This window comes from Bos mutus, chromosome 27 (assembly GCF_027580195.1).
Source record: "Bos mutus isolate GX-2022 chromosome 27, NWIPB_WYAK_1.1, whole genome shotgun sequence".
Taxonomy (NCBI): domain Eukaryota; kingdom Metazoa; phylum Chordata; class Mammalia; order Artiodactyla; family Bovidae; genus Bos; species Bos mutus.
The window spans coordinates 11000831-11114549 of record NC_091643.1 but is presented as its reverse complement, the minus strand read 5'-3'; the positions used below and the strand labels follow the sequence as shown (position 1 = coordinate 11114549).

At 38.5% G+C, this 113719-nt stretch overlaps 1 protein-coding gene across 1 annotated transcript; it reads left to right on the top strand.

Annotated features, from left to right (window-relative positions):
- Positions 1–1166: 1166 nt before the first annotated feature.
- On the top strand, positions 1167–113350 carry LOC102268068 (disintegrin and metalloproteinase domain-containing protein 5-like). Its single transcript, XM_070364107.1, has 14 exons — positions 1167–1246; positions 1615–1699; positions 4609–4680; positions 21629–21765; positions 25775–25958; positions 36272–36367; positions 51968–52163; positions 57227–57317; positions 57936–58155; positions 73219–73305; positions 73987–74098; positions 87822–87981; positions 89431–89481; positions 113164–113350. The coding sequence occupies exons 1-14, from the start codon at positions 1167–1169 to the stop codon at positions 113348–113350; spliced, it is 1758 nt and encodes a 585-aa protein (XP_070220208.1).
- Positions 113351–113719: the final 369 nt, after the last annotated feature.

Sequence of the window (113719 nt, the reverse complement as noted above, 5' to 3'; positions counted from 1 at the left end):
ATGATATTACTAACAGATAAAGTTTGGGATAGAACAATGCAAGTAGGAGAATGAAAGAAACATTTTATATTGAACGTTACAATTCAAATTAAAGATGAGTTTCTAATAATGAGCATTTAGTAATGAGTAAATTATGATTAAAGTATAAAAATAAAACTCTGATAGTAATCAGAAGAATCTAAGAAAAACTAGAGTGTGTGCATGTGTGTGTTAGGCTTTAACAGATAGACAGGAAATAAATTTTAACATATAAAGATCAAATTATTTATCAGCTTGCTTTACTAAATACTCACTGTAAAAACCAATTTGTGAAAACTATCATAATATATTAAAACAATAAGGAATAAAAGAGGTAAGGGAAAATTAATACAACTTAAAAATTAAGTACAATTTTGAGTAATTTTTCAAGGAAAAAAAAAACTATAGTTATTAGCTATTTAATGTTGTGCGCTTCCCTGGTGGTTCAGACAGTAAATAATCTGCCTGCAATGCAGGAGACCCAAGTTCGATCCCTAGGTTGGGAATATCTCCTGGAGAAGGAAATGGCAACCCACTTCAGTATTCTTGCCTGCAGAATCCTATGCACAGACGAACCTGGTAGACGACAGTCCATGGGGTCTCAGAGTTGGACAGGACTGAAGCGACTTAGCACATATAATATTTAAAAAATTTGGAGGATATGTATTAATCAAAAGAGGCTAAGTTGTGCTATGGTAAAAAATATCCTCCAAATCTTAATGGCTAGCCATAGTTTAATTTTCATTCATTCAATCCGTGTCAACCATGCTTCTGGCTGACTCTCCAGGGCAGCAGTTTTCCATGTGTTGGCTCAGTACTAGAAAATACTTAGATATTTTGGCATGTCTAGATTGATTGTTTCTTTTCCAATTGCCAAACCTGCCAGGCGAGTGTATGCTCCTTGGTTCTTTATCTCGTCACAACAATGATTCGGAGCGACGGACATTAAAGCCCTAGGTGCGTCACAGCTCTCAGATCTTAGAACAAACCATGTCATGGCTCTTAGACAAATCAGTGTTACAGCTCTATTTTATTTATAAGATAGCAGGAGAATCCATCCTCGAAGAAGAGAAGAGAGTGGAGGAGCACGTCAGTGTGCGTGGTGGTGGTGGGGTTGGGGGGGGCGGGGAGAGAGAGACAGAAAGAGCATGGGCACGCGGGAGAGAGAGAAAGAGAAAGAGCATACTCACGCGGCGTGGGGTGGGGGTAGGGGTGGCGGGGAGGTGAGGTAGAGGGGGAGAGGGAGAGAGCGAGAGAGAGCGCTTGGCTCCTCCTTTTATATGTTTTCTTCCCCCTGGGCCTGCCCTATGCAAATAGGGCTCAGCGAGGAGTGCTGTTCTACTTGAAGTCCTCACTCGGCCCTCGGACCTTTTTTGACCTTCTTTTGTTCTATTTTCGCGGGCTTTTCCCTTCCTTGTCTTTTAGCTACTGCCATTTTGGACTCCTTTTCCCTATTCTACCTAACAAACCCATGGAAGTGCCGATTAGAGAGATGTGAGCTACATTAAGGAAATGCTTCTCGGAAGTGACCTGCATCACTTTTGCCTTCATTGTCTTGGCCAAAGTGAATTGGCTGGCTGTGCTTGTCTTTAAAAGAAGGGTTCTTGAATTAGATACTACACTTGCTCTTAGCCAAAATGAACATGAAATTGGACAAACTTCGGAAGATGGTGAGGGACAGGTAAGCCTGGTGTGCTGCAATCCATAAGGTTGCAAAGAGGTGGACATGACTGGGAGACTGAACAACAGCTTGAGTTAAAAGAGAACTGAATATTGGTAAACAGGGATAATGCCTGTCGCAGAGGATAGCATCAAAGCTAAACAGGGAGGAAATCCACACTCTTAAATAGTTTCTATTAGAAAAATAAGAATGAAAAAATTTGAATGAAGCTTTCACTTTGAACTTTTAAAGTTGTTTGAAGTTGTTGAAAAGATAAATAGGCAGAAAGTGTGATTAAGCGAAAAGACAGAAAACATGCTATGGTATTAAAAAGGACTAAGATGTGGCCTTTGGGGGAGTTTAAAACAAACAAATGAAAATTTCACAAATTCTCCAATGGAGATAAGAATTTAAATCTTCACATTGTACATCCTGATAGTTCAGATGGTAAAGACCCCTTTTCAATGCAATGCGGGAGACCCCTTTTCAATTCCTGGGTTGGGTTGATCCGCTGAAGAAGGGATAGGCTACCTGCTCCAGTATTCTTGGGCTTCCCTTGTGGCTCAGCTGGTAAAGAACCGACCTGCAATGTGGGAGACATGGGGTTCAGTCCCTGGATTGGGAAGATCCCCTGGAGAAGGGAAAGACTACCCACAGTATTCTGGCCTGGAGAATTCCATGGACTGTATAGTCCATGGGGTTGTGATAGCTTACGGTGAATGATGTCGGATTCGTGATGTCCAAGGAAGATTCAGCTTTGGGACCAGGGACCAAGCTTTATCACTCAAGAGCTTTTGCATAGCAGAGTTTTATTAAAGTGAAAAGGGGACAAAGAAAGCTTCTGACACAGACATCAGAAGGATGATGGAGAGTTCCCCCCTCCCTTAGTCTAAGCAAGGGAGTTATATACTTTTTAAATTCAGTCAGTTCAGTTCAGTCGCTCAGTCGTGTCCAACTCTTTGCAACCCATGAATCGCAGCACGCCAGGCCTCCCTGTCCCTCACCAACTCCCGGAGTTCACTCAGACTCATTGCAATAAATCAGAAGAATGTTGCAAAGTTGTAAAAATTTTACTAGACCCACTCCCACAATTTACATTTTAAGATAACAGGATTAGACAAGGTTTTCAGGAAGGAGAAACTGTCCTCAAGCTGGATACATTGTTGTTATATAATCCTTAGTACAGAGTTTAAACTGAGTTGTTTGTTGTGTAATCATCAAGCTTAAAGAAAAAAATGTTTTATGTAACTAAGACTAAGGAATGTAGAGAAAAAACCCGTTTGTCCTTTCCTCCTCCTTGAGAATTCCAGACCCCATCTCCTCTTCAGGGACCCCAGACTTCTTATCAAGCAGCCTAGGAATTGACTCTCAGTCGCAGAGTTGGACTCGATTTTCACTTTCACGTCACTTTCACTGAACATCTTAACACAATCAAACCCAGGTGGTGCTAGGGGTAAAGAACCCATCTGCCAATATAGGAGACATCAGAGATGCAGGTTTGATCCCTCGGTTGGGAAGATCTAGAGGAGGGCACTGCCAACCCACTACAGTTTCCTTACTTGAAGAATCTCATGGACTGAGGAGGCTGGGGGGCTGCAGTCCATAGGGCTGCAAAGAGTCGGGTATGACTGAAGCAACTTAGCACAACATGCATGCATATGTCAATTATATTTCAAGAAAATGAAAATATAAAGAATTTGAATGGATCAATTTCCAATGTTAAATATAGATAATTTTAAAGGAGAGTTTTAAAAAAATGTTTTAGGAAAATATAATTCATAGGCGAATATAATTCTAGAGTGTAGAAACAACAAGCAACTTAATTTTAGGTAGTGCTTTAATATATAGTAAGCAACATTTATTTGCTCAATTTTGATAAAGTATGCATGCATACACACATGACCTATAAGGCCATATTTCTGAAAGCTACAAACTTCTAAACAAAATATTATATTAATTTTGCTAGTATATTAATAAAATGTAATGTTTTATTCAAAGAATATAATAATGGCTTAATATTAAGTAATAATGAAGTGTAATGCATCAATATGTCAGAAGACAAAAATGATTATTATTTTGGTATGCTTCAGAAATGCTTTATATCAAAATTCAACTTTATTTTTAATTAGTTTTATAAATGGGAATATGTATAAGTGTTTCTCAACATAATCTAAAATATCCATCTTAAACTGGACACATTTAATGATGAAATATTTGAGAATTTCCAGTGAAAAATCATGAGCAAAGCTCACATTTCTGATATTCACCATTGTTTTTTAACATTTTCCTGGCATTTTTAAGCAGTTAGACATAGAAAGAGCTGATTGGAATAAAGAAGCATTAAAAATACAAGTTACATGGTGATGTCAGAGGATGTATCCTAACATAATGTCCATGATCACTTTAATAGTAAACCTTTTATTAAAGATTTTCCCTCTTTATGCATACATTTTTTAGTTCATGATTATATGTATTATTTTAGAAATAAGTACATTATGAAATAACACAAAAACTTTTATCATTCAATTTTCATGAACAATAAATAATGCCAAAAGTTAAGTGCGTTAGACATTATTTAAAACATTATTTACATGGGAATACATGTAAACTCATGGCTGATTCATGTCAATGTATGGCAAAAACCATTACAATATTGTAAAATAATTAGCCTCCCATTGAAATTAAAAGTATCATGTTATTATATATTTTTAGTTATCTATTATGTAAATACCATAGATTTAGGTAATTTATTCAAAGTATTGTTCATGCATATGCAAAGTACTGTTCATTTACATATATAAATGTAAATAAGCATTTCATGGATTTCAGTTGGAATGTGACCTTCTGGCTACTTTAGTATATAGCATATTGTACATGTGTGGTATATTAATAGTATCCATTATTTCTAAATGATAATGTATCTTTTTCAGTTTGATTACATGGGCTCTGATATAAACATTGTAACACAGAAGATTATGCAGATCATTGGCCTTGTTAACACCGTAAGTTATTTAAACTATTTTTAAAATTTATTTTGTAAAAATATAGATAATATGAATTGATGTATGTAATATTTTGTCATACTTTTGAAAAGTTTCCACATTCAAAATACTGAATTAAATGTCTTAAATATGCCTTTACAAAAATTTAATACAGTGTTCAAATTTATATAAAAATTTTCATTTATTTTCTCCATTTAGATGTTTATCCAGTTAAAACTTACTGTTAGAATATCGTCCATAGAGGTTTGGTCAGATAAAAATAAAATTTCTATTGAAGGACCTCCTCATAGTGTTTTATATAAATTTTTAACCTGGAAGTATGAATTTACCTCCCGACCTCATCATATTGCATACTTATTTATGTGAGTATAGTATCTCATATTTCTATAAATAAATAACATCAAATGATTTTATATATTAATTATGAAAAATAAACATTTACTTAATGTACACTGAGTTCTGTAAATTTGGTAGACACCATCGGATGAGCAAAAAATGTAGGTTAAAATCTTTGTCTTCAAGTAGCTAACCAACATAAAATTACCTGAAAAAAGTAAAGTTACATAAAAGTATTGAAATAACTAAAGGAGGTTAATTATGAGTGACATAATTTTGTTTTTTTACTTCTCTTGGCTTATAAACTTTTACTGTTATCTCTACATTCTTTTCTCTCATCTGATTAATTTTTGTGATTTTATTTTCTAAATCACATGAATATCTAGATTCTAATGCAGAGAAAACTTATTTATGCTTAGTAAAGTAATATGCTTAGTAATACATTTAGTGAAAAGATAAATGAGGAGGTCACAGAAAATTGAATTTATAGGGTCATAAATGTAGAGGGAACCTGCATAAAATTATAAGCATTAGTCAATAGTATTTTGCATAAATTATCATGCCTCATACTTCTTATTATTCTGTATACTTATCAGATTGAGTGTTTACAGATATGTATTGAAACATTCTTATTGAAAGTTTGAGAAAAATATATTCAAATAGTAAGATTCAGTGTAGCATGGTACTTAGGATATCATATTTGTTAAATAATGTTTGCTGCTGTAAAAATTATTAATAATACTATTGAAATGTAATTATAAAGAAAATTGTTATTTTTTAGCTTCAAAGAAAATCCTACTTTTATAGGAGTCACAGTTCCTGGAGAAATATGTGGTAAGATTGCTGTTGGAGGAGTTGCTCTGGTATGTAATTACTAACAAGTTGGCTCTGATTATTCTCATGTTCCAAATTTCCTAAATATTTCAAGGTATGAGTATATATATATTGCTAAATTTGTTCCTCCATTCCAGTACTCATGCCTGGAGAATCCCATGGATGGAGGAGCCTGGTAGGCTGCAGACCATGGGGTCGCGAAGAGTCAGACACGACTGAATGACTTCCCTTTTACTTTTCACTTTCACGCATTGGAGAAGGAAATGGCAACCCACTCCGGTGTTCTTGCCTGGAGAATTCCAGGGACGGGGTAGCCTGGTGGGCTGCCGTCTATGGGGACGCACAGAGTCGGACACGACTGAAGTAACTTAGCAGTTAGCAGTTAATAGTGTTATTATTACTAATTAGGATCATAATTAAAATTAAACTGTATATAATTTCTTTAAAATAAGAATATTTACAAACTGAACAGATTAAAATTTATTGTTTTAAAAAGCATTTGGCCTTTGTAAGTCTGTTTGTATTGAGCAGTGGTATGCTTGCTATGGAATGAGGTTCGTGACATTGTACAGGAGACAGGGATCAAGACCATTCCCATAGAAAAGAAATGCAAAAAAGCAAAATGGCTGTCTGGGGAGGCCTTACAAATAGCTGTGAAAAGAAGAGAAGTGAAAAGCAAAGGAGAAAAGGAAAGATATAAACATCTGAATGCAGAGTTCCAAAGAATAGCAAGAAGAGATAAGAAAGCCTTCTTCAGCAATCAGTGCAAAGAAATAGAAGAAAACAACAGAATGGGAAAGACTAGGGATCTCTTCAAGAAAATCAGAGATACCAAAGGAACATTTCATGCAGAGATGAGCTTGATAAAGGACAGAAATGGTATGGACCTAACAGAAGCAGAAGATATTAAGAAGAGGTGGCAAGAATACACAGAAGAACTGTACAAAAAATCTTCACGACCCAGATAATCACAATGGTGTGATCACTGACCTAGAGCCAGACATCCTGGAATGTGAAGTCAAGTGGGCCTTAGAAAGCATCACTACGAACAAAGCTAGTGGAGGTGACGGAATTCCAGTTGAACTATTCCAAATCCTGATGGATGATGCTGTGAAAGTGCTGCACTCAATATGCCAGCATATTTGGAAAACTCAGCAGTGGCCACAGGACTGGAAAAGGTCAGTTTTCTTTCCAATCCCAAAGAAAGGCAATGCCAAAGAATGCTCAAACTCCCCCACAATTGCACTCATCTCACACGCTAGTAAGGTAATGCTTAAAATTCTCCAAGCCAGGCTTCAACAATATGTGAACCGTGAACTTCTTGATGTTCAAGCTGATTTTAGAAAAGGCAGAGGAACCAGAGATCAAATTGCCAACATCCACTGGATCATGGAAAAAGCAAGAGAGTTCCAGAAAAACATCTATTTCTGCTTTATTGACTATGCCAAAGCCTTTGACTGTGTGGATCACAATAAACTGTGGAAAATTCTGAAAGAGATGGGAATACCAGACCACCTGATCTGCCCCTTGAGAAATTTGTATGCAGGTCAGGAAGCAACAGTTAGAACTGGACATGGAACAACAGACTGGTTCCAAATAGGAAAAGGAGTTCGTCAAGGCTGTATATTGTCACCCTGTTTATTTAACTTATATGCAGAGTACATCATGAGAAACACTGGACTGGAAGAAACACAAGCTGAAATCAAGATTGCCGGGAGAAATATCAATAACCTCAGATATGCAGATGACACCACCTTTATGGCAGAAAGTGAAGAGAAACTAAAAAGCCTCTTGATAAAAGTGAAAGTGGAGAGTGAAAAAGTTGGCTTAAAAGTCAACATTCAGAAAACGAAGATCATGGCATCCAGTCCCACCACTTCATGGGAAATAGATGGGGAAGCAGTGGAAACAGTGTCAGACTTTATTTTTCTGGGCTCCAAAATCACTACAGATGGTGACTGCAGCCATGAAATTAAAAGACGCTTACTCCTTGGAAGGAAGGTTATGACCAACCTAGATAGCATATTGAAAAGCAGAGACATTACTTTGCCAACAAAGGTTCGTCTAGTCAGGGCTATGGTTTTTCCTGTGGTCATGTATGGATGTGAGAGTTGGACTGTGAAGAAGGCTGAGCGCCGAAGAATTGATGCTTTTGAACTATGGTGTTGGAGAAGACTCTTGAGAGTCCCTTGGACTGCAAGGAGATCCAACCAGTCCATTCTGAAGGAGATCAGCCCTGGGATTTCTTTGGAAGGAATGATGCTAAAGCTGAAACTCCAGTACTTTGGCCACCTCATGCAAAGAGTTGACTCATTGGAAAAGACTCTGATGCTGGGAGGGATTGGGGGCAGGAGGAGAAGGGGACGACAGAGGATGAGATGGCTGGATGGCATCACTGACTCAATGGACGTGAGTCTGAGTAAACTGCGGGAGTTGGTGATGGACAGGGAGGCCTGGCATGCTGCGATTTATGGGGTTGCAAAGAGTTGGACATGATTGAGCGAGTGATCTGATCTGATCTGATGCTTGCATCAATATTTATTATAGAATCAATGCTATTTTAATTATTAAACATTTTCCTCAATATTAATGACCAGAAATATCAATAAAAATAAATATCAAATAAATATCAAATAAAATAATTTTATTCAAAATTAATAATTTGTATACATTCATGTGCTTTTTAAAATTAAGTGACATTGATTATTTTTCTAATTCAGGGTAGCTTTTATTACTGTATTCAATTCTTTGTTATGTGTTTAGAGGAAGCAGGCTGTTGCTGGAAGGAACAGTCATCAGATATTCATAATCTGTTGTGTTCTGTTGTGTTCATAATCTGTAAAATTTTATCCCTTTACAGCAAGCTATATAAAAAGTAGCAAAGGGAGCTAATTACAGTGCTCCAGAAAAATAAGGCTATACTGTGATTTTTATACTGACCCACTTATATATTTAGTTGACTTTTAGTAGCATGTACAGTACTCTTGCCTGGAAAATCCCATGGACAGAGGAGCCTGGTAGGCTTCAGTCCATGGGGTCGCTGAGTCAGACACGACTGAGCAACTTCACTTTGACTTTTCACTTTCATGCATTGGAGAAGGAAATGGCAACCCACTCCAGCGTTCTTGCCTGGAGAATCCCAGGGACGGGGGGGCCTGGTGGGCGGCCATCTATGGGGTTGTACAGAGTCAGACACGACTGACGTGACTTAGCAGCACAGTGATTCAAACTGCCATCCACAGAACAGATTTAAAATCTGTACAGGTATGTACTTGCTACCACAATTAAAAAGACATATTGATTGATTAGATAAATAAAGCCAGTTCTGGAGCTTATTTATTAGCATAGCTAAAGAAGAATCAGGTATTTCCTAGGAATTTGTTTTTATTCTCAGTCTTTGCTCTTGGTCCCCTTTCACCCAAAGCCTGAGGAAAGGCCAATATTTCTGTTTTTGTGCCAGCACCATGCTATTCTGACTTCTATAGCTTTTTTTTTTTTTTCTATAGTATGAAGTCAGGGAGCCTGATTCCTGCAACTCCATTTTTTCTTTCTCAAGATTGCTATTCAGGGTCTTTTGTATTTCCATAGAAATTGTATAATTTTTTATTATAGTTCTGTGGAAAATGCTGTTGGTAATTTGATAACAATTGTATCAAATCTGTAGACTGCCTTGGGTATTATAATCATTTGACAATATTGAGTATTCCAATCCAAGAGCATGTTATATCTTTTCATCTATTTATGTCATCTTTGATTTCTTTTCTCAGCATTTTTAGTTTTCTGAGTATAGGTCTTTTGTCTCTTTAGATGGGTTTATTGCTAAGTATTTTATTATTTTTGATGCAGGAGTTGTTTTCAGTTGCTCAGTTGTGTCCAACTGCATGTCAGGCTTCCCTGTGCTTCACCATCTCCTGGAGCTTGCTCAAACTCATGTCCATTGACTTGGTGATGCCATCCAACCATCTCTTTCTCTGTCATCCCCTTCTCCTGCTGCCTTCAGTCTTTCCCAGCATCAGGCCTTTTCTAATGAGTCGGCTCTTTGCATCAGGTGCCCAGAGTATTGGAGTTTCAGCTTCAGCATAAGTCCTTCCAATGAATATTCAGGATTGATTTCGTTTAAGATTGACTTGTTTGATCTCCTTGCAGTCTAAGGGACTCTATACTTTGTTCCATTGATCTTTGTACCACCCTCATGGCAGAAAGTGAAGAGGAACTAAAAAGCCTCTTGATGAAAGTGGAGAGTGAAAAAGTTGGCTTAAAGCTCAACATTCAGAAAACTAAGATCATGACATCTGGTCCCATCACTTCATGGGAAATAGATGGGGAAACAGTGGAAACAGTGTCAGACTTTATTTTTTGGGGCTCCAAAATCACCAAAGATGGTGATTGCACCCATGAAATTAAAAGACGCTTACTCCTTGGAAGGAAAGTTATGACCAACCTAGATAGCATATTCAAAAGCAGAGACATTAGTTTGCTAACAAAGGTCCATCTAGTCAAGGCTATGGTTTTTCCAGTGGTCATGTATGGATGTGAGAGTTGGACTGTGAAGAAAGCTGAGCACCGAAGAATTGATGCTTTTGAACAGTGGTGTTGGAGAAGACTCTTGAGAATCCCTTGGACTACAAGGAGATCCAACCAGTCCATTGTAAAGGAGATCAGTCCTGGGTATTCTTTGGAAGGAATGATGCTAAAGCTGAAACTCCAATACTTTGGCCACCTGATGCGAAGAGTTGACTCATTGGAAAAGACTCTGATGCTGGGAGGGATTGGGGGCAGGAGGAGAAGGGGACAACAGAGGATGAGATGACTGGATGGCATCACCAACTCGATGGACGTGAGTTTGGGTGAACTCCAGAAGTTGGTGATGGACAGGGAGGCCTGGCGTGCTGCAATTCATGGGGTCGCAAAGAGTCCGACACAACTGAGCGACTGAACTGAACTGGGCATACAATATTGTATAAATTTCTTATTCAGGCTTAACTGACATACATTAATATTAGTTTCAGGTGTAAAACATAGTGATTTGTTATTTGTATATATTGCAAAATGATCACCACAAAAATCTAGTTAACATCTATCATCACAAATAGTTACAGAATTTAATACTGTTTTGATTACTACAGCTTTGTAATATAGTTTGAAATCAGGAAACATGATACCTCCAGATTTATTCTTTGTTTTCAAGATTTCTTCAACTATTTGGGGCCATTTAGATCAGATCAGATCAGTCATTCAGTCGTGTCCGACTCTTTGCGATCCCATGAATCCCAGCACGCCAGGGCTCCCTGTCCATCACCAACTCCTGGAGTTTACTCAGACTCACATCCATCGAGTCAGTGATGCCATCCAGCCATCTCATCCTCTGTCGTCCCCTTCTCCTCCTGCCCCCAATCCCTCCCAGCATCAGAGTCTTTTCCAACGAGTCAACTCTTTGCATGAGGTGGCCAAAGTACTGGAGTTTCAGCTTTAGCATCATTCCCTCCAAAGAAATCCCAGGGCTGATCTCCTTCAGAATGGACTGATTGGATCTCCTTGCAGTCCAAGGGACTCTCAAGAATCTTCTCCAATACCACAGTTCAAAAGCATCAATTCTTCGGCACTCAGCCTTCTTCACAGTCCAACTCTCACATCCATACATGACCACAGGAAAAACCATAGCCTTGACTAGACGAACTTTTGTTGGCAAAGTAATGTCTCTGCTTTTGAATATGCTATCTAGGTTGGTCATAACCTTCCTTCCAAGGAGTAAGCATCTTTTAATTTCATGGTTGCAGTCACCTTCTGTAGTGATTTTGGAGCCCAGAAAAATAAAGTCTGACACTGTTTCCACTGTTTCCCCATCTATTTCCCACGAAGTGATGGGATGGGATGCCATGATCTTCGTTTTCTGAATGTTGAGCTTTAAGCCAACTTTTTCACTCTCCATTTTCACTTTCATCAAGAGGCTTTTGAGTTCCTCTTCACTTTCTGCCATAATGGTGGTGTCATCTGCATATCTGAGGTTATTGATATTTCTCCCGGCAATCTTGATTCCAGTTTGTGTTTCTTCCAGTCCAGCGTTTCTCATGATGTACTCTGCATATAAGTTAAATAAACAGGGTGACAATATACAGCCTTGACGAACTCCTTTTCCTATTTGGAACCAGTCTGTTGTTCCATGTCCAGTTCTAACTGTTGCTTCCTGACCTGCATACAAATTTCTCAAGGGGCAGATCAGGTGGTCTGGTATTCCCATCTCTTTCAGAATTTTCCACAGTTTATTGTGATCCCTACCATTCAAATTTTAGGATTGTTTTATTTTGGTGAAAATTGCCATTAGAATTTTCATAGAGGTTGCACTGAACCTGTAGATGGCCTTGGGTAAAATGGACATTTTAACAATATTAATTCTTAACAATAATTATTAACAATATTAATTCCATGAACATGGAATATCTTTTCATTTATTTGTGTCTTTCTCAGTTTCTTTCCGGAGAAGGCAATGGCAACCCACTCCAGTACTCTTGCCTGGAAGATCCCATGGATGGAGGAGCCTAGTAGGCTGCAGTCCATGGGGTTGCTAAGAGTCGGACACGACTGAGCGACTTCACTTTGACTTTTCACTTTCATGCATTGGAGAAGGAAATGGCAACCCACTCCAGTGTTTTGCCTGGAGAATCCCAGGAAGGGCGGAGCCTAGTAGGTTGCTGTCTATGGGATTGCACAGAGTTGGACACGACTGAAGTGACTTAGCAGCAGCAGCAGCAGCAGCAGCAGCAGTTTCTTTCCTCATTGTCTTACAGTTTTCAGTGTATAATTCATATCCTTGATTATATTTTGTTCTTTTTAATACGGTTGTAAATGGGAGTGTTTACTTAATTTATTTTACTGATAATGTACTATTAATGTCTAGAAACACAACAGACTTTCTTATATTGACTGTGTGTCTAGAGACTCTACTGAATTAATGTATTAGTTCTAACTGGATTTGTGTGTGTGTGTGTGTGTGTGTGTGTGTGTGTGTAGTTTTAGGATTTTATATGTATAATATCTTGTAATTTGGCAAAAGTGACAGTTTTACTTCTTGTTTTCCCATTTTGGATGTCTTTTTTCCCTTGTCTCATTGCCCTGGCTTGGACTTCCATACTATGCTGTATAAAAGTGGCGACAGTGGGCATTTTTGTCTTATTCTTGTTCTTAGAGGAAAAACTTTTCATCTTTTTAACAGTGAATGTGATGTTAGGTGTGGGCTTGTTGGATGTGGCCTTTATTGTTATATGTTACCTTCATTTCCATTTAGTTGGGAGTTCTTAAAAATCATAAATGGATATTGACTTTTGTCTATTTTCTATTCATTACCCTTGTTCCCTGTTTCTTTTTAAAATCTTCCATTTTCCTTTTTTTGCCTTCCGTGGTTTTAACTGCACATATTATATTATTTCATTTTCTCTTCTTTCTAGAATAGTAATTACATTAAAAAATTTAAGCAGACACCCTAGAATTTATAACATATACATTTACAAGTACTTTTATTGTAATGTAGTTTGAATTAACTACACTAAACTAACTTAACTAAAGAACAAGATAATCTACTTTGAAAAAATTTCAGGGTTACCTGGGATATGTTTTCATTAGGTATGGAAATACACGCAGATAGGAGAATGGCTGTCATCCAGAAGTTCACCGTACTTACAGTTCCCTAGAAACAAGAAATATGCTACAGCATTCAGGGGCCACATAAAAAAGCACCCGGTTTGATCAAGAAGCATAGGAGGCAGAGGGAAATGTGGTCAAGAGCCTCTTACAGTTTCACTGGGAAGAAACGGGAGAGATTAAACAGGTCTCCAGTTGGCTAGTTTCAACAGGCCATAAGGCATAGAAGCTGTCCTTAGTTTTATGGTACCCAGCCCTGGTGTGACCTTGGCAGGTGGATAGCAGCCTGGTGTATGTGAGTCTGATAAAGTGGATGGTAAGGTATATGGGCTCTGGATTGACTGGTTTGTGTATGAAAGGTGTATTTGTAGGTGAGTTGTCTACTTTGTGAAGCAATTGGAAAACTCTTAAGAGGGGCAGACCTCCAAGTTGATAGGGCCCTAGATATGAAAGCATCAGAATACAGAAAATGTGATATTAATAAAGTTAGTCCTGTTGTGCTTTCAAATATTATCAAACTTTTGACATAGCAGAAGAAGAGACTTTTAGGGCCTAGGGCATAAGTTTTGCTAAACAGCATAGAAAACATTTTATTATGAGAGTTAAAAGGAGAAACACAAGTAAAAGTATAAGGATTTCTTGTAAGCCAACCTGTAACTAAATTTCCCATTTGTATGATGTCAGCAAAAGAAATATATCTCAAATTTCTGGAGTCTCTAACAGTGTTTGTGCAGTTATAAATTGTATTAAAAATTATATGTGTTTTTTTGGACAATAATATCCCCGTGTATGTGGGGAATAAAGGTGGCAAATCAGTCAGGCAATTTATCTTGTCAGAGAGTGTCAGTAGATTAGTTTGGTAAAGCACATATAAAGATTCATGGGTTTTGTATGTATGCAAAGGGAATGGCGGTTGTGGTGGTCATGGTCAGGGATGTAGGGTGGGAGGTTGTACAGTGGTAGAAAACTAGAGAAAGTAGTAGAAGAAGGCACTGGGGAGTGAGTGGCCCTCTTCCTAGGGTCAAGGGGCTTCACTAGGGAAAGCAATAACCTCCACCAGTTTTTAGAATAGCACAGATTTTCATTTAGACATGGAGTGTAGGGATATATACTTTGATAGAAAACAGATAAGTATACCCTTGTCGTGGGCTATACAGAGAGCAAGCTCAGGAAGTGCCATAGAGTCCCTAATTCAAAGTAAGAAAACCATTACATGACCTGTGTGCCATTTGTGCCTTGGGAGCAGCAGTCCCTGGGCATGCCTGGGGTGGTAGTTTTGGTGTCTGAGGGGAAGTGGTCTCTGTGCAGGATGCAGAGTCATCTCCAACAGGCAGGTCTTAGGCTGGAGTGATGTTATTTGAGGTGATACCATCTCTAGCAGTGAGATCCTGGACCAGTGCAATGTTGTTTGGGGGTGTAGAACTAGGATATCCTTTTAAAGGTGATACTGACTTGAGTTAATGCACGTTTTATTTTCATGGCTCCGTGGTATTAAAATGATGCTAAAGGCCTTGTGTCATTTGAAGGCAATGTTGGGCCTGTGACTTTGGCTTATAAATACCTGCTAACTCCAGGGGCTTGTGGATACACAGCAACCAAAAGTGACATTGGTACCTCTGCAGAGCCTGACTGGCACAGCCCCAGTTACGTGTGGCTTGATCTAAAAGTGTTCAACAGTCTAAGGTTTTGCCCTATTAGATGATGGCAAGAATTCTGTTAAAAATAGGTTTTAAATTATATGACCTGAGTTTGGTTTATGTTGTTAAGAAAAAGTCAGGTTCTTTGCCATTTGAAATATTTATACCTGTGTTTAGGGCTCCATAATCATGCTGAAGGCAGGCACCCTAATTTGGCCGGTCAGTATGGGCCTTCTGCCTCAGTTGTTGGTTTGGTTAATGAGAGGCGAGCTGGTGAAGTCTTTAGTTTGTAAGATTTGTATTAGCCAAACTTGAAGGCGTGTGGGCCTCAGCATTTGCCATGTCTGGTTGGAAAAATGGCTTACTTGAAGGATTTGGGCCTCCAGATGGCAAACCAATGAAAATATTGAGACTAACAGTAATGAGATGAACAGTCAACAGAATGTTGTATAGCTGCACCTGAGAGGCTTTTGTTTTTTATTTGTTTGTTTTTGTGGTAATGAAAGTTTAGGCTCAAATGGATCTCATATCAGATTAGCAACTGCTTAGACCATGAGGAAATCTGTGGTTAACAGAACTCAGAAGAATATGGATCTGGATCTGGTCTCCAACACTTATGGGTTGGGGCAAGATAAAAATTTCCAGCAGTAAGGGAGACATAATTAAAGGGACTTACCAGTGAGTCCTTACATACATGAAGACGAGACATAACTCCCTTTAAACATAGGGAAGGGAAATGGAAAAATGTTTTAAAGTTTGTGTGGTGTGAGTCAGACAAGGATCCTTGAATTAAGAGAGATTAAGAGCTTGGGCAATATAGATACCCATTTAGGAGTTAATTTGTTGGACCAGAATTTGAAAAAGAATTGTTTGAAGAAACCTTATGTCTCTGAATTAAACCACTGATCTGGACCCTATGCGGACATGAAAGTTTTATTGAATGTCTTTTCCAAGAGATCAGCGTTATGTCTTCTGAGAAATAAAATGTGTTCCTTGGTTAGTATTTTCCTTTTCCTTGGTTACCATTAATGATGTCTATAACTAGGAAGAGAATAAAATGTGTCCTGTCAAGGGCTTCTGTTTTGTCCTAAGAACTGCTTTTGATCAAAACCTGGGAGCCAAAAAAAAACAAAACAAAAAAGGGACCTAGAGAGTGTCATACTGAGTGAAATAAGAGAAAGAGAAATATCATATGGCATCCCTTATATGGAGAATCTAAAAAGAAATGATGCAAACGAACTATTTATGAAACAGAAAAAGACTCACATGCTTTAGTTCAGTTCAGTTCAGTCGCTCAGTCGTGTCCGATTCTTTGTGACCCCATGAATTGCAGCACGGCAGGCATCCCTGTCCATCACCAACTCCCAGAGTTCACTCAGACTCACGTCCATCGAGTCAGTGATGCCATGAGCCATCTCAACTTCTGTTGTCCCCTTCCCCTCCTGCCCCCAATCCCTCCCAGCATCAGAGTCTTTTCCAATGAGTCAACTCTTCGCATCAGGTGGCCAGAGTACTGGAGTTTCAGCTTTAGCATCATTCCCTCCAAAGAAATTCCAGGGCTGATCTCCTTCAAAATGGACTGGTTGGAACTCCTTGCAGTCCAAGGGACTCTCAAGAGTCTTCTCCAACACCACAGTTCAAAAGCATCAATTCTTTGGAGCTCAGCCTTCTTCACAGTCCAACTCTCACATCCATACGTAACCACAGGAAAAACCAAAGCCTTGACTAGACAGACCTTTGTTGGCAAGGTAAAGTCTCAGCTTTTGAATATGCTATCTAGGTTGGTCATAACTTTCCTTCCAAGGAGTAAGCGTCTTTTAATTTCATGGCTGCAGTCACCATCTGCAGTGATTTTGGAGCCCACAAAAATAAAGTCTGACACTGTTTCCACTGTTTCCCCATCTATTTCCTATGAAGTGATGGGACCGGATGCCATGATCTTCGTTTTCTGAATGTTGAGCTTTAAGCCAACTTTTTCACTCTCCTCTTTCACTTTCATCAAGAGGCTGTTTAGTTCCTCTTCACTTTCTGCCATAAGGGTGGTGTCATCTGCATATCTGAGGTTATTGATATTTCTCCCAGCAATCTTGATTCCAGTTTGTGTTTCTTCCAGTCCAGTGTTTCTCATGATGTACTCTGCATATAAGTTAAATAAGCAGGGTGACAATATACAGCCTTGACGAACTCCTTTTCCTATTTGGAACCAGTCTGTTGTTCCATGTCCAGTTCTAACTGTTGCTTCCTGACCTGCATACAGATTTCTCAAGAGGCAGGTCAGGTGGTCTGGTATTCCCATCTCTTTCAGAATTTTCCACAGTTTATTGTGATCCACACAGTCAAAGGCTTTGGCATAATCAATAAAGCAGAAATAGATGTTTTAATGGAACTCTCTTGCTTTTTCCATGATCCAGCGGATGTTGACAATTTGATCTCTGGTTCCTCTGCCTTTTCTAAAACCAGCTTGAACATCAGGAAGTTCACGGTTCACGTATTGCTGAAGCCTGGCTTGGAGAATTTTGAGCATTCTTTTACTAGCGTGTGAGATGAGTGCAATTGTGCTGTAGTTTGAGCATTCTTTGGCATTGCCTTTCTTTGGGATTGGAATGAAAACTGACCTTTTCCAATCCTGTGGCCACTGCTGAGTTTTCCAAATTTGCTGTCATATTGAGTGCAGCACTTTCACAGCATCATCTTTCAGGATTTGAAATAGCTCCACTGGAATTCCATCACCTCCACTAGCTTTGTGTGCAGTGATGCTTTCTAAGGCCCACTTGACTTCACATTTCAGGATGTCTGGTTCTAGGTGAGTGATCACACCATCGTGATTATCTTGGTCGTGAAGATCTTTTTTGTATAGTTCTGTGTATTCTTGCCACCTCTTCTGCTTCTGTTAGGTTCATACCATTTCTGTCCTTTATCGAGCCCATCTTTGCATGAAATGTTCCCTTGGTATCTCTAATTTTCTTGAAGAGATCTCTAGTCTTTCCCATTCTGTTGTTTTCCTCTATTTCTTTGCATTGATCACTGAAGAAGGCTTTCTTATCTCTCCTTGCTATTCTTTGGAACTCTGCATTCAGATGCTTATATCTTTCCTTTTCTCCTTTGCTTTTTGCTTCTCTTCTTTTCACAGCTATTTGTAAGGCCTCCCCAGACAGCCATTTTGCTTTTTTGCATTTCTTTTCCATGGGGATGGTCTTGATCCCTGTCTCCTGTACAATGTCACGAACCTCAGTCCATAGTTCATCAGGCAGTCTATCTATCAGATCTAGGCCCTTAAATCTACTTCTCACGTCCACTGTATAATCATAAGGGATTTGATTTAGGTCATACCTGAATGGTCTAGTGGTTTTCCCTACTTTCTTCAATTTCAGTCTGAATTTGTCCTGGTCTTGTTTTTGCTGACTGTATAGAGCTTCTCCATCTTTGGCTGCAAAGAATATAATCAATCTGATTTCAGTGTTGACCATCTGGTGATGTCCATGTATAGAGTCTTCTCTTGTGTTGTTGGAAGAGGGTGTTTGTTATGACCAGTGCATTTTCTTGGCAAAACTCTATCAGTCTTTGCCCTGCTTCATTCCATATTCCAAGGCCAAATTTGCCTGTTACTCCAGGTGTTTCTTGACTTCCTACTTTTGCATTTAGTCCCCTATAATGAAAAGGACATCTTTTTTGGGTGTTAGTTCTAAAAGGGCTTGTAGGTTTTCATAGAACCATTCAACTTCAGCTTCTTCAGTGTACTGGTTGGGACATAGACTTGGATTACTGTGAGAATGAATTTATGGTAACAGAGTTGGGGGGAAGGGTGAGGGGAAGGGATAGTTAGGGAGTTTGGGATGGACATGTACATCTTCTCCTCTGAACTGTTTTTGCCATTCCCTCACAATGCCACCTTTCTCTTGATGCATCAAGAACCCAAATACTATTTTCAGAGCAGTTTTCGGTTCACAGCACCATTGAGATGGAAGTCCATGTGTTCCTTTCACCTGTACTTGCACAGCCTTCTTTGGTGTCAGCATCACTCACATGGTGGTATACTTCTCACAACTGGTGAACATACACTGACCCATTAAAATAGCCAGAGTTCGTATTTGCCTTGGGGTTCAATCCTGGTGTTCTACATTCTATGGATTTGGTCAAATAATGACATGTATCCATCATTATGGTATCATGCACAGTATTTTCACTGCCTTAAAAATCCTCTGTGCTCTGTCAGTTAATTTCTCCCCTCCCCACCTGCAAACATGGATCTTCTATTTTTTTCCCCCAGAATGTCATATAGTTGGAATCATACAGTATATAGTCTCTGCAGGTTGGCTTCTTTAATTTAGTAGTATGCACTTAAATTTCTTCCTTGTCTTTTCATGACCTTGCAGCTCATTTCTTTTTAGGGCTGAATAATATTCCATTGTCTGAAACACGCCCCAGTTTATCTATTCACTTACTAAAGGACATCAGGAATGCTTACAAGTCTTGGAAGTTATGAATAAAGCTGCTGTAAACATCTATACAGATATTGGGAATGGCCCAAAAGAAAACAACCATGCCTACTGAGGATGTTTTAGTTATCTGTCACTATAGATAACTAATTAGTTGTCTATTCCTATTGCTATGTAACTGGTTGTACCAAACCGTATCACATGGAAACAACACAGTTCTGTGGATCAGTAATCTAGAAACAGTTTAGTGGGTGAAATTAAGATGCTAGTTGTGATACTCTTAAGGTTCAACACAGGGTATTTGCTTTCAAGTGCTATCATGTGGCTGTTGGAAGACCTCAAAAACTATTTCCCAGCTCACTTCTGAGGGCCTCTCCACAGTCCTGCTTCATGATATAGTAGCTGTCTTCCCCCAGGGTGAATGAGAGAGAAAGACATAGGATCCAAGAAATCACTTTTTTTATATTGCTTTTCTTGGAAATGATTTGTTGACTACTTATGACTTCTGCTTTATTGACTATGCCAAAGCCTTTGATTGTTTGGATCACAACAAACTGTGGAAAATTCTGAAAGCAACGGGAACACCAGACCACCTTACCTACCTCCCGAGAAATATGTATGCAGGTCAAGAAGCAACAGTTAGAACTGGACATGGAACGACAGACTGGTTCTAAATCAGGAAAGGAGTACATCAAGGCTGTATATTGTCACCCTGCTTATTTAACTTATATGCAGAGTACATCATGCAAAATGCCAGGCTGGATGAAGCACAAGCTGGAATCAAGATTGCTGGGAGAAATATCAATAACCTCAGATACGCAGATGACACCACCCTTATGGCAGAAAGCAAAGAAGAACTTAAGAGTCTCTTGATGAAAGTGAAAGAGGAGAGTGAAAAAGCTGGCTTAAAACTCAACATTCAGAAAACTAAGATCATGGCATCTGGTCCCATCACTTCATGGGGAAAGATATGGGGAAACAATGGAAATAGTGACAGACTTTGTTTCCTTGGGCTCCAAATCACTGCAGATGGTGACTGCAGCCATGAAATTAAAAGATGCTTGCTCCTTGGAAGAAAAGCTATGACCAACCTAGACAAGATATTAAAAAGCAGAGACATTACTTTGCCAACAAAGGTATGTCTAGTCAAAGCTATGGTTTTTTCTAGTAGTCATGTATGGATGTGAGAGTTGGACTATAAAGAAAGCTGAGCACCAAAGAATTGATGCTTTTGAACTGTGGTGTTGGAGAAGACTCTTGAGAGTCCCTTGGGTTGCAAGGAGATCAAACCAGTCCATCCTAAAGGAAATCAGTCCTGAATATTCACTGAAAGGACTGATGTTGAAGCTGAAACTCCAATACTTTGGCCACCTGATGTGAAGAACTGACTCATTGGAAAAGACCCTGATGCCGGGAAGGATTGAAGGCAGGAGGCGAAGGGGACGACAGAGGATGAGATGGTTGGATGGCATCACCGACTTGATGGACATGAGTTTGAGCAAGCTCCGGGAGTTGGTGATGGATAGGGAGGTCTGGTGTGCTGCAGTCCGTGGGGTCGCAAAGAGTTGGACACGACTGAGCGCTTGAACTGACTGACTGAATGACTGGAAATGATGACCTGTCACTTCTGCTATATTAAATTAATTAGAATCAAGTCAGAAAGTCCAGCCTACAGTCACTGGAATGGGAATACACAGGCGCATCAATATCATTGGGACCTGTTTTAGAGACTGTTTACTATAAAGAGAATGTAGGATTGATTATTAAAAGATTATAAAAGCATTTTGTTTAAAATAATTCAAAGAAGTAATGCCTTGTGATGGTTAAGCCCTATTTGCTAAGATAGGTGGTATTGTCAGTTAATAGTATCTTGAAATTAAAGTGTTGTGTTACTCCTCCATTCATGTTTAATAATACTTGTATAACTCAACTACAGATGTATCTGCATAAGTATCTTGGCTGCATTTTATGAATGAATTTTATATACTAATTTTCAATTAAATACATAATTTTTTACAACTGAATATGTTCCTTAGCTAACTAATTTTCTTTTATTTCCCTTATATTTAGTATATAGAGGGTTTATCGTTGGAGGCATATGCTGTCAGTATTGTGCAGTTGCTTGGCCTTAATGTGGGAATGAGTTATGATAATACTGAGATCTGCCATTGTTCAGGTGATGTTTGCACAATGTCACCGGAAGCTTTGTAAGACAATTTTCTTTATTAAATACACACTGTACTTAAGTTGTCTTTTGGGGGGTAGTTAGGAACTTTATGTTTCTAATAGTCAAACTGAGTTAATTGATAGTTATAGAGAACTATACCCAACTTTAGGATACACATCCTTTTTAAGTACATACACCAAAATAGTCCCAAATCCCCACACCTCTCTATGCCTCGGGACATTTCTCTTCCTCCTTCCTACCTTCCAGAGTCTGACTTCAGTTTTTATCTGAAGGCTAGATTGAAGGTACCTTCTGGGGCACAACATGTGAATTGTGTAATTTCAGTGATTCTGCGTGAAATCAAATGCTTTAATATTTGCATTATACAGTGTAGGGACGGATAGTGCAGTTCATGTGAGCATTTTTTTTTTTTTTATTTAGAAAGACATTAAGTTGCAAATAAGTAACTATGCCCCACTGAGAGAGATTACTGAAAAAAAAAAAAAAAAGCTTTTTTTTTTTTTTTAAATTAGTATCATTTAAGGGGTCCTGCATTTCCATTTTGCATTGATTCCTGCAAATCATGTAGCCACTCCTGGTTGAGCCACATCACTACCAAGACTTGTTATGCTCAGTTTGTTTAACCTGAATCATTTTGGGGTTGTAAAATACCTCATATTGATTTTAATCTGAATTTTCGAGGAAGCTAATGATGTTGAACATATTTTCATGCTTTATAGCTTTGTGCTTTATATCTTATTAGAAGAGCCTATTTAAACATCTGCCCATTAAAAAAATAAATTAGATTTTCTATGTTCTGGCTATTAGTTCTTTGCCAGATATGTGATTTTTGAGTATTTTATCCTCTAGGGTACCATTTTTAAGATAGCTGGTGCACTAGGACGGCCCAGAGTAATGGTATGGGGAGGGAGGAGGGAGGAGGGTTCGGGATAGGGAACACATGTATACCTGTGGCGGATTCATTTTGATGTTTGGCAAAACTAATACAATTATGTAAAGTTTAAAAAAAAAAAAAGATAACGTTTTTAATTTTGGTGAAATACAGTGAGTCAAATTTTTCTTTATGCATTGTGGTTTTATAATTCTTTTGTTCAGTTTTGTAATACGTTTCAAGTTGATTATTGTGTATGTGTTTAACTTTATTTTAATTTTTGCCCTATGGATTTCCAGTCATTCCAATAGCACTTGTTGAAAAGACCTTCCTTTCCTCCACTTAAGTGCCTTGGTGACTTTGTAAAAAACCAATTTATCATAAATGTGTGAATTTTTATTGGACTCTCTATGTCATTAATCTGTATGGTTATCCTTATAGAAAAGCTTGTTATCTCTATTACTGTAGCTTTATATTCAATTTTTGAAATCAGATAGTTTAAGTCCCCAAGTTTTTTACCTTTTCCAGAATTGTTTTGGGTATTCTAGGTCCTTTGCTGGAGAAGGCAATGGCACCCCACTCCAGTACTCTTGCCTGGAAAATCCCATGGATAGAGGAGCCTAGTAGGCTGCAGTCCATGGGATTGCTAAGAGTCGGATACGACTGAGCGACTTCACTTTGACTTTTCACTTTCATGCATTGGAGAAGGAAATGGCAACCCACTCCAGTGTTCTTGCCTGGAGAATCCCAGGGACGGGAGAGCCTGGTGGGCTGTCGTCTATGGGGTTGCACAGAGTCGGACATGACTGAAGTGACTTAGCAATAGGTCCTTTGCATTTTCTTAAACAATTTTTTTTGGTCAGATTTCCAATTCTTATGAAAACTTTAGAGATTTTAAAAATTTGAAATATAGATTATTTATCACATTATGTTAGTTTGGGTACATAGCATAATAATTATGACTTTTGGTGAATATAAATATATAAATCTCTGTATCATGGTGTTAATCAGGCTATGCCACATTTCCATCTGCATGGAAATTTCTTTTGTGAACTTTGCTGTGTTTAGTCGCTCAGTTGTGTCTGACCTTTGAGATCCCATGGACTGTAGCCTGCCAGGCTCCTCTGTCCATAGGGATTCTCCAGGAAAGAGTATTGGAGTGGGTGCCATGTCCTCCTCCAGGGGATCTTCCCAACCGAGGGATCAAACTCAGGTCTCTCGCATTGCAGGCAACTTAATTTACCATCTGAGCCACTTTGGCTGTCCTTTTATTTATTTATTATTTTTTTCTTTTTATTTTATTTTTAAACTTTACAATATTGTATTAGTTTTGCCAAATATCGAAATGGAATCCGCCACAGGTATACCTGTGTTCCCCATCCTGAACCCTCCTCCCTCCTCCCTCCCCATACCTCCCTCTGGGTCGTCCCAGTACACCAGCCCCAAGCATCCAGTATCATGCATCAAACCTGGACTGGCGACTCATTTCATACATGATATTATACATGTTTCAATGCCATTCTCCCAAATCTCCCCACCCTCTCCCTCTCCCACAGAGTCCATAAGACTGTTCTATACATCAGTGTCTCTTTTGCTGTCTCGTACACAGGGTTATTGTTACCATCTTTCTAAATTCCATATATATGCGTTAGTATACTGTATTGGTGTTTTTCTGTCCTTTTACCTTCTACCCTCCTCTAAGCAACTGCTGATCTGATTTCTATCAATGCAGTTAGCTTTACTGGCTCTAGAATATTATGTAAATTGGATGATATGCACTCTCTTTTGAGTGTTCATGCTATAAAGTTACAATTACTCTCAATTATTTAAACATTTTTTTCTTTAATTATTTGAATATATTTGTAATGGCTCCTTTCAAGTATTTTTGTGTCAGATCTAACACCTGGGCCATCTCAGTGTTGCTTATTATTGGCTGCTTCTTAAAAATTGACTATGTATTACATTTTCTTATTTCTTTGTATGATTATTATTAGTAGTAGCATATTGGATATTGTTGATAGTACAATGTTATACCTTCCTCTGGAAAACCATTGATTCTTTATCTACCAGGCAATTCAATTATTGGGTAACCATTTTAACTTTTATGTACTTGATTTTATGATTCACTTACATGAATCTATAGATAACTCAAGGTATTTCCAAATCCCTCTAAAATGTCAGAGCTGAACTTCCAAACTTGTTTTGTCTGGAGATCTTGTCAAGGCTTGAGTTTAGGCTCTAACTGTTAGAATTGATGGAAAACAGATTTTAGCATAGGGCTGAGGTTAACCAACAACGAATCATAGGCCAAATTTTGCTGCCTGACTGTTTCGTAAATAAATTTTTTAGGCTTCTTGTTTCACATGTTGTTTATGGCTGCTTTTGCATTGCAGTGGCAGGTTGAGTAGCTGCAACAGAGCATATGTCACATAAGCCTATATTTTACTACGTGGCCTTTCACAGAAACGTTTGTCAAATACTTGTCTAGGGCATAGTCTTTACTTTTAAACCATATTCTTTCTAGTGTTTTAGTTGGATGTGAAGATATTAGCAAACTATTTGTAACAACTTTCTCACTGTGTCAGGACATATCCCTACTGTCCCATGCCATAAATTAAACAACAGATTCTTATTTGAAAAATGCTTAATTACAGAGAGTGAGAGCCCTCAAAGAATATGCTCTTGAAGGTAATACAGACATGTCCATATTTGCATTTACATAAAAAATACAAAAATGATATTAAATAAATAAAAGTATGTTCAATACTGAGGCCAAAAATTTTAACTGCAGTTGTTTGACACTAGAAGTTAAATAAAGAATATCAGTTTCTATGTTTAAATATATGTTTAATATTATAAATAATATTAAATATTATGTTTAATATTTAATAAGGATCATTGGAGAGGTAAATAATTGTTCTTTAAAACAGAATGAATGGCCACAGATTTTTTTTTTATTACAAGAATTTTCTTGGTGAAATTTTAAAAGTGTGGTAAATGTCTTAGCAATTTAAAAATGCTTTTATATTATTTTATATGTGATTATTATTTTCCATGAGAATATTGCTTTCTAAATCTCTATTCAAAGCATCATATGTTGGGAGAAATGTGTATATATAGCAATAATTTTTGTCATACTGATATTTTTATATTTTAGACAATCTGGGGGTGTAAAGGATTTTAGCACCTGTAGCTTGGATGACTTTAAATATTTTGCTGCATATACTGGCATTGAATGTCTTCATAAAATCCTTCCTGATGAGCCAGTTTACAAACAGAGGAGGGTGTGTGGCAATGGAATACTGGAAACGGGTGAACAATGTGATTGTGGCACTCCACAGGTTAGTGGAAATTTTTTCAAATTTTATTTCCCATACATGTGAATGAGATGTGGAAAAGAAGGTAAAGAATACCTTAGTTTTAGAAGAATATTTGAAAAAAGTCTTCTTTGAGGAAAATGGTAGCCTTTAAGTTTTCTCATTTTTCTATTTTTGAAGTGGAGACCAAACATCTTTTAGTTAATATTTGTCTTCAAATGTTGCCCTCTTAATTCTTTAGTATGCGCATCAGCTCTAATCCTATAATTAGTGACCACAAAGAGTATATAAGAAGGTGAATAAATATGCCTTTAACAAAAAGCAGTAGCAAAAACAGTCAAGAACATCTAAAGATGAGACTGTTACCACTGGAATAGCAAAATATATTATTTGCTATTATAGGGAGAAAATGGCAACCCACTCCAGTATTCTTGCCTGGAGAATCCCATGGACAGAGGAGCCTGGCAGGCTACAGTCAACAGGGTTGCAAAGAGTCAGACATGACTGAGCGACTTAACTTGACTTCTTATAGGGAGAAAAATATTTGTATTGACAGGTTATCCCAATTAAAAATATTTTAAAATGAAATCTATTACTTGCAGAAGACATAAATATAGAATTAAGATCAAACCAAAACGAAGATGAAAGATGATAGAAGAGCAATACATAGATAACAAAAGAGTTCTTTTTGCACTCTATTATGTACATATATACACACTATATATGGGTAAGACTCTTGAGAGTCCCTTGGACTGCAAGGAGATCCAACCAGTCCATTCTGAAGGAGATCAGCCCTGGGATTTCTTTGGAAGGAATGATGCTAAAGCTGAAACTCCAGTACTTTGGCCACCTCATGCAAAGAGTTGACTCATTGGAAAAGACTCTGATGCTGGGAGGGATTGGGGGCAAGAGGAGAAGGGGACGACAGAGGATGAGATGGCTGGATGGCATCACTGACTCGATGGATGTGAGTCTGAGTGAACTCCGGGAGTTAGTGATGAACAGGGAGGCCTGTTGTGCTGCGATTTATGGGGTCGCAAAGAGTCGGACATGACTGAGTGACTGATCTGATCTGATGCCACCCTCATGGCAGAAAGTGAAGAGGAACTAAAAAGCCTCTTGATGAAAGTGAAAAGAGGAGAGTGAAAAAGTTGGCTTAAAGCTCAACATTCAGAAAACTTAGTATCATGGCATCTAGTCCCATCACTTCATGGGAAATAGATGGGGAAACAGTGGAAACAGTGTCAGACTTTATTTTTGGGCTCCAAAATCACCAAAGTTGGTGACTGCAGCCATGAAATTAAAAGATGCTTACTCCTTGGAAGGAAAGTTATGACCAACATAGCATATTCAAAAGCAGAGACATTACTTTGCCAACAAAGGTTCATCTAGTCAAGGCTATGGTTTTTCCAGTGGTCGTGTATGGATGTGAGAGTTTGACTATGAAGAAAGCTGAGCACTGAAGAACTGATGCTTTTGAAGTGTGGTGTTGGAGAAGACTCTTGAGAGTCCCTTGGACTGCAAGGAGATCCAATCAGTCCATTGTAAAGGAGATCAGTCCTGGGTGTTCTTTGGAAGGAATGATGCTAAAGCTGAAATTCCAGTACTCTGGCCACCTCATGCGAAGAGTTGACTCATTGGAAGAGACTCTGATGCTGGGAGGGATTGGGGGCAGGAGGAGAAGGGGGCAACAGAGGACGAAATGGCTGGATGGCATCACCGACTTGATGGACATGAGTTTGAGTGAACTCCGGGAGTTGGTGATGGACAGGGAGGCCTGGCTGCAGTTCATGGGGTTGCAAAGAGTCGGACACGACTGAGTGACTGAACTGAACTGACTCCTTGGAAGGAGGGTTATGACCAACCTAGATAGCATATTCAAAAGCAGAGACATTACTTCACCAACAAGGGTCCATCTAGTCAAGGCTATGGTTTTTCCAGTGGTCATGTATGGGTGTGAGAGTTGGACTGTGAAGAAAGCTGAGCGCCGAAGAGTTGATGCTTTTGAGTGTGGTGTTGGAGAAGACTCTTGAGTGTCTCTTGGACTACAAGGAGATTCAACCAGTCCGTTCTAAGGGAGATCAGCCCTGGGTGTTCATTGGAAGGACTGATGCTAAAGCTGAAACTCCAATACTTTAGCCACCTCATGTGAAGAGTTGACTCATTGGAAAAGACTCTGATGCTGGGAGGGATTGGGGGCAGGAGGAGAAGGAGACGAGAGAGGATGAGATGGCCGGATGGCATCACCAAGTTGATGGACATGAGTTTGAGTAAGCTCTGCGAGTTGGTGATGGACAGGGAGGACTGGTGTCCTGTGGTTCATGGGGTCGCAGAGAATCGGACACGACTGAGAGGCTGAACTGAACTGAACTGACCAATGCACATTTATGTATCTGCATGTATGTGAATATATATGTGTCTAGATGGATCTCTACGTATGTGCATCTATATAATAACCATGATGACACTAAAGATGGAAGAGTTGAAATAAACTGGTTCAAGGTTTCTATAATTTATCTGAAGGAAATCAGTATTAACTCTATATAGTATAGAGTTAATAACTCTGATTATAGTATTTTAAAGATACTTACTGTAAATCCTAAAGCAAATATTTTAACATTATGCAAAGGCATATAAAAAAGCCAATAGAAGAATTAAAATAAAATACTAATCATAGTTCATGAACACAAAATAAAGCAAATCATTGGAGCAAAACCAAGATGAGACAAATAAGAAATAAGCAGCAAAATGACAAACTAACATATAGACATATTAATAATTAATATAAATAGGCCAAAATCTGAATAAAAGCAGAAACTGTCAGACTAAATAAAAATCAAGAACAAATTACATGCTATCTGTAAGGATTGTATTTTAAGCCCAAATGCCTTCTAAAGTAGAAAGTAAAATAGCAGAAAAGATTATAACAGGAAAACAGTAAATATAAGACAGCCAAATATATTTAGTTTTTAAATACAAAATACAAAAATAAAAAATATATATAATAATGCCTAGACAGCGTACTAAAAAAGTAGAGGCATCACTTTGCTGACAAATGTCTGTATAGTCAAAGCTATGGTTTTTCCAGTAGTCATGTGTGGATCTGAAAATTGATCCATAAAATAGGCTGAGTGCAGAAGAATTGATGCTTTCGAACTGTGGTGCTGGAGAAGACTCTTGAAAGGCCCTTGAACTGAAAGGAGATCAAACCAGCAAATTCTAAAAAAAATCAACCCTGAATATTCAGTCCTGGAAGGATTTATGCTGAAGCTGAAGCTCCAATCCTTTGGCCAACTGATGTGAAGAGCTGACTCATTGGAAAAGACCCTGATGCTGGGAAAGATTGAAGGCAAAAGGAGAAGGTTGCAGTGGAGGATGAGATGGTTAGATAGTATCATTGACTCAATGGACATGAACGTGAGCAAACTCCAGGAGATAGTGTGCGACAGAGGAGCCTGGCATGCTACAGTCCATGGGGTTGCAAAGAGTTGGATACGACTTTTAGTGACTGAACAATGACAGTTACATCAACATTGACAAATGCTTCAAAAAGATAAAAAGTATATAAGGAAGACATAACAATAATAAATGTATATGGTCATATATATATATGTTTAAAATATGTGAAAAACATATCATAATTTACACATATATTAGATATTTGGATATCTGAAAGCAATTATTGATAGAACTAAAGGGATACAGTGACAAATAAATGATCATATTTTGAGGCTTATTTCATATCTGTCAGTAATTTATAGAACTAGATAAAAAATCAGTAAGGATGTATAAGACCTGAACAGTACTATCCACCACCTTAATATAATTGATATTTATAGGCCAATAAATAAAGGAGGAGGAAATGGCAACTCTACTCCAGTATTCTTGCCTGGAGAATCCCTTGGACAGAAGAGCCTGGCAAGCTATAGTCCATAGGGTTGCAAAGAGTCAGACATGACTAAAGTGACTTAACATAGGCCAATATACTAGACAGCTAGATTTAGACATTCTTTTTAAGTGCACTTGCAATATTCATCAAGATAATTGAAAGGCATTCAATGCAATTTACCACAATCACAGAATAGATGAAGAAAAAAACTTGAGAAAATTTAGCAGCAATTCATTATAAACTCTTTCAGCACTCCACCAATAGAAGAGAACCTCCTCACTCTAATGAAGTACATCTCTCAAAAACTTGCAACTATTATCACACTTTCTGGTGAAAGATTTATTGTTTCTCCCTAATATATGGAGCAAGACAAAAAGATGCATTCTTCCTGTTTCCTTTCAACACTGCAGTGAGTGCTTCTGCCATTGCAGTAAGGCAAGACAAAGAAACTCACATGAATGAAAAGAAAGATTAAAACTATGTTTAGTCAAATTTTACTGGGCCACATGAGTAGAGATTCCTAAATAATCTGCTCTCAAAGGCTTCTAAAGCTAATTAATGAATGCAAATGAACCCAAATTCCATAGATTTCTATGTAAAAACAATAAACAAATGGAAAATGAACTAAAACATGAAATTCCATATACGTTGTCTTAAAAACATTAGAGATAAATTTAACAGAATACATGGAAGAGCTGTGCAGTAAAATCTTTCATTGCTCAGATAAATGAAAGATTGAAATGGAGACATATCCCACTTTCATGGAGTGGGAGATACAGTATTGTTAAAATGTCAGCTCTGTATCATAATCCCAATCCAAACTCCACCATCTTTCTGTGGAAATTTACAAGCTAATACTACATGTACCTGGAAATGCAGAGCCTAAAACAGTCAAAGCAAAAGAACAAAAATGGAGCATATACACTAATTTTCTGAAAATTTCAAAATTGTTTATAAAGTTGTAACAAGACAATATGGTATTGGCCAAAGCATAAATATACCCCTTAATGAAACCATACAGAGAATCCATATATAAAATGTTTATATGGTTAATTGGCTTTCTGCAGTATATTGAGGCAGTTCAATGGGTGAAAATCTTTCCAACAAAAGTAATGCATGAACTAGAAACCAATGTACATAAAATAAACATTGATATATCATCATACAGAAAAATTAACCGAAATGGATCAAATACTTAAATATAAAAAAGCAAAAACCCTAAAGCTTTTAGAATAAAACACAGGAGACAGTCTTTCTGACTTTGTGATAGGCAAAAAATTCTTAGAGAAGGCAAATAAGAATGAGATTTTAAAGAAAAACACTGTAAGTTGTACTTCATCAAATTTATTAAAAGAAACTTTTTCTTTCAGGCTCTTTTAAGAAAAATAAAATGCTAGAGTCTGAAATAGGAGAAAACATTTATAATTCATATATGTTCAAACATATATATGCACTATATATATCTGTGTATATCAAAAGCCGATTCAAAGGACTCTTATTCGATTACATCAAAAGATAAGAATTATTTCTAGTCTGACATGTGAGAAGCTTAGAAGTCACTACTTAGTATTTGCAACAAGTAAAAAGCTCTTATATCCATCAGAGAAGTGAGGTCACAGAGCAAATAACTGCCCCCCCGCCAAAAAAACCTGGAAAAACCAACAGGAGAATGCAGAGAATCACAACTACTGGAGTAGTGACCCACAAGCTAAAACCTTTTGGGAACCAACATCTGGGTAGGAAAACCTGAATTGTAATTGACAAATTTCTGGAGGCTTAATGTGAACTCATAGTTTAAAACTCCTTGGGAACACAGTCATAGGAAGGCCCTCACACTTTACCTCCAGAAACTTGAACTGGTTGTCACAGTGAATACTGGAGAAAAGTCTTATGTTTCTGGCAGAAGGAGAGGAAAAGGAAACATTTTGAAATAGAGCATTCTCTGCTTAAGAAAGGGAAAGAGAAGTTAAGGAAGCAATTCAATTCACCATTGCAACGAAAGGGATACAATACTTAGGAATAAATCTACCAAAAGAAACAAAAGACCCATATATAGAAAACAGTAAAACACTGGTGAAAGAAATCAAAGATGACACAAATAGATGGAGAAATATACCATGCTCATGGATTGGAAGAATCAATATAGTGAAAATGAGTATACTATCCAAAGCAATCTACAGATTCAGTGCAATCCCTATCAAGCTTCCAACAGTATTTTTCAGAAAACTAGAACAAATAATTTCACAATTTGTATGGAAATACAAAAAAGCCTCAGCCATTAAAAAGAATACATTTGAATCAGTTCTAATGAGGTGGATGAAACTGGAACCGGTTATACAGAGTGAAGTAAGCCAGAAAGAAAAACACCAATACAGTATACTAACACATATATATGGAATTTAGAAAGATGGTAATGATAACCCTGTATGGGAGACAGCAAAAGAGACACAGATGTACAGAACAGTCTTTTGGACTCTGTGGTGGCGGGGGTGGGGGGGGATGATTTGGGAGAATGGCATTGAAACATGTATAATATCATATAAGAAACAAATCGCCAGTCCAGGTTCGATGCAGGATACAGGAAGCTTGGGGCTGGTGCACTGGGATGACCCAGAAGGATGGTATGGGGAGGGAGTTGGGGGTGGTTCAGGATTGGGAACATGTGTACACCCGTGGTGGATTCATGCTGATGTATGGCAAAACCAATACAATATTGTAAAGTAAAAAAAATTAAAAAAAAAAAAACAACAAACCTCAAATAGCCAAAGCAATCTTGAGAAAGAAGAATGAAATTGGAGGAATCAACCTGCCTGACTTCAGACTATACTACAAAGCAACAGTCATCAAGACAGTATGGTGCTGGCACAAAGACAGAAATATGGATCAATGGAACAAAATAGAAAGCCCAGAGATAAATCCACGCAGCTATGGTCACCTTATGTTTGACAAAGGAGGCAAGAATATACAATGGAGAAAAGATAATCTTTTAACAAGTGGTGCTGGGAAAACTGGTTAACCACTTGTAAAAGAATGAAACTAGAACATTTTCTAACACCATACACAAAAATAAACTCAAAATGGATTAAAGATCTCAATGTAAGACCAGAAACTATAAAACTCCTAGAGGAAAAAATAGGCAGAACACTCTTTGACATAAATCACAGCCGGATCCTCTATGACCCACTTCCCAGAATATTGAAAATAAAAGCAAAAATAAACAAATGGGACCTAATTAAACTTAAAAGCTTTTGAACAACGAAGGAAACAATAAGCAAGGTGAAAAGACAACCTTCAGAATGGGAGAAAATAATAGCAAATGAAGCAACTGACAAAGAATTAATCTAAAAAATATATAAGCAGCTCATGCAGCTCCATACCAGAAAAATAAATGATCCAATAAAAAAATGGGCCAAAGAACTAAGCAGACATTTCTCCAAAGAAGATGTACAGATGGCTAACAGACACATGAAAAGATGCTCAACATCATTTATTATCAGAAAAATGCAAATCAAAACCACAGTGAGGTATCTCACGGTGGTCAGAATGACTGCTATCAAAAAGTCTACAAGCAATAAATGCTGAAGGAGGGTGCAGAGAAAAGGAAACCCTCTAACACTGTTGGTGGGAATGCAAACTAGTACAACCACTATGGAGAACAGAGTGGAGATTCCTTGAAAAATTGGAAATAGAACTGCCATATGACCCAGCAATCCCACTGCTGGGTATACAAACCAACAAAACCAGAATTGAAAGAGACACATGTACCCCGATGTTCATTGCAGCACTGTTTACAATAGCTAGGACATGGAAGCAACCTAGATGTCCATCAGCAGATGAATGGATGAGAAAGCTGTGATACATATACACAATGGAATATTACTCAGCTGTTAAAAAGAATGCATTTAATCAGTTCTAATGAGGTGGATGAAACTGGAGCCTATTGTACAGAGTGAAGTAAGTCAGAAAGAAAAACACCAATACAGTATATTATTGTATATATATGGAATTTAGAAAGATGGTAACGATGTCCCTATATGCAAGATAGCAAAAGAGACACAGAGATAAAGAACAGACTTTTGGACTCTGTGGGAGAAGTCGAGGGTGGGGTGATTTGAGAGAATAGCATTGAAACATGTATATTACCATATGTAAAATAGATCGCCAGTCCAGGTCTGATGCATGAGACAGGGTGCTCAGGGCTGGTGCACTGGAACAACTCTGAGGGATGGGATGGGAGGGAGGTGGGTTCAGGATGGGGGACACATGTACATCTATGGCTGATTCATGTCATATGGCAAAACACACTAGAATATTGTAATTAGCCTCCAATTAAAATAAATAAATTAATTTAAAAAAAAAGTCTGCCCTTGAAAATACAGTTGTGTTGAAGAAGACAAACCTCCCAAACTAAGAATAACCAAACCTTTGATTCAAAGAGACAGTAAGGGGAGAAAAAAAAAAGCTAAGAAAGGTATATTTAAACTGTCAGTACAGGATTACATGAGTCAATATATTGCGGGGAGCCGGTGAGGCATTCCACTCGTGACAAAGGTCATGAGGAAGGAGGCTCGGCATACGCAAAGGCGGGATCGAGCCTCAGGAGTCCCCCCGGATATTCTCGAGCATTTTCCCCCAAAAAACCAGAGTCTGCCTACTTTATTGCTTTGTGCTCTCACCTCTGACTTTACTGGGGGCTGTCCCCTACCACCATCTCACTCTCTCTCTGTGTCAAAGAGTTAACTTACAGCTCCCAATTAATAAAGTTCCTGGGCAATTAGGAGTGTTTAAATCCAAACCCCTCAGATGGCTCTCTAACTCGCCTGACAAGTTTACCCGGACTCCTGCAGCTATGCATACGATTGTTTACAGTCTCCTAGCCTCCAGAGGCACGGGAAGCTTAAGATATTCAAATAGCTTAGAGCCTCTCAGAGAGTTAAAAACTGTCAGAATAAACTAGTAAAGGATTTCATTGATGAGTCAATGCTTGTTGCCAAGTTTTCACATCCCCTGAATTGTATCCTTGAATGTGTATTAATTAATAGTTGGTATATAGAAAAAATAAGTAGTGGCCTTGGTGTTAGTAACTTTAGACCCTTAAGGTAATAAATTCTTTCTTTGTTGTAAACCCATTACACATCCGCCCTATAGGAATGCAATCTTATCTTTGGAAGATGGTGCCAAACCTAAAATAATTACTCTTAGAGAAAATAAGTCTTTGTTGATAAGTCCTTGTCAAGAGTCATAAATGTTAGTAGGCCTTCTGGCCAGAAGATGATGTAAATCACCTAAACCATTTGTATACGATAAATTTGCAGGAAAGAAACCTTGGTTTTTGATAAGAATCAAAGACTGCTGACTTTGCATCCCCTATTATCCTCTATGTGTAACTTAGGTATAAAAGCCCCTGTTGAAAATAAAGCTATGGGCCTTGTTCACCAGCAGCAGCTGGTCTCCCCATGTCATTCTTCCCTTTAACTTCCAGCTGAGTCTCCATCTGGAGCGCGGAACCCACCACGCTTACTAATCATGCCTGGGCTTCTAAGACCCTCTAGAGAAGGAGTCTAGGGTGAGACACCTTCCGCTATTCGAGAGGGCGCCTGCGGCCTACGTAAGTGGTGCAAACTTCTTGTCTTGAAGTTTTATTGGTCTCCCGCGTAAACCAAGCTACTCAGCTTCTTTTCTCCACTGAATTTTCCTACTGAGCTATCTTCATTCTATTGTTCTCTATATCTCTAATTAGCATATAAATAGTCGCCTAGGCCGTCTCTCCTTCGAATACCCTGGATCAGCTGGGGCTGGTCCCCAGCAATATATGAAATAAATAACCTTTTAAAAATATAGTATTGTTGCCTGTGGTGAAGCTGTTTGTTGAAAATACCAACTAAAATGCCAGTAAGGAAAAAGACGGGAAACTCAGCAGGAAACTCAAACTTCTAATGTTGGTAAATTGCAGAGTTTAGAACAAACTTGTTATTGAAATAACTGGAAAAATTGATCTAAGACACTGAATCTTATAAAATGCAAATGTGTATGGGGCCAGCTCCCAGTGAAATCAGAGGTCTGGATAGACCAGCCTGGCTTCTGGACCACTTTTGAGGGGACAGAGGTTTGAGGTTTTGTTTGACGACTTCACATCAGAGACATTCCATATGTAAACATTTATTATGAAAGCGATAATATAAGAAAATGATAGTTAACAAGATACAGAATAACTATTTCCTGTAAGGTATTAATGTTGTTCAAATTGTATTGAATGTAGTGAAATGACACATTTCTTTTACAAACTACTGAATGAGATGTTGATTTCAGTAAGTCTCAGATAAAGAAAGGAATTACTGAAGCTGTGGGTTTTAGGACATGCTTAGACTTTGTAAATAAATTCTGTATTGCACTTTTGTAAGATTGTACCTAGTCATACATGATTGAGTAACAAAGCATTTGTTTACAGACGTGTACTCATCCAGACTGCTGTGATGCTAGATTATGTACGAAGAAAAAAAATAAAGTATGTGGTTCGGGAGCATGCTGTACAACAAGTTGCCAGGTAGGAGGCAAACTGTATTTTATAATATCTAAGTATTACATTTCTTGAGATACTTGTTTTAAGGAGATGGAAAACATGTCAATATTATATTTAGTCCTTCCTATCATATTTTGTCCAAGCAGTATTGGAGCCCTGTCAGCCTTCAGTCTACTCTGTAATCTATTATATCTAGGACTCTCCTGTACATAATGCCTGACTTTTTTCTTTTCTGATTTGACTTTCCATTTGTTTACCTCATTACAAATCCTTCTTGTACCCATTGGGGTTTCTCTGTGATCAACATACATCTTGGACAATCTTATTAAGTTCTTATTTTCTATCATTCTACTTCACATGAGTGCAGGAGGTTAGTTTTTTTATTGGCTGACTTCTCTTTACTGTATTCTGGTAAAAACCCCTGTTCCTTCAGAATTTATTCAGATACTGTTATAACCATTTGATTCCATTCCTTAAAAAAAAAAAAAAAGCATTTAATGAATCCCTGAAAATTGCCCAGCACCCAGAACAATCCACTGGCATCCCTAGGAGTAAGAAATAAACTCATGAACAGGGTAAATGGCATGCATTCTTAAGATTGGAGGAGGAACATGATCTTTAAAAAAATTTCCCCCAGGTTTATTGATATAATCAACTTGTAACATTATTTAAGGTATACAATGTAACAAATTGCTGTAAGTTTGAATTGTGAAATGATGAGCACAATAAGGTTAGTTAACACATCCTCCACTTCACATACTGAGAACACTTAGGATTCACAGTTTTAACAACTTTCAAGTAGATAATAACATTATTGTTAACTATAGTCGCCATACAGTACATTAGATCCTTAGACTATTTTTTTTTTCCATTTTATAGTTGATAATTTGTATCCTTAACTTACATCTTCCCACTTTCCTTATCCCACATCCTCTGGCGACCGCCAATATGAGGAGTTTGGCTTTTTAACATTTCGCATGTGAGGTCACACGGTCTTTGTCTTTCTCCTGTCTGACTTATTTCACTTAGCACAATGCTCTCAAGATCCCTACTTGTTGCTGCAAATGGCAAGATTTCCTTATTTTTCTTTTTATGGCTGAATACTATTCCACTCCACTTCTTTGAATACATTCATCTATTGCTCAGCACTCAGGTCCTCGCCATATCTTGGCTGTGGTGAGTAATGCTGCAATGAATACGGGGGTATACCTATCTCTTCAAGACACTGGTATTGTATCCTTCAGATACATACCCTGGATCAAAGTAGTTCTATGTTTACTTTTTGAGAAACCTCCATACAGTTTCTCATAGTGAGTGTAACAATTTATATTCCCACCAACAGGGTGCCAGGGTTCCCTTTTCTCCACATCCTCGTAGCTTCAGTCGTGTCCGACTCTGTGCAACCCCATGGATGGCAGCCCACCAGGCTCCACTGTCCCTGGGATTCTCCAGGCAAGAACACTGGAGTGGGTTGCCATTTCCTTCTCCATCATCCTCGTAAACACTTGCTATTTGTTGTCTTTTTGATGATGGCCATTTTGACAGATGTGAGGTGATATCTTATTGTGAAATTTTATTTGCATTTCCCCGATTAGTGATGCTGAGCATTTTTACCTCTGCCTGTTGGCCATCTATATGTCTTCTTTGAAAATATGCCTATTCAGGCTCTCTGTCCATTTTAAAATCAAGTTTTTTTGCTTGCTTGTTTTTTTTTTTTTAATATTGAGTCATATGAGTCTGTTATATATTTTGGATATTAACCCCTTAACAGATGTGTGTGTGTGTGTGTGTGTGTGTGTGTTAAGTTACTTCATTTGTGTCTGACTCTTTGTAGCTCTGCGGACTGTAGCCCACCAGTTGATAGGATTTTCCTGGTGCTCTGGTGATAAAGAATCCACCTGCCAATGCAGGGGACACGGGTTTGATCCCTGGTCTGGTAACTAAGATCCCACATGCTGCAGGGCAGCCAAGCCCATGTGCCACAACTCGAGAGCTCTCACGCTGTAACTATGGGAGCCCCCATGCTCTAGAGCCCATGTGCTACAATAAGAGGAGCCACCACAATGAGAAGCCACTGCACCCCAACTGGAGTGCAGCCCCTGCTTGGCATAACTAGAGAAAGCCCATATACAACAACAAAGACCCAGGGCAGCTGAAAATACATACATTAATTAATTTTAAAATGCCTTATAAAAGAGAAGGCAGAATCAAATGCAAGGATTAGAGAGAAGGAAAGGTGGAGAAAAATAAATAGGACTGAAAACACAGTAATTTCTTAACCAGTATCAAAGAAAAATTGGTTCCAGTTAAATGTTACAGCTGAACATCACTTTACTTTACTCATATCCCTAAAAGTAATGTATAGCAATGAAGAACAGAAAAAATAACAACAAAAATATACAGATGAAAGGTCAGTGAACTTTGGATGAAATAAAAGAGCGGTGCTATGAGCTGATAAGCATTTACAGTGTGTTTGCAGCTTGAAATTGTTCATTCATTCGTTAATTTAGAAAATAGTTTACTCCACACTGTCTTTTGGTGGGTATTGTAGAGAAGAAATCTTCATACAAACAAACATTAAAGATACAGCTTTGTAAATGATAAATGATTTAAAAATAAAGTAAGCTAATAGAATAGAGTGACTGAGAGTGTATTTTAGCCAAGCTAAACAGAAAATGTCACTCTAGGGAGTGACATTTGAGTTAATACATAAATGACAGAAGCTACCCCACGCCCAAGGCCAGGGACGGCGGCCGGGAGGACCAACCCCACATCCAAGGATCTGTGGCTGCGCAGGTGCAGGAGGGCCTAGAGGAGCTATCCCACATTGAAGGCCAGGAAGGGCGGTGGTGAGGAGATACCCCTCGTCCAAGGTAAGGAGCAGTGGCTGCGCTTTGCTGGAGCAGCCGTGAAGAGATACCCCACGCCCAAGGTAAGAGAAACCTAAGTAAGACGGTAGGCATTGCAAGAGGGCATCAGAGGGCAAACACACTGAAACCATACTCACAGAAAACTAGTCAATCTAATCACACTAGGACCACAGCCTTGTCTAACTCAAGGAAACTAAGCCATGCCTGTGGGGCAACCCAAGACGGGCGGGTCATGGTGGAGAGATCTGACAGAATGTGGTCCACTGGAGAAGGAAATGGCAAACCACTTCAGCAAGAGAGTTCCAGAAAAACATCTATTTCTGCTTTATTGACTATGCCAAAGCCTTTGACTGTGTGGATCACAATAAACTGTGGAAAATTCTGAAAGAGATGGGAATACCAGACCACCTGATCTGCCTCTTGAGAAATCTGTATGCAGGTCAGGAAGCAACAGTTAGAACTGGACACAGAACAACAGACTGGTTCCAAATAGGAAAAGGAGTCCATCAAGGCTGTATATTATCACCCTGCTTATTTAACTTATATGCAGAGTACATCATGAGAAACACTGGACTGGAAGAAACACAAGCTGGAATCAAGATTGCCGGGAGAAATATCAATAACCTCAGATATGCAGATGACACCACCCCTATGGCAGAAAGTGAAGAGGAACTAAAAAGCCTCCTGATGAAAGTGAAAGAGGAGAGTGAAAAAGTTGGCTTAAAACTCAACATTCAGAAAACGAAGATCATGGCATCCGGTCCCATTACTTCATAGGAAATAGATGGGGAAACAGTGGAAACAGTGTCAGACTTTATTTTTGGGGGCTCCAAAATCACTGCAGATGGTGACTGCAGCCATGAAATTAAAAGACGCTTACTCCTTGGAAGGAAAGTTATGACCAACCTAGTCAGCATATTCAAAAACAGAGACATTACTTTGCCAACAAAGGTTCTTCTAGTCAAGGCTATGGTTTTTCCTGTGGTCATGTATGGATGTGAGAGTTGGACTGTGAAGAAGGCTGAGCGCCGAAGAATTGATGCTTTTGAACTATGGTGCTGGAGAAGACTCTTGAGAATCCCTTGGACTGCAAGGAGATCCTACCAGTCCTTTCTGAAGGAGATCAGCCCTGGAATTTCTTTGGAGGGAATGATGCTGAAGCTGAAACTCTAGTACTTTGGCCACCTCATGCGAAGAGTTGACTCATTGGAAAAGAGTCTGATGCTGGGAGGGATTGGGGGCAGGTGGAGAAGGGGACGACAGAGGATGAGATGGTTGGATGGCATTACTGACTCGATGGATGTGAGTCTGAGTGAACTGCGGGAGTTGGTGATGGACAGGGATGCCTGGCGTGCTGCGATTCATGGGGTCGGGAAGAGTTGGACACGACTGAGAGACTGAACTGAACTGATAAATGACAAAGAGAAGAATTTGTGTAAAAGATTCAAGAAAAAGAAGCAATAGAAAGATCTAGAACTGGGAATTCAATAAAGGAATAAAAGTCATCTGTTATACTCTTCAAGTTTAATGATGGATAAGAAAAGAGTGTATTGCTCCTTGTTTATGTGTTTCTCCAGAATTGTTAAGGCATGTTTTTCTGCTCAGTGCCTTTGATTAAAAAACAAAGGTCTAATTAATATTTATTTCCAAAATATGGATTCTTTATTAGAAACACCGATTCAAATAATAATTATTTAACAAGACTGTTATACGTGTTTCTAAAATGTGGTTGACAAGTCAGATATTTTGTAAACTATCTCCTGTTGTAAAGGCAATGAAATAAATCTCTGGTAAATCACTTTGTACAAATTAAGAATTCATTGAAATATGGCTATTTATCACTCGATTTGCTATAGCAGTGTGGTAGGAGATGGCACATTGGACTGAGTCCATGGGACAATCTCAGTCTGCGTGGCCATGGTTTTCTGCTCAGTTCTAGTGACAGATTGACTTCAGCTGCCATGTTTCATGTATTATTTCCAGGGAAAACCTCCCTGACAGAAAAAGTACATACAATTTTTGATAAAGCTTTGGTCACCTTAGTAATGTACCAACTATCTTTATTTGTTTTGCTTTTGTCTATCTAGCCTCCCAAACCTTAATGAAGCATTAGCTTATAAGTTTTGCCTCAAGTCCTGTTTTGTGGAGGGCCCCTACTAAGACAGAAGGGGTCAGAGATGTAGGCGAGGGCCAGGTTTTATAGGGTCATGGTATGTTACTTATCTATCATTGCTTAACAAGTTAGCCCCAAACTTAAATTATCCTCACAGTTTCTATGGGTCAGGAATCTGGATGAAGCTTTCTTAGGGCTGGCTCAGGGTCTCCCACAACTATGCTGAAAATAGCAAGGATATAGAAAACATTTACCACACTATCAAGCAACTGGACTAAATTGACACCTACTGAACACTCCACCCAGCAACAGCAGAATATGCATTATTTATAATAATACATATCTTTGAGGATGGACATGCTAGGCTATAAAACCAGTCTCAGTATACTTCAAAAGGCTACTGCTGCTGCTGCTAAGTCACGTCAGTCATGTCTGACTCTGTGTGACCCCATAGATGGCAGCCCACCAGGCTCCCCCGTCCCTGGGATTCTCCAGGCAAGAACACTGGAATGGGTTGCCATTTCCTTCTCCAATGCATGAAAGTGAAAAGTGAAAGTGAAGTCGCTCAATCATGTCCGACTCTTAGCGACCCCATGGACTGCAGCCTACTGGCTCCTCCATCCATAGGATTTTCCAGGCAAGAGTACTGGAGTGGGATGCCATTGCCTTCTCCGTCTGGAATCATACAAAGATTGCCCTCTGATGACAGCAAAATTAAATTAGAAATCAACAAATGAAGGGAATTTAATAAATCCACAAATACTGGAAATTAAAAAACACACATCAATAATCACTGTGTCAAAGAAAAAATAGTATTAAAACATTAGGCATTTTGAACTGAATAAAAAGCAACATATCAAGAGGTGTACAGCTAAAGCAGTACTTAGAGGGAAAATTTTAGCTTTAAATACTTAAATATATTGAAATATCTAAATATTTAAAGAAACTATTCTATAAGGTTGTATTTTATAAATGTACAAAAAAGAGAGAATTAAATCCAGAGTCAGCATCATGAAAGAAATAATCATGGTTGAGAGGAAATCACTGAAACCAAAGTTGCTTCTTTCAAAAGGAATCAGCAAAAATGGACAAACCTTTATTTAGACCATGAAAAAAGAGAGGTAACATATCACCAAAATTAGAAATGAAAGAGGAGAATCCATACTGCTCTTACATGATTTAAGATAATTATAAGAAAATATACTAAACTAGTATATCCAAGCAAATTAGACAATTTATGTGAAATGGAAAAATTCCTAAGATGCAAATTACCAAAACTGAGTTAAGAAGAGATAGAAATTCTGAATAAGCAAGTGTAAAATTGAATTAGGAACTTAAAATCTTTCCACAAAGTAAAGCCCAGATCCAGATATCTTCACTGGTGAATATTATCAAACATTTAAAGAAGAAATAATAATGTTTGATAACATTGTGTATTGGTGTATGATGTATTGTGTATTGTATGGTGTATTGTGTGGTATACAATACACCACAATCTCTCCTGGAATATGTAAGAGAGAGGAATACTTTAAAACTCATTCTAGATGATGGTGTTACCCTGACACCAATGCCAGATGAAGGCCTCACAAGAAAACTACAGATTAATATTTCTCATGAATACTGATGCAAAAATCCTTTTCAAATTACAAACAGAATCCAGGATCTTGTGAAAAGAATGCCACCATGGCCAAGAGGGATTTATTTCAGTAGTGCACATTGATTTAATTAATGTAGTACACCACATTATTTAAATAAAGGAAAATAAAATACATGATCATTTCAAAATATGCAGAAAACGACGTAGCAATATAACTAATGGAGCATGCTGTGTATAGGACAGAGAACTGTACTAAATGCACTGTAGCGACCTGAATGGGAAGGAATTCTGAAAGGGGAGGATATATGTTTGGCTCTTGAGAATCCCTTGGACTGCAAGGGGATCAAACCAGTCAGTCCAAAGGAAATCAATCCTGAATATTCATTGGAAGGACTGATGCTGAAGCTCCAATATTTGGCCACCTAATACAAAGAGCTGACTCATTAGAGAAGACCCTGATGCTGGGAAAGACTGAAGGCAGGAGGAGAAGGGGATGACAGAGGATGAGATGGTTGGATGGCATCACTGACTTGATGGACATGAGTTTGAGCAAGCCCTGGGAGATGCTGAAGGACAAGGAAGCCGGGCGTGCTGCAGTCCCTGGGGTTGCAAAGAGACGGACATGATCAAGCGACTGAACAACGACAACAAATACCTATGGCTGATTCATATGCTGTGCAGTAGAAACAAAATGCAACATTGTAAAACAACTATGCTCCAGTAAAAATTAATTAAAAATAGAAAATGTAATAACCACTCATTTATAAAGTTGTCTTCAAGTTATAAATAGGAAGGAACTTAACCTGACACAGAGCATCTGTGAAATACCTACAGCTAACATCATACTAATATAAAAATTCTGAGTCCTTTCCCCCTAAAATCAAACAAAAAGCAAGAATACAGACTTCCATTACCTCTATTAAATGCTGTACTAGAGACTCCAGACAGTGTAGTCAGGTAAGAAAAAAGAAATAAAAGACATTCAATTTGGAAGGGAAGAAGCACAACTCTCTTTCTCTCTTTGCAGATAACATGATCTTGCATATATATAATAATCCTAAAGAATCCATCAAAAATACCCTTTAAAACAATTAAATGATTTTATAAAAAATCATGAGATACACACAGTACAAAAATTAATTAAATTTCTATGTAATTGCAATGAACAATCTGAAAATGAAATTAAAATCCCATTCACAGTAGCATAAAAATACTTAGGAATATTCCTGTTCTTTTTTTTTTTTTTAAAGCAGAGTCTTTTTAAACATTTTAGTTATTTATTTGGCTGTGATGGGTTCTAGTTGCAGCATGCAGGATCTTCGCTCTTCTGGGTTAAGGCATCCAGACTTTCTAGTTACTCTTTGGCATGTGGGATCTTAGTTTCCTTACCAGGGATTGAAGCCTCATCCCCTGCATTTCAGGGCACATCCTTAACCACTGGACTGCCAGGGAAGTCCCAGAAATACTCTTAACAATAGAAATGCAGAAGAAATACACTTAAAACATTTGTGAGAAAAAGAAAAAAAATCTAAGTGAGTGATGGAATACTCCATGTGAATGGATTGTAAGACTCAGAATTGTTATGATGACAATTCTGTCCTTTCTTAGAGGTCCCCAGTACTGTCTCTAGGTTTAACGAATCAGTAGAAAACTCAAAGGACTCAGCATATAGCATACTAATGACTATTGCTTTATTATTTATTTATTACAAAGGACACAGAGAAAAATCAGTTTTTCATCATGGATTTCCTTCTTCAATATTTTCTAATTTTCAGTGTGCAGATCTTATATATCCTTAATTAGCATTATTCCTAAGCATTTTATTATTTTTGATGCTATTATAAATAGGATTTTTTTCTTAATTTCTTTTGTAGATCATTTTTACTGTAAAGAAACAATTGATTTTTGTTATGTTGGTTTTGTATCTTGCAACTTTACACAATTCATTTTTATTTAACCGTTTTATGTTTTTCTATATATAGGATGTTGTCATCTGCAAACAGAAATTGTTTGAATGTCATTTATTTCTTTTTCTTGACTCATTGCTCCGACTAGGACTTCCAGTACTAAGTGGAATAGGAGTAGTGAGAGAGGGAGTCCTTGGCTTGTTAGCTGTGGGATTATCTTACGTGGCCCTTATTATGTTGAGGTGCATTCCTTCCTATAGCTAAGTTGATAGTTTTATTATCATGAAAATATATTAACTTTTGTCAGAGTTATTAACAAAGTTATATTAACTTTTTCTGCGTGTATTGAGATGATCATGTTATTTAAATACTTCATTCTGTTCATGTAGTATATTGCATTTATTGATTCATGTATATTCAAGTGAACTTGGATCCCAGGGCTAAATTTCATTTGATGATGGCATATGAACATTTTAATGTGCCATTGAATTTGGTTTGCTAGTATTTTGTTGAGAATTTTTGCATCTGTTTTCATTGGCATGAAGTTTTTTTCCCCTTGAGATGTCTTTGCCTGACTTTGTTCTGAGAGTAATTCTGGTCTTGCAAAATGAGTTTGAAAATGTTTTCTTGCATTCAATTTTTTTTTAAAGTGATTAGGGAGGATTGGCCTTAATTTTTCTTTAACTGTTTAATAGAATTCAACGGAGAAACTGTCAGATCATCCCAGGCTTTTCTTTCTTGAGAGGTCTTTGATAACTAATTCAGTGTCTTTGCCCATTATAGGTTTGTTCAGATTTCCAACTTTTTCATGATTCAACCTTGGAAGGTTATTTCTAGGTTTCTCTTAGGTTATAAAATTTGTTGGTATATAATTATAGTGTCTTATCATCTCTTGTATGTCTGTGATATCTGTTGTAATGCCTCCTCTTTCATTTATAATTTTATGAGTTGTCTCTTTTTTCCCCTGTTAGCCTAGCTAAAAATTTGCCAATTCTGTCTTCTCAAAAAGACCAGCTCTTAGTTTTCTTTGATGTATTTTTTTAATTGTTTTTCAAATCTCTATTTTACTTATTTCTGCTCTAATATGTATTATTACCTTCTTTCTGCTAACTCTGAGCTTGGTTGTTTCTTCAAGTTGGAAAGGATGCTTGATCTGATTTCAGTCTTTTTAAATGTTTTAAGACTTGGCTTTGTCTTATGCTCTATCCTGGAGAATGTTCTACATGTACTTGAAGAGAATGTGTATTCTGGTGCTACTGGATGGAATGTTCTCTGTATGTTTCTTAGGCCCATTAGGTCTGTAATGTTGTTCAAATCTAGTGTTTTGCTATGGATTTTTCTGTTATGGATGATCTAGCCAATATTGAAAGTGTGCTTTTTCTCTTTGTTCCTATAGACAATGCTGTTTAAATGTCATTATATCCCATACTTTCCTTTATGTACATTGACTGAGTTCTCCAAAGAATGTGTGTTCTAAGTTCTGGCTGGTGTAGCCAGCTGACGTTCTCAATGTCATCAGCAATAAATGTACAAAAGTTAAAAAAAAAAAAAAAAAAAAGTGTGGTAATGAAGTCACCTATTATTATTACTGTGTTTGTGACTTTCTGCCTTTAGTTCTGTTAATGTTTGCTTTGCGTATTTAGGTATTCTAAGGTTGGGTGCATATGTATTTGTAATTGTTATGTCCTCTTGATGAATTTATCTCTTTATCATTATATAATAACATTCTGTGTCTCTTGTGACAGTTTTTGACTTAAAGTCTATTTTATATGATATTAGTGTGCCCTCTGATATTTTATCTGATTTTATCTGATATTTCATCTGATATTAGTGTGCATCACTGACTCAATGGACATGAGTTTGCGTGAACTCCAGGAGCTGGTGATGGACAGGGAGGCCTGGCGTTCTCCGGTTCATGGGGTTGCAGAGAGTTGGACACGACTGAGTGACTGAACTGAACTGAAGTGTGCCCTCCCTGCTCTCTTTGCCATTTTCATGGACTACTTATTTCCATCCTTTCGCTTTTTGTGTATTTATATCCTGAAGGCTTAAATGAGTTTCTTGTAGGCAGCGTATAGTTGTCTTGTTTTTAGTTCATCTGTTTACTCTGTGTCTTTTGATTGTTGAATATAATTTATTTACTTTCAAACAGCAAAAGAGACACAGATGTATAGAACAGTCTTTTGGACTCTGTGGGAGAGGGCGAAGGTGGGATGATTTGGGAGAGTGGCATTGAAACATGTATATTATCATATGTGAAACGAATCACCAGTCCAGGTTTGATGCATGAGACAGGGTGCTCGGGGCTGGTGCACTGTGATGACCCAGAGGGATGGGATGGGGAGGGAGGAGGGGGGGTTCAGGATGGGGAACACATGTACATCCGTGGTGGATTCATGTCAATGTATGGCAAAACCACTAGAATATTGTAAAGTAATTAGCCTCCAATGAAAAGAAATAAATTTATATTAAAAATGAATAAATAAAAGAAACGCACATAAAAAAAGTATTGTTTTAAAGGAAGGATTTGCTGTTGCCATAATGTTGCTTTCTGTACATTTTGTAGTTCTTTTGTCCCATTTTTCCTCTTTTACTGTCTTACTTTGTGATGATTTTTTGTGTGTGTGTGTGATGGTATGCTTTGTTTCATTTCTCTTTGTATTTTGTGTTTTGACTAACAGTATTTTCTTTGTGATTATCACAAGACTTATAAAAACATTTTATAGTGATAACAGGCTATTTAAGATAACAGCTTCAATTTCATACAAAATTCTACGCTTTTACTTCTTTCCCCCCACATCTCATGCTATTAATGCTGTTATAACATTTTTTGATAGAGTGCATCCTTGAACAAATTGTTGCAGTTCTAGTTATTTTTAATGCTTTTATTTTTTAACTTTTATATCAGAGTTATAAGTGATTAACATAGCACCACATTATGTATATAGGGCTTCCTAGGTATCTCAGTGGATAAAGAATCCGCTTGCAACACAGGAGGTGCAGGAAACAAAGGTCTGATCCCTGGGTCAGGAGGATCCCCCTGGAGGAGACCATGGCAACTGATTCCAACATTCTTGCTTGGAAAATCCCATGGACAGAGGAGCCTTGCAGGCCACAGTCCTTGGGGGTCACAAAGAGTTGGACACACTAAAGCAACTGAGCATGTGGGCATATTATGTATAGTATTGGAGTATTTGAACTTTACTGAATACTTACTTTTGCCAACGGTTTTTATACTCTTACATGTTTTCATGAAGTTAACTGGCATCTTTTCATTTTGACTTAAAGAACTCTCTTCAGAGGGCATTGTGTATGTGTGTGTGTGTGTGAGAGAGAGAGAGAGAGAGAGAGAAGTCTAGTGGCAATGAACTTCCTCAGCATCTGTTCTTCTGGTAAAGTTTTTCTCTCTTCTTCATTTGTAAAGGACAGCTTTACTAGATACAGTTTTCTTAGCTGGCAAATGTTTTTCTTTGAAATTACCGCCCCGCTCTTCGTGCTACGAGGCTTCTGTTCAGTAGTCTTACAGTCTTATGTGGCTTCCCTTTTGGTACATCTGTTTCCTTTTCTGTCAGTTTTCTGCCCTTTCTCTTTGCTCCTTTTGGGACTAACATACGCATACAGTGTTTATTTTGATGATGTTCCATAAATACCGTAGAGTTTCTTTATTTTTTCTTCTTTGTTCTTCCAGCTGAATAATTTAAAATAATTGTCTATGAGTTCATTGTTTCTTCTGCTTGTTCAACTGTGCTCTTGCAGCTTTTGTGTGAAAATTGTCAGTTCACTTTATTCTTAAGATCCAGAATTTATCTTGTTCCTTAAAAAAAAAAAAAAAAACTCTCTTTGTTCAGTGTCTCATTTTGTCCATGTATTATTTTCCAGATTTTATTTGTCTATCTGTTCTCTCTTATAATTCATTGGACTAACGATGATTAATTTTTCTGTCAGGTAGTTTGTACATCTCCATTTTGGGGTGTCTTCCACAGAGATTTATTTTGTTTCTTTGGTGGTATCTTGTTTCCTTGATTCTTTATGTTCCTTGAAGTCTTGGCATTGCTGTCTTTGCATCTGAAGAAGTCGCCATCTCCTCCTGTGTTAACCAGCTGGCCTTGGGAGACAAGTCAGGCACCAGTCAGCCCAGCTAGAGTTCAGAGTGTCTCTCAGACCTTTCCTGTGGGTGTGTTTACTCCATTCCTCTCACTCCCTCACAGTGGGAAAGATTAGGATTGTATGCTTTCTCTCAGTCTTGCAAAGCCAGTATGAATGTGGAAAGCCTCCCATTTATTTTCCCCAAGGTAGTACCTTGAAGTGTTCAAAGTTGCGCACCTTCTCTGAGTTAGGAGGTTCCGGCCAGCTGCTGACGTCCCTGTGCACCAAGTTGTTGGGGATTCACGTGCGCCATCTGCTGGAGAGTGTGGGTGCTGGCTGTAGATGGGGTGTGTGGCATGCCTGAGCTGTGTGTCCTCAGGCGAGGCATCCTGTTGGCACGAGCCCGTGAGCCAGTTCTTAGGATGCTGGTTGTTGTGCGCCACACGCTGTTGCTGTGAGCTCTTATCCCTTTTCCCTATTCCTCGGTGTCTCCAGGGCCTTCCCTGGAGGCTCAGTGGTAAAGAATCTGCGTGCCAATGCAGGAGACCCGGCTTCGATCCCTGGGTGTGGAGGATCCCCTGGAGAAGGAAATGGCAGCTCAGTCCAGTATTCTTGCCTGGGAAATCAAGAAACCTGGGAAACAAGGTGTCTCCGGACTATTCAACGGTGCCAGTTCCCTCAGCGTTCTGGGTGGGGCAGGATAAAAGTGGGCCTCATGGCCAGTGTCTGACAAGGCTGGGGAAACCCGGCTCTCACATCACTTTCACTTTCCTCTGTTGGAGAAATCACAGGCCACCTTGGGTGAGAGGTGATGTGGATGAAGTGCAACTGTTCTTCTTACCCACTTCAGTGCATCAACTTGCAGATATTTTTACTCTCCAGGGGACTGGAAATTTTTTGGGGGATTCTGTGGCTCCCACAAAGGTGTTCTTATCCATGGTATATACAGTCTGAAAAATCACCTATTTCCCCACTCTACTGATACCTCTCTCCTCCTCTTTTCCATTATTGATCATAGTATAGTATTAATTATTCATATTAATGGTAACTTGAAAAATTAATCAAGTTGTTGAAGACAGCTAGTATAGTGATGTAGAGTCATTACTGTGCCCAAAGGGAATACATTTTCTGCCTCAGAAATCAGATTTACATGCCCACAGGGATACCTGAATAACTGCTGGTGAGACTGGGGCAGTGTTTATGATTCTAATTAGTCTCTGAGCCCAATTATGGAAAGGGATATAGCCCAGGCTACGATTTTTCTGATACAGTAATTTTTTTACTATGCAATTAAGACTGGTGTAATGGTCGAAACAATGAATTTAACCCACTTATCCCTGGTTCAGTTATATAAAGGGACACACCCCTGTACCCAGATTATACATTTTATGTACAGACTGACAGTCTTGGCAAGAATAAAAATATATGTAGAACGACAAGAAAAATAAAATAAAAATATTTTAGGAGAAAATGATGTGAAACAAGGAGTCAGAAGGTTTAAAAAATTAAGGTTATTTGGGAATTAAGAGAGCCATGGAAAGAAAAATAAACCCACTTTAATGAAGGAAGCAAGTACAATGATAAATCTTGGTTCAAATAACTTTTGAGGAACTGGGTATTTAAATACTGAAAAAGAAGTTAGGTGAAATAAGCCCTTCTAATAAACCTATGTACTGTATGATTCCAACTATATGACATTCTGGAAAAGGAAAATTCTAGAGACAGTGAGAAGATCAGTAGTTGTCAGGCACGGAGGAAGAGATGAATAGGAAGAGCATGAAGGACGTTAGGGCACTGCAAGTGCTCACTTATCTCCACCTAGCATGTGAAACAGCAGGAAAGAGCTCTAATATACATGGAGTTTGAGTGATTATGATGTGTCAGTGTAAGGTCGTCAACTGCAAAAAACGCATCATGTACTTGGTTGTGTGCAGCAGGGGTTATAAGGAAAATCTCTGTACTTTCTATGCAATAAAGTTTTAATGATAAAAGAAATTAGAAGAAAAGGAAGATTGCCAATTATACACATATGTAAAAAAAATCTGCATTCTGAAAAAGCAAATAAAATACCTTCTCATTATATTTATATGTGTTTCTTTTAGAAACAATTTTAATTATTGGTTTTGATTTGAATGTTAACTCTGTAAGCTTAGGCAACACAAGTATTGTGTTTTGTCTTCCCACCCATCCCTTGGAGAACTTGTGTCAGATTTGCTGCAGGTAGTGGATACTTGTTGACAATAAGAGAAGTATCCAGAAACTCTCTTTGTGAGGTGTGGCAGTAAATGTTATATAAGCTGGGGCTTCAGTCCACGGATGGAGTCCCAAAGAATCGGACACAACTGAGTGACTGAACAACAACTAGGACCTTGAAGCTGGAAAAATTTTGACTTAGTTGTGTAAGATACTGATGATAGCCATGAGGGTATTGGGGCTTGGGCTGAATAAAAGGCTTTGCCGTGGTGGTATTTAGATATTTGTTTGCAAAAGTAGATATGCATAAAGGGTACCCTGAAGCTATGAGCTAATAGTAAGCACTGAAGAGATTAGAGATATATAATTGGGCAAGTCATTTTTTATAGTTGTTTTCAATGTGGTATGTAAAACAAACCTTCTCTTGTGTGTCCTTCAAACTTTTTTCTAAATGTTTATGAAGCATATTTATTGTTTTGTGAACGGTTGCTTATTTTCTGCTTATGGATGGTGTATGGAGAAGCCAGAGGTTGCACGTGTTGCGTATATTCTTAGTGAGTTGAAAGTAATTTTTATAATCGTTCCTTATCTCTACTTTCTTACTTTTTAATAATTATTGTAGTCTCCTTACCGTTCAGTTTCTCATATCTCACACCATCAACACCCACTCCTTTATGCATAGTAAATTCAATCACCTAAATGTCTGTGCAGCACTTACACAGTTAACATGAAGACGGTTGGCTCATTGCTCTTAGCTACTGGGGTAAAAATGGGTGGAAATTTCAAGCCTGAAGAGAAAGAAAACTACTTGGGTATCATTGATGTATAATTTTTTCTTATGTTTCTTTTTTTCTCCAGATAAAACCAGTTAATACACCTTGCAGAGAAGCAGCTGATGAATGTGACTTTGTAGAATTTTGTACTGGGAATGAATCAATGTGTGTGCCTGACACTTACGCACGTAATGGAGAGCCTTGCGCGTCGGGTGATGCCTTCTGTTATGACGGACGGTGTAGGTCTACTAACAAACACTGTAGCAGATTAATTGGAGAAGGTAATGACCACAGTTTTCCTTGTAGTTTCTAAATTCTGATTATCCCAAATGGTGTTATTTAATGCTATAAAAAATGTAAGTGTAATTTTAAAATAAGTGTATAGTATGTATGTATGTGCTGAGTTGCTTCAGTTGAATCTGACTCTTTTTGCGACCCTGTGGACCATATGGATTGAAGGCAGGAGGAGAAGGGGACAACAGAGGATGAGATGGTTAGATGGCATTACCAACTCAATGGACATGAGTTTGGATAAACTCTGGGAGTTGATGATGGACAGGGAGGCCTGGCATGCCGCACTGGTTCATGGGGTTGCAAAGAGTCGGGCACGACTGAGTGACTGAACTGAACTGAACTGATGGACCATAACCCACCAGGCTCCTCTTTGCATGGGATTCTCCAGGCAAGAATACTGCAGTGGGTTGTCGTGCCCTCTTCCAGGGGATCTTCCCAACCCAGGGATCGAACCCATGTCTGTTAGATCTAGATGCATTGTGCAGGCAGGTTCTCTACCACCAGCGCCACCTGGGAAGCCCATGCTATGTATAGGCCCAGTGTATATTAATGTTAAAGGAAGTAAAATTTTCTTGATTCTGAGAAAAAGCTTCAGGAGGAGGAAATGGCAACCCACTCCAGTATTCTGGCCAGAGAATCCCATGGACAGAGGAGCCTGGTGGGCTACAGTCCATGGGGTCACAGAGTCGGATATAACTGAAGCAACTTACACACTCACAATGTTTTCCACAGTGGCTCCGCCAATTTACATTCCTGCCGACAGTGTATGAGGATTCCTTTATTCACATTCTCTCCAGTATGTGTTATTCATGTTCTTTTTGATGATAGCCATTCTGACCAGGTGATATTGTTGTTTTATTTGCATTTCTCTCTTTGACATCTATTCATGCACTTGATGGCCATTCACATTTCCCTTTTGGGAAAATGTCTCTTCAGTACTTCTGTCCACTTGAATATTTATTAATCATTACTTTGTTATGTGGTGTCTGCAACAAAAGCAGAACAAGTTTATAGTCAATGACAAATGGTTCAGTTGAAGCAGATCATCGACTGTTAGGTCAGATACAGAAGAGAAACAGCTATCCAGCAAAAGCTGGCTGAAACACAGCTTTGGATCGTATCATTTCTGATGCTTTATCTATTTTCTGTGATATATCAAATTATCCTTCAGAATCATACATGGTTCAGTTTTTTGATGGGTCGGTTCTAAAAACAAAAAATTCATGCTGATTTTCAGAGCTTGAACTGCTGTTTCCTCTGTCAACTGCGTCAGTCACAGTTTGATCAGAGAAGCAGAACCCCTAGGAGATACACGGAATGTGGGACTTATGTAGAAGTTTGAGCTTATGATCCACCTCATCAGCTCATTGTTTGACTTCTACTTTAGCTGATTTTTATTTTTCCTCTAAATATTTTCCTAAAAATGTGAAGAGAAACTGCCAAATCACCATGCACTATATTAATACATTCAAGAGAGCAGAGCAACAACATGGTTCAAAATGATCTCTGGACACCAGCTGCAGGATGACTCTTCCAAGCTTTCATTAAAACAGTCATGAAAATTCTGTAAAAGACAAAATGCATAAAATGAAAAATGAAAAGAGGTAAACAAAATGATGACAATATCGGAATGAACTCTATTAAACCTTGAAGTACATGGAATAAGATTGATGAGAATCTTCCTGTTATGGAAGATTAACAAAATGATATGTTAAGTCTGTTAAAATATTCAAAGAGTACAATTTAACTGATCTAAGAAAGTGAAGAGGAACTAAAAAGCCTTTTGTTGAAAGTGAAAGAGGAGAGTGAAAATATTGGCTTAAAACTCGACATTCAGAAAACGAAGATCATGGCATCTTGTCCCATCACTTCATGGCAAGTAGATGGGGAAACAGTGGAAACAGTGTCAGACTTTATTTTTCTGGGCTCCAAAATCACTGCAGATGGTGATTGTAGCCATGAAATTAAAAGACACTTTACTTACTCCTTGGAAGAAAAGTTATGACCAACCTAGATAGCATATTCAAAAGCAGAGACATTACTTTGCCAACAAAGGTCCGTCTAGTCAAGGCTATGGTTTTCCCTGTGGTCATGTATGGATGTGACAGTTGGACTGTGAAGAAGGCTGAGTGCCAAAGAATTGATGCTTTTGAACTGTGGTGTTGGAGAAGACTCTTGAGAGTCCCTTGGACTGCAAGGAGATCCAACCAGTCCATTCTAAAGGAGACCAGCCCTGGGGTTTCTTTGGAAGGAATGATGCTAAAGCTGAAACTCCAGTACTTTGGCCACCTCATGCGAAGAGTTGACTCATTGGAAAAGACTCTGATGCTTGGAGGGATTGGGGGCAGGAGGAGAAGGGGACGACAGAGGATGAGACGGCTGGATGGCATCACTGACTCGATGGACGTGAGTCTGAGTGAACTCCAGGAGTTGGTGATGGACAGGGAGGCCTGGCGTGCTGCGATTCATGGGGTCGCAAAGAGTCGGACACGACTGAGCGACTGAATTGAACTGAAGCAAATTTTATTTTTTTGCTTCATGAAGCAGACGATCTCCCCTCTCAGGAGTCCAGAGAACTATGAAACAAGGAAACAGGACTGTGAGCTTGCATAAAAGAAGGCAATCAGGGAATAAAGGAAAAGTATTTAGCTTCCACCAATTGACTGGAATTGCATATCAGACCTTATTTAGAACAAAGAAATCATTACAGATTCTTGGTGGTTGGGTTTGGCTGGCTGGATATACTGTGTTTCTGGTCAAGGGGAGTATTTATAGGGCCGTGAAAGTTATCTATGTTTTGGTTTGCTGACCTGGCATCCACCAGGAATGGCTCCATCTTGGGCCTAGAAATTTATTTCAGTAAGTCCTAATATCCCCAGTAGCTCAAATATGGGTTTATTTGTAAATGGAGTCTGTACAGAGATAATCCAGTGAAAGTGAGGTCATTAGACTGGTGCCCTTATAAAAGGGGAAATTTAGGCATTCCACAGAGGGGAAGCAATCTATAAACAAAGTGAGAAGATGGCCAGGTGACTGGAATGATACATCAATAAGCCAAGGAATTCCAGGGATTGCCAGTAAACGTCAGAAGCTAGAAAAGACAAGGAACATTCTCCTCTAGAGACTTCAGAGAGAGGACAGCCCTGCCCACATCCTAGCTTCCGACTTTAGTCTCAAGAACTGTGAGAAAACAAATTTCTGTTATTTTATGCCACCTAGTTTTTGATGCTTTGTTACAGCAGCCCCAGGAAACTAATAGGCTAGCAATGGTTCCTCACATGGGATAATTCATAGTATGGTCCTATGACAACTCTTTTTAATGTATTCTTCATCCTAGCTCACCCTCTTCAGGTTGGCGTCTAAACTGTGCTAAAAACTCCCATGGGCACCCATCGTCTACCTTGAAAATTGCTTCAGATTTGCCTTGTATGTGTTGTTGTTGCTCTTCAGTTGCTCAGTCATGTCCAACACTTTGCAACCCCATGGACTGCAGCACGCCAGGTTTCCCTGTCCTTCATTTTTGAGTTAGCTTAAACTCATGTACATTGAGTCAGGGATGCATTTCATCCTCTGTGCCCCCTTCTCCTCTTGCCCTTAGTCTTTCCCAGCACCAGAGTCTTTTCCAGTGAGTCGGCTCGTCGCATCAGGTGGTCAAACTATTGGAGCTTCAACTTCAGCATCAGGCCTTCCAATGAATATTCAGGGTTGATTTCCTTTAGGATTGACTGGCTTGGTCTCCTAGCTGTCCAAGGGACTCTCAAGACTCTTCTCCAGCACAATAGTTCAAAAGCATCAGTTCTTCAGCGCTCAACCTTCTTTATGGTTCAGCTCTCACATCCACACATGACTACTAGAAGTACCATAGCTTTGGCCATATGGACCTTTGTTGGCAACATGATGTCTCTGTTTTTTTTTTTTTTAATATGTTGTGTAGGGTTGTCATAGCTTTTCTTCCAAGGATCAACTGTCTTTTAATTTCATGAGTTCAGTCACTCTCCGCAGTGATTTTGGAGCCCAAGAAAATAAAGTCTGGCATTGTTGCCAATTTTTCCCCATCTGTTTACCATGAAGTGATGGGACTGGATGCTAAAATCTTAGATTTTTGAATGTTGAATTTTAAGCCAGCTTTTTCACTGTCCTCTTTCATCTTCATCAAGAGGCTCTTTAGTTCTTATTTGCTTTCTGCTGTTAGAGTGGTGTCATCTGCATATCTGAGGTTATTGATATTTCTCCCTTCAATCTTGATTCCAGCTTCTGCTTCATCCAGTCTGGCATTTCACATGATGTACTCTGCATATAAGTTAAAATAAGCAGGGTGACAGTATATAGCCTGGATGTACTCCTTTCCCAATTTGGAACCAGTCTGTTGTTCCGTGTCCAGTTCTAACTATTGTTTCTTGACCTGTATACAGGTTTTGCAGGAGGCAGGTAAGGTGGTCTGATATTCCCACCTCTTTCAGAATTTCCGCATTTTGCTGTGATCCACACAGTGAAAGGCTTTAACATAGTCAATGAAGCAGAACTAGATGTTTTTCTGGAATTCTCTTGCTTTTTCTGTGATACAGTGGATGTTGGCAATTTGATCTCTGGTTCCTCTGCCTTTTCTAAATTCAACTTGTACATCTGAAAGTTCTCGGTTCACATACTAGTTTGAAGGATTTTGAATCCTAGTTTGAAGGATTTTGAGCATTACCTTGCTAGTGTGTGAAATGAGAACAATTGTGCGGTAGTTTGAGCATTCTTTGGCATTGCCTTTCTTTGGGATTGGAATGAAAACTGACCTTTTCCAGACCTGTGGCCACTGCTGAGTTTTCCAAATTTGCTGGCATATTGAGTGTAGCACTTTCTCAGCATCATCTTTTTAGGATTTAAAATAGTTCAGCTGGAATTCCATCACCTCCATTAACTTTGTTTGTGGTAATGCTTCCTAAGACCCACTTGAATTCACACAACAGGATATCTGGCTCTAAGTGAGTGATCATACCAACGTGGTTATTTGGGTCATAATAATTCAGTCAACCTTTTCTGTACAATTTCTTTTTTCTTTTAGGGGCTAGAGGTGCTCCATTTGCTTGTTTTGACGAAATAAATGCAAGAGGAGATAGATATGGAAACTGTGGCAGGGGTTTTTGTTTGTTTAGGTATGTATTTAGAAAATTATAATTTTGTTTGGAATATAGCTTGTATATTGCTAAGATTCTGGAATACATGTACAAACTAAGATGCCATTTTATAACAGGTTTTCTCTGTTTTATGATCTGAGCTGAACAATACTACCTACTTCCTACAGATAACATATGTCCAATAGCTATAATGTTATATCAGTGATGATAAAAATCATGTCTATTGACGGGATGAGGTAGTCATTGTGTGAAGTCCTTTATATATACTTATATTTATACTATGTATTTAAATGTATGTTTGTATATATCAAATGTTTGTAGTTAGAATCATTTATTCCATTTTACTAATGAAAAATATGGAACACCTGTAATCACTTGCTCAAATTTCAGAAGCTAATATAGAACAGATCAGGGCTGTCAGATTGCAAAAATAGTTCATTTTTCCCTTGCTACATTTCCTCACAAAACACAGAGAGCCACATCATACATGAATTGATATGCTCCTAAAATTTACTTAGAGAAAACATTTGAAATTTGGATTTAAATTATCAAAATACTTTTTAAAGTTAGCTGTATCAGCAATCTACTTTATTTCTGTAAATAATAAGAGTTTTTTTCCCTTCTTTATGCTTTTAGTCACACATTGTGCGGAAAATTAGTTTGTGCCTGGCCATATAAAACTTTAGTATCACAACCAAATTTATCTGTGATCTATACGCATGTACGAGATGAAATATGTGCATCAGCATTTCTGAATGCTGAGAAGTTACCTAGAGACACATTTACCACAGTTCAAAAACCTGAAGACAGAGATGAAACATTTGTAGAAGATGGCACTATATGTGGTCCTGAAATGGTAATTAGAAGTAAAAATTTTAAGTGTTTTAACAATTATATTTTATACTTATGCTGATTTTGACAATATACCAACCAATGCTTTTAAAAATAGCCTTATAGAGGTATCATTTATCATAAAAGTCGTTCATGGTAAGTGCACAGTTCATTCAGTTCAGTCACTTAATCGTGTCCCACTCTTGGTGATCCTATAGACTGCAGCATGCCAAGCTCCCCTGTCAATCACCAACTCCCAGAGCTTACTTATGTCCATCGAGTCGGTGATGCTATTCAACCATCTCATCCTCTGTCATCCCCTTCTCCTCCCACCTTCAATTTTCCTCAGCATCAGGGTCTTTTCCAATGAGTCAGTTTTTCGCATCAGGTGGCCAAAGGACTGTAGCTTCAGCTTCAGGATCAGTCCTTCCAATGAGTATTCAAGACTGATTTCCTTTAGGATGGACTGGTTGGGTCTCCGTACAGTACAAGGGACTCTCAAGAGTCTCCTTCAACACCACAGTTCAAAAGTGTCAATTCTTTTGTGCTCAGCTTTCTTTATAGTCCAACTCTACATACATACATGACTACTGGAAAAACCATAGCTTTGACTAGACGGACCTTTGTCAGCAAAGTAATGTCTCTGCTTTTTTATATGCTGTCTAGGTTGGTCATAACTTTTCTTACAAGGAACAAGAGTCTTTTAATTTCATGGCTGCGGTCATGATCTGCAGTGATTTTGGAGCTGCCAAAAATAAAGTCTGTCACTGTTTTCACTGTTTCCCCATCTATTTGCCATGAAATGATCGGACTGGATGACATGATCTTAGTTTGCTGAATGTTGAGTTTTAAGCCAACTTTTTCCGTCTCCTCTTTCACTTTCATCAAGAGGCTCTTTAGTTTTTCTTCACTTTCTGCCATAAGGGTGATGTCATCTGTGTATCTGAGCTATGATATTTCTCTCAGCAATCTTGGTTCCAGCTTCTGCTTCATCCAGCCGGGCATTTCACTTGATGTACTCTGCATATAAGTTAAATAAGCAGGGTGACAATATACAGCCTTGATGTACTCCTTTCCCAATTTGGAACCAGTCTGTTGTTCCATGTCCAGTTCTAACTGTTGCTTCCTGACCTGCATACAGATTTCTCAGGAGGCAGGTAAGGTTGTCTGTTATTCCTATTTCTTTAAAAGTTTTCCACAGTTTGTTGTGATCCACAAGCCAAAGGTTTTGGCATAGTCATTAAAGAAGAGCTAGATGTTTTTCGGGAACTCTCTTGCTTTTTCTATGATCCAGTGGATGTTAGTAATTTGATCTCTGGTTCCTCTGCCTTTCCTAAATTCAGCTTGTACATCTTGAAGTTGTCAATTCACATACTGTTGAAGCCTAGCTTGAAGGATTTTGAGCATTGCCTTGCTAGCATGTGAAATGCGAAGAATTGTACGGTAGTTTGAACATTCGTTAGTATTGCCCTTCTTTGGGATTGGAATGAAAATTGACCTTTTCCAAACCTGTGGCCACTGCTGAGTTGTCCACATTTGCTGGCATATTGAGTGCAGCGCTTTAAAAGCATCATCTTTTAGGATTTGAAATAGCTCAGGTGGAATTCCATCACCTCCACTAGCTTTGTTTGTAGTAATGCTTCTTAATGCCTACTTGACTTCACACTTCTGGATGTCTGGCTCTAGGTGAGTGAACCCACCATCATGGTTGTCCAGTTTACTATGATCTTTTTCGTATAGTTCTTCTATGTTTTCTTGCTACCTCTTCATAATTTCTTCTGCTTCTGTTACTTCCTTGCTGTTTCTGTCTTTTGTTGTGTGCATCTTTACATGAGATGTTTCTTTCATATCTCTTAATGTTCTTGAAGAGATCTTTAGTCTTTCCCATTCTACTGTTTTCCTCTATTTCTTTGCATTGTTCACTTAAGAAGCCTTTCTTTTCTCTCCTTGTTATTCTCGGGAAGTCTGCATTCAGTTGAGTATATCTCTCCTTTTCTTCTTTGCCTTTTGCTTCTTTTCTTTTCTCAGCTATTTGTAGGGCCTCCTCAGACACCATTTGACTTCTTTCATTTCTTTCTCTTGGGGATGTTTTTTGTCACTGCCTCCTGTACAGTGTTATGAACCTCCATCCATAGTTCTTCAGGCATTCTATCTAACAGACCTAATACCTTGAATCTGTTTTATCACCTCCACTGTATAATCATAATGGATTTGATTTAGGTCATGCCTGAGTGGCCTAGTGGTTTTCCCTTCTTTCTTCAATTTCAGCCTAAATTTTGCACTAAGGAGCTCATGATCCAAGCCACAATCAGCTCCAGGTCTTGTTTTTTCCTGATTGTATAGAGCTTCACTTCTTTGGCTGCAAAGAATATAATTAATCTGATTTTGGTATTGACCATTTAGTGATGTTCATGTGTAGACTTGTCTCTTGTAGGAAGAGGATGTTTGCTGTGACCAGTGTATTGGCCTTTGCTGTGCTTCATTTTGTACTCTAAGGCCAAAACTTGCCTGTTACTGAAGGTATCTCTTGATTCCTCCTTTTGCATTCCAGTCTGCTATAATGAAAAGGACATCTTTTTTTGATGTTAGTTCTAGACGTCTTGTACATCTTCATAGAACTGTTCAACTTCCTTCGGCATTATTAGCTGGACATAGACTTGTATTACTGTGAAGTTCAGTGTTTTTCCTTGGAAACAAACAGATCATTCTGTCATTTTTGAGATTTCATTCAAGTACTGCATTTCAGATTCTTTTGTTGACTATGAGGGCTCCTCCATTTCTTCTAAGGGATTCTTGCCCACAATAGTAGATATAATGATCATCTCAATGAAATTTGCACTTTCCCATCTGTTTTAGTTCACTGATTTCTAAAGTGTTGATGTGTACTCTTGTCATTTCCTGCTTGACCATGTCCAATTTATCTTGATTCATGGACCTAATATTCCATGTTCCCATGTGATATTGTTGTTTACAGCATCAGAGTTTACTTTCAGTACCAGACACATTCACAACTGAGCATCCTTTCCACTTTGGCCCAGTCTCTTCATTCTTTCTGCAGGTACTTCTCTGCTCTTCTGCAGTAGCACACTTAAGTCTAGTTTTCTAGTTATTTATTGTGTGTGTACTCAGTCAATTGTATCAGACACTTCTGCGACCCCACAGACTCCTCTGTCCATGGGTTAGTATTCCAGATAAGAATACTGGAGTGGGTCTCCATTTCCTCCTCCAGGAGAGCTTCCCTACTCAGGAACTCAGGGATAGAGTCTATGTATGCTGTGTCTCCTGCCTTGGCAGGTGGATTTTTTTTTTTTAACCATTGAGCCACCTGGGAATCTTGCAGGACAATAAGTGTGGACCATTATCAAGAGTATAAATAATTACATTGCCATTAAAAGTGAAGAAACAGTAAAAGTTTTGTTTCTGAATTTTAAGAGACATGTGGAGCCAGTTACTAGTTTAAAATGTTTCATTTCAGTTTATAAAAGCATATAGCTAATGAAGTGAAGAATAGAAATGCATCAAGGCTAAGGTTTTTCCATTAGTCATGTATGGATGTGAGAGTTGGACTGTGAAGAAAGCTGCACACCTAAGAATTGATGCTTTTGAACTGTGGTGTTGGAGAAGATTCTTGAGAGTCCCTTGGACTGCAAGGAGATTCAACCAGTCCATTCTAAAGATCAGTCCTGGGTGTTCTTTGGAAGGAATGATGCTAAAGCTGAAACTCCAGTACTTTGGCCACCTCATGCAGAGAGTTGACTCATTGGAAAAGACTCTGATGCTGGGAGGGATTGGGGGCAGGAGAAGGGGACGACAGAGGATGAGATGGTTGGATGGCATCACTGACTCGATGGATGTGAGTTTGAGTGAACTCCAGGAGCTGGTGATGGACAGGGAGGCCTGGTGTGCTGCAATTCGTGGGGTCACAAAGAGTTGGACATGACTGAGTGACTGAACTGAATTGAAATGAACTGAAGGAAAAAGAAAAGCTTTCTCATTTATCATCAGAAAAGCATAACCACAATTAATTTTTCTCATTATTTAATTTATCCCTGAATAATTAATTTTTACTCTCTGGATCTTGAGTTAGCAGTTTGCTTTTGTATGGCATTTTATTTTTGGATATAAAGGATTCCAGTAAATTCTGATTCAGCCATATAATATATCTAATTCACACCATAGTGAAATTGTCTAATCAGTGTCAGCTTAAGTTCCATATCCTGTACCTATGAGTCTAATTCTTAAATTCAAATAGTTTAGAATACCTTATAGGATCCTTTCTACATGTCAGTGAAGACTTAGTTTCTATCCTGTATCTGAAAGCACAAACTACCAGTTGATCAAAAGCTTATGAAGTTTGAATGGTTAATTTATTAGAGTCACCAATAGTATGAAAATGGAGAAAAACAAAATCTCTTATTGGAGCACAGGAGTGTGATAACTGTTGATTAAGTGTTTGATCAAAGTTTCTCTTAAGGATAAGAGAATATTATGGAGAGAAATGAACTTGATTTTCTATGAGCTTTCAATTCATTCTTGTAACATATACAATATATGCTGAGACCAATAGTTTTGCTTATATTAATAACATTTAAAATTAACCTAGGGAAGGCTGGCTGAATTTCTTTGACAGTTCATCCTATGCACCTCTTTTTAAAAAATTTATTTATTTTTTATTGAAGGATGATTGCTTACAGAATTGTGCTGTTTTCTGTCAAACCTCAATATGAATCAGCCATAGGTATATATATATCTCTTCCCTTTTGAACCTCCCTCCCCATCCCACCCCTCTATGTTGATACAGAGCCCTGTTTGAGTTTCATGAGCCATACAGCAAATTCCCATTGGCTATCTGTTTTACATATGGTAATGTAAGTTTCCATGTTACTCTTTCCATACATCTCATCCTCTCCTTCCTTCTCCCCATGTCCATAAGTCTGTTCTCTATGACTGTTTCTTCATTGTTGCCCTGCAAATAAGTTCTTCAGTACCATTTTTCTAGATTCCATATATATGTGTTAGAATATGGTATTTATTTTTCTCTTTCTGACTCACTTTACTCTGTATAATAGGTTCTAGGTTCATCCACCTCATTAGAACTGACTCAAATGTGTTCCTTTTTATGGCTGAGTAATATTCCATTGTGTATATGTACCACAACTTCTTTATCCATTCATCTGTCGATGGACATCTAGGTTGCTTCCATATTCTGGCTGTTGTAAATAGTGCTGCAATGAACAATGGGATACATGTGTCTCTTTCAATTTTGGTTTCCTCAGGGTATATACCTAGGAGTGGGATTGTTGGGTCATATGGCGGTTTTATTCCTAGTTTTTTAAGGAATCTCCGTACTGTCATCCTATGCAGCTCCTACATTGCTATTTAACTGAGAAGTAATGGAGACTATCATAAATTAGGAGTTTGGAGTTAAGATATACATTACTATGTATAAAATAGGTATATAACAACAGTCTACTGTATACCACAGGGGTCTATATTCAGTGTGTTGCAGTAACATATAATACAAAAGAATCTGTAAAAGAATCATCATTGCATGTGTGCTCAATCTTGTTTGACTCTTTCTGTCCCCATGGACTGCATCCCACCAGGCTCCTCTGTCCATGGGTTTTTCCAGGCAAGAATACTGAAGTGGGTTGCCATTTCCTACACCAGAGGAAAAAGAATATATATATACACATCTGAATTACTTTGTTGTACACCTGAAGCTAACACAACATTGTAAATTAGCTATACTTAAATTTTAAAATGAATTAAAAAATAAAGATATAAAATTCTTCTCAGTTGCAGTTAGGAACAATAGTTTCTGTTGTTTTGTAAAAAGCCCTTACAGTGTGATGCATTTTCATTAAAAATTTAGTATCTTACAAAAATAAATAAATAATGGAGAATACCAAACAAATTTAAGTATTTCTAGCATTCTTCTATTTATGAGATAGGAGGTCAAATCTGTTACTTTCTGTTTGCAATCTCAGAAATTTCAAAAATAGTTTTAAGTATTAAAAAAATGACCCCCCAATTTTTTTGACTTTAGACTCAGAACTGGTAAGATAAAAATCACCACAGTTGCCCAAGGTGGTATGGTCACTTAATTAAAAAGATTATTGGTATATAGTAAAATTTGCTTAGCTCCCTGTTAACCAGAGTGACAATGCAAGGGCTCCCATATCAATAGGTGAGTGTAGTAAAATTATACAGAACTTTAGCTCTTTCAAAAATATGTGGAAGTTTTAAAAATAACCATTTACATGATACAAAGCCAGAAAATTATTTTGGTGAACTACTGAATCTCTCCCATTTAGGTGAATTACAGAAATAAAGAAAAATTGTACTGCCTCTATTCCTAGAAAATTCCATGGATGGAGGAGCCTGGTGGGCTACAGTCCATGGGGTCACAAAGAGTCGGACACGACTGAGTGACTTCATGATGACGACGACCTCTATTAAGAGCAAATTAAATACTTCACAACCAATTTCTAGGTATACAATTCTTAAAAATCCAAATTCTAAATTTACATCAATACAGTATTCAGTTCAGTTCAGTTCGTTCAATCGTGTCCAACTCTTTGTGACCCCATGAACCGCAGCACTCCAGGCTTCCCTGGTAGACACCAGCTGCTGGAGTATACCCAAACCCATGTGCATTGAGTTGGTGATGCCATCCAACCATCTCATCCTCAGTCAGGCTCTACAGTATTCACAGGCACATTCTAAAATTATCTTATGATTGATCCCATCAAAACTGAACAGTTGTTACTAAAATTTTTCAGACTCATTATTTTTTTGATTACAGGTATTATAAACAAAATAAAGGTTACTTTGCACAAAATATAATATTCTGTATTCATTTAAATCTTGACTTTGGCTATCTTCTTTTATATTCTGAAATAATCAGATATAACATTAAGATAAAACTAGTTTGTCTTTTTTTTTTTTTTAAATTTTATTTTATTTTTAAACTTTACATAATTGTATTAGTTTTGCCAAATATCAAAAAAGCTAGTTTGTCTTTTGAAAAGCAATTACACAACCCATTACCCTGAGATGGTTGTCTTCTGCCATTATTGCTACTAATATGTCCCAACTGTATAATTATAATTTTAACCCAGTTAAGGCATATTTCAGAAAGAAGTGAGAGGTAGATAATTAATTACTACCTCTCATACAGAAGCTAGTTAGCAGCCTAAAAACTTATACACACATTATACGGTTCCTTGAAGTCACACTCATTTTCTTTTTAAAGTGGTAAAAATAAACAATTTATATAACCCAAAGGTATAGCCATTCTGTAATATGTAAAATAAGTAAAATTGTATGTGTATACACATGTATATGCATATACATAAACATTCACATATATATTTATATATTCACAAATATTTAAATATTTATAAATTCACAAATATATATATATATATATATATATATATATATATATATATATACACACACATGTATATATCATGGGTGGGCTTCCTTGGTAGCTCAGCTGGTAAAGAATTCATCTGCAATGCAGGAGACCTGGGTTCGATCCCTGGGATGGGACGATCCCCTGGAGGAGGGCATGGCAATGCATTTCAGTATTCTTGCCTGGAGAATCCCCATGAACAGAGGAGCTTGGAGGGCTACAGTCCATGGGATCACAAAGCATCAGACAGGACTGAGCAACTAAGCACAGCACAGCATATATCATGGGCAGACTTACTGACTGGTTAAGAATCAGAAATGGTATCAAAACAACTCAAAACCAAACTGAGAAGGAAAAGAAAACTCAAGAGAAATGGAGAGTGAGCCAAAGTAAATCTTTGATGCCACTTGTAAATTACCCTACAAGGCATGTGCATATAAGGAAATACATGTCCATACTTAAATAGCTTAAAGGGAACTTTTGTTGGGCAAAGAAATTTGACTATGGCAAACTACTTAGGTAGTTCACTGGGGGCTTGAAGACTTTCAGAAATGTTAAAAACATAGCTTTTATACAAATTCAAATTTGAGCACCTATCAAACACAGTAATGAAGGAACAAGTTCAAAGAGTGTTTGAAGGACTACATATTTAGAGCCATTGGGCAAAAGACTGCTGAAATACAACTGCTAGGTTTAAAGTAAAATCTGCTAATGTCCTATAGAGCAGTAAAACCATAATTTGGGGATTATCTTTTCAGTCAGACAAAACTCATTTATATATTTGCCAGACAAAATCTGTGTTATCATGTAACTTCCAAAATCTAGGCTCTTATCAGTAGTGACTAGCAAGTTATGGAAAATGCATTCCTTTAAATAATTAATCTTTGTGTTTCCTTTAATGAATGTTCAGAAATGACTTTGGGGTGAGTGTAGTTCTCCCATTGTCTCTATTTACAAGTTGTGGACAATTTTAACAGGTTTATTAAGCAAAATTGCACCAATATTTGTTTTTAATGATCTGGTGTTGGAGAAGACTCTTGAGAGTCCCTTGGACTGCAAGGAGATCCAACCAGTCCATTCTGAAGGAGATCAGCCCTGGGATTTCTTTGGAAGGAATGATGCTAAAGCTGAAACTCCAGTACTTTGGCCACCTCATGCGAAGAGTTGACTCATTGGAAAAGACTCTGATGCTGGGAGGGATTGGGGGCAGGAGGAGAAGGGGACAACAGAGGATGAGCTGGCTGGATTGCAGCCATCTGAGTCTGAGTGAACTGCGGGAGTTGGTGATGGACAGGGAGGCCTGGCGTGCTGCAATTCATGGGGTCGCAAAGAGTTGGACACGACTGAGCAACTGAACTGAACTGAACTGATATCTCTTTTAAACAGCAACATTACTTTTAAGTAAATTTTATACAGATCATTTTTTATGTTGTGTAATGTATAATCAAGTGTTTTTGCATGCACTGTAGGGAGTAAATTTTTAACTAGCATTTGAAGATCTCTTGTGAATACTAGTTTGGATTGAGTAACATATTATTTGAACAAAATTTTTGTCGTATGGATTGTTTGATCTCTGGTTCCTCTGCCTTTTCTAAAACTAGCTTGAACATCTAGAAGTTCACTGTTCATGTATTGCTGAAGCCTGGCTTGGAGAATTTTGAGCATTACTTAACTAGCGTGTGAGATGAGTGCAACTGTGTGGTAGTTCGAGCATTCTTTGGCATTGTCTTTCTTTGGGATTGGAATGAAAACTGACCTTTTCCAGCCCTGTGGCCACTGCTGAGTTTTCCAAATTTGCTGGCATATCGAGTGCAGCACTTTCACAGCATCATCTTTCAGGATTTGAAATAGCTCAACTGGAATTCCATCACCTCCACTAGCTTTGTTCGTAGTGATGCTTCCTAAGGCCCACTGGACTTCACATTCCAGGATGTCTGGCTCTAAGTGAGTGAACATACCACTGTGATTATCTCGGTCATGAAGATCTTTTTTGTACAGTTCTTCTGTGTATTCTTGCCATCTCTTCTTAATATCTTCTGCTTCTGTTAGGTCCATACCATTTCTGTCCTTTATCGAGCCCATCTTTGCATGAAATGTTCCCTTGGTATCTCTGATTTTCTTGAAGAGATCTCTAGTCTTTCCCATTCTGTTGTTTTCCTCTATTTCTTTGCATTGATCCCTGAGGAAGGCTTTCTTATCTCTCCTTGCTATTCTTTGGAACTCTGCATTCAGATGCTTATATCTTTCCTTTTCTCCTTTGCTTTTTGCTTCTCTTCTTTTCACAGCTATTTGTAAGGCCTCCCCAGACAGCCATTTTGCTTTTTTGCATTTCTTTTCCATGGGGATGGTCTTGATCCCTGTCTCCTGTACAATGTCACAAACCTCTGTCCATAGTTCACCAGGCATTCTATCAGATATAGCCCCTTAAATCTATTTCTACTTCCACTGTATAATCATAAGGGATTTGATTTAGGTCATGCCTGAATGGTCTAGTGGTTTTCCCTACTTTCTTCAATTTAAGTCTGAATTCGACAATAAGGAGTTCATGATCTGAGCCACAGTCAGCTCCCGGTCTTGTTTTTGCTGACTGTATAGAGCTAGCTTCTCCATCTTTGACTGCAAAGAATATAATCAATCTGATTTTGGTGTTGACCATCTGGTGATGTCCATGTGTAGAGTCTTCTCTTGTGTTGTTGGAAGAGGGTGTTTGCTATGACCAGTGCATTCTCTTGGCAAAACTCTATTAGTCTGCTTCATTCAGTATTCCAAGGCCAAATTTGCCTGTTACCCCAGGTGTTTCTTGACTTCCTACTTTTGCATTCCAATATAAAAAGGACATATTTTTTGGGTGTTAGTTGTAAAAGGTTTTGTAGGTCTTCATAGAACTGTTCAACTTCAGCTTCTTCAGCATTACTGGTTGGGGCATAGACTTGGATTACTGTGATATTGAATGGTTTGCCTTGGAAATGAACAGAGATCATTCTGTTGTTTTAGAGATTGCATCCAAGTACTGCATTTTGGACTCTTTTGTTGACCATGATGGCTACTCCATTTCTTCTAAGGGAGTCCAAGGCAGAGGAACCAGAGATAAAATTGCCAACATCCGCTAGATCATCGAAAAAGCAAGAGAGTTCCAGAAAAACATTTATTTCTGCTTTATTGACTATGCCAAAGCCTTTGACTGTGTGGATCACAATAAACTGTGGAAAATTCTGAAAGAGATGGAAATACCAGACCACCTGACCTGCTTCTAGAGAAACCTGTATGCAGGTCAGGAAGCAACAGTTAGAACTGGACATGGAACAGCACACTGGTTCCAAATAGGAATAGGAGTACATCAAGGATGCATACTGTCACCCTGCTTATTTAACTTATATGCAGAGTACATCATGAGACATGCTGGGCTGGAAGAAGCACAAGCTGGAATCAAGATTGTCGGGAGAAATATCAATAACCTCAGATATGCAGATGACACCACCCTTATGGCAGAAGGTGAAGAGGAACTAAAGAGCCTCTTGGTGAAGGTGAAAGAGGAGAGTGAAAAAGTTGACTTAAAGCTCAACATTCAGATAACTAAGATCATGGCATCTGGTCCCATCACTTCATAGGAAATAGATGGGGAAACAGTGGAAACAGTGTCAGACTTTATTTTTGGGGGCTCCAAAATCACTGCTGATGGTAACTGCAGCCATGAAATTAGAAGACGCTTACTCCTTGGAAGGAAAGTTATGACCAACCTAGATGGCATATTGAAAAGCAGAGACATTACTTTGCCAACAAAGGTTTGTCTAGTCAAGGCTCTGGTTTTTCCAGTCGTCATGTGTGGATGTGAGAGTTGAACTGTGAAGAAAGCTGAGTGCCGAAGAATTGATGCTTTTGAACTGTGGTGTTGGAGAACTCTTAAGAGTCCCTTGGACTGCAAGGAGATCCAACCAGTCCATTCTAAAGGAGATCAGTCCTGGGTGTTCATTGGAAGGAATGATGCTAAAGGTGAAACTCTAGTACTTTGGCCACCTCATGCGAAGAGTTGACTCATTGGAAAAGACTCTGATGCTGGGAGGGATAGGGGGCAGGAGGAGAAGGGGACGACAGAGGATGAAATGGCTGGATTGCATCACCGACTCGATGGACATGAGTCTGAGTGAACTCCAGGAATTGGTCATGGACAGGGAGGCCTGGCGTGCTGCAATTCATGGGGTCGCAAAGAATTGGACATGACTGAGCGACTGAACTGAACTGAACTGAACTGATGGATTGTTTTTGGAAAAACTTTCTTTAATTGTATTGATTGTTTCTGTAGAATATCTAAATTTATATTAATTTTTAACTTATTGTGGTCAACTCTTGATTTTTTTTCTGATTGGTAGATGAATGTTTTAATTGAATAATATTAGTACAATATTATATTCTGCTATAGTACAATACATATAGTTATCATGTATGTTATACATAAGAATAAGCAAACAGTATTAACAATAATGTAATTGTTTTATATCTATAACAATAATATAATTCTATAATTATAGAATGTTTTCAGAAAGTTCTATAAACAATATATCCAACAACAGTTTAAGGTTCTAATTTATCCTAGAAATTATTAATTCTAAGAGCTACACTGGAAAATTAATGTACATATTTTTGAAAGAGAGTCTCTAGTCTCTAGTCTCTAGTAAATTCAAATTTACTTTTATATAATACTTTTTGATAATATCATAGTATCTGTCACATCTTGCTTATTTGAAGAAATCAAAGAGGACACTAATAGATGGAGAAATATACCATGTTCATGGATTGGAAGAATCAATATAGTGAAAATGAGTATACTACCCAAAGCAATTTATAGATTCAATGCAATCCCTATCAAGCTACCAACAGTATTCTTCACAGAGCTAGAACAAATAATTTCACAATTTATATGGAAATACAAAAAACCTCGAATAGCCAAAGCAATCTTGAGAAAGAAGAATGGAACTGAAGGAATCAACCTGCCTGACTTCAGGCTCTACTACAAAGCCACAGTCATCAAGACAGTATGGTACTGGCACAAAGACAGAAATATAGATCAATGGAACAAAATAGAAAGCCCAGAGGTAAATCCACACACCTATGGATACCTTATCTTTGACAAAGGAGGCCAGAATATACAATGGATTAAAGACAATCTCTTTAACAAGTGGTGCTGGGAAAACTGGTCAACTACTTGTAAAAGAATTAAACTAGAACACTTTCTAACACCATGCTGCTACTGCTAAGTCACTTCAGTCGTGTCCGACTCTGTGCGCCCCCAGAGACGGCAGCCCACCAGGCTCCTCTGTCCCTGGGATTCTCCAGGCAAGAACACTGGATGGGTTGCCATTTCCTTCTCCAATGCATGAAAGTGAAAAGTGAAAGTGAAGTCGCTGAGTCATGTCCGACTCTTAGCGACCCCATGGACTGCAGCCCACCAGGCTCCTCCATCCATGGGATTTTCCAGGCAAGAGTACTGGAGTGGGGTGCCATTGTCTAACACCATATACAAAAATAAACTCAAAATGGATTAAAGATCTAAATGTAAGACCAGAAACTATAAAACTCCTAGAGGAGAACATAGGCAAAACACTCTCCGACATACATCACAGCAGGATCCTCTATGACCCACCTCCCAGAATATTGGAAATAAAAGCAAAAATAAACAAATGGGACCTAATTAAACTTAAAAGCTTCTGCACAACAAAGGAAACTATAAGCAAGGTGAAAAGACAGCCTTCAGAATGGGAGAAAATAATAGCAAATGAAGCAACTGACAAACAACTAATCTCAAAAATATACAAGCAACTCCTACAGCTCAACTCCAGAAAAATAAATGACCCAGTCAAAAAATGGGCCAAAGAACTAAATAGACATTTCTCCAAAGTAGACATACAGATAGCGAACAAACACCTGAAAAGATGCTCAACATCACTCATTATCAGAGAAATGCAAATCAAAACCACTGTGAGGTACCATTTCACACCAGTCAGAATGGCTGTGATCCAAAAGTCTACAAATAATAAATGTTGGAGAGGGTGTGGAGAAAGGGAACCCTCTTACACTGTTGGTGGGAATGCAAACTAGTGCAGCCACTATGCAGAACAGTGTGGAGATTCCTTAAAAAACTGGAAATAGAACTGCCTTATGATCCAGCAATCCCACTGCTGGGCATACACACTGAGGAAACCAGAATTGAAAGAGACATGAGTACCCCAATGTTCATCGCAGCACTGTTTATAATAGCCAGGACATGGAAGCAACCCAGATGTCCATCAGCAGATGAATGGATAAAGAAAGCTGTGGTACATATACACAATGGAGTATTACTCAGCCATTAAAAAGAATACATTTGAATCAGTTCTAATGAGGTGGATGAAACTGGAGCCTATTATATAGAGTGAAGTAAGCCAGAAAGAAAAACACCAATACAGTATACTAACACACATATATGGAATTTAGAAATATGGTAACAATAACCCTGTATACGAGACAGCAAAAGAGACACTGATGTATAGAATAGTCTTATGGACTCTGTGGGAGAGGGAGAGGGTGGGGAGATTTGGGAGAATGGCATTGAAACATGTATACTATCATGTATGAAACGAGTCGCCAGTCCAGGTTCGATGCACGATACTGGATGCTTGGGGCTGGTGCACTGGGACGACCCAGAGGGATGGTATGGGGAGCGAAGAGGGAGGAGGGTTCAGGATGGGGAACACATGTATACCTGTGGTGGATTCATGTTGATATATGGCAAAACCAATACAATAGTGTAAAATTAAAAAAAAGAAAAAGAAAACATACAGATACATACAAGATCTGAGGTCTCTCTCCTCTTGAAATCTAAATGACATTAGCTCCAATCTCTATTTCTGAGTTCTGATCCCCTCTTTCTGTCTACCCTGTTGTTATTACGATCCAAAAGCAAAACTCAACGAAGAACAAAACTCTTTTGTAAACTATTGATTTTATTGAAAAATTCTGAGTAATTGGAAAAGGTCGCATAATTTAATGCCATGAATTAAGGCAATATAAACGTACACATTAAACATTCCTTTTCTTAGAAGGCCATTTAGCCATCTCTCTCATGAGAGTCTCTCATCATTCTATTACCTCATATAGTTTCCTGTTATATGTGCTTTGCTTTTCTCCTCATTTTTTCCTCCACATGGAATAGTAACATGCCTCATTTGCTCCTCATACCCGTGATTTTATTATCTCAACCTCCCATGTGAAATTTCTCAGCCCTAACTGCTCATGGTAATCGTCTAAACTCTGCCCACAGAGATCTTGATATAATGGTGTCAGGTACAGCCAAGGGTATTTTTTTAAATGCTCCTCACATAATGATTAAACTCAAAGGACTAACCAGATTATTTTTCTGGATATTTTTCTTTCTAAGAGGACTTCTGGTGCTAGATGGCAAGAAAATGAAACTTTCAACTTCTTACATGACTATACTTTTACAGTATGAAGGCACATAGTTTATTTCATATTTATTTCAATGCTGTGACAATTATAACTTTATGTTTTGAATTTTTATGACAATTGTTGGTAATATGAGTCCTTGATTTTTTTCTCATGTATTATCTATATGCACAGTCTAATTTGATAGTTTGACTGAATTTGTTTTTCAATTTCTTTGCTTTGTTTTAGTATTGTTTGAACTTTTCCTGTGTAGAGGTTAAATACCAAATCAATACTACAATATGCAGTAATGCTGTTCATTGTAATTCAAAAGGAGTAAGTAATTTCAGTTTTTAAAGTAATTTAAGTAATTTCAGTGATTTTAAGTAACATACTTTGAACAATTTAGTCAAGAGTTTGGAGATTTAAATAAACGTTCTGAGTAATTTTTTATCATCTTCATGCTGCTTGGTGTGATTTAACAGTATATAACTTACAGCTTCAATCTTACTTTCTTGAGAAATATTGCCAAACTGTTTATTAGAGAAGATGTAGAAACATTTAAGATGATTCTGGACATATAAAATGATTGGTAAATATGTGGGCTGGATATGCTATAGGTACTGTGTTTACCATTTAACCAAAATGATCTTATTTTTACAGAGAAAAGGCAGGAACTGGTAAATAAGGTCATTAGAAGTGTCTTGTTCATTAATTTAGTGTCCAGATTTTTCTGTGAAGTTAGGAAGTAAATGATAATTAGTGCCATGTTATTGATGATTGATAATATCTTGGTCTGGTTGTGTGGAGAGTTGAAAGAATTTTTAAAAATGATTTGGCAACAGAAGCCAGATATACTTTCTACAATATAGGAAATTTCAAGGTAAAATTTGTGACAATTTGTTGAATTTATATATTTAAGATAAATTCTCTGTTCAGTAAGTATAGAATATTTATTGGTCTCTACGGAAAACCAACTTTGTACATAAAAATTGTTCTATTTTCTAATTATTCCAGGTATGCAACAATTTAAACCATTGCCATTGTTCGATGGGGTTTGCGCCTCCTAACTGCAAGCCACTTCCAGAAGCGTTTGGAAGTGTTGATGATGGACACCAGCACAAAGCTGGTTAGTGTCTTTAAAACTTTGTTAATCTAAGGCAATACGTAAGAAAATGAAGTTTAGGTTCCAAGCCACATTGCAAAGCAACTGATGTCAACAAATATGGTTTTAATTTACTCATAAGATTTTAAAAAACTAAGACAGTTTTAAGTTTGTACTCCTTCTATATCACTGTTGATATTGTTTACTAACAAAAATTGTACCTAGTGGTAGGAAATTTGAAAAGAAGAAATTACAGTGTACCTAATTTGATCAGTTAATCTAGATTATTCACTTTGGATTGTCTCACATATGCTTGGTTTGAAATGGTGTTAAGTCATCATTGTCATCTTTCAGGCCACTCCTTCCTCTTACATTGTAGGGGCTCCAACATAAAGTTTAAAATTTTACCTTGAGACTATCCCCACCCCTAGGGTTCCTGAGTATTGTTTTGAGATCAAGTAGGTCTGGATGAGACTGGGAACAACTGGAGGATATTCCTGATTTCAGAAGAGGATGTCTGTCCACCTTCACCCCTTTTCCTTTTGGGTCAAATAAATGATGAACTCCTGGGCAGGCTTATATGCAGCTTGAATACCAAGGGGAGGCATACATAGGGGAGTAACTTCTTAGACAATTAAAATACAGATATATCAGACTGTGTGTAGACGAAAAAAAAAAAAAAAAGGAAATATAATCATTTAACATGTAACAAGCAACGATATATATTATTATTTTCACATAAATATTTAGAAAAAATCAGTATTTATTTCAAATTTGATATTATTCTATATTGTGTACTTTTGTTATATAAGTGAAGTGAAGTCGCTCAGTTGTGTCTGACTCTTTGCAGCCCCATGGACTGTAGCTTATCAGGCTTCTCTGTCCATGGGATTTTCCAGGCAAGAGTACCGGGGTGGATTGCCATTTCCTTCTCCAGGTTGTTATATAAATTGCTATTATTTAAGTGAAACAGCAATAGAACTAATTGCTGATCAATAGTAGTTTATAGAAAAACCAATTAAAAGTAACAATATATGAACAAAACCAATACTTTATAATGAGAATATAATGTATTCTATAATACAGCAATTTACTTTGTTGCTGCTGCTGCTGCTAAGTCACTTCAGTCGTGTCCGACTCTGTGAGACCCCATAGAGGGCAGCCCACCAGGCTCCGCCATCCCTGGGATTCTCCAGGCAAGAATACTGGAGTGGGTTGCCATTTCCTTCTCCAATGCATGAAAAGTGAAAAGTGAAAGTGAAGTCGCTCAGTCGTGTCCGATTCTTCGCGACCCCATGGACTGCAGCCTACCAGGCTCCTCCGTCCGTGGGATTTTCCAGGCAAGAGTACTGGAGTGCGGTGCCATTGCCTTCTCCAAGCAATTTACTTTACCTCTTTTTAAAAGCCCTGTACTAGATATTTAAGTTTTGCATGGCTATCTTCTATTTTCTTAAAATACATAAATGTAAGATTTTTAGAAAGGAGAAAGAATAAAAATGTAACAGGAATAATTAAAGATACCCTCATATTTAATGAAAATAACATTGACATGCTTCTTTCAGTGCCACAATACAGTCACACATATTTTTTGTTTTATTCTCCAGTTATACTTTTCTGAACTGCTTGCAGCCTTTAAGGTATCCTTCTTTTAAGTGGTAGCAAAGTGGAATAGAATCAAATGTAAAATTCATTTTGACTTGAAGCTTTGTTTTAACAAGCCCAGATTTACTGAATTGTATCAGTTCATTGTAAGGGCATTATGCTAAGTATCTTGACAAAAGCAGTCGAGCATAGGATACTAAGGGTTTTCTTTACTAGATAAAGCAGGTTTTCAGGCTTGGAAAAACTATTAATATTTTGCAGCTCTCCAAACATGTTCAATGACTTTGATGCTACAGGCTTGGTCTGATAGGCCACCTCTCTGTCAGTCAGCTCTTTTGAATATTTAAATTCATCACATAGGCTATCCATGTCTCAAATGCCCATCATTTTTATGCACTCCGAAGCACACTGGATGTTAAATATTTATTTTTCAGGGAACATGGCTTAAAGCATAGAAGTAATCTTAGTTGGTGAAATCTAATTTGAATTTCATATAAGTTGCCGTTTTAAAAAAGGAACTGAGGAAGTCCTTCCTAACTTGCTTACCCATTGCAGGTTACATTTTTTGAGTTCCAAAGCAGTCTTTATTTCCAAAAGTATGAGTCATTTTTTCAGTGTATGAATTGTTGTCACAACCTATGCAAATCATAGAACTCCCAAGGCGTAGTCAGTACATCCTCTTCTGGAATTCTGAAGGCCTCTTCACAGATCATCAGATTGCTTTGGAAAAGCAGCATATAAATTTCCATTTCATTGCGAGCTTTCTTTTCTCTATTCTTATCCTCCATGAATTTCAACATTGGAGAAGTATTTTCTTCTTGTCCAGCCTTTTAAAAAATAAGATTTTACATTAGGTAAATATTTTAGCGTGGGCTTCCCAGGTGGTTCGGTGGTAAAAGAATCTGCTTGCCAATGCAGGAGACCCTGATCTGATCCCTGGGTCAAGAAGATACCCTGGAGGAGGAAATGGCAACCCACTTCAGTATTCTTGCTTGAGGAATTCCATGGCCAGAGGAGCCTGGTGGGCTACTATCCACAGGGTCGCAAAGAGTCAGCCATGATTGAACACACACACATTGCACTACAAATATTTCAACATATCTTCTATGTTGAAATATTATATATCTCTGAGATAAATATATCTCCAGCAAAGAGTACAACCATCCTGTACACTTGTTTAAGGAAGCAATATCTTTCCACGGTGTGAAGTAAAAAAAAAAAAAAAAAAATCTTGTTAAATGCTTCTGCACATTTTGAGGAAACTAAAAGTGATTGGAATTTTCATTATGAAAACCTTTATATCACAGAAAAACAAATCATACCCCTTTCAGTGTTGTGTACCAGGTGGACAGTACATTTGGCAAGTTAGATCTTCTTCTTTTCTTCAGTAAGAAATTTATAGACTGAATGGAACTTGCAAAGATTTACATTTGCTCTGTTTGCTAAATATGCATATAGATGAGCAAAGACTAGTTTGTGTTTGATCCGGATAACAAAAATCTCTTTATTTTATATGGTTTTATTAAAATTTTCATAGAAACTCAGAAGCTTATTTGAAATTCTCTTCTGGAAACCAAAATACTTAAGAGCTGGGGCAATGTGTGCTACTACATTTACTTGCTAAAATGTGACAGAGTCATTGCTTCACTGTAAGGGATCAACAGGTGTTATCAAAACTTTCAATTTTCCTCCCACTAGTCATTTTAGTTACAATCTATGAATCTGGAAATGTAACTTCATTATGTTGTAGAGCAATCAAGAAATTGAATGAATAGATAAAACATGTTTGTTCTTGTAGTGTGCCCAGAACTAATCCAGCAGTAGTTATTTTTATCTGAACACTGCCATCTTTCAGATCAGATCAGTCGCTCAGTTGTGTCTGACTCTTTGTGACCCCATGAATCGCAGCACGCCAGGCCTCCCTGTCCATCACCAACTCCCGGAGTTCACTCAGACTCACGTCCATCGAGTCAGCGATGCCATCCAGCCATCTCATCCTCTGTCGTCCCCTTCTCCTCCTGTCCCCAGTCCCTCCCAGCATCAGAGTCTTTTCCAATGAGTCAACTCTTTGCATCAGGTGGCCAAAGTACTGGAGTTTCAGCTTGAGCATCATTCCTTCCAAAGAAATCCCAGGGCTGATCTCCTTCAGAATGGACTGGTTGGATCTCCTTACAGTCCAAGGGACTCTCAAAAGTCTTCTCCAACACCACAGTTCAAAAGCATCAATTCTTCAGCGCTCAGCTTTCTTCACAGTCCAATTCTCACAACCATACGTGACCACAGGAAAAACCATAGCCTTGACTAGAGGAACCTTTGTTGGCAAAGTAATGTCTCTGCTTTTGAATATGCTATCTAGGTTGGTCATAACTTTCCTTCCAAGGAGTAAACATCTTTTAATTTCATGGCTGCAGTCACCATCTGCAGTGATTTTGGAGCCCAGAAAAATAAAGTCTGACACTGTTTCCACTGTTTCCCCATCTATTTCCCATTAAGTGATGGGACCGGATGCCATGATCTTTGTTTTCTGAATGTTGAGCTTTAAGCCAACTTTTTCACTCTCCACTTTCACTTTCATCAAGAGGCTTTTTAGTTCCTCTTCACTTTCTGCCATAAGGGTGGTGTCATCTGCATATCTGAGGTGATTGATATTTCTCCCAGCAATCTTAATTCCATTTTGTGTTTCTTCCAGTCCAGTGTTTCTCATGATGTACTCTGCATATAAGTTAAATAAACAGGGTGACAATATACAGCCTTGACGAACTCCTTTTCCTATTTGGAACCAGTGTGTTGTTCCATGTCCAGTTCTAATTGTTGCTTCCTGACCTGCATACAAATTTCTCAAGAGGCAGGTCAGGTGGTCTGGTATTCCCATCTCTTTCAGAATTTTCCACAGTTTGTTGTGATCCACACAGTCAAAGGCTTTGGCATAGTCAATAAAGCAGAAATACATGTTTTTCTGGAACTCTCTTGCCTTTTCTATGATCCAGCAGATGTTGGCAATTTGATCTCTGGTTCCTCTGCCTTTTCTAAAACCAGCTTGAACATCAGGAAGTTCATGGTTCACATATTGCTGAAGCCTGGCTTGGAGAATTTTGAGCATTCCTTTACTAGCGTGTGAGATGAGTGCAATTGTGTGGTAGTTTGAGCATTCTTTGGCATTGTGTTTCTTTGGGATTGGAATGAAAACTGACCTTTTCCAGTCCTGTGGCCACTACTGAGTTTTCCAAATTGCTGGCATATTGAGTGCAGCACTTTGACAGCATCATCTTTCAGGATTTGGAATAGTTCAAAGGAATTCCATCACCTCCACCAGCTTTGTTCGTAGTGATGCTTTCTAAGGCCCTCTTGACTTCACATTCCAGGATGTCTGGCTCTAGGTCAGTGATCACACCATCATGATTATCTGGGTTGTGAAGATCTTTTTTGTACAGTTCTTCTGTGTATTCTTGCCATCTCTTCTTAATATCTTCTGCTTCTGTTAGGTCCATATCATTTCTGGGCAGACAATTTTTTTTTTAATTTAGGAAACAAAAATGTGTAATTGATTTAGATACTTGCCTATCTCAACCCAGACATTTGAGATTTCATCTCCATATGTGTTTTTCCAGCTCCTTCTCCACCATACCCAATTCAAAATATTTTTTATTAAGATATAAGTGATGTGTAGCATTATATTAGTTTCAGGGGGTACAACATAATGATTTGATATTTTATACATTGTAAAACGATGTAGGTCGTCACTACAGTAGGTCTAGCTAACACCTGTCAGCATACTTATAGTTTGTTTGTTTGTTTTTTCTTGTATGGAGAACTTTTAAGGTATGCTCTGTTAACAAGTTTTAAATAAGCAATGCTGTATTATTCAATACTTCTACACACTCAGCAGAGATGTCAGCAAAACAATTTCACACTAGGTCTGAAGTGTAGGGTGCAAGACCTCTGCCCTCAGCACTCTATGAGCAAGTGAAATAAGATTAAGGACAAAAGAAAAAGAAAAAGGAGGCAGAGACAAGATGACTTGGTAGAAAGACATAAGCTCTTGCAAAAACACCAAAATCACAACTAACTGCTGAACAGCCATTGAAAATAAATTTTGGAACATACAAATAGATACCCTACATCCAAGTGCAAAGCAAAAGCCACAATGAGACAGTAGGAGGGGTGCAACAGCGATAAAATCAAATCCCATACCCACTGGGTGGGTGACCCACAACCTGGAAAATAATTATATCACAGAACTTATTACACAGAAGTGAAAGTTATGAGCGCCTACACGGGGCTTCCTAGCTTAGGGGTCTGTCATCAGGAGGAGGAACTCCCTGAGCATCTGGCTTTATAGGCCAGTGGGGTTTGATTGCAGTGATTCCATAGGACTGGGGGAAACAGAACCTCCACTCTAGAGGGCACACACAGGTTCTTGTGTACAACAGGTCCCACTGAAAAAGCAATGACCTCATAAGAGCCTAAACTATCATAGCATTATGCTCATTTCAAGTGGTAGTAAGTAGTAAGGTTATGCTCAAAATCCTTCAAGCTAGGCTTCAGCCATATGTAAATTGAGAAAATTCCAGATGTGCAAGCCAGGTTTCTAAGAGGCAGAAGAACCAGAGATCAAATTGTTAACATTCATTGGATCATGGAGAAAGCAGAGTTCCAGGAATATATCTACTTCTACTTCACTGACTACACTAAAGCCTTTGACTGTGTGTATCACAACAAACTGTGGAAAATTCTTAAAGAGATGGAAGTACCAAACCAACTTACCTGCCTCCTGAGAAACCTGTATGTGTGTCAAGAAACAACAGTTAGAACCAGACATGGAACAACCCATTGGTTCAAAACTGTGAAAGGCATACAACAAGGCTGTATATTATCACCCTGCTTATTTAACTTCTATGTAGAGTATATCATATGAAATCCTAGAAGAATAGAAGGAATCACAAGCTGGAATCAATATTGCCAATATCAACCACCTCAGATATGCAGATGATACCAGTCTGATCACAGAAAGTGAGAAACTAAAGAGCTTCTTGATGATGAAGGAGGAGAGTGACAATGCTGGCTTGAAATTCAACATTCAAAAAACTAAGATCATGGCATTCGGTCCAATCAATTCATGGCAAATAAAAGGGAAAAAAGTGTTACCAGTGACAGGTTTTATTTTCTTGGCTCCAAAATCACTGCAGATGGTAACTGCAGTCATGAGATTAAAAGACGTTTGTTCCTTGGGAGGAAAGCTATGACAAACCTAGACAGTGTATCACAAAGCAGAGACATCGCTTTGCTGACAGAGGTCCATCTAGTCAAAGCTATGGTTTTTCCAGTAGTCATGTACAGGTGTGAGAGTTGGACCATCAAGAAAAAAACAACGGTGGATAGAGAGGCATACAATAGACATTCTTGTTCCTAAAGGGAGAAATTGGAAAGGAGAAAAGGGTGACAGGTCTCAGGAAATACAAATAAAACTTAGCAAGGCAAATTACATTCGATGTTAAGGTTGGAGAATAACCCTCTTAGTTTTGATGTTCTGTCCTCCAGAGCCTTTGGGGTGGGAGCATAACCCAGCTGCAGTAGCTTCTGCCCTACCTCTTCAGCTCTTGACAGAGGCCCATCCATACAGCTCTTTGGAGTAAACTGCCCCTGAGCCACTGGGCAACGGAGCTTGGCTGGTCAAAACTGAGGAAGAGACAGCTCCTGGCCCCATGATGGGAGAGGAAGCCTTGATGATCTCTGAGTCATTCTTCTCTTTTCTTGAAGGATAAAGTGTATTCGCAGCCAGTTGGTTCTACGGCCCTGTGCTGTTCCCTTTGGTCTGACCTGGCAGTGTTTCTGCTGATATCATCTCATCCTTATTCCTGCCTTCTCCTGAGATGGTTCACATGCACAATCTATTTATCAGATGATTTTTCTGTCCACATTTTGGAACATATCCACCCCCCCCCCTTTTTTTTTTTTTGCAAAATTCATAGACTGAGAATTCTCCAAATCTTTAAATTCTGGCACTAACTTCTTCACTTTGTCTCCTCTGCTCACATTTTACTCTAATGAGTCAGGGTATCCAGGCTACATATTTGACATTTTTCTTAGAAATATCCTCAACTAATTATCCAGTTTCATGACTCACAAATTCTATCTTCCATAAAGCACAAGATTACAATTTAGCCAAGTTTTTGGTCACTTTATAACAGGAGTTGCCTTTTTTTTTAACTTAACAATATTGTATTCGTTTTGCCATATATCAACATGAATCCACCACAGGTATACACGTGTTCCTCATCCTGATCCCTCCTCCCTCCTCCCTCCCCGTACCATCCCTCTGGGTCGTCGTCCCAGTGCACCAGCCCCAAGCATCCAGTATCGTGCACATAGTGGCTGTACTAGTTTGCATTCCCACCAACAAGAGGCTTCCCTTTTCTCCACACCCTCTCCAGCATTAATTGCTTGTAGACTTTTGGATCGCAGCCATTCTGACTGGCATGAAATGGTACCTCATTGTGGTTTTGATTTGCATTTCTCTGATAATGAGTGATGTTGAGCATCTTTTCATGTGTTTGTTCACCATCTGTATGTCTTCTTTGGAGAAATGTCTATTTAGTTCTTTGGCCCATTTTTTGATTGGGTCATTTATTTTTCTGGAATTGAGCTGTAGGAGTTGCTTGTATATTTTTGAGATTAGTTGTTTGTCAGTTGCTTCATTTGCTATTATTTTCTCCCATTCTGAAGGCTGTCTTTTCACCTTGCTTATAGTTTCCTTTGTTGTGCAGAAATTTTTAAGTTTAATTAGGTCCCATTTGTTTACTTAAAGAAACTAAAGACCTATATATAGAAAACTATAAAACACTGGTGAAAGAAATCAAAGAAGACACTAATAGATGGAGAAATATACCATGTTCATGGGTTGGAAGAATCAATATAGTGAAAAGGAGTATACTACCCAAAGCAATTTATAGATTCAATGCAATCCCTATCAAGCTACCAACAGTATTCTTCACAGAGCTAGAACAAATAATTTCACAATTTATATGGAAATACAAAAAACCTTGAAAAGCCAAAGCGATCTTGAGAAAGAAGAATGGAACTGGAGGGATCAACCTGCCTGACTTTAGGCTCTACTACAAAGCCCCAGTCATCAAGACAGTATGGTACTGGCACAAAGACAGAAATATAGATCAATGGAACAAAATAGAAAGCCCAGAGATAAATCCACGCACCTATGGACACCTTATCTTTGACAAAGGAGGCAAGAACATACAATGGATTAAAGACAATCTCTTTAACAGGTGGCGCTGGGAAAACTGGTCAACCACTTGTAAAAGAATGAACTAGAACACTTTGTAACACCATACACAAAAATAAATTCAAAATGGATTAAAGATCTAAATGTAAGACCAGAAACTATAAAACTCCTAGAGGAGAACATAGGCAAAACACTCCCCGACATACATCACAGCAGGATCCTCTATGACGCACCTTCCAGAATATTGGAAATAAATGCTTTTTCTTATCCATTGTTTTTTTTTCTGTCTAAAATATCACCAGAAACAACTTTCATGTAAATATTTCTACCAGCATTCCATTCATGATTATCTTTGTATTGTCTAAAAAAGATGTAGGCTTTCTCTCCTGCTCTCCTCTTTAGCCTCTGAACCCTCACCAGAGTTGCCTTTACCTTCCATATTTCCACCAACAATCTCTTCATATTCAGTCAGTTCAGTTCAGTCGCTCAGTCATGTCTGACTCTTTGCAACCCCATGGACTGCAGCATGCCAGGCTTTCTTGTCCATCATCAACTCCTGGAGCTTGCTCAAACTCGTGTCCATTGAGTCTGTGATGCCATCCAACCATCTCATCCTCTGTCATCCCCTTCTCTTCCTGCCTTCTCTTTAGATTAATCTAGGTGTTTTCCACAATGTGCCTCAAAATTCCTCTAGCTAGTATCTATTATGAGTTCCTAAGCCATTTCCACATATTTAGGTATGTGTTACAACAACATCTTGTTTCTTGGAACCAAAATCTATATTAGTCAGAATTCTCCAGAGAAATGGGACCATTGACGGTACAGGAGGAGAAGCTTTAGAAGGAATTGATTGGCCCATGTGATTCTGGAGGCTGACAGATTCCAAGATCTACAGAGTCAGTAAACTCAGCTCGAGGAGAGCTGATGGTGCAGTTTTTGTGTGAAGGGCCACAGACTTGAAGGTCAAGCAAAGCTGATGTCTCAGTTTGGGCAGCTCAAGCAGGAAGAATCTTCACTGGAGGATCAGTGTTTTTGTTTAACTAAGACCTCCAGGATTGAGGCCCACCTGCATTAAAGAAAGCTACTGCATTACTCAGTCTACTGATATAAATGTTGGGCTTCCTGGGTAGCTCAGATGGTAAAGACTCTATCTTCAATGCAGAAGACCTGGGTTAAATCCCTGGGTAGGGAAGATCCCCTAGAGAAGGGAATGGGAGCTTACTCCAATATTCTTGCTTGGGAAATCCCATGGATAGAGGAGCCTGGCGGGCTGCAGTCCATGGGGTCACAAAGAATCAGAAAACTGAGCCACTAACACACACACTGATTTAAATATTAATTTCATTTGAAAACACCTCACAGAAACACCTAGAATATTACTTGAGCAAGATCTGAGCTCATTGTGGCCCAGTGAAGTGGATTCAGTCCCTGGGATGGGAAGATCCTCTGGAGGAGGGCACAGCAACCCACTCCAGTATTCTTGTTTGGAGAATTCCATGGACAGGAGAGCCTGGCAGGCTTGCAAAAGAGCTGGACACGAGAGTGACAGAGCACATACACTCTTTAGTGTACATCAGTTATTCTAAGTAAACCTGGAATTTATTGATGGTAGAATAGCTGCCTGGAGAAACTAGGTAATCATGTAACTGTGTAGTTAACAATGCGAAAGTGAAATGACTATTTATGAGCAATCTTGTGTCTACACAGAACTTCTCATCTTGTTTTTCTGTCACCCATCTGAATGTAGTGTGGAGTTGGAGGAGAAGGGGGGAAAGTTTTGGGAGTTGCTGCTGCTGGATGCTGGCTCCTTTATACCTGATATTTACCCATGAAGTTTGCTAGGGTCACATCTGTGTTTTGGGGAGTTTGATATGACAATTAAACCCTTGAGTCATAAAGGCTGAGACATTTGGGGGAAATAAAAGGGAGGAAGTGAAAAGCGGTGAATTAGTATGCTCAAAATTCTCCAAGCCAGGCTTCAGCAATATGTGAACCGTGAACTTCCAGACGTTCAAGCTGGTTTTAGAAAAGGCAGAGGAACCAGAGATCAAATTGCCAACATCCGCTGGATCATCAAAAAGGCAAGAGAGTTTCCAAAAAACATCTATTTCTGCTTTATTGACTATGCCAAAGCCTTTGACTGTATGGATCACAATAAACTGTGGAAAATTTTGAAAGAGATGGGAATACCAGACCACCTGACCTGCCTCTTGAGAAACCTGTATGCAGGTCAGGAAGCAACAGCTAAAACTAGACATGGAACAACAGACTGGTTCCAAATCGGGAAAGGAGTACGTCAAGGCTGTATATTGTCACCGTGCTTATTTAACTTATATGAAGAGTACATCATGAGAAATGCTAGGCTGGATGAAGCACAAGCTGGAATCAAGATTGCTGGGAGAGATATCAATAACTTCAGATATGCAGATGATACCACCCTTATGGCAGAAATTGAAGAAAAACTAAAGAGCCTCTTGATGAAAGTGAAAGAGGAGATTGAAAAATTTGGCTTAAAGCTCAACGTTCAGAAAACAAAGATCGTGGCATCCAGTCCCATCACTTCATGGCAAATAGATGAAGAAACAGTGGAAACAGTGGCAGACTTTATTTTTTGGGGCTCGAAAATCACTGCTGATGGTGACTGCAGCCATGAAATAAAAAGATGCTTACTCCTTGGAAGGAAAGGTATGATCAACCTAGACAGCATATTAAAAAGCAGAGACATTACTTTGCCAACAAAGGTCCGTCTAATCAAGGCTATGGTTTTTCCAGTAGTCATGTGTGAATGTGAGAGTTGGACTATAAAGAAAGCTGAGTGCCGAAGAATTGATGCTTTTGAACTGTGGTGTTGGAGAAGACTCTTGAGAGACTCTTGGACTGCAAGGAGATCCAACCAGTCCATCCTAAAGTAGATCAGTCCTGAGTGTTCATTGGAAGGACTGATGTTGAAGCTGAAACTCCAATACTTTGGCCACCAGATGTGAAGAACTGACTCATTTGAAAAGACCCTGATTCTGGGAAAGATTGAAGGCAGGAGAAGGGGATGACAGAGGATGAGATGGTTGGATGGCATCACCGACTCAATGGACATGAGTTTGAGTAAACTCCGGGAGTTGGTGATGGACAAGGAGTCCTGGTATGCTGCAGGGGGTCGCAAAGGGTTGGACACGACTGAGTGACTGAACTGAACTGAACTGAATAGTTAAATGACTGGATGCCCTGAGGTATCTTTGAAAGGAGGTAGAATCCTTGAGGCAGATTGTTGGGGACTAGTTTAACCCATGGGAACTGGAGACTCAGAGTAATTAATTAAATGAAGATCTCAAGCTGAAAGAAGAATTTATAGAAAATAGTCTTTGTTGGCAGGTATCAGTACATAGTGCTCGTTAAAACTAGATAGTAAAAGGGAAAGAAAGACCTTTTTTTTTTTTGGTCTGGGGAAACCCTACTTACACTTTCAAGGCCACTTTCATACCTTACTCATTTTCAAAATAATCACGTGATCTCCATGATTACCCAGAAGACTACACATGAGGTTGAGAATCAGTCTGCCGGATACAACTAGAGATGCTGATCTCTTCATCTGATTCTTTGTCTAATTACAAATATCATGTGATTTTTATCTTGAAGATACCGGGAACCCCAGGCACGTGCACAGAGCTGACTGAAAAATAAAATGTTGCTCCTACTGTGAACTCTCTTTATGGGAAAAAAGGAGAAGAATTGGGGCTAGCCTAAGAGGAGAATTTTGAGCCTCAGTGATCATCCACACTGTAGCTGGCAAGTTGCTCTTCTGACTGTCAGCTCCTCCATGTGGCTAAGAAGTGATAGAGCAAGAAGTGAAGTGAAGTGAAAGTCACTTAGTCGTGTCTCACTCTTTCCGACCCCATGGACTATAGTCCATGGAATTCTCCAGGCCAGAATACTGGAGTGGGTAGCCGTTCCCTTCTCTAGGGGATCTTCCTGAGCCAGGGATTGAACCCAGGACTCCCACATTGCTGAAGAGTTCATATCAAATAAAAGGAAGCAAGCCAACAAATTATGAAGAAAGTAGGACTCAATACATTAGGACTCCAGGAAGGTGAATACAGATGTCAGCTGAGAATCTATAAGAACAGATGAGGAAAATGTAAATATTAGCACTTGTCAATCAGAAATGCGTCAGAAGCAGATTTAGCCATGCATTCTATAAAATCTAGAGTCATTTTAACAATTTCCTATTGCCACATATTTGATTAAAGAACTTAGTTAAATAAGTTATTTAGAGTACTTCTAATTTTTAGAAAAAATTCTAGTAATATAAGAAAAATGCCACATAAAGTGTGAAAATTTTAGGTGCTCAGTTGTGTCCAACTTTTTGTGACCCCATTTAGTGTAGCTCCCCAGGCTTCTCCATCCATGAAATTCTCTAGGCAAGAATACTGGAATTGGTAGTCATTTCCTTCTCCAGAGGATCTTCCCGACCCAGCGTTGAACCCGGGTCTCCTGCATTGCAGGCAAATTCTCTACCATCTGAGCCACCAGAGAAGCCCAAATGCCACACACCCCAGATTTAATTCTCACACACAGGTAAAATCCCAATACTCTTTTTGATATATATGTTTGAGCCTCAGAAACCCTGTATCAGAACAGAATTGAAGAAATACTTGCAGGTGTTAAATATGCGGTCCATGAAAGAACAATGCCTTCAGTCAAGGAAATCACCATATGGTAGAAGTTTGAAAACACAGAAACATCCGTAAAGCTCATTTAATATATTAGTTTAGGTTTTCAGATTTTATTATATTCACAGTCTAAATGAATGAATTGTTTAGTGTTTGGGAATATGGTTGGTAATGATAGCTTTGCACCATTTCATTTGGTTAATAAAATCTCTGACACAGTTTGAAATGATATTTTCCATTCAAGGTAAAAGTTTTTTGAAGGAAAGATCTCTTGGTCATCCAAAACACAGACTTCAACTCGTTTTCTACATTTCTATACCTGTGTTCATCATTGCTGCTGCTCTTATAATAAAGCAGGATAAAATAAGAGAGCTGTGCTACAAAGGAGAACTTGAAAGTGAAAGGTATATATGTTTTATTCTTATCAAATAAATAAGTCAAGAAAAAAGTATTCCTGGTTCATCTAGAATATGCTAAGACTATAGGTAAAGCAATATGAGGAGAGGCACACAGATACATTTCAAACTGGCTTGGTGTGCTTCATATTTTTTCTGGTTTTACTACATTTTACCAGCAGTATTACTTGAGGAGGATGGGTGCCGAGGGTATGGTGGAGATTTATTCAGCCTCTTAATCCAATATGATAGTTTCCGCTCAGTTGTTTCTGACTCTTTGCGACCCCATGGACTGTAGACCACAGGCTCTTCTGTCCATGGAATTCTCCAGGCAAGAATACTGGATAGGGTTATCATTCCTTCTCCAGGGTGTCTTCCTCACCCATGTCTTCTGCATTGCAGGTGGATTCTTTACCATCTGAGCCACCAGGCAAGCTTTTAATCCAGACTCTGTCTATGTGGTCATATTGTACACGAGAGAATTCTCTTCATGAGAATAAATAATAACACTGCATTTAAAAATAAATTTTAAACATATAGAGCCTCAGACCAGTGGTAAATAACTTAATTAAAATACCCCACTCCACTAGAGATAAGATCTATGAATATGCCTGCATAATATTTATTTTCCTAATTCTTTATACTGCTGATTGGGCAAGTCATTTCTCAACTAGAAATTACATGTGTAGTTCATGTTAATCAGGTTAGAGAGGAGGAAGCATCATGAAATGGGGAGAAAATTATGTTTAGTCTCAGAAAACCTGGCTTCAACTCCTAAATATTGCATATCTTGATAACTATGATACCTTGAGCAAAGGGTTTAATCTTTATGTTCTTAAAATTATTCTCTGTAACTGTATAAAATGTGAGATAATAGCTTTTCAATTTATCATAAACTGGGCACACCAATTAATAAATGACATTATCATATTATCTGTAATCCATTACACAACAATTTAAGCATCATTATTGAACCCCTATTCATAATTTACTATATTTTCCCACAGAGGTATTTATCTCTAGTTTTACCTTCTTGGAATTGATATAAAGAGAACATGAATATGTGTTATGAGAGGATGAAAGAAATCTATAGAAATGTATAGAAAATAAGCTGAAATTTTGGACTGCTACTTTATGGTTTTGGCTTAATTTGGGTGAGAGTTAGGATTACCACAGAATCAAGGGGCCTGCCCACAAATATGTGGGCTTATACCATAAATATTTGAGTAAATGTGAAATGAGAATGAGAAGATTAGGTCGATATAGCGAGATGGCTGGTGGCATTTCTCCTAATATTGAGATGGTAGTTGTTTTATTGGTCTTATTTCCCTGGAAGGGAGACATTTTATTTAGTGAATCACTCTATTTCTCTGAAGAACATTCTTCGTTCAAATAGTCACTTGATTAAGATTTTAAAAATTTCTCACTTTTTAAAAATAAACATTATCGATGTTACAGATCTGTGTCAGAAGAAAGCAGCACTAACAGCAAGTCATCCCCCAGTGTCAGGTGAGTATAGCAGGATTAACCATTCTGCATTGTACCTTTCGATCATTGTACAAGGAGCACTTAAAATCGTTAATTTCAAACCAAGCCTTTGTTCATAATATTCTTATATGGTCCCCATTGTAGATGCTTTTATAGTACTGAATAATAAAACTTGGTTTCATGATGTCTCAACCCTTCCTGACCCACACCAAAGGAGTGATTTCACACTAGCATTTATAACCACATGATTTTTGTTTTATTTTAAGATTTGGTAAGGAGAACTTATATCTTGATGATGTTTTACTGCCACATGAAAAGAAGACTGATATTGTAAAGATGTCAGATATGCTTATAGTTATATTTTTATGTCAGAAAAAATTATTGTTAATAAGATAGAGTCTTGGAGTTTTCATTCATTTTACTGCCTTAAGATCTCAAGTAACCACTGAATTTGACAACCATCAAGGAATGAAGAAAATAAACTAAACCCAAATTAAGTGGGAGGAAGGAAATAATAAAGGTTAGAGCAGATATGAGAAAAAGGAAGACTAGAAAAGCAATTTTAAAAATCAACAGATGTAAGCATTTTTTTTTAAAAGAAAAAATTAACAAACCTTTAGATAGGCTAGTTAACTAGCACAAAAAGGGAGAAGACTAATATAATATAACCAAAAATAGTATCATTATAAATACTACAGAATTAATCTTTTTATAGTTTATAGTTCCTTAAAGATTACTATGAACATTTGTATGCTAAGAAAGTGAAAAACCAAAAAGAAATAAACACATTCCTGGAAACATGTAACATGTCAAGATTAAATCATGAAGAAATAGAAAGTGAGCAGATTAAAACCTAGCAACTCCTACAGCTCAACTCCAGAAAAATAAATGACCCAATCAAAAAATGGGCCAAAGAACTAAATAGACATTTCTCCAAAGAAGACATACAGATGGCTAACAAACACAGGAAAAGATGCTCAACATCACTCATTATCAGAGAAATGCAAATCAAAACCACTATGAGGTACCATTTCATGCCAGTCAGAATGGCTGTGATCCAAAAGTCTACAAGCAATTAATGCTGGAGAGGGTGTGGAGAAAAGGGAACTCTCTTACACTGTTGGTGGGAATGCAAACTAGTACAGCCACTATGGAGAACAGTGTGGAGATTCCTTAAAAAACTGGAAATAGAACTGCCTTATGATCCAGCAATCCCACTGCTGGGCATACACACTGAAGAAACCAGAAGGGAAAGAGACATGAGTACCCCAATGTTCATCACAGCACTGTTTATAATAGCCAGGACATGGAAGCAACCTAGATGTCCATCAGCAGATGAATGGATAAAGAAAGCTGTGGTACATATACACAATGGAGTATTACTCAGCCATTAAAAAGAATACATTTGAATCAGTTCTAATGAGATGGATGAAACTGGAACCTATTATACAGAGTGAAGTAAGCCAGAAAGAAAAACACCAAAACAGTATACTAACGCATATATATGGAATTTAGAAAGATGGTAACAATAACCCTGTGTACGAGACAGCAAAAGAGACACTGATGTATAGATCAGTCTTATGGACTCTGTGGGAGAGGGAGAGGGTGGGGAGATTTGGGAGAATGGCATTGAAACATGTATAATATCGTGTATGAAAAGCAGTCGCCAGTCCAGGTTCGATGCATGATACTGGATGCTTGGGGCTGGTGCACTGGGACGACCCAGAGGGAGGGTACGGGGAGGGAGGAAGGAGGAGGGTTCAGGATGGGGAACACATGTATGCCTGTGGCAGATTCGTTTCGATATTTGGCAAAACTAATACAATATTGTGAAGTTTAAAAATAAAATAAAATTAAAAAAAAAAAATTAAAAAAAAAATAAGATAGAAAAAATACAAAAAAAAAAAAAAAAAAAAACAACAACTAGCAAGGAGAGTGAACCAGTAATTTAAACCTTCACAACAAAGAAAAGCCCAGGACAGATTGGTTTTACTAGTGAATTTTGTCAAACATTTAAATAGGAATTAAAGTCAGTATTCTAAAACTGTTCCAAAAAGTATAAAGGTAAAAACACAAACTCATTTTATGAGGCCAGCATTACTCTGATACCAAAATTGGTAAGGACTCCACAGAAAAAGGAAACTACAAGTTAATATCTGTGATGAATATAAATGCAAAAGTTCTCCACAGATACTAGCAAAACCAAATTCAACAGCGCATGGAAAGGATTATGCACCATGGCAGTGATATCATGGGAGTGCAAGGATGGTTCAACATATGAAAATTAATCAATGTGATAACACACACCACATTAACCAGATGAAGAATGAAAATGACAAGATTGTCTCAGTAGATATAGGAAAAAGATTTGACAAATTCAAAATGTTTTTATGATATATCCTTTCAACCAATTAAGAACAGAAGGAATTTACAACAGAGTAAAGGCCATATATATGAGAAAGTCATGTAATTTATACTCACTGTTTCCATTGTTTCCCCTTCTATTTGCCATGAAGTGATGGGACCAGAAGTCATGATCTTAGTTTTCTGAATGTTGAGTTTTAGGCCAGTTTTTTCAATCTCTTTCACTTTCATCAAGAGGCTTTTTAATTCTTTGCTTTTTACCATAAGGGTGGTGTCATCTGCATATTTGAGGTTATTGATAGTTCTTCTGGCAATCTTGATTCCAGCTTGTGCTTCATCCAGCCCAGCATTTCTCATGATGTACTCTGCACATAATAAGCAGGGTGACAATATACAGCCTTGACGTACTCCCTTTCCTATTTGGAACCAGTCTGTTGTTCCGTGTCCATTTCTAACTGTTGCTTCCTGACCTGCATACAGGTTTCTCAAGAGGCAGGTCAGGTGGTCTGGTATTCCCATCTCTTTCAGAATTTTCCACAGTTTGTTGTGATCCACACAGTCAAAGGCTTTGGCATAGTCAATAAAGCAGAAATAGATGTTTGTCTGGAACTCTCTTGCTTTTTCTATGATCTAGTGAATATTGGCAATTTGATCTCTAGTTCCTCTGCCTTTCCAAATCTAGCTTGAACATCTGGAAGTCCATGGTTCATGTACTGTTGAGCCTGGCTTGGAGAAGTTTGAGCATTACTTGGCTAGTGTGTGAGATAGTGCAATTATGCAGTCGTTTGAGCATTCTTTAGCATTGCCTTTCTTTGGGATTGGAATGAAAACTGACTTTTTCCAGTCCTGTGGCCACTGCTGAGTTTTCCAAATTTGCTGGCATATTGAGTGCAGCACTTTGACAGCATCATCTTTCAGGATTTGAAATAGCTCAACTGGAATTCCATCACCTCCACTAGCTTTGTTTGTAGTGATGCTTTCTAAGGCCCGCTTGACTTCACATTCCAGGATGTCTGGCTCTATGTCAGTGATCACACCATTGTGATTATCCGGGTCATGAAGATCTTTTTTGTACAGTTCTTCTGTGTATTGTTGCCTTCTCTTCTTAATCTCTTATGCTTCTGTTAGGTCCATACCATTTCTGTCCTTTATTATGCCCATCTTTGCATGAAATGTTCCCCTTAGTATCTCTAATTTTATTGAAAAGATCTCTAGTCTTTCCCATTCTATTGTTTTCCTCTGTTTCTTTGCATTGATCACTGAGGAAGACTTTCTTCTCTCTCCTGCTATTCTTTGGAACTCTACATTCAAATGGATATATCTTTCCTTTTCTCCTTTGCCTTTTACTCCTCTTCTTTTAACAGCTATTTGTGAGGCCTCCTCAGACAGCCATTTTGCCTTTTTGCATTTCTTTTTCTTGGGATTGGCCTTGATCCCTGCCTTCTCTACAATGTCAGGAACCTCTGTCCGTAGTTCTTCAGGCAATCTGTCTATCAGATCTAATCCCTTGAATCTATTTCTCACTTCCACTGTATAATTGTAAGGGATTTGATTTAAATCATACCTGAATGGTCTAGTGGTTTTCCTTATTTTCTTCAATTTAGGTCTGAATTTGGCAATAAGGAGGTCATGATCTGAGCCACAGTCAACTCCAGGTCTTATTTTTGCTGACTGTATAGAGTTTCTCCATCTTTGGCTGCAAAGAATATAATAAATCTGTTTTCAGTATTGACCATCTGGTGATGTCCATGTGTAGAGTCTTCTCTTGTGTTGTTGGAAGAGGGTGTTTGCTATGACCAGTATGTTCTCTTGGCAAAACTCTATTAGCCTGTACCCTGCTTCATTCTGTACTCCAAGGCCAGATTTGCCTGTTACTCCATGTAACTCTTGACTTCCTACTTTTGCATTCCAGTCCTCTATAAGGAAAAGGACATCTTTTTTGGGTGTTAGTTCTAGAAGGTCTTGTAGTCTTCATAGAACTGTTCAACTTCAGTTTCTTCAGCATTACTGGTCAGGGCATAGACTTGGATTACTGTGATATTGAATGGTTTGCCTTGGAAACGAACAGATATTATTCTGTCGTTTTTGAGATTGCACCCAAGTACTACATTTGGGACTCTTTTGTTGACTATGAGGGCTACTTCATTTCTTCTAAGGGATTCTTGCCCACAGCCATAGATATAATGGTCATCTGAATTAAATTCACCCATTCCAGTACATTTTAGTTCACTGATTCCTAAAGTGTTGATGTTGACTTTTGCCATCTTCTGTTTGACCACTTCCAATTTGGCTTGATTCATGAACCTAACACTCCAGGTTCCTATGCAATGTTGCTTTTTACAGCATCGGACTTCACTTCCATCAGCAGTCACATCTACAACTGGGTGTTGTTTTTGCTTTGGCTCCGTCTCTTCATTCTTTCTGGAGTTATTTCTCCACTGATCTCCAGTAGCATATTAGGCACCCACCGACCTGGGCAGTTCATCTTTCAGTGCATCTTTTTGCCTTTTCATACTGTTCATGGGGTCTAAAAGTAAGAATACTGAAGTAGTTTGCCATTCCCTTCTCCAGCGGACCACGTTTTGTCAGAACTCTCCACCATGACCCGTCTGTCTTGGATGGCCCTACACAGCATTGCTCATAGTTCCATTGAGTTAGATAAGATTGTGGTCCATATGACCATTTTGGTTAGTTTTCTGTGATTGTGGTTTTCTGTCTGCCCTGTGATGGAGAAGGATAAGAGGCTTATGGAAGCTTCCTGATGGGAGAGACTGACTGATGGGGAGACTGGGTCTTGATCTGATGGGTGGGGCCATGCTTAGTAAATCTTTAATCCAATTTTCTGTTGATGGGTAGGGCTGTGTTTCCTTCCTGTTATTTACCTGGCCCAAACTATGGTGGAGGTAATGAGATAATGGTGACCTCCTTCAAAAGGTCCCATGCACACACTGCTACACTCAGTGCCCCCAACCCTGCAGCAGGCCACCACCAACCCACACCTCTGCTGGAGACTCCTGGACACTCATGGGCAAGTCTGGGTCAGTCTCTTGTGGGGTCTCTGCTCCTTTCTCCTGTGTCCTGGTGCACACAAGATTTTGTTTGTGCCCTCCAAGGTCTGTTTTCCCAGTCTTGTGTAAGTTCTGGTGGCTCTATGGTAGGGTTAATGGCAACCTCCTCCAAGAGGGCTTATGTCATACCCAGGTCTGCTGGACCTAGAGCCCCTGTGCTGGTGACAGTCTACTGCTGACCCATACCTCCACAGGAGATACTCTAACACAGTTCTGTCTCAGTTTCTGTGGGGTCTGTGGGTCCTGATGCACCCAAGGTTTGTTTGAGCCCTTGACCGTCTCTGGTGGGTATGGGGTTTGATTCTAAACACAATTTCCCCCCTCCTATCATCTTGCTGGCTCTTCTCTTTTGCCCTTGGATGGGGGTTATCTCCTTAGCATAGCTCCAATGCCACACAGCCACTGCTCCAGCGGTGAAACAGTGACAGACTTTTTTTTTGGGGGGGGGGAGCCTCCAAAATCACTGTGGATGGTGATGGCAGCCATGAAATTAGAAGATGCTTGTTCCTTGGAAGGAAAGTTGTGACCCACCTAGACAGCATATTAAAAAGAAGAGGCATTGCTTTGCTAACAAATGTCCATCTAGTCAAAGCTATGGTTTTTCCAGTAGTCTTGTATGGATGTGAGGGTTGGACTATAAAGAAAGCTGAGCACCAAAGAATTGATGCTTGTGAACTGTGGTGTTGAAGAAGATGCTTGAGAGTCTCTTGGACTGCAAGGAGATCCAACCAGTCCATCCTAAAGGAAATCAATCCTGAATATTCATTGGAAGGACTGATGCTGAAAATGAAACTCCAATACTTTGGCCACTTTATGTGAAGAACTGACTCATTAGAAAAGACCCTGATGCTGGGAAAGATTGAAGGTGGGAGGAGAAGGGGACAACAGAGGATGAGATGGTTGAATGGCATCACCAAGTCAAGGGACATGAGTTTGAGTAAATTCTGAAAGTTGGTGATGGATAGGGAGGCCTGGTGTGCTACAGTCCATGGGGTCACAAAGAGTTGGACATGACTGAGCGACTGAACTGAACTAAATTTATACTCAAAATGAAAAACATTGAAGCAGTTCCTATATTATCCCTTAAAAAGAATGAAAGAATGTCATTTGCAGCAACATGGATGGATCTAGAGAATGTCATACTGAGTGAAGTAAATCAGACAGAGATGGAGAAATATCATATAACATCCCTTATATGTGGAATCTAAAAAGAAGTGATACAAATGAACTCATAAAAGAGAAACAGACTTCCAACAAGGACCTACTGTATAGCACAGGGAACTCTGCTCAATGTTATGTGGCAGCCTGGATGGGAGGAGAGTCTGGGGGAAAATAGATACATGTATATGTATGGTTGAGCCCCTTTGATGTTCATCTGTAATTAATCAGCTATAACCCAATACAAAATAAAAAGTTAAAAAATCTACAAATTCAATGAAATGTCTATCAAAATTATAATGGCATTTTCACAAAAATATAAAAAATTAATTTATGTGGAACCACAAAGGACCCTCAGTAGCCAAAACATTTTGAGAACAAAGCTGGAGGTATCAAACTTCTTGATTTTAAAATACATTGCAAATAGTAATTAAATACTGTAATTAAAAGAGCATCATACTGTTACAAAGACAAATACCAATGAAATGAAATAGTGCAGGATTCAACCCCCACATACATAGTCAAATGATCTTTGAAAGAGGTGCCAAGAATACACAGTTGGAAATGGTATTGGCAAAACTGGATATCCACACAAATAAGAATGAAATTGAAACTTATATAAGACACAAAAATAAGCTCAAAATGGATTAAAGTCTTAAATGTAACCCCAAACTATAAAAATCCTAGAAGAAAACATAGGGAGAAAGTTTCATATCATTGGTCTTAGCAATGAATTTTTGGATTAATACCAAAAGTACAGGCAACAAAAGCAAAAAATAGACAAATAGGGCTCCATCAAACTAAAACCGTCTGCATAGCAAGGGAAACATTTAATAGTGTCAATAAGCAATCTATGGAAAGGGGAAACATATTTGTAAACCAAGTATCAGATAAAGGATTAGTAACCAAACACACAAGTTACTCCTACTATCAAAAAAACAAAAAACAAAAAACAAAACCCTGATTTTAAAATGGGCTAAAGAGTTGAATAGATGCTTCTCCCAAAATGCCATATTATGACGAATAGGTATAGTAGGAAAAGATAGTTCAGGTCATCAGGGAAATGCAAATCAAAACCACGTGAGGCATCACCCATTAGAATGGCTATTATTTTAAAAACCCATAAGCCAACAAATGGTGGCAAGGATGCAGAGAAATTGGGATCATTTTACATTGTTGTGGTGGTGGTTTAGTCGCTAAATCATGTCCGACTCTTGTGACCCCATGGACTATAGCCTGCCAGGCTCCTCTGTCCATGGGATTTCCCAAGAAAGAATACTGGAGTGGTTTGCCACTTCCTTCTCCATTACATTGTTGGTGGGAATGCAAAATATTGTAGCCATTGTTCAAAACTGTTGGAGATTCCTCAAAAAAGTAAAAATAGGACTACTGTATGACCCAGCAATCTTACTTCTATATATATTTCCGAGAAGAATTGAAATCAAGATCCCAAAGAAGTATTAGCATTTTCCTGTTCATTGCAGCACGACACAAACTCAGTGTTCATCACTGGATGAGTGGATAAAGACAATGTGGTATATACATATGATGGAACGTTCAGCCATAAAAAGGAGGGAAATCCTGCATATATTACCACATAGTTGAACCTTGAGGACATTATGCTGATTAAAATAAGCCAGCCACAAAAGGACACATCACTGCATGATTCCACTTAGGATATCTCAAGTTGTGAAGCTCCTAACTGAGAGCAGAATTTTAGTTGCCTCAAGTTGGGGTGAGGGGATAGTGGGATGTTGCCAATCAATGAGAATGAAGTCTTAGTTGTACAAAATCTAGACATCTGCTGTATACCATCATCCATACTGTTAACAGTGTTGTTCTCAGGTGGCACAAGTGATGAAGAATTCACCTGCCAGGAGATGTGAATTTGATACCTAGGTTGGGAAGATCCCCTAGAGGAGGAAATGGCAACCCATTCCAGTAGTCTTGCCTGGAAAATCCCATGGAGAGAGGAGCCTCGCGGGTTATAGTTAATGGGGTCACAAGAAGTCGGACACAACTGAGCATGCATGCAGCAGAACAACACTGTATGCTTAAAAATTTAAGAGAATAGATCTCATTTACGTGTTTTTAACCTCATAATAAAGTTTTTTTTAAAATTTAGGAAGCTTTGCTTCACAAAAGACACCCTTGTGAAAGGGAAAAGGGAATTCACAACACGGGAGACGATGTTTGTAATACATATTTCCAGTAAAGGACTCACACACTTGACACTTCCTGTCAAGCAATAACAAAAGGCAGGAGCCTAATAGGCAAAACATTTGAAAGGACGCTTCACAGAAGATAATATAGAAGAAGCTCAAAACATGAAAAATTGCTTAACATCATTAGTCATCAGAAAAAGGCAAATTAAAATAAAAACAAGTGTTCCCTATACCCGTATAAGAGTGGCTAAAATTAAAAGAACTGGCAATGTCAAGGGTACGTTAGAATGTCAAGCAACAAGGACTCTAACATGCTGCAGGCAGGAGCATATATTTCATTACTTTAATACTCTTATTCCTGTTCAGCAGTTTAGCATCTCCTAAAGCTATCAGAGTGCAGGTCAGGAAGCAACAGTTAGAACTGGACATGGAACAACAGACTGGTTCCAAATCGGACAAGGAGTATGTCAAGGTTGTATATTGGCACCCTGCTTACTTAATTTCTATGCAGAGTACATCATGAGAAACGCTGGGCTGGAGGAAGCACAAGCTGGAATCAAGATTGCTGGGAGAAATATCAGTAACCTCAGATGACACCACCCTTATGGCAGAAAGTGAAGAACTGAAGAGCCTCTTGATGAAAGTGAAAGAGAAGAGTGAAAAAGTTGGCTTAAAGCTCAACATTCAGAAAACTAAGATTATGGCATCTGGTCCCATCACTTCATGGCAAATAGATGGGGAAACAGTGGAAACAGTGTCAGACTTTATTTTTATGGGCTCCAAAATCACTGCTGATGGTGATTGCAGCCATGAAATTAAAAGACGCTTACTCCTTGGAAGGAAAATTATTACCAACCTAGACATCATATGAAAAAGCAGAGACATTACTTTGCCAACAAGAGCCCATCTAATCAAGGCTATGGGTTTTTGTCAGGGTACATTCAACTTTAAGGGATCCAATATGTTGCATTTTCTTCCTTTGTGTGCCATTTCTCAAGGACTCTCTGTTCCTTATCAGTTTCTGGAGTACAGGAAGTAGTAGAGCTTCACAGTTCTCAGGACTGAGATCATGGGAAAGAGCACGTGCTTGGATTCCCTTCAGTGACTCTCTTCAGCAATCTTGTACTTAATAGACTATCCATTTTATTGCAACTGGTGGAATTTCATTCTTTTTAATGGCTGAGTAATCATTTTACTGAAGATATATAAGCATGCATTTCTGCTAATAAAATACCCTTGTTCCACTAGAGACTTGGGTCCCCCATGTCCTTCTTTTGTTTCCGGCAAGTTCTTTGGAGTGTGGAGGCCTACCGAGCTCACTTTCTTGCCCTGGCTTTTAAGACCTCCTTGAGAGGATGCCCTGTGCCTTCGTGAGTGGTCCAGGTCCTGTGTATGGGCTTTATTGGCTTTCCATGTGACCCAGGGGATATTGCTCTTTCTCTCTCTTTTTCTCTCTTTCTTTTCGATTCCAGTCCCCATGTCCCAATCTGTAAAAGACCGTAAGAGTTTTTCCAACAGTGATGTGTGGATGTAAGAATTCGACTATAAAGAAAGCTGAGTGCAGAAGAACTGATGCTTTTGAACTGTGGTGTTGGAGAAGACTCTTGAGAGTCCCTTGGACTGCAGGGAGATCCAACTAGTCCATCCTAAAGGAGATCAGTCCTGAGTCATTGGAAGGACTGATGTTGAAGCTGAAACTCTGATACTTTGGCCACCTGATGCGAAAAGCTGACTCATTTGAAAAGACCCTGATGCTGGGAAAGATCAAGGGCAGGAGGAAAAGGAGACATAAGAGGATGAGATGGTTGGATGGCATTACTGACTCAATAGACATGAGTTTGGGTGAACTCTGGGAGTTAGTGATGGACAGGGAGTAGTTCATGGGGTCGCAAAGAGTCGGACATGACTGAGCGACTGAACTGAGCTGAACTGAAAGCTATCAGGGTTCAATTAAATGTATAATTTTTATTTTTAAAATTATCATGCTTATTAGATTTTACATTTATTTTATAAGTAATTAAAAGTGTTTCCTAGAATTTTGACAAAGAATTTCCATAAATTTTGAGCCTAGTTATGTAAAATATTTTTCTTTCCTTTTCCATTTAACTTGAATCTGCTTGTCTTTACTTCTTGTTTTATACTTTTAAATTTAAGGCTTATTCTTTTCAAACATCAGTAATCTATGTATAGGTGCTGTGCTAAGTTGCTTCAGTCATGTCTGCCTCTTTTTGACTTCATAGGCTGTAGCCTTCTGGGCTACCTCTGTCCATGGAATTCTCTAGGCAGGAATACTAGAGTGGATTGCCATGCCCTCCTCCAGAGATCTTGCCAATCCAGAGAGCAAACCCACATCTCAAGTCTCTTGTATTGGCAGGTGAATTCTTTACCTCTAGGGCCTCCTGGGTAGGCTTCAGTATATTTAACATAAACTCATTCAAAATACTTTTTATGTATGGGGGTAGAGAAAATGTAGAAAAACATTCTGAAATTCATGTGAAGGGAAAATAGGGATAACCAAATAAACTTTAGAACTAACTAGGAATGAATTGGAGAAGGCAATGGCAACCCACTCCAGTACTCTTGCCTGGAGAATCCCATGGATGGAGGAGCCTGGTAGGCTGCAGTCCAAGGGGTCGCTCGGAGTCGGACATGACTGAGCGACTTCACTTTGACTTTTCACTTCCATGCATTGGAGAAGGAAATGGCAACCCACTCAAGTGTTCTTGCCTGGAGAATCCCAGGGACGGGGGAGCCTGGTGGATTGCTGTCTATGAGGTCGCACAGAGTTGGACACTACTGAAGCGACTTAGCAGCAGCAGAAGCAATGAAGTAAAATACAGTGATTTTTATTTTCAAAAAGCCAAAACCTACAGAATATACGTGCATGGGTGCTTAGTCACTTCAGTCATGTCTGATCTGTAGCCCACCAGGTTTCTCTGTCCAGGGGATTCTCCAGGCAAGAATACTGGAGTGCGTTGCCATTCCCTCCTCCAGGGGATCTTCCTGACCCAGGGATTGAACTGGTGACTCTTATGTCTCTTACATTTGTGAGCTGGTTCTCTACCACTAGCACCACCTAAGCTTCCCCTTCTGATTTTTAGTGATGATCAAATATTTATTAAAATATCCAAAATACATTGGTAGGTATATGAATTAAAAATAAATTTCTCATCACAATACCCACAGAAAACTTCCATTAACTTCCATATAATAGGTATATATATCCTTAATAATTTTTCTAAAGAAATAATATAAAGCCACTTATTTATACCCCTTTTTCTTACTTGGGGACTAATTATGGGAAACTTTTATATCTTAAAATCTAGGCCTATATCATCATTTTGTGACAAATAGTATTTAGCCTAAAAATGAAAAATAACATTTTAGAAATCCATTATTATGAATCTTTACACTGTAATAAACATCCTTATATAGATATACATTTTGGAATAATTATCCAATTATAGCCTCAGTGTAAATTCCTAGAAGGGAGATTGATCAAAGCATAAATATAATGTGTACACTCTTGTTTTTTGACTGCCAAATTATCTGGTTGTAATGATCACTATCTATCTATTTGTATCAAGCTGTAACATTTTTAAGTTAGTTATTTTTAATCATTTGGACATTTGAGTGATATGCTTTCTAAGTCTTAGTATATCTTAAATTTTACTTTCTTTCACTATCATGTTAAATTTTCTTAATTTTCCACTTGTCCTTTAGTAATGAGCTCTTTCTTTTTTTGTTAATTAATTCATTTTTTAATTCAAGGACAATTGCTTTACAGATTTTTGTAGGGGGTCATAGAGGATCTTGCCTTGATTTATGTCATCGAGTGGTCTGCCTTTGTTTTCCTCTAAGAGTTTTATAGTTTCTGGTCTTACATTTGGGTCTTTAATCAATTTTGAGTTTATCTTTGTGTACGGGGTGTTTCATTCTTTTACATGTAGCTGTCCAGTTTCCCCAGCATCATTTATCGAAGAGGCTGTCTTTGCCCCATCGTATATTCTTGCCTCCTTTGTCAAATATAAAGTACCCATAGGTGCATGGGTATATTTCTGGGCTTTCTATCTTGTTCCATTTGTCTATATTTCTGTTTATGTGCCAGTACCATACAGTCTTGATGACTGTAGCTTTATAGTATAATCTGAAGTCAGGAAGGTTGTTTCCTCCAGCTCCATTCTTTCTCAAGACTGCTTTGGCTATTCAGGGTCTTTTGTGTTTCCATGTGAATTGTGAATTTTTTAGTTCTAGTTCTGTGAAAAATGCCATTGGTAATTTGATAGGGATTGCATTGAATCTGTTGATTGCATTTGGTAGTATAGTCATTTTCACAATATTGATTCTTCCTACCCAGGAACACATCTGTTTATGTAATCTTTGATTTCTTTCATTAGTGTGTTATAATTTTCTGTGGGTAAGTTTATTCCTATATATTTAATTCTTTTTGTTGCAGTGGTGAATGGGATCGATTCCTTAATTTCTCTTTCTGATTTTTCAGAAAATTGATTTTTCTATCAATCTGATAGATTGTTAGTATATAGAACTGCAAGTGATTTCTGTGTATTGATTTTGTATCCTCCAACTTTGCTAAATTCACTGATTAGCTCTAGTAATTTTCTGATACTATCTTCAGGGTTTTCCATGTACAGTATCATGTCATCTGCAAACAGTGAGAGCTTTACTTCTTTCCTGATCTGGATTCCTTTTATTTTATTTATTTTTTCCTTCTCTAATTGCTGTAGTTAGGACTTCCAGAACTATGTTGAGTAATAGTGGTGAAAGTGGACACCCTTGTGTTGTTCTTGATCTTAGGGGGAATGCTTTCAGTTCTTCACCATTGAGAATAATGTTTGCTGTAGGCTTATCTATATGGTCTTCACTGTGTTGAGATAGGTTCCTTCTATGCCTGTTCTTTGAAGAGTTTTCATCATAAATCGGTGCTGAATTTTGTCAAAGGCCTTTTCTGCATCTATTGAGATGATCGTATGGTTTTTATCTTTCAGTTTGTTAATCTAGTGTATCACATTGAATTGCATATACTGAAGAATCCTTGCATTCCTGGAATAAACCCAACTTGATCATGGTGTAGGAGCTTTTTGATGTGTTGCTGAATTCTGTTTGCTAAAATTTTGTTGAGGACTTTTGCATCTATGTTCATCAGTGATATTGGCCTGTAGTTTTTTTGTGTGTTGTCTCTGGTTTTGGTATTAGGGTGATGGTGGGTGGCCTTGTAGAATGAGTTTGGAAGTGTTCCTTCCTCTGCAATTGTTTGAAAGAGTTTTAGAAGGATAGGTACTAGCTCTTCTCTGAATGATAGAATTCTCTTGTGAAGCCATTTGGTCCTGGGCTTTTGTTTTTTGGGAGATTTTTGATCCCAGCTTCAATTTCAGTGCTTGTAATTGGGTTGTTCATAGTATCTACTTCTTCCTGGTTCAATCTTGGAAGATTGAACTTTTCTAAGAATCTGTCCATTTCTTCCAGGTTATCCATTTTATTGCCATATAATTGTTCGTAATAGTCTCTTATAATCCTTTGTATTTCTGCATTGTCTGTTGTAATGTCTCCTTTTTCATTTCTAATTTTGTTGATTTGATTCTTTTTTTTTTTTTACTTTACAATATTGTATTGGTTTTGCCATATATCAACATGCATCCGCCACGGGTGTACACGTGTTCCCCATCCTGATTCTTCTTTTTTCTTTATGAGTCTGGCTAAAGTTTTGTCAATTTTGTTTATCTTCTCAAAGAACCAGCTTTTATTTTTATTAATCTTTAGTATGTTTTTTTTTTAATTTCTTTTTTGTTTAGTTCTGCTCAGATCTTTATGATATCTTTCCTTCAATTAATTTTTGGGTCTTTTAGTTCTTCTTTTCCCAGTTGTTTTGGATGTAAAGTTAGGTTGTCTGTTCGATGTTTTTCTTGTTTCTTGAGTAGGATTGTATTGTTATAAACTTCCCTCTTAGAACTGTTTTTGCTGCATCCCATAGGTTTTGAGTTGTCATGTTTTCATTGTCATTTGTTTCTAGAAATATTTTGATTTCCCTTTTGATTTCTTCAGTAACCTGTTGGTTATTTAGAAATGTGCTGTTTAATCTCCATGTGTTTGTGCTTCTTACAGTTTTTTTTCTTGTAATTGATATCTAGTCTTATAGCATTGTGGTCAGAGAAGATGCTTGATATAATTTCAATTTTCTTAAATTTACTGAGGTTTGATTTGTGACCCAAGATGTGATCTATCCTGGAGAATGTTTTATGTGGCCTTGAGAAGAAGGCTTATTCTTCTGCATTTGGATGGAATGTCCTGAAGATATCAGTGAGATCCATCTCATCTAATGTATCCTTTAAGACTTGTGTTCCCTTATTAATTTTCTGTTTTGATGACCTGTCCATTGGTGTGAGTGGGCTGTTAAAGTTTCCTACTGTTATTGTGTTACTGTCAATTTCTCCTTTTATATCTGTTAGTGTTTGTCTTATGTATTGAGGTGCTCCTGTGTTGGGTGCATTGATATTTATAATTGTTATGTCTCCCTCTTGGATTGATCCCTTGGTCATTATGTAGTGTCCTTCCTTATCTTCTGTAATCTTTATTTTAAGGTCTATTTTGTCTAATGTGAGGATTGCTACTCCTGCTTTATTTTGCTTCCCATTTGCATGGAATATATTTTTCCATCCTCTCACTTTCAGTCCATATGTGTCTTTAGGTCTGAAGTGAGTTTCTTGTAGATAGCATATATATGGGTCTTGTTTTTGTATCCATTCAGCCAGTCTGTGTCTTTTGGTTTGAGCATTTAATCCAGTTACTTTAAAGTAATTATTGATATATATGTTCCTGTTTCTATTTTCTTAATTGTTTGGGGTTGATTTTGTAGGTCTTTTTTCTTCTGTTGTATTTCTTGACTATATAAGTCCATTTAACATTTGTTTTTAAAGTTGGTTTAGTTGCACTGAATTCTCTTAACTTTTGCTTGTCTGAAAAAATTTTTATTTCTCCATCAATTTTGAATGAGATCCTTGCAGGTACAGTAATCTTGGTTGTAGATTTTTCTCATTCAGTACTTTAAATATATCCTGCCATTCCTTTCTGGCCTGCAGAGTTTCTGCTGAAAGATCAGCTGTTAAGTGTATGGGGATTCCCTTGTATGTTACTTGTTGATTTTTCCTTGCTGCTTTTAATATTCTTTGTCTTAATCTTTGTAAGTTTGATGAGTAGGTTTCTTGGCATGTTTCTCTTTGAGTTTATCCTGTATGGGACTCTTTGTGCCTCTTGGACTTGATTGACTATTTCCTTTCCCATGTTGGGGAAAATTTCAACTATAATCTCTTCAAAAATTTTCTCGTAACCTTTCTTGTTCTCTTCTTCTTCTGGGACCCATATAATTCGAACCTTGGTATGTTTGGTATTGTCCTAGAGCTCTCTGGGACTATCCTCAGTTCTTTTCACTCTTTTTACTTTATTTTGCTCTTCAGAAGTTGTTTCCATCATTTTATCTTCTAGCTCACTGATTGGTTCTGCCATAGATATTCTGCTACTGATTTTTTCTAGAGTATTTTTAATTTCAGTCATTGTGTTGTTTGTCTCTGCATGTTTATTCTTTAATTCTTCTAGGCTGTTGTTAATTGATTCTTGCATTTTCTCCATTCTGTTTTCAAGGTTTTTGATCATCTTTACTATCATTATTCTGAATTATTTTTCAGATAGCTTGCCTATTTCCTCTTCATTTATTTGGACTTCTGTGTTTCTAGTTTGTTCCTACAATTGTGTAGTATTTCTTGGCCTTTTCATTACTTTTTTAAAAAGGTATTGTGTTTGAGGTCTCCTTTTCTAGCCTTCAAGTTTGAATTCTTTCTTACATTTGGTTTCTGCCCTCCTAAGTTTGGTCCAGTAGTTTGTATAAGCCCTGATTAGGGTGAGAGTTCTGCTATTTTTTTTTTTTTCCCCCTCTAATGGTCAAGGCTGAGTGAGGTGGTAATCCTATTTGCTGATGACTGGATTTGTATTTTTGTTTTGTTTGTTTAGCACCACCTGTGCAGGGTGCTTCTGGTGGTTGGGTAATGCCAGGTCTTGTACCCCAGTGGTTTCCTTTGTGTGAGTTCTCACTATTTGATTAACTTTGTATGCCCCTTGATGAAATTGAAAGTGGAGAGTGAAAAAGTTGGCTTGAAGCTCAACATTCAGAAAACTAAGATCATGGCATCTGGTCTCATCACTTCATGGGAAATAGATGGGGAAACAGTGGAAACAGTGTCAGATTTTATTTTGGGGGGCTCCAAAATCACTGCAGATGGTGACTGCAGCCATGAAATTAAAAGACGCTTACTCTTTGGAAGGAAAGTTATGACCAACCTAGATAACATGTTCAAAAGCAGAGACATTACTTTGCCAACAAATGTCCGTCTAGTCAAGGCTATGGTTTTTCCAGTAGTCATGTATGGATGTGAGAGTTGGATTGTGAAGAAAGCTGAGCGCCGAAGAATTGATGCCCCTGAACTGTGGTGTTGGAGAAGACTCTTGAGAGTCCCTTGGACTGCAAGCTGATCTAACCAGTCCATTCTAAAGGAGATGGGTCCTGGGTGTTCTTTAGAAGGAGCGATGCAAAAGCTGAAACTCCAATACTTTGACCACCTCATGCAAAGAGTTGACTCATTGGAAAAGACTCTGATGCTGGGAGAGATTGGGGGCAGGAGGAGAAGGGGACAACAGAGGATGAGATGGCTGGATGGCATCACCCACTCGATGGATATGAGTTTGAGTGAACTCCAGGAGTTGGTGTTGGACAGGGAGGCCTGGCGTGCTGCAATTCATGGGGTCACAAAGAGTCGGACATGACTGAGCAACTGAACTGAACTGATGGTTAGTTCTCTGGTAGTCTAGGGTCTTGGAGTCAGTGTTCCCACTCCAGTGGCTCAGGGCTTGATCTCTGGTCAGGAACTAAGATTCCACAAGTGGTTTGTTATGGCATTCAGTGAGACTAAAACAAATACCCAAAATGAGAAGCCAAAGAGGAACCTTAGACAAATGTCAGTTATAAAATCAGGCAAATAATAATGAAAATAATGAAATATATACCTATACATATATACTCATTAGTAAAATCAAAACAATCCAACAAAAATAAAATACAGTAGATTGACCCGCCGAACAAAAGAAACCAAAAATTATATCTACCAGTTAAGAACAAAACTAACTAAAGCACAAACTGTGAAACAAACTAAAGCAAGGTGCCAAGTGGGGAATAAAGCAATGAAAACAAAACTAATAAACATGTTGAGAGGAAGAAAGAATAGATATGCAAAGTTAAATAGAGGTAGATAAAGAAGATTTATATACATTAAAGATTAACTGCAAGGGGAAGAGAAGTGAGTTGCCATTTCCTCCTCCAATACATGAAAGTGAAAAGTCAAAGTGAAGTCGCCCAGTCGTGTCTGACTCTTAGCGACCCCATGGACTGCAGCCTACCAGGCTCCTCCATCCATGGGATTTTCCAGGCAAGAGTGCTGGAGTGGGGTGCCATTGCCTTCTCCAAAAATGAAACTAACTAAAGCATAAACTGGAAAACAAAACTAAAGCAAGGTGTCAAGTGGGGAATAAAGCAATGAAAACAAAAGTAACAAATATTGTGAGAGAAACGGAAAGAAATAAATAAAGAAAGAATAGATATGCAAAGTTAAATAGAGCTACAAAAAGAAAAGCAAACGAAGGAATAAATGTGTAAAAATAATAATAGGTTTTTAAAAAGTTAAAAATTAAAAGAGGAAAAAAAAAAGGGAAAAAAAAGGAAAAAAAAAAAAAGAAAATCTCCATAGATTTCCAAAAGTCCAGTGTAGAGGCAGAAGTTTATAGGAACAAAAAAAGTGACTGAGAAAGAAAAAATAAAACTCAAAAGCTTAATTAGATTTCATAGTGCCAATAAAATTGACAACTACAATGGGGGGAGGTGGTGGGAAGGGAAAAAAATAGAAAAACAAAAAAGTGAAAAAAGAAAAAAAAAAACCCCAAAGAGTCTACAGAACAAGTCAAAACACAAGAATAATAAATGTTTTTCTTGAGTCACTGCTGTCAGCGTCCTTTCCCTCGCTGGGAGTCACAGTCTGCCTCACCTCCCTAGGATGCCCTCCAACACTGTGCTGGTCTCAGGACCTGCTGTGGGGGCAGCTCAGATTCTAATCTGCTCCTACTCCTGTGTGTTCTTGCCTCCAATGTCCACAGCTGTCAGAACTAGTGTGTTTTCTTTTGTGGGAGCTCTCAATGCCCTTTTATATATGTTCCATAGACACAGAGTCTGCCTAGTTGATCATGCGGATTTAATGTGCAGCTTGTACAGCTGGTGGGAGGGGTTTGGGTCTTCTTCCTTAGCCACACTGTCCCTGGGTTTCAATTGTGATTTTCTTTCCATCTCTGCATGTGGCTAGTCCACTGGGGTTTCCTCCTGAGGCTGCCCTGGAGGACTTGGGTGTTCCCCAGTGAGGGCCAGGTGTGGAGGTGGTACAGCTGCTTGGGTTGCAGGGGCTCTGGCAGCACCAGGGACTCAGGGGAGTTGGCAGCCAGGGCAGCATGAAATATAGTGCTCTAGAAGGGTATGGCAACCAGTATTGGCCAATATGCTCCAGTATCCTTGCCTGGAAGCCTGACAGGCCACAGTCCACAGGGTTGCAAAGAGTTGGACAGACCTAAACGACCCTGGGTGCATAAAGGCAGGACATTTTTGCCTGTGTCAGCTCTGCCCCAGTGAGGGTTGAGCATGAAGTTGGCACAGCTGCTTGGCTTGCAGGGACCCTGGTGGTGCCAAGTGTGCAGGGACATGGACTGCCTCCACCACAGGAGTTACGGCTCTATCAGAGTCTTTTCCGAGCCTCTTGTAGCTGGGGATCAGAAGGCCTCTTTGGCCAGCTTTTCTTCATATCTCCTCGCATTCAGGCACTTAGAGGGCTCCCTTACTCGGGGTCCTTCTCTGTTGTTCGGTGTGTCAGGCACACAGAGGGGCCCCCCTGGCTGGGGTCCTACTGTGTGGTCTTGCACATCAGTCACTTATAGGGGCACCCTGTGTGGGGTCCTACTCTGTCGTTCAGTGTGTCAGGTGTTTGAAGGCCAGCCTTTCTGTTGTTCAGCTGCTGATGCAGGCGTGTTCGGAGAGAGAGGCCATGGTGATGGCTCCACCCCCTACACGTGACTCAGCCGTATTGCCTTGCTTCCATGGCTGCCTGGCTTTCCTCCACAGGCTTTTCCCACCACAATCTCCTCCCTCACATCCTCTCAATCCGTCTCTCTGCAGTCAACAGCAGCCCTCGCCCTGGGATTTCTCCACAATCCCTAAACTCCAGCTTGCATCGCTGCCTCTTCCAGGGGACCTGCGTCCCTGTCCAGGGTATGTATGGCTGCGGCAAGGACTGTCTGAGACTCATTCCATTTAGGCTGCCACAAATTGACTGTTTTACTCTCAGCCTTAAGTGTTTTTCCTCTGACTCAGACAGTTGCCCCTATGATGTGGGGAGTGGACCCCTGCTTCAGTTCCCCCACCTGCAGAGGGCAGGTCCAGTCCCACTCACACTCCTGTTTCCCCCCAGTTCCTTGTCCTACTGAGTTTTGCGTGTGTCTAATCTTTTCCTCTGGTCAGGGACTCCTGTCCACTCTCAGCTGGTGTCCTGCATGCACTTCTGTGTCTGAAGGTGTATTCCTGATGTATCCGTGGAGAGAGATGTACTCCATGGTCCACTTACTTCTCTGCCATCTTGTTCTCCGTAATGAGCTCTTTCTTTAATGAGTATGCATAGAAAGACAAATATGTAATATACTATTAATAGTAACAGATTAGAGGCACTTTTGAGGCTCTATTTACTTTAAGAAATGCTGAGTGTATTTTTACCCTCTCTTAACTCTCTCCACTGATTTTTCTGTTAAGTTTGAACGTTAGATCTAGCCTACTGTTAATTAATTCTTGTTTTTTAAACATTATTTTCTTGGCTCCAAAAATATTTTATCATTTTTAGTTTTGTGCTGAGTTTTACAACAAACATTTTGACTTTATTTTTGCTTAAGCATTTCCATTAATCATAATTCTGAAGGATTACCTTAGATTTTAATGAGAGTAAGATCCTTTTCTGTCCAGAGAGCTTGCAATGCCTGTATCTTGCCATTACTCCCCTCTCTTGATTTATTCAATAAATTGTATATGCTTGTAAGTATGCAAATCATTCTGCTTATTATAGTAGTAACAAGTAATAAACACTCATGCATTTTTTTATTCCAAAGAGGCTTTATTGCATTGAAACATTTTCAGTTTACAGAAAAATTGAGAAAAGAGTACAACTTTACATATATTTTACAATCAGTCTTCTCTATTATTACCATCTAATATTAGTTGATAAGTTACAATTGATAAAGCAATTTAATATATTATTATTAACTAAGGTCCATACTGTATTCATATTTTCTTAGCTTTTAATAGATGTCCTTCTTCTGGTCCAGAGTCCATTCATGAGACATCATTATTTTTTGTTTAATGTTTCCTTTGGCTCCTCTTGGCTCTGATTAGTTTTTAGGTTTTTTGTTTTTGATGTCCTTGTCATTGTTGAAGACTATTGGTGGGGTATTTTTTAGTGTGTTCTTTCATGAGAATCTAAATATTCCTTTAAAACTATTCAAAACAATAAAAACTAACCATTAATATTAGCACCCAGGATGATCATTGTTAAATTATTTCAATATATAGATGTATAGACAGGTGTGTTCATGTGTGTTTGTGTTTTTATCCTTTATAGAATGTGATTGTACTTAGAAATATTGTATCTCTTTCTTTTTTGTTCTAAACTAAAATCAGTTTATATACTTAGAATGGAATTTTAGAGGCACTTTGCTTTATTGACCTAAATAGTTACCAAAAATTGATAAATAAGCACTTAGGATATTTTAGGAAGACACAAGACTAAGACTATTTGCAGCTGAGTTAACAGATGATTTTTTTTTTCTGGAATTGATTATTATTTACTTGATCCTCTCTCTTCAATTTCCATGCCTTTTAAATAAATTGCTTGTATTAGAAATATGTGGGCTCAAAAAAATAGTAACACTGTTATTTCATTTTGTGCTTTATCTTGTTTTCCCTTATAGCAACAGTCACTGACGGTCTTGCCCTATAGAGAGGATAGTACCAAATAAATCACCAGAAACTGGCCTAAACCAAGAAGGAAAAAAAAAAAAAAAGCATGTTTCTATGTCCCCTCTGTTGTCGGTGCTGAGGGTTTAAATTATGAAATAATAAATCATCTGCACCTGAATCACCCTAATTATGTCTGGTGTTTTCTCTGTATTTTCAGTTTCAACTTCCGCTGTATCTAACTTGAAAAAGACTCTGAGTCAGCTAAAAGCAGTCAAAGACCCTCACCCCACAAAGCCCTGAGAGCCTGCCAGTTGTGTCTAAAGACCCCAGCAGAGTATCCCTTTTCCTTTCTGCTCTTTCAGTTGACCTGAAGCTCTCCCCTACTTTCCTCCTTCCTCCCTCATGGACTTCAGCTAGCCTATGACTTGTCCTAGTGGCATTTACTCAGGAGTTGTTGAATCCAGTCTTTCTCTTGTTACCACCTCTCCTCTTTCAAAGCTGTGTACCTGCTTTAGTGTGTTCAGATTCCTGTTTACCAAGAGGAGGTTTACCATGAAGCTAATGGCTTCCCTGGTGGCCTAGACAGTAAAGAATCTGCCTGCAATATAGGAGACTGGGGTTCAATCCCTGGTCGGGAAGATCCTCTGGAGGAGGGCACGGCAACCCACTCCAGTATTCTCGCCTAGAGAATCCCGTGGACAGAGGAGCCTGGCGGGCTACAGTCCACGGGATTGCAAAAAGTCAGACATGACTGAGCGAGTAATACTTTCAAGGAAGCAAAAGCATCAGGGCCACTTACTTGCAAAGGTTCTTTTCAAAGTCATGAACCTAATTTTTATGTATCTTTTGAGAAATGGTGTGTTACTGGGTTCTAGTAGAGATGGAATATTTTACCATGGGACACCAGGTGGCCATCCATTTGGACTGCTCATTACGGTCTGCCAAGTCGTAGAGTCAGACTCCTGTGTCATTCAGCACAGGAGCAGTGGTGTTCCTCCTCTAGCTTGTGCCTGTGGCCTTATATTCGTCCGGGTCCAATCAGGAGATCAGGGATTACACAGTAATTTAAATAGGTAGTTTAATAATATACTCCATTGGAGAGCCATTATAAAGATATCATGAGAACGCAACAGGTATCTTAGGTCTGAGGGAAACTACCCAAGGAAGGATACGCTTGCAAGAGTGGCCACTCTCCCAAGGCTGAGGTTCAGACCTCATTGGAGAAGGTGTAATTTCTGCCTACTTGATGGCTTGGGCCAGAGGTGGTCCACAGACATGGAGAAAAGCAGAAAACATAACTCCAGCTGGTGCTGCTGAGAGAACCAATGCCACTTTGTGTGCGAGCTGGAGTGTACAGTGCCTGAATCAGGGTGGGTGTGGGTAAACCACAACTGTTGCAGGGGTTGTACAAAGTCTGTGGAGGTGGTGCCACAGGAGCAAGACCTGAAGTCCATGATGCGGTATCAGTGCTAAGTGCTAAGTCACTTCAGTCGTGTCCAACTCTGTGTGACCCCATAGATGGCAGCCCACCAGGCTCCGCCATCCCTGGGATTCTCCAGGCAAGAACACTGGAGTGGGTTGCCATTTCCTTCTCCGATGCATGAAACCGAAGAGTGAAAGTGAAGTCGCTCAGTCGTGTCCGACTCTTTGCCACCCCATGGACTGCAGCCCACCAGGCTCCTCCATCCATGGGACTTTCCAGGCAAGAGTACTGGAGTGGGGTGCCATCGCCTTCTCCGTAGGATCCAAGAATGTGGTTACTGGACCCAGGGAGGCCAGCGAGATCACCTAAGGGAGACATACTCTGATAGCGTGAGCACCTGGGACAAAGCATCATTGGATGTCTTCTTAGGCCGCCGCTGCTCACGCCCTGTGCAGCACCGAAAAAAAGCCAAAAACACTACACGTGGATGGAGTCTGTTCTTCCTTCAGTGTGCCTCTGGTGCCCTCTGCTGGCTAGTCCTACCATTGCCTTCACGAACGGAGAAAATAGTGTTCAATCCATTATTGCAGAGCAGGGAGTGAAACTGGAAATCTGAATCTGAGAAGGAATAAATTGGTCTAAACCAGAGATTTCTCTTTTTATCACAAGAACAGTTGTTTAACTTTTAACCTACATTTTCCTTTTTTATTTTTTCTTTTGAGGCCAATTGTCGAGCTTCTCTAGTCAGTTTTTCTGTTTTCGTTTGGAGAACTATCCCTTTGGACCATGACAGAAGTTTGGCAGCTGTTGCCCTTTAATTCCTTGCAGAAATGCCAGAAAAGTTATTCCCTTCAGTCCCAGAGAGTCAAGTTTAGGATTCGCCAGAGTCATCATAATAGCTGAAGTGGCAGGCTTAAAGTATTGCATCTAATAATTGGTGAATTTAGGGCTGTTTAAAATTGTATTTCTGTTAGAAGGAAACCAG

Bases quoted from the DNA above. Each gene is read 5' to 3' on its own strand.
- LOC102268068 (XM_070364107.1), top strand. From the start codon at position 1,167: ATGGGCACGCGGGAGAGAGAGAAAGAGAAAGAGCATACTCACGCGGCG. The intron at 74,099-87,821 runs GTTAGTGTCTTT...TTTCCATTCAAG, and splicing joins TGGACACCAGCACAAAGCTG to GTAAAAGTTTTTTGAAGGAA. The intron at 87,982-89,430 runs GTATATATGTTT...TCGATGTTACAG, and splicing joins GGAGAACTTGAAAGTGAAAG to ATCTGTGTCAGAAGAAAGCA.